We start from the raw sequence: 144,179 nt of genomic DNA, 5'->3' as shown, positions 1-144,179 counted from the left end.
CCTAGGCACCTATGTGTTTTGGGTACCTCTTTGACCTCTGCACCTGACCGGCCCTGAGCTGCTGGCGTGGTAACTTTGGGGTTGCCTTGAACCCCCAACGGTGGGCTGCCTATGCCCCAGGACTGAGACTTGTAAGTGTTTTACTTACCACCTAATCTAACCTTTACTTACCTCCTCCAGGAACTATTGATATTTGCACTGTGTCCACTTTGAAAATAGCTTATTGCCATTTTTACAAAGACTGTATATGATATTGCTTTTATTCAAAGTTCCTAAAGTATCTAAGTGAAGTACCTTGCATTAAAGTGGTTATTGCAAGTCTTGAACCTGTGGTTCGTAAAATAAACTAAGAAAATATATTTTTCTATATAAAAACCTATTGGCCTGGAGTAAGTCTTTGAGGGTGTGTTCCTCATTTATTGCCTGTGTGTGTACAACAAATGCTTAACACTACCCTCTGATAAGCCTACTTCTCGACCACGCTACCAAAAAATAGATTATTAGAAATATCTACTTTTGCCACTATATTACCTCTAAGGGGAACCCTTGGACTCTGTGCACACTATTTCTTACTTTGAAATAGTAAATAAAGAGCCAACTTCCTACATACATCATTATAGAAAAATCTTGAACATCTGCACAAAGAGTGTTGTAAGGTTTAGAAAAGTTAATGATCAAAAATGATGTTGCATAAACTGTTAACGTTACATTCTGCAATTTACTGGTCTCATTGAGTCCATAGAGGACAACAATTGAATAAGTTCAACTTTTTTAAGCAGTATTCTTTTCAGATTGCAGCACTCTGGGCCAGCTGTTCTACAGCCAGAGCACACTATTTTAAGTCTTTGCCTTTGTGGCCCTTAGTAAGAAAATGTGAGATGGTAGGAATGGTCCCAATTCTACATTTGATTCCTTTTTCCTAAGGAATTTGTATTTGATTTTGCAGTTTTACAGAGAAATTAGAACATAGAAATTAGTGATTAAGGGCCTCATTAGGAGTGTTGTGGTCCAGGCAGTTTGACCGCCCAATTACAACTTAGGCTGGCAAACCCACCTGAAGACCTTAGTCTCCGCAAGGATCACAAATCCCAATGGGGTGACAGTGGTCGGGCTTGTAACCAGCCATGGTGGCAATGAACTCAGCACCACCTGGCTGATTACAACACCACTTTCCACCAATGTTTTCATGGCGGGGACCCCGCCATGAAAAGGCTGTCAGAAAGCCAGTGCTGGGGGCCGAAGGAGGCCGCTGCCCAGCCCATGCCCATGACATGGGCAGTGCAGGATCCTCCCTACCTAGCACTGTCGGAATGCGCACTGTCTTCTTTGCAGACAGTGAGCATTTTGAGGGTGCTGATCAGCCCCCTCTGTTCTATGGTATAGGACTCGGCTCCCTATACCGTAGCACTGTTCCCAACAATTTGCCCAGTGGAAACGCTCTGTTATAATGTCCCCACCGGTCAACCCGGCAGGAACATTGTAATATTGCGGGGGCTCCATTGGTATGATGGTGGCGTCCTCCCCACGGCTTTGGCTGTCCTGTGGTGGGACCGCCAAAGTCATAATCAGGCCCTAATCCTTCAGGGCCACAGCATCTCCCACGGTGTCAGCTGTCTGGTGTGAAACCCAGTGTCCCACTTGTAAGTATCGTGGACGTTTGGTTTCCTGTAAAGATATTGCTGCTTGCATTGTAGGAAATCTGTAATATCTCTACTCCTAAAGAGGTCCCAAAGCATTCTCCATCCGTCCACTACCCTACAGACCAATAAGACAAACAACTGTTTCCTTCTATAGAGGCCACTCCCAATAGTGTCAAGCATTCGGGGTAGTTGGTGGTGTACAACAGGAAGTGTCATGATGTTAGGTATATTACTATGATTTACCTTTTTCCCCAGGGCCCACCTAAACTGAGCTATAGTTTATAATTTGTTCCAGGTGTAGAACTCCCCTCCACCAGCAAAAATGAGGAATTGTGGAATTCTGTCACTTTACGCCGAGCAGAGTAAAGTTCCTGAATTCAGCATTCCAGTGTACAGTTTGTTTGAGTGTGCGAGATTTGGTTTTGTCGCTCTCTTGCATGCACCATGATATTCTTGGGCCTCTAGCGAGCATGTTTCCAGTCACATGTGCACAAATTTGCATTTACCCCGGCTGCTTCTGGTCGCAACAACAGCCAAAACAGTATCACACATGAGCACAGATGCATCTGGAATACATTTTCTACTCAAGATATGTCTAAATCTAGTCAAAAAGAGGTTTTTGAGTGGATTTTGTTCTTCAATGCAACCCTTCACATTGCCTTTTAGTTTGAGAAACCTTTTTTCTTTTTTTTCAAACAGAAAGGAAGTGCCCCAGAGACTCCAAATTCCTGTTCCTGTCTAGCAAGATCCTGCAAGTGCTTTGCTCATCTCCTAGTCACTTTTCATTTGGATTTCAAGGTGGAAGGATCACTCTTATTGTCTCCTAGATGTACCTTTAAATTTAAGGACTTTGGGGCTGATTACAAGTTTGACAGTGTGGACTTCTGTATTATGAGTTTGGCGGTCATACAAATAGAAGGCTGCCAGCAGTCTACAACCACCACCGGGCAGCACAGACAGCAGCGGTCTCCTCGAAGCACAAACAGCACAGGAGAGACCTATTAGGAGGTTGCATGACGCCAATGTGACCACGGCGGTCCAACCACCACATATCAGGAGGCGGAGACAGACAGTATAAAGGGAGACACTCACCTGCAGGCAGCATAACATGTCTGGGGCCTAAACATCATGTTGCTGCTCCTGCTTGCTGAAAGACAGCTAAATCAATGCTGATGTGGACGACAGCAACCGTAAGTACATACACCTACCTGTATTATTGATATTATAAAAAACTCTTGTATGACACATCATGGGGTGGCCACCATAGGCAGCAGCTACTCCTAACATTTGACATACGCACACTCACGTACCACAACACAGACACCAACACATTCACAACACACAAACTTCAGCCAGCACACACACACTGAACGGCAACACTACTATTTATGCACAGCTATACAGCACAGGTCAGGGACACAGAAGGCCACGCAACTTTCACACAACAGTAACAACAACGCAGCTACTGCACATATACAATTACAATCCACACACTCGTACCCAAAACTGGCCAGGGAATGGCCACATATACAACACACACACACACACACATGATGGCACACACACAACACCACCATCAAACAACCCTGCAATTAACACACATCACACAGAAACACATAGCACAATGGAAGCACAATGCCATGCACAATGCACACACAGACATACGCACAGGAATTGGCCCCAATTGGATCTCAGGGACAAGCAGTACCACTTGTCATGCACAATCACACAATGGGGAAGGGCAAGTCAACAAAGCACACAAAACTCACACTCCATGAGGCATACTCCTACATCAAGCAGCTGTGAGGGACACACACCTATTTGGACACATCCATACAAAAATGCAATGCCAACTAGAACAACTCAACACACTCCATGTCCGCACTGCCAAAACTCAAGATCACACAAACCACATGTAGACAATAGCCATGTCAGAGGGGCAAGCTATACACCATACATGCCCACATTGCACAACACAAAAAGAAACCATTTGTGGCCTACAGCACTGCACAAAAACTCACAAACTGCAAAAAAACCATGGAGCAGCAATCTGACCAAACACACACAAATACAGGTACACAACCAGTGTCACTCAGGAACAACAGAAAGCTAGGGAAGGAAAATGCAGGACAAAGATTTATCTGACAAATCAACAACTGGTTGGCTTTATTATAAATTAATGTTTTTAAACTTAAGTCCAATGCCATAGGCCGGTCCAAAGTTTTTGGGCCAAAACACTTAGGGGTTCATTATGACCCCAGCGGTCGGCGGTAATATGGAGGAAACTACTGCCAACAGGCTGGCGTACTTTCCTCCATAATATGACATTGTACCACACCGACCGCCACAGCAGTAATGGCCGCCAGGCTGTAGACATCAGTCTCCAACCCTGGCGACCGTCACTTGAACGCCTGTGGGATTATGACCCCGCTACAGCCATGGTTTTCTTGGCTGCCTTACCACCACGAAAACCATGGTGGTAGGCACTATCAGTGACAGAGAATCCCTTCCCTGTCACTGATAGGAGTCTTCCCCACCCTCTCACCCTCCACATGTTCCCCCCTTCCTCTCCAGACCCCCTCTTCATACACGCCCCTCCCTTCACAACCGCAGACACACATACACACACCCATTCCCACATTCATCCACGCATTCATACATCTATTCACACACACATCCTCACACACCTTCATACATACACGCAGACAAGCAGTCACACAAACCAACATACATGCACACCCATCCCGACATACACACACAAACAACACACAACATACACCCACAAACACACATGCACAGACATACACCCCCACCCCAACACACACACCCAACACCCCCACCCCTCTCCCTTGTCAGAACACCCACTTAGCTGTGTCCAAGGGTCCTCTGGCAGGAGAGGGGATGGGGCGCTGCTGACAGCAGCAGAGTCTGCCAGCAGAACACCGCCAGGCCGTATTATTTTTCATAATACTGCCGGTGGCCGTCTATTGATGTGGCACTGCTGCTGGCAGCAGCGCCACCTTACCGCCATCCGCCGGCATGGCCACAGCCAGATTTCCGCCATTCTTCTGGTGGAAATCCAGCTGTGGTCATATTATGGCAGATGGCTGGTAGCCACGGCAATGGTCTTTTGCAGGCCGTCACCATGGCGGTAGGTGTTTTTTACTGCGAAGGTCCAAATGAGGACCATAGTGTTCGGCCCCTACTTAACTTCTGACTGCCATATAATCTCCGCAAGTAGGAGCATTAAGGGAGCAGGCAGGCACCTCCGGGATGATCTGGGTGTGGAGGGGTTGGGTATTTGGGCTTGGGGGTTAGGTTTAGGCTTGGGGTGAGCCTTCTTGGGAGAGGTGGGCTTCTTCTTGATGCGGGGAGGGGTATGGCTGCTTGCAGGGGGGTAAGGGGAGGCCTTGGAGGTAGAAGGGATGGCTTTTGGGAGGGAAACTATCCTTTTGGGGATGGTATGAGAGAAGAACAGGGGTAAGGTCAAGTTCACAGGTGCAGTCATCAGAAGGGGTTTGGGCTTCGTAGGTTTAGACAGTGGTTGTCTGACATGTAGTGTATATGTTAGGTTCATGTTTGTGGGAGGTCTGCTTGCGAGGGGTGGGTGTCTGTTGGGTGGGTGAGTGAGGGTGTTTATGTGTTTTGGGCTGAGTGGGGGGGGCAGTGCATGGGATGCCAATGTCTGCTAGGGTGGTGACTGCACTTACGGTGGATGTGCTGCATGTAGGTGTGTCTGTGCTTGTGATGTCTGTAGGTGTGCCAGATGTTGTGTGTTTGATGATGTGGGTGGGTGAGTGTCAGGGCAAGTTGTGATTGCTACTGGGTCTGATGGTCGATGTTGTTTGTGTGTGTGCCAGTGTGTCTTGTGGTGCTTGTTTTTGTGTGTGCTACCCTTGTTGGTTGAGGTGGATGCATGCTAGTCTGTCTGTGTGTTTTGACCAGGTCAGTTAAGGGGGGATTTGGACTGGGAAAAGGAAGGTGAAGGGGGTATGAAAGACAAGGGGTGACTGACGGCCATCAGTGTAAAAGCCAGAGCCTGAAAAGATTTCTGTAGGCCAGCCATTTCACCATGAATGCCGTCCAGGAACTTATGGCTCTGCTGGACTTGGGTTGTCAGTTCCTGGATGGCATTCACGATGGCGGTTGACCCAAAGTGATTGACCTCAGGAGGTGAACAGCCTCCTCACTGAGGGCAGTAGGGATAACAGGGGCTGGGGCAGGGGTGCTTCTGGCAAAGGAGTGACACACCATGTTGGATGAGCGGGCACGGCCAACTGGATGGGGAGCAACAGGGAAGGCAGTGATAGAATGGGGGGTGGCAGACAAAGATGGTACGGGGGGTCCCCTGATGGGTCCCCCACTACTAGGGATTGGACAATGCAGAAGGAATCCTAGGATGTAGATGCAGATCAGTCTCCCCTTTGGCACTCCCTTTGCTCTTCAGGCCACTGGGTCCCTCTATGTCAGTGCTGTCTTGACCCAAGGTCCCGTGGCCAGATGCTTCCCCACTTGGCTCGGCCCCATTTCCTTCACCTGCCAGTGTTGATGGTGCCAAAAGAAAGTGTAGCAGGGTCATAACATGCACATGAATACACTTTGCTCACATCCCTGGGATACAAAACATACCATCTTGTCAAGTGGTCCCCTGCATGAAGTGCCAGCAAGTTTCACTATCATGTGTCAATACAAAACCATGCATGTTATCTGGAATTACAAAGTTAACACACAAGCAAACTTGGTCCCAGACAGCTACAACAGCATGGAGTTTAGCTACCACACTAACCAGACCACAACTACGTGACCACTACACCCCAAACCTGTGCCACATGCAGCACACCAGAGTAAACCAGCAGGCAACTATTGGATCCCATTGTAAGGTACCCTACCAATTACACATACCCACTCTACGCACACATCTAACTTGCACTCATATAATGTATCAACAATAACAGATGTTGCTAAGGAAATGCTGACAACACTAGTACAAACATGTCATTCCTAGATTAGGTGACATCGAAACACCCATGTCACTATGGACATATCCCAATGTTGTAAATTTCTACAAGTGACACCTGCCCAAAATGAGTCAAGAAGGTAGTAGTAAGGTCTCTCAGACGTGCCCCACGTGTGGTGTTGCAGGAACAACAATGAAGTCAGGTCCAAAAACATCATGGAGAGATGTCTCTAGAATCCATATAACAAGGGTCCTGTAAGGCCCAGGATAACCCCCACAATTGAACAGTGCAGGAAGGAGGTACACAGCCCTTGCAATCACTAATAGAAGGACACCAAACTGTTGTACAATGAGAAGCAACATCACTACCCTCATCCCAGACATGGCAAGCTGGTGTTTGTAGATGGATGAATCCATGACCCTAAACACATGTGATGCAAACATCACTGCAAGTCAGTCCATGATGCAACCCAACAGTCAGGGCACGATTCACAATCAACACACAGGTGCTGGGCACCTACAGCCAACATTCCACCTGAAGGGTACAAATAATCATGAAGTGGATCCACCGCCTGGCCCTACATGTCATGTCCATCATAGCTACTGCAGATACACATGACTAATGACATACTATGAGGCATAAATGTATCTGTCTGACAACATATGATGGTTGCAAAGTCCTGTGTGAAGCATCTGTCACAATGTCCTTTCCTCAGGATCTGCACGTTGCTGAACAAAAGGCCCACCTTCCGGCGTCACCAACCAGAAAGCTATTATAGCACAGAGTTATGATGAAGCCAGTGGGGGGGAAGGGAATTAGGGTAGGGAACAGCAGGGAGAGAGATCTGAAAAGAAAAAGTTAGAACAAATATGCACTTACTCATTCATAGAAATGTCACTCATCAATAGACTTGACTAAATGTGTCTCCGTGATATCAGATGGAGACCCCTTTTGAAATGAGGACAAAGCCCATTCTTTGAATCATGGAAGAAGAATACACTACGACCTCAGAACCAAGAGATGGCAAGACAAGAGCTTTGGACTATGATCATACTCAGAATATCAATCCTGTAACATCTATGCATTCATAACATAAACCTTTGATCATGACCTAGAAAATCTCAAAGTATTAAATATGCTTTTCATATATTATGCTTTCCAAAAAACAATGAAAACTATGATTTGCTTATCTCCAAAAATACTTTCACATTCACATCTATGAATGCCAAAAAGTTTTTAATCATTGAACTTGAAGCGCTTTACTTATAATACCAGGAAGCGCTTTTACTTGCCTTGCCTGAAGCGCTACCCTCATTATGCTAAGGGGGCGCTTTTCTCATGTGGCCTGAATCACTTTGATTGTTGTGCCAAGAGCCTTTTACTCCTGTGGATTGAAGCACTTGAATTGCCATGCCTAGAGTGCTTTACATCTGTGAACTGAAGCGCTTGAATTACTGTGTCAAGAGCGTTTTACATATATGAACTGAAGCGCTTGAATTGCTGTGCCTAGAGCGCTTTACATCTGTGAACTGAAGTGCTTAAATTGCTGTGCCAAGAGCGCCTTACACCTGTGGACTTAAGCACTTGAATTGTCGTGCCAAGAGCGCTTTACACCTGTGAACTGAAGCGATCTAATTGTCATGCCTAGAGCGCTTTACGTCTGTGGACTGAAGCGCTTGAATTGCCGTGCCAAGAGCGCTTTACACCTGTGAACTGAAGCGATCGAATTGTCATGCCTAGAACGCTTTATCTCTGTGGACTGAAGCGCTTGAATTGCCGTGCCAAGAGCGCTTTACATCTGTGAACTGAAGCGCTTGAACTGCTGTGCCAAGAGCGCTTTACATCTGTGAGCTGAAGCGCTTGAATTGCCGTGCCACGATCGCTTGACATCTGTGCTCTGAAATGCCTGTGATCGTCACGCTAAGGCTGCTATATTCTGGAAAGTGAAAATGCTTTGCTCGTTGTTCTAAGGGCGCTTTACTTCTGGAAGAAATTACTTCCTCCAAAATTGGATTCATCAAGGCCTCACCGCTACAAGTACGACCTACTCGTTTTTTAATTCACCATGGAAACAAGGATACTTCGATTGGATGTCACTCTGCCATGCAGGAACTCAACTCTTCTTCAGAGAAACCCCCACGATGTCTGACTACATCGAAGTCTTCAAAATAGTGAGCAACATGCTTGGGTGTGGCTGGGTTTTATAGGCCTGCCACACCCCAAGATGGCTGCTGCCTCTAAAAACATGGGAATTGTAGTCCCTTCATGGAATAACACTGATAAGTGCATCTTGTCCACCAATGTCCTGAACCTGCAGCTCTATGATACTGATGGCCACCTTCGGAACAAGAGGGGATGACAAGTGGTGCGCATAAAGCACAGCAGAGCCGCACAGCGGAGTTTCGGGCGGGACCTGTACCTCGCATGGCCTTATTCCTGACAGCATCACAGTAAATGGACAACCATTACAGATGTACCATAATGACAACAGGACCACACAGACATATATGTGAGAGATTTCAGACATCATGCCATCTACATGGCTAGCACACACCTATATGTAATGCACAGATATGTATCCTAGTGGGAATGGAGCACATGCGGACATTTAGTCACAAGGACTTGTGGCTACACTGATGACACATTACCCATTACAATGCACATTCCCCAATACCAAGGTAAAGTAGTTTTTTACAGTTGCCAATATTTTGCCATGTAAGTTGCGATGTGTATGGTGGACACCCATGCATCACAGATTGCTGTGAGGCAGCAGCACCGAACATACAATGGAAAAACCTTGCCCATGGGTTGCAGATGTCATCCTACACATATCCCCTGACACATGGCAGAGGACAGTGAGCCAAATCCCATCTGCCTTTGTACTGTGACGTTTGGGAGGGGTGATCTGTTGGTGGAAACTGTCACCCACCAGAGTAGGTAAAGCAGAATATTTGTACACTAAACACAGTCATAAGTGCTCCCTGCTGTGCAATTGGACCAAGGGTTCTCAACAGTTTAGTCCTATGCCCCAGCTCCAAAAGGATGAGCACACCATTTGGAAATGCATGGCCCATCTACACCAATTTGATCCCAGATGATCTGTGACATATGACACATCTCATATTGTCAGGGGGAGCTGTCAGTCCCTCACTCAATCACCTGGCAAAGGGTCAAGGATGATTTTGCCCTGTATTCACCCCCTTGTGGCTGCTGTGCTGCCCTCAAATGCCCATCCAAGGTCGGGTAGGCCACCGCCAAATGCGAGCCATTAGGAGGTCATGGTCCGATGGGCACTTCTTTGGGAGAACAGACCCAGCTGGCCTCTGCGATCTTTTGGGCCCAGCGTCTCAGGTCCTCCCACCTTTCCTGACAGTGGGCGCTCCACCAGCTGTGGATCCCCAGGGTCCGCTTCTTCTTTGTGATGGCTCACCGGATCCCATTTTTCTGATGGACATTGACCTGCATGAATGCAAATGACAAGACAGCATATTATATCCACAAGTCCCATACAAAATGGCTGAGTCACAAACATATCAGTGCACCAAGCTAATAACATCCTGACTTGACCATCCTATCCACTTGTGGCACATAACAGTCATTGGACACAGGGACATGACTACAAGCACTTCCCAATATGTTGCCGTACACACTCCCCAGCTCAGGTTCCCACACTGTCCAGGTAGACCAACGGTGACTTTTGTGGGACATGAGCTAGTCACATGACATTGACCAGGAACACACTGGAACACATCACACCAAGTGGCAAATGGCAGGTAAACAACCCAGCAAACAATGCACACAAACATGCGCTACCTATGAATGTCACCCGCTGCATATACTCCCTATAGGGCACAGCCAGCCTACAGACTGATCCATTGTGCTTGGACCACAATGAATGGAGTGACATATTGAGCACATAGAGTCAAGCCTGTCCATGTGTGGACATGTGCAGATATAGATGCAGGCACCTGCTACTTCAGTGGGTGGGGGACTGTGTGTCACATCAACATTATAATAAACACGTCCACATGTGTGTGTTCACTAACCCTAGAGTACCTTAAAAGAAACCTGACTATGCATTGTACATGTCCTGCTTAAAGCCAATACCACAAAGTTCGATATCATGACATATCAGTTAACAACACACTGTCTGCAGATGTGCAATGTCCAAAATGCTGGAGCCTGCATAGGACACATTAGAGCTGGATGAAAGAGACAACTGGGCTGTGGGATCAAGGGGTCTGTTAAGGCTATGTGACTCAAAATGTCAGAGTTGATAAGAGCACATCTGTCATAGATCACCACCCTGTCCCCAATGCAATTCTCATAGTAATAATCAGTGGACAGGGACTCAAGAAGCTGCATATTGACAGTCAGGCATGATTTGGCAACATTGCAAAAGAGAATCAATACCAGTCCAGATTCTAACATTTGCTGCAATGATAGACAGGCCCCAGTCTCTGCAGGCTGAGCAGACAGACCTACACAAAACACAGTATCCGACAAATCACATGCATCACAGTACATCATGTAGCCTACAGGCAATTGCCATTGAGTGTCTATGTGTAGAGCTGTGGGGCATGGTGAGTCATTACCTGGTTTCAGAACAACAGTCCAAGATTGCCATATGTGGCCAGAGATCACTGTGCAAACACAGAAAGAGATCAAATAGCGATCATCCAACACATACAACATGCATTCACCTCTCCTGCTGTCATGCAATCACATGTGACCACACATTAAAAACATCTGCTGGCAAGATTTGGCTGGAGATGGCTGTCATGACACCTCACTTAGTCATGTGCATGCAACACCATTTGGTCAGGGAACACTCAATACACACTCACCACATTGTCCCAGGACTCCAAACCTGTTACTTGACATTGGGGGTCATTACAACATTGGCGGTAAAAGACGCTTACCGCCGTGCAGAAGACCGCCAATACACCGCCGCGGCCGTGGAAATCCGCCACAGCTATTATGACCCACATCTCGGAATCCGCCGAAATTCAGACACCCACACAAGTCTGCCACACCAAAGGTCAGTGATAAACTGGCGAAAACAAAACCTCCACCGTCACGCCAACAGAAACACGACAATGCTATCACGACCCACGAATCCATGCGGCGGTCTTTCAACCGCGGTATTCCATTGGCGGTACACACTGCCGCACTCAAAATACACACACATCTCCAAAACACCGCCACATTGGACAATTCGAAATACACACACCTGATACACATACACACACCACTCCCACACACCCAACACAATATAAAACACACACCCACATCACCCACAAACCCCTATGACCAAAAATTATTGACGAAGGCCAGCGAGAGAGCACAGCATAGACAACCCCACCACAAAGAGGCACACAACACCATCACCCACACAACATCCACGCACAAAACACCACACACCACTACATATCACCACACTCATCACCACATACACCACCCCACACATCACCTACACCACCCCATGGCTCGGCAAAGACATCCCAGGTTTTCTGAGGAGGAGCTCAGGGTCATGGTGGAGGAAATCGTATGGGTAGACCCACAACTATTTGGATCACAGGTGCAGCACACCTCCATAGCTAGGAAGATGGAGTTATGGCAAAGAATAGTGGACAGGGTCAACTCAGTGGGACAGCACCCAAGAAATCGGGACGACATCAGGAAGAGGTGGAACGACCTACGGGAGAAGGTGCGTTCCGTGGTCTCCAGGCACAACATCGCGGTACAGCGGACTGGCGGCGGACCCCCACCTCCTCCCCCACAACTAACAACATGGGAGGAGCAGGTCTTGACCATCATGCATCCTGAGGGCCTCGGAGGAGTCGGTGGAGGAATGGACACTGGTAAGTCAAATCTTAACTATCATATCCCCCGCCCTACCTGCATGCTATCACACACCACCACCCTCACCCCCTCCCCTATCACTCCAACTCCTCACTAATGTACTAATAACACAAACCACACATCCCAACACCAAGCCCTGCATGACACAACAAAGCATGGTCACCCCTCACTAAAGCATGCCCACTGCACATACCCATAACACCCCCCCAACCATCATCACACAAGCCCCCACACAGGAATGCTAGCACTGTGGTACACGGACACCCACCCATTGCACACCATGACACACACAGTTGCAATAATCATGCTTTTACACCCCTGCAGGACCACCACCTAACGTCACCAGACAGGAGGGTCCAGACATCTCTACCCCACCCACAGAAGTGGCCCACAGTGATGACAGCAGCTCTGGCCAACTGGATCCAGATGATCAGCCCGGACCATCGTGGGCCTCGGGACAGTCGGTTCCCCTCGCACAGGCACAGCCAAACACTGACCTTCCACCCTCTGGAAACACCAGCACAGCACCCACCCAGCGGGCCCAGGACACCTCAATCAGCTGTGTGTCCACCACTACAGAGTACCCAGGATAACCCACCACCCCAACCACAACAGGGACCTGGGGGCAGTGGTAGTGGGCACACGGTCCAGGGGACGGAGGCCCAGGAACACAGGGGAACTGGGAGGGCTGCTGTGCAACAGGGGGCGGACAGACCAAGTGAACCCACTCTCCACGAGGCCCTCTCCTCCATCATGGGAGCATACCACCACTCCCAGGAGACAATGGCTACAGTCCTGGCCAAGTTTCAGGAGACCCAGTGCCTGCAGGAAGAACAGTATTTGGGGTTCAGGGAGGAACTCAGAACCATCAGCTCCGCCCTGGGCACCATCGTAGGGGTGCTGAAGGACATACAGAACACCATGAGGAACACCGTGGCACTCCAAGGAGCCCCTGACACTAGCATGGACGATGAACTGCCCATCACCTCTGCTGGCGCTAGTGGACAGGACACCCCACCATAGGACCACCACACCAGCACCCCACCCCCTGCAGGCGGAGAACCACCCTGCAAGCGGTCCCTGAGATCCAGGAACAGGACAGAGCATGATGGCAAGACCCCCGCCAAGAAATGAGACCACCCTGATTGTCATCCCACTGTCCCACTTTGTAACCCTGTCCATATTGGAACTGCCCCTGCTCCACTTCCTATGCCCATATGGGCGGTGCACCTATGAGACTAATAGAATGGAATCTGCCATGGACATTCCTCCACCATCACCCACCACCATTTTACCATCCCCTTCAATAATTAGCACTTCAATAAACACCCTTGAAGCACAAAACAATCTGGAGTCAGTCTGTGATTTAGAAAATGTGTATTAGCAATGACAGTGACAAAATGCGTTTTCAAATGTAATGTCAAGATACCTATGTCACACATCACAAGTCCATGAAGGATGCAAGCAGATGACACACGTTGGTAACCACACCTGTGAAACCGTAATGGATATGTACAGCTCAGTTACCAAATACTGCTTGAAATAGACAGACAGGATAAAGGTAGAAGTGTGAAAGTATCTGTAGTAGGCAAGAATGGGTTCTCAGCTGTGTGTCACTGGAAATATTGCTGGATGACTGAGTCCCTGTTGTCAATGTCTTCTTCCTCTGCTTCCTCCTCATCACTGTCCACAGGCTCCACTGCTGCCACAACACCGTCATCTGGACCATCCTCCTGCACAAAAGGCACCTGGCGTCGCAAAGCAAGATTGTGAAGTATACAGCAGGCGATGATGATCTGGCACACCTTCCTTGGTGAGTAGAATAGGGAACCACCTGTCATTTGGAGGCACCTGAACCTGGCCTTCAGGAGGCAAAAGGTGCGTTCGATCACCCTCCTAGTCCGCCCATGGGCCTCATTGTAGCGTTCCTCTGCCCTGGTCCTGGGATTCCTCACTGGGGTCAGTAGCCATGACAGGTTGGGGTAACCAGAGTCCCCTAATACCCACACCCGGTGCCTCTGGAGTTGACCCATCACATAAGGGATGCTGCTTTTCCGCAGTATGTAGGCGTCATGCACAGAGCCAGGGAACATAGCATTTACCTGGGAGATGTACTGGTCTGCCAAACATACCATCTGTACATTCATGGAATGATAACTCTTCCGGTTCCTGTACACCTGTTCACTCCTGTGGGGGGGACCAGAGCTACATGGGTCCCATCAATGGCACCTATGATGTTGGGGATATGTCCAAGGGCATAGAAGTCACCTTTAACAGCAGCCAAATCCTCCACCTGAGGGAAAACTATGTAGCTCCTCATGTGTTTCAGCAGGGCAGACAACACTCTTGCCAACACATTGGAAAACATAGGCTGGGACATCCCTGATGCCATGGCCACTGTATGTTTGAAAAGACCCACTTGCAAGGAAATGGAGCACTGACATCAGGTCAGGCTCCAACTGGGTACACAGTTCCTGGATTGTGGCACGGTCAAACCTGTAGGTGATGATTAAATGTCGCTCCTCCATTGTCAACAGGTCCACCAGCGGTCGGTACACCGGAGGATTCCGCCATCTCCTCACATGTGCCACCTGACGGTGCCTAGGAAGGACAACAGCAACCACAGAGTCAAGCTACTCAGAGGTATGTACCCACAGCTACACAGAACATAATCCAAAAAGTTGTCTGTAATTGTGTTGAGTCCAGGCCTAGGTATGTGTGGCGCAGTTCATCATCATCAACACATCGCTTTATTCGGTTAATTTAAACCATCAAAGCATAAATCACACAATACAAAAATAAAATTTTAAATCATAGATATCTGGCATCCTAAAAATACATAAGAGAGTAAAACATAAATACTAAAATCAAAGAGATATTCCTCTTCGCACAGTGCATAACTACCTAGCCCTTATTCCTCAGGATAGCCAAAATATCATTCAACGAGCTAATACCCTAATCATAGACCTCATAATGATCAAGAATAATTTTTTAACTGGCAGATTCGTGTATGCCATGCAGCCGCAAGGAACTTGCTAACTGCACAGAACAGGGTGCAGGATGTGTCCCTCATCATTATCCTTAAAGCATCTATACAACATCTGATCCCCATATTCTTACAAACTGGACGTAGCCACCTCTGACGAGCAATCCTATATGCTGGGCATATGAACATGAAATGCACAATGGTTTCCGGAGAAATACTGCAATTCGGGCATAGATCAGTACTCAGAGCAGAATCCCGCCAATTGCCAAAAGATTTAAGGGGTAGGCATCCATATCTGTACTGAATATACAAACTCTTGCTTAATGGATCAGTAATAAGATCCATAAACAGTTCAAAACGCGGATGCCACTTAGTGTCAAGAAATTGAGAAGTCAATCTGCCATGAGACAAATGAAGTAAGTAATTTCCCCTGACATGCGCCCAGTGAGCTGTTTTTAGATGATTCTTCTGCTCTTTCCTTAAATTATGAGGATGGCTTCAGTAATTACTAAGACCCAGAGTGCAAAACCATTTAGATATGTGTTTAAACCAAGGGATAGTAAGCACGTTAGGTCTCTCTAAGATATCTTGGATGGATTCCTTATATGTGAGTAGCTCAGGAGTAGACCAAACACGTACCCAGAAAAGCAGCGGTCTTAGAGCAATAATGTCTGAGATACGTGCAAGTCCAAGGTCCCAAAACATTGGTAACAAAGGAGTATTACGTGGACAAGCCAAGAGTGATCTTACAAAGTTGTTTTCACCTATTGAAAGTTTACCAGCATTTGAGTATCCCCAGATTTCTGCCCCATAGGCCACAGCACTCTGGGCCTTTGCCCGATAAATTTTTTGTGCTGGGGTAACTACTCTCTCAACGGTCGACTTGTGGAAGTGCAAAATTGCCCCAGATCTATGTGCCAGAAGGGCTAAGCTTTTATTAATCTGGGCCTCCCACTGCATGTCCTTACTAATTCTGACCCCCAGGTAATCAATGGAGCAAACCTTGCTCAACGGAGTCCCTTTATAAAGGATGGTATATCCTTTAGAGGGACCACGTCCCATGGTCATGATTTTAGTTTTGGTATGATTAAGCTCCAGCCCAAAGTCGTCACAAAATGAGCTAAACCGATCCATTAAGACCTGTAGGCCCATCGGTGTTCGGGAGATCAAGAGAGAATCGTCGGCGAATAGCAGAATCGAGATCTTTGTATTATTCAGAGAGGGCGCATCATTTTGGCAATTGGTAATAACTTGCACTACCTCGTTGATAAACAAGATGAAAAGAGTTGGAGCAAGAATGCAACCCTGTCATACCCCTCTCCTGATCTCTATTCTGTCAGTAAATTCCCCTTGGTTACCCCATCTTACTTGAGCGTAAGTATTCTTGTGCAGTCTTTGGATTAGGTGCACTAGATTCTCTGGGGTACCAATTTTCCTCAGAACTCCCCACAGTTTCTCTCTAGGCACAAGATCAAAAGCAGATCTCAGGTCTACAAAGGCCACATATAATTTCTGTCTGGCTAAAGTGATGTACTTCCAGAATAATAGTGATAATCTAAAGACTTGGTCCATAGTATTAGTTTTTGAACGAAATCCATCCTGTAAGGGAGATAATATCTGATTATTTAAAACCCATTCCGTGAGTCTGGCCAAGATTTGTTTTGCAAAGATCTTTTGAAGAATATCAATGAGGCTAATAGGTCGATAGTTCGCAGGCAGACCTACATCGCCTTTCTTGAAAACAGGGATTATTTCTGCACCATGCCAAGAATCAGGAATGGGGCCACCTGCTGCTATGGCATTGGACAATAAATTTATATACCATGCCCATATAGTGAGCTCAGATTTAAACAGATCCCCAGGTATCATATCGGGGCCAGGAGCTTTAGCTGGCCTCAGAGAATTAATAGCATCAGTAGTTTCAGCTATAGAAAAAAAAATGCTCTCAACAGTGCTGTTTGTAGAAGCTACATCATCAACATGTCTGATAACCTTAGGGTCGTGCAATGCAGGATAGGCATAAATTTCAGAAAAATGGGTCACCCATCTATCGGGTTGAATATAAGAGCCAATGGAGTCATTTCCCCCTCTCGATCTACAGGCCAGTAATCTCCAAAAATAACCATCATCCTTATTTTTCACTGCAACCAATAACCTCTGCCAGATTCCGTCTTCCCAGCTTTTTTTTGCATGCTTCAGGACCTTAGCATATTTAGATCTAACATCCACAATGTCTTCTTGAATGAGGTTTTTTACTGCTTCTTTTAAGTTAGATCTTGCTAGAGCGCAATCCTTGTTATACCACTCATTAGAAGGGATGAAATCTGATCACCGCTTTAGGCGGGTTTCTTTATAAAAAATACCTCGTATGGTGTCCACCAATTCTGTATGAATTGTCAGTATAGATATAGTAGCAACCTCTTGTTCCCCAAAAAACGAAAGGAGATTTAGAAATGATAAATAGATATACCTAATCTGATATGGATTTGCTGCCACATTTTGCCAGCTAACACGGGTTCGTCTGAGATTCAATCGAGGGATTGGAACATTAGTAGTCTCTTTGTGTCTTGTTTTAAAAAAAGCTTGGTTAGTTAACACAAGGCACAAGGGATTGTGATCACTGTCATGGCGAGAAATGATTTCCATATCTAGTGTACTTGACCAAAGTCTGATATCCACCAGAATGTAATCGATAGTGCTAAAGGAAAGCCCTCGCTTAAATGTAGGAGCACGATTTAGATCAGATCTAGTGCGACCGTTGCATTCTCTCAAACCATATCTTAAACAAAGTGAAGCCAACTGCATAGATACACACGAAGCAGGAGATGTAACCATTTCCTTGGTTTGAGGGATGCCCCATAGTTCATCTTCCTCACTAGTTAGGGTACTAATAGAGTCATCAGATACAAAGGAACAGTTAAAATCACCTGCAATCATCAAAAAACCTGAAGGATCTAAAGACTCTACAAACTCTAACAGATGTGTAAATATCTCAGATTCAGTAGTACGTGGAACAGACCTTACATATGCATTTAATACAGTTAACCTAAAGCCAGGACAAAATGTAAGCTGTGCACCCAACAAATCACGAGAGATAAATTCAATCACAGAATGTTTGCAATCTTGCCTATTATTCAATGAGATCATAAGGCCTATACATCTCCCAAATCCTCTAGTGGCCGGTTGAGCGGGATTAAAATACGACGTGAAAACCTCTAGATGGTATGGTTCCACGTCCCAAGTTTCCTGGAATAGGCAAACATCGTAGTTGCTGACAAAGCCCAACCATTCTGGATCATCTAGCTTTGATTCTATTCCAGCAATGTTCCAAGACATGACATTAAGTTTTGGTAGTGAAATCACCAGTTGAGATCTTGTTTGGGATACAGTCATTAAACCCCCTTTATGTTCTTCCTGACATTCTCCATTGGTTGTAGTTGACGTTTTTACATAAGAAGCAGGTAGTCAATCCAAATCGGAAAGTGTAGGAGAATGATTCTCAGCCTTAGAAGCTCAATGAATAGCTGGTAGAATGGCGACTCCATCTGCCTGATTCCCAGTTGAGTGGCAGCCCCTGTGCAACATGTCTCCAGGAGGATGCCTGCAAAGTCTGAGGACCGACTTCCTACCAGAACTTAAAGAACTGGTACGTAAATCAAAGGATATGAGGTTGTTGGCAATACTACTGTCGTAGAAGAGAATAGATATAAAATCAAAATCCGACCCCTGTTGGTTATGTCTACAAACTTCTTGTATATCAGCCAGGATGACAGAAAGACAGTTCCTTTGTGTACATATCCAAAAAATTACTTTATTAGTGAGAGAATCCTTGGATTCAAAGTTACGCTGCGGCAACCTAGATACCCCAGTTAGATATAAACAATTACCATCCCTCCTTCGTCCAAATGATCCTTCCAAATCAAGCAAATGTATAGGTCTCACGAAATCAGAGGAGGAAGCTCGAGGGGGACTTGCCTGGAGGCCTGCTCTTAGAAATCTCCCATGGACTTTGTTCAAAACTGTAGGACAAGCAATACCTAAATCCCGCCAGCCAACATATTTATGAGCACCAGGTTTAAAGGATCGCTCCTTAGTAATGTTAATGGACTGGCGAGATAGCCGGTCATTTGATCCCCCCTCCCGGTAACAAATAGGAATGGAGGCCATTTTGCCATTACAATTAGATAAACTTGGAGCATTGGTGCTTATTGCCGGATCGTATTTGAGAGCAGCCTCATTGGCCGAAATACCCTTGGGATCTCCCCTCTGGTCTTTATGATCAGAGATTTTATTCAAAAGTATTGTCAATAATGACTTAGTATCATCCAGTTTGTGGGAGATAATTACCAATTGGGAATCTTCTGTACTGCCCACCTCGAAAGCCTGGATCCCCTTTTTGTTCCCATCTGCAATTGGATTTTGAGGACATTCCGTACTTATGTTGCTAGGGGAAAGAACCGAAAACCTGTTGGAGCAAGGAATGTCAATAATAGACGGTGACATAGAACTAAGGGGTAAGACGTCCTCAATATGCGGGCGTTCTGCTATTTCCACAGATGCTGAAAAGGACGGAGACTTGTTTGGAGGAGAGGGGAGTATGTTCTGAGATTTGGGAGGGGGATGCAAATCCACCTCAACCTCCTTCCTAGGCATAGATGTTTTTTTCTTGAAGAGGTCAGGAATCTTCTTTAGGGGAGAGGTATCTAGATTGGAGAGAGCAGCAATGGAGGGACTCCTCAGTATTGCCTCAACCTCTTCAAACAAAGAATCAATTGTTTTAAATTGGATTGAGTTTGTGGCGCAACGCCCAACCAAGGACTTATCAGGCCGTTTCCTAGATTTCTTAGCCCCTAGTGGAGGAGCCGGTACATCAGCAGCCTTCTGTTTCCCCATATCATAGGTCTCGGATAAATACACACTAGGGAGTATTGGCCCCGAATAACTCCCACTAGTAGTGGTGTATAAAAAAGATGGGAAAAACTTGAGTCCAAGAGCTACAGTTTGGCACCCTTCCTTGTAACAAACCACTGCAGACACTATTGTCAGTGAACATGTGGATACCCACTAATCACGTACTGTACCAGCAGACAAACGCCTGCTGTGAAGGGGCTGCTCCCCCTGCAGTCAGTCAGCCAGAGTGGGACCTGGGGCTTGTTCCCATGGAGTTCTGACAAGCGGGAGACTCCAGGCACCGATGTTGATGGCTCTTTCAGTGCGACACCCCTAGTCCTTCCTCTTGAGGTCCAAAAGTAGCAACCTTTGGTCTTAAACACATCCCATCCGTACACCTCTACACGGCCAAGTGCCTGGAGACACCAAATCCAGGAGACTCTGGAGTCTTTGAGAATATATCAGGGGGGGGCCCTGCCCTGCCTCTTCCTGGCAATGACGGGCAAGGACGGGCCCACCTTTGGCCCGGGCTTTGCCCGGGCACGTCCCGCGAGCGGGAGCGCAAAGCAATGTTTAAAGGGCTCCCCGGCTTACAGGGCAGCCCCTCCTCCTCCAGCAGCAACAACGGCCCAGAAACGCGCGTCCCACGATCGGGAAAGCAAAGCAATGTTTAAAGGGCTCCCGGGTTTACAGGGCAGCCCCTCCTCCTCCAGCAGCAACAACCGGCCCAGAAATGCGCAGTTGAAAATTAAGCCATGTGGGCCCCCTGAAATGGCGGCTGCCTGACCTCTAAACTGGGACAATGGGATGTAAGGTAACTGCGCTGGCGTTGTACACCGTCGCGGTAGGCGGTCGAAGACCGCTGCGCAATGCTGCATTGGTTAACATTGGACCCTATGGTCCCAGGAGCCAATGACGAAGTGCGCCGGCGGTGATGATATGCACCGCCGCGGACATCACCGCCGCGGACGTGACCGCCATTTTCTATCTGTTGATTCACTCGATACCTGATCTTCGACAGGAGAGGACCTATACTGCAAGTGCTGCTGTGACCTCGGTCTGGAAGAGACAATGGCTCGAGCGTCTGGGGAAAGGGCCCCTGCCTTCACTGCACAGGAGTTTCAGAAGCTCGTGGACGGGGTCCTCCCCCAGTACACGCTACTCTACGGTCCTCCAGACCAACAGGTGAGTACATGGGGTGCAAGTTGTATGGGCTATGCCTGGGTTGAGAGGGCTGGTTGTAAGAAGTAAGGGGGCAGAGTTCTGCAAGCATGAAGGACTGTGAATGCATGTGCCACATGGCAAGGGCAGGGATGTGGGCCACTCACTTCTAAGGTGCAGTTGGTAATGACTTCTCTTCTTCCCCTGTACATGTCATGTAGGTCAGCGCCACCAGAAGAAGGATATTTGGCGTGCCATCGCCAAGGATGTCCGGACCCTGGGGGTCCACCAGAGACGGAGCACCCACTGCCGGAAAAGATGGGAGGACATTCGCCGCTGGAGCAAGAAGACGGCGGAGGCTCAGCTGGGGATGGCCTCCCAATGTGGGAGGGGTGCCCGTCGCACCATGACCCCCCTGATGTTCCGGATCCTGGCGGTGGCCTACCCTGAGTAGGATGGGCGCTTGAGGGCATCACAGCAGACATAAGGGGGTGAGTACAACATCATTGTGCGGACTTTGCGCGCAGTGAAGGTGTCTGGGTGGGGGAGGAGGGCTGTGGGTTTCTCTAGGCCAGGGTGAGTTCCGTAGGCTAGGCCCCTCCGTAATGCAGGCCATGTGGCACTCCACTCCACCTCTGTAGAGTGCCAAGTACAGGTATACATGCCCCTGTGTCATCTATGTGTGCTGATGTCCACCTTAGCCATGTAGGCCATATCCCAGGAACTGCCTCAGTAGAACCCAACAGCGCGGCGTAGTGCAGGGGGCTGCTGTGTCTGTATTGTCCGCCAATGGTAGCGGTAAGCCATGCACTCAACCTGTCTTTCTTCTGTCGTCCCCCGCCCCTTTTTATACACTCCCTGTTCCTGTGTGCATCAGCATCATCAGGCGGAGGTACAGTGGCACCCGAGCACGAGGGAGCTGCATCCCACATGGCCATGGAGCGCCACACCACGGACTCTGAATACACCAGTGGGACGGAGGGCAAGGGGAGCTTCACAGCGGTCACCGGATCAGCAACCAGCGACACGGACTCGTCCTCCGATGGAAGCTCCTTGTGGTGGCGGCAAAATCTGTGCCCCCCACCTCTACAGGTACAGCTGCCACCCCCCCTACCAGCACCGCCTTTCCAGAAGCCCCTCAACCTTCGCCCCGTGCCCGCTCACCCAGGAGGGTGGGCATCACCTTCGCCCCAGGCACCTCAGCCCCTGCCTCTTTCACCTCTGCTGCCCTCAGTGAGGATACCATTGACCTCCTCAGGTCACTCACTGTTGGGCAGTCCACCATTGTGAATGCCATCCAGGGTGTAGAAAGGGAGTTGCAACACAGAAATGCATTCCTGGAGGGCATTCATTCTGGTCAGGCTGCCCATCATCGAACCCTGCAATCTCTGGCCTCAGCACTGATGGCAGCCATTGTCCCTGTCTCTAGCCTCCCCCCTCCAACTTCCTCCACCCAGACCCAAACCCCTGTACCTCTGCCTATCCCAAGCACACCATCAGACCAGCCTGCACACACGTCAACACACAAGGGAAGATCAGGCAAACATAGGCACCACACATCTCACAGGCACTCACACAAGCATCACCCACATACAGACACAGCAACATCCACTGCCTCCACTGTGTCCCCCTCCTCCTCGTCTCCCTCCTCCCTCCCAGTGTCGTCTACACTCTCACCTGCATGCACTAACACTACAGCCACTAGGACCCGCACCGGCACACCCACCACCACACCCCGCTCACCTGCACTCACCACCACCACTACCATTTACAAGTCCCCAGTGTCCTCTCCCAGTGTGTCTGTGACGCCCCCTCCCAAAGTACACAAACATGGGCACACACACACCCAACATCCATCCACCTCACGACAGCCTCCAGAACATGCACCTGCACCCAAATCATCAAAAGTTACACCTCCTACAACCACCTCCTCTTCCTCCACTCCCAGACCCCCTCCAACTACCCGTACCAGTGTTCCTAAGAAACTTTTCCTGAGCAACATTGACCTCTTTCCCACCCCCCTCCAATTAATAGGTCTAGTACTAGCACCTCAGCCAAAAAATCTCCGGTACCAGTGGTGCCTGTTAGAGGTATGTGGAGTGCACCGGCCACTAGGGCAGCCAGTGTGACACGGAGCCAAAGTACAGCCAGTCCCCCCCCCTGTGAAGCACCAGAAGTTGGACAGTGCCTGACGGGATAGGGGGAAGACTCCAGCCGGCAAAGCCGCTCACAAGGGTCCCGGGGGGAGTCTCGAGTCAGCTGTGACTCCACCCAAGGTGGGGAAGGGGCAGAAGAAAGCACCAAAGTCTGGGAAGAGCAGCACGGCGCAGAAGGCCGCCATCATCCCTGCTGCCCAGGAGGCCACCGCCAGCCCGATCCTCACTGGCCAGGACGCCATTACTAGAGTCAGTGCCCAGGAGGGCAGTCCCATCATCACTGGTCAGGAGACCTCCGCCAGAGTCAGTGCCCAGGAGGGCAGTCCCATCGTCACTGGTCAGGAGACCACCGCCAGAGTCAGTCCCAGGAGGGCCCCGGCAGCCACAGCCCAGCTGGGCAAAGAGAGGCCGCCATGGCAAACACCACTGCACAGGTCAGAGAAAGCAAGGTCAAGCACCGCTGAACAGGGCAAGCACCGCTGAACAGCGCAAAGACCGCCATGGCAAGCACCGCTGAACAGGGCAAGCACCGCTGAACAGGGCAAAGACCGCCATGGCAAGCACCGCTGAACAGGGCAAGCACCGCCAACTCAAGCACTGCTAGCCCATGTGCAGCAGGGGCAGTGATGGAACTTGGACCGTCACGGGGAGAGTGCGCACTCTGGGCACCAGTCCCCCTCCAGAACCAGGGGAGAACAGCATCCACTACCTCAATCCTTAACAGGATGAAGCACCCTGGGCACCAGTCCCCCTCCAGAACCAGTGGAGACTGTCATCCACTTGAGAGACTGTGGCTTTGCACTCCCCAGGATTGAACAGTGGGCAACCCACCCACTGTAGAGACTTGAGAGACTGTGGCTTTGCACTCCCCAGGATGGTACAGTGGGCAACCCACCCACTGTAGAGACTTGAGAGACTGTGGCTTTGCACTCCCCAGGATACATCAATGGGCATGGAGCCCCGTCGTGGATCTGGCATGGTGCTGTCATCCGGCTGAGGTGCCCCCCTTCCCTTCACCCTGAGGTGCCTGTTGTATTTCGATCTGATGCCCCTGCAGTGTTCTCTCCCTTTCATTCAGGTATCGTGTGTGGGCCTCGCCCATGCATTTTGGGCCCAGTGGTCCACGGACATTGAATGGTGCGTACCTGCACTACCAATCGTGATGTATATTTTGTTGAATGTGTATATATATCTGTGTATATTTGCTTACTGTATTTGGATACATTATAATGGTTGAACTAATTTCCCCTTTGTCTTTGCATTCTTCCGGGGGGGTTGGGGGTTGTTATGCATTGGTGTGTGTGTTGTAGTGGGTGAGGGTCGGGGTGGGGGTGGGGGTGTTGCGTGTGTGTATCCCTGACTTTTGCCTCCCCTATGTCGTAGGTGCAGTACTCACCGTTGTCTTCGGCGCCGGCGTTGCTGATGATCGTACAGGAGCAGGAAGTCTATCGCAGGGAGTATTTGGAGTTACGGCTCCATGGTGGCCTCCTTCCTCATGGAGTGTGTCGAGGTGAGCGTTTTCCCATTGAAATGGCTGTTTCCGCCGTGTTTTTATCTACGGTGAATCCGTCCCGGAAAAGGTGGCGGATTGGTAGGTTGTGATACTGTGGGCGGTACTTTGTCTCCCGCCTGTCTGTTGGCGGTGACACCGCACTATTTGTCTGTACCACCGTGGCGGTCGGAGTGTTAAAGTGGCTGTCTATGTTGGCGGTTTCCGCCACGGTCATAATTCCCTTTTCTTTTCCGCTGGCCTGTTTGCGGTCTTACCGCCGCTTTAACACCGTCCGCCAGGGTTGTAATGACCCCCATAGATACATGCCCATTGACTCAACAATTAATGCACACTGACGCACCTACAGGGCTTTGAGGACACATTCTGATAAGCTGTGCCTAAGCCTAAGTTAACTAAAGCTAAGATAATTAGAGGTACAGAGAAAAGTATGCACATGGGGCACTTACCTGCTACTCTGAAACACCAAAGAGCAGTTTATACAGGGGTAGGACCTCATCCACAAGCTTCTCCTGCTGTTCTGGCGAGAAGGCAGAGGCCCCATTACCTGTTGGATGAGGCATGATTGCTCCCAGAGGCGGTACACAGCAGGTCAGGTAGTGAAGATCTTGCTGGCAGTAGTGTCAAGAGTAAAGTGAGGGATTCAGCAGAAGATGACGGTCACATCTGCCACGCGTGCGACCGTCACCGCCAGCGGACACTGCCATTGGCCTAAAACCACCACTAGCAGCAATGTCATCCTATGGCAAAGTCCGCAACTGTAGCATCCACTCACAGGCAGTTGCAGGTCCTAATGTCCAGTGGAGGAGGTCAGGCAACTGCCATTTTAGAGGCATACAATGTAATTTAATGCTATTTTTGATGGGTCACAATTTAGGAAATGTCCTGGGTAATCTTGATCGGTGTCTTCTCATGTAGGTCAGTCGTTTTAGTAATCACATTGGTGGTCCAGCACATATGACAACTAATTTGGGGGTACAGCCAGCACCCTCTCCCCCACGGGCAATCGAGGATTTGGGGCAGTGAATCATAGACAGAGTTGCAAGTTAGAAGCACATATTGTTGCTGTCCAAATAGATGATGTGAACACATGCTGAAAAGCAAGCGGGTAATGTGTTACAAATGTGTACTTGTTAGTCTTGATGTGTGCTGTGTTTCATGTTTTCAGTGACTCACATGACGTGTCACAGTTCGTAAATGACATTTATAATGTAAACTGCAAGGGACACAATGAATGACGGCCATAACTTCCTTTCGACCCACATAGTTACCCTGAGAGGAGAAGGAACAGCCAACCTCCTTTTTACCGTCCACTAGCAGACTGGCAGGCCATGGAGGACAGACATATAATACAGATATACCGCCTGGATAGGCAGACAATCGTGGATGTCTGTGGTCAGTTGGAGCCAGATCTGATGCCAGCCATCCGTCATCTAAATAACACTCCATCCACTGCACGTCATGTCAGTGTTGCACTTCCTGGCCACAGGGTCCTTCCAAAATACAGTGGCCCTAATTGCTGGGATGTTCCACCGTATGTTCCGCCTGGTCTTGAAGGATGTTCTCTCCGCAATGTTGAAACACCTGGACAGCTACATCTGCTTTCCTCATCTTGAGGATTTTGCCCATGTGAAGGCAGAGTTGTATGGTTTAGCATACATCCCAGATGTTGTAGGAGCCGTGCATGGTACCCATGTAGCCTTGGTTCCACCGCATGACAATGAACAGGTTTATCATAACAGGAAGACTTTCCATTCCATCAATGTCCAAGTAGTTTGTTTGGTGGACCTGTACATTTCTGAAGCCTGTGCCTGGTACCCAGGTTCAGTCCATGAAGCCTTTGTCATGCAGAACAGTGCTCTTCCACAGCTGATGACACAACCTTAACCAGAGAGGGCCTGCCTGATTGGTAAGTAACATATGTCATGTGTGTGTTTGTACGCTATGTCTGCTGCTAGTGAGCGGTGCGTTGATCCCAGATGGGCACCTCGGGTCCGGGCAGGCTTTGCGTTGATTTTCTGTGCCCAGCGATGTTGCATTGAAATCCGGTCGCACGGTGTCAAGAAGCCGTGCTGCGTGGGTAGCTTGTGTTTTAACAGCAGCCGCTGCGGGTGTTGCACGTCATTTCTCCAGCCGTGTTGCATCTATCTCCCAGCCAGTGTAGCGTCGATTTTAGCAGCGAGGCCGACGGTGCATCGTTTAGCAGCCGTGAAGCGGGTGGTGCGTTGAAAGTTTCTCTGCACGACGGTCTTTGGATGGATTTCAGTCCTTTTCCACTAGCTTCATCTTTCAAGGACCCAGAGACAGGTCTGGGCACCACCTGGCAGGAAGGACTCCCAGCAGAATACACAGCTGCTGGCAGAGAGAAGTCTTTGTTGTCCATGAGACTTCAACAACAGGAGGCAAGCTCAGTTCAAGCTCTTGGAGAATCTTCACCAGGGGGAAGTCACACAAAAGTCAGTTTTTGTCCTCTATCATGCAGAAGCAACTACTGCAGGCCAACCTAGAAAAGCACAGTCACAGGCAGGAGGCAGTACTCCTCCTCCACATCTCCAGCTCTTCTCCTTGGCCGAGGTTCCTCTTGGTTCCATAAGTAATCTAATTTTCTGGCATTTTGAGTGTTCTTCTTATACCCCTTTTTGCCTTTGAAGTAGGCCTACTTTAAAGGGAAGTCTCTATTCTTTTCAAGATCCTGCCTTGCCCATGCCAGGCCCCAGACACACACCAGGGGTTTTGTAGACTGCATTGTGTGAGGGCAGGCACAGCCCTTTCATATGTAAGTGACTACTCCTCCCTCCCTCTCCAGACCAGATGTCCCATCAAGATACACAGGCTATACCCGAACTCCCTTTGTGTCACTGTCTATAGGAGAGATGCAAACAGCCCAAATGTCAAACTGTCCCACACAGTGAATCCACAAACAGGCAGAGTCACTGAATGATTTAAGACAGGAAATACCTACTTTCTAAAAGTGGCATTTTCAAACACACAATCTTAAAAGCAACTTCACTAAAAGATGTATTCTTAAATTGTGAACTCAGAGACCCTAAACTCCACATTTCTATCTGCTCCCAAAGGGAATCTGCATTTTAATCATACTTAAAGGCAGCCCCCATGTTAACCTGTGAGAGAGAAAGGCCTTGCAACAGTGAAAAACGAATTTGCCAGTATTTCACTCTCAGGACATGTAAAACACATAAGTACATGTCACACCTTTAACATACACTGCACCCTGTCCCTGGGGCTACCTAGAGCCTACCTTAGAGGTGCCTTACATGTATAAGAAGGGAAGGTTTAGATCTGGCAAATGGGTACACTTGCCAAGTTGAACTGGCAGTTTACAACTACACTCACAGACACTGCAGTGGCAGGTCTGAGCCATGTTTCCAGGGCTACTAATATGGGTGGCACAACAAGTGCTACAGGCCCACTAGTAGCATTTGATTTACAGGCCCTGGGCACTTCTAGTGCACCTTACTAGTGACTTACTAGTAAATCAAATATGCCAATCATGGATAAGTCAATGTACACATATACTTTATACAGGGAACACTTACACTGTAGCACTGGTCAGCAGTGGTAAAGTGTCCAGAGCAAACAAAACAGCAAGAACAGAGTCCAGCACTCTGAAGCCACCTAGGAAGTAGAGGGAAAATGTTAGGGGAGACCGTGCCATTGATGCCAAGACTGAAAGTGGGGAGCAACCACCCAATCTCATGGGAGTTATCATCAATAAGACAGAAGAATCTGGACAGACCACCAGCATTGGCGTGGTGGGTGCCACGGTGGTGTTCTACCGTAAAGTCCATTCCCTATTTGGAAATGGACCACCTCAACAATTTGGGATTCTCACCCCTCATCTGCATTGACCATCTGAGAGGCCTGTGGTCTGTCTGAACCCCAGAAGTGAGTCCCAGACATGGAGGGTCTTAGCTTCTTCAGTGCCTAGACCACAGCAAAAGCTTCACGCTCAATTGCACTCTATCGACTATCCGTGGGTAGTAACCTCCTGATTATGAAGGCTCCAGGTTGATCTAGGCCCTCTTCATTAAGCTGTGAGAGTACTGCTCCAATACCATGCTCTGGGGCATCTGTTTGCACAACAAATTCCTTGGAATAGTCAGGTGCCTTCAGAACAGGTGCTGTGCACATGGCAGCCTTCAGGGCATCAAACGCCATCTGACAAGACTCAGTCCACATCACATTTCTGGGCTGCTTTTTGGAAGTTAACTCAGTCAAGAGAGCAACATTTGTGCCATACCCCTTGACAAATCTTCTATAGTATCCAGTGACACTCCCATCTGGAACTAAAGACAGCAATGTCATCCAGGTAGGCGGCACTGAAATCATCCAGTCCAGCCAACACCTGGTTGACCAACCTCTGAAAGGTGGCAGGGGCATTTTTCATCCCAAAGGGCATCCCATAAACTGATAGTGCCCATCTGGTGTGGTGAATGCAGACCTCTCCTTAGCCACCTCAGCCAGGGTGATCTGCCAGTACCCAGAGGTAAGATCAAACGTACTTAGGTATTTGGCAGCACCCAACCGGTCAATGAGCATGGGGTGCGCGTCAATCTTGATGATCTCATTGAGTCCCTGGTAATCCACACAGAACCTGAGTTCTGGAGTGGCACCAGGAGCAGCAGGCTTTGGGACCAAAACCGCTGGGCTGGCCCCAGGGCTGCTGGAAAACTCAATATCCCCTAATGCTAACATTTTAGAAACTTCTACTTTCATGTTAGCCCTAACCCTGTCAGTCACTCTGTAAACTTTATGTTTAACATGAGGACTGTCCCTAGTGTCCACATCGTGTGTACACAAGTATGTGACCCCTGGGATCAGGGACAACAGGGAGACAATCTGACCCAACACCTGGCGCCAGTCCCTCTGCTGCTCTGGGGTCAGGGAGGGGGAGACGTTTGCTCCCTCCACAAACCCATTCTTCTCTCCAGCAGACAGGAGGTCAGGGAAAGACTCACTCTCTTCCTCCACCCCATCATCTGTTGCTAGGAGCATGGACAATTCAGTCTGCTCAATGTGTGGTGTGAGCCGGTTCACATGCAGGACCCTCAAGGGGTTCCTGGGAGTCTGCAAGTCCAGCAGGTAGGTGACTTCACTCTTGCGCTCCATCACCTCAAATGGCCCAGTCCACTTGTCCTGGAGCGCCCTAGGCTCCACTGGTGCCATCACCCACACTTTCTGACCAGGTTGAATCTTGACCAGAGTGGCATTCTGGTCGTACCAGTGTTTCATGTCTTCCTGGCTTGCTTACAGGTTCTCCTGTACAAGACTCCTGAAGCAAGCAGTCTGGTTTCTCAGAGCCAGCATGTAACTGAATACATTCTGGGGGGGTTTACTAGGGGCTTTTTCTAAAGCCTCCTCTACCGGACTCAAAGGTCCCCTCATAGGGTGGCCATATAACAGCTCAAAAGGATGAAAGACAAGCCCTTTTTGAGGCACCTCCCTGTAAGCGAACAGAAGGCATGGCAAGAGGGTGTCCCACTTACTACTCAAGGGCTCTGAGAGGCCTATAATCATGCCCTTTGAGGTATGGTTGAATCTCTCAACATGACCATTGATTTGAGGATGGTAGGGTGTGGTGAACTTGTACGTTACCCCCACACACCTACCACATAGACTTCATATACATTGATATGAAGTTGGTACCCATATCGGACACCATCTCCTTGGGGAACCACAGGCGGGTAAAAACCCCCATCAAGGCATGGCTCACCACAGGGGCAGTGATCGATCTCAAAGGAATGGCTTCCAGGTAACGGATGGCATGGTTCACCAAGACCAGGATGAACCTGCTGCCCATGGCTATCTTGGGATCCAGAGGCCCAACAATGTCAACACTGACCCTACCAAAAGGGACCACAGGGAAAGGTTGGAGGGGAGCTATGCATTCCCCCCACTCTTGCCACTTGTCTGACAAGTTGGGCAAGACTTACAATGAGCATCTGAGTGCGTGCACATTAGGGGCTAGTCAAAGGTGTTTCCCTACTCCAAATGTCAAGCTAAAGGCACATCATTAGCCAGACCCAGTAGGAAGGCTCTAAAGCACTGGAGTACCACCAGCACACGGGCTGACCCAGCCTTAGGAACCTTTGGCTCGCTATATAGGAGGCCATCCTCCCAGTAATTAAAATGTCATCCAGGCTCCTTGCCAGACGCCTGGTCTGCAGCCTGCTGCAGCAAACCTTCCAGAGTAGTGTATGATTTCTGTGCCTCACAAAATGCTTCCCTGGTGGGCCCCCCTTCCTGCTGTCACTGTGACAGCTCAGGGACCTCGCCCAGTTCAGCCACCTGTTCCCCTGTAGGCTCCAGTTCATCCTCCTCAGATTCAGCCTCCTCCTGGACCATTGGAACTTCTTGAGCTGGTTTCCCACGCCTATTGCCCTTCCTCCTGGCAGACACCTGGGCCACTCTTTCAGGCTCCAGGGTTTCCTGATCACCCTGTCGGGCTGCCATAGACCGGGTAGACACACATGCCCACCCAGGCTGACCCAATATTTCCAAGTGTGGCTTGTGATCCACCTCCTGCCAAGGGAAATCCTCCAGGTCATTGCCAAGCAAACAATCTACAGACATGTTTGGTCTCACAGCTACGTTCAAGGAACCTGCGATCCCCCCCCATTCAAAGGGAACGTGTGCCACTCTGCACAGGCACTCTGAGTTGTCCACTGCAACTACTTGGTGAAGTACACACCGATCTAGCTGCTCTTCAGACATCAGGTGACTCCTCACTGTAGTCACACTGGCTGATGTGTCTCTCAGAGCTTCTACCCTCTGTTCATTGATGGCCAATCACTGCCTTTACTTCTTAGTGTTATCAGGCACAAGGCTCCTCTGGACCATGTCACTGTCCCCTAGTAAGACAAGAGTCATCTAAGCTGGCTCCCACCGATCTGGAACCAACTCCTCCCCAAGAACTACACTTTGAAAACGCTGTGACTGAGCACCAGTGGGTACCAGTGTCAACTTGGGACGTTTGGGGTCTCCCCTCAAGTGACCCTTGTGATCACATGCAAAGCACTTGCAGGACCCCTTCTCTGCAGGTTTCCCTGTAGAGATCCATGGTTTCTTTTCTACTGGGGGTTGTGATTCGTCACCCTGGGAACTAGGTTGGGGACCTTTAGAGAACTTCCCCTGTTTACCCTTACCCCCCCCATTTCTTCTGATGGGGACTCTGCCCACCCTTGGCATGGTCTTCCCCATACCTCTTTTGGACCCTGGTGCTCTCCCAGTGGTCTGATTACTGCACAAGCTTCCTGGGGTCAGTTAACTTGCTATAAATTAGGTGGTGGTGCAGCTCTGGAAAACATAAACTGTACAAGTACTCCCAAGCAATTAAATTGTAAAGCCCCTCATACATTGTCACCTTACTGCCCTTCACCTAACCATCCAGTGACCTGCAAAAAGAATCAACCCACCCCAAACATGTTTGGGATTCCTTCTTCTTATAGGACCTTAACTTATCCTTATACTGATCAGGGGTGAGACCTTACCTTGTGATCAGGGAGTCCCTGGTGATCACCTAAGGATGTCAGAGTATCCCTTTCCTCTACCTCAAAGCGCTTCCACAGACCCGCCCCCAAATGAGCTTCAGGGACCATATTCATATGAAGAGCAGACTCATACCCCTTGAACCGCAAGGATATGTCATCCTCCCTTTTGTAATCCTTTACAAGGTCCTTAGGAATCTGCACCCTCCTCTCAGGCTACACTGTGTTACTGCTGCCACCATCCCTTCTAGACTGGCTTCTCTGATCCAGCTCCCTCAAGCTGAGCTCATGAGCCAACACTAACATTTTCTCTTCTGTGGTCATCCTCATTTTGTCCAACTCCAACTGGTGACCCGACTCTGCCTGTCTGCCCTGCAATTCTTCAGGAGTCAGACACTTGGATGACTGCTACCTGGCCTGGAGACCCTCTCACTGGACATAACAGGCCCACCCACTACACCATTTTGTATGGATTGCTCTTAATCCTCCTCATCCTCCTCCTCCCCATCTGTGTGCACCTCAGCTACCCTGGCTGTTACCCAGGCCCTCAGCGGCTTCTACAGCTCCTCCCTCCTGGTAGAGCCCTTAATGGGACAAGCAAGGTTTGTGCAGAACTGCTTCAACTGAGCAACTATATAGCTCTCCAGTTTCCCTAAGTCAAAAACAGCTCCAACTGATGCATCTCCAGATTAAGACATGATGAAGAGTCAAAAAGTGCAACGTTCCAAAGGCAGAAAAACAAGTTCCCAAATGAGGTTCAAAGGTCAATAAAGGATTAACACCAAATGTAAGTAGGGAAAAATCCAAAAAGAGAAAAAAAAAAAATCACAAAGACAAGTAGTATGTGGTCACGTAATGGTCTGCACTGAAAACAGTAGTGTACACTTCATGTCAAGTACAAAGAAAAAGTCCAATCCCAGCCACTGATCACCAATGTTAGAAATGGGATCTTTGGTTGGCAGTCATGTTACCCACTGTCCGAGGGGGGAAGGACCCTCACTAGAATGGGTAAAGGAGAATCACCCTCAGTTAACCCCCCCTTACCCCTCTGGTAGCTTGGCACGAGCAGGCAGGCTTACCTTCAGAAGCAATGTGTAAAGTGTTTGTACAAACACACACAGTAGCCCAGTGAAAAACACTACAAAAATGACACAACACAGGTTTAGAAAATTAGGTAATATTTATCTAAACAAAACAAGATCACAATGAAAAACATCTGACATACACAAGGCAAGTTATGAATTAAAAAAGAATAAGAGTCTTAGGGCCTGATGTAGCAAAGGTTTAGCGAGTCGCAAACGGTGAAAATCGCCGTTTGCGAGTCGCTAAAGCCACTTTGCTATGTAGAAATGCATTTTGCGAGTCAGAACCGACTCGCAAAATGCATTTCCGACTCGCAAATAGGAAGGGGTGTTCCCTTCCTATTTGCGACTCGCAATGGTATGCATTTTCATTTGCGACCGCGATTGCGGTCGCAAATAAAAGCTCAGTTACCATCCACTTGAAGTGGATGGTAACCCAGGCGCAAACGGGAAAGGGTCCCCATGGGACCCCTTCCCCTTTGTGTCTGGCAAAAAAAAATATTTTTCAAGGCAGGCAGTGGTCCAATGGACCACTACCTGCCCTGAAAAATACCGAAACTAAAGGTTTCGGTTCTTTTTTCAAAGTGTAGCTCGTTTTCCTTTAAGGAGGTCTTGTCGCCATCTGCCTCCACGCTTCCTCCTCAAGCCCATTCAGCCATCTTCTCGTCAGGGCCACATCAAGACCGCGACGGGGGTCGGGATTACTCTATCCAACCCCCGTCGCTTTCCCCGGTCTAGCGTTCGTCTTCCCGCTGAGTATCCGCTCCCGGTGTGTGCCGGATTTCGATTTTACGGCGGGCTCGATCGGGAGCTCCTCGTTCATGCGACTGTCATCTTAGGCGGTTAGCCACGCCCCTCTTCTTTCTTTCTCATTTTTCCTGTGTTTCTGCGTCTGCATCTCTCTCTGGCCCTCATTCCGACAAAAAAACGCGGAGGCCATTCTGGAGTCCGCGGGAAAGGCCCTGCAACAATGAAGCCGGCTCCGAATGGAGCCGGCGGAGTTGCAGGGGTGCGACGGGTGCAGTTGCACCCATCACGATTTTCACTGTCTGCAATGCAGACAGTGAAAATCTTTATGGGGCCCTGTTAGGGGGCCCCTGCACTGCCCATGCCAGTGGCATGGGCAGTGCAGGGGCCCCCAGGGGCCCCACAACACCCGTTCTCGCCATCCTGTTCCTGGCGGTAAAAACCGCCAGGAACAGGATGGCGGGAAGGGGGTTGGAATCTCCATGGCAGCGCTGCTTGCAGCGCCGCCATGGAGATTCAGCCCAAGCAGGGGAAATCCGGCGGGAAACCACCAGATTCCCTTTTCTGACTGCAGCTTTAACGCCGCGGTCAGAATGGGCATTGAAGCACCGCCAGCCTGTTGGCGGTGCTTCCGTGGTCGTCGACCCTGGCGGTCGATGACCGCCAGGGTCAGAATGACCCCCTCTGTCTTTATCTGTTTCCCTTTCTCCAACTTCCTTTATATTCCTCTCACTGTCCCTCGATTCCAGCATTTCTGCAGTCTATTATTTATTTCTATAGTTCCCTAACTCTACTACTTTTCAATTCTGACTGTTTCACCTTCTCTTGCCAGTTTTTTAAATATCTTTATATTTGTTGTATCTCTCCCACTTCTAAAACGTTCTCTTTCTTTATATCTCGCTCGTTATGTATTTTCTTCGCCCACCGTTCACCATTTGGTCTTATTATGCTTTTTTCCCCTTTTTCACATTTTATCCCCTTTTATTTATTTTCTGGCTCTTCTTTTTCTCATTTACTATCTTTCTTGTTCCTTTCATCTATATGCGTTTCTCCTTCACCTGCCTCTATTTCATTATATGTTGCACAAACTGCTTTCTCCTCCATTCTAAGGGCTTCCTTTTATGTTTTTTCTCCTGTCCTCTTTTCCTCCTTTCACTATATATTGTCATTCTCAACTTTATCTGTCTGGTCTCCGTTTTGACATCATATTGTTTTCAACATATATTTTTTGCCTTCCTATCTTTGCATTTGTCTTCTCATTTTTTTCTTTCATTCCTTCCTTATATGTTCTATATTATATATATATATGTCTTCTCTTTTTTCTTTCTTGAAGCGTTCTCTCATATTTGTCGCTGATTGTAGTCTCCGCTTATCCCATTTTCCCCCTACATTCTACTTGTTTTTCCCTTCCCTTGCTATGTGCTCGTTCTCTAATTCACTGCTTTGTTTCATTCTCATAATTCCATTACATTTCTCTGAATAGTTTTTGATGAAAGATGTCTTGCACTGTCTGCATTCGAAACAGTACTTAAAAGGGGCTTGGTGCACAAGGAATTAAATTATTAATCAGTCCATTTCCATTGCAACGTTCTCTTTAAAATGTGACCACTTTCAAAATTAAATAATTGAAATTGAATTATCCTCTCAACATGAAAATTGGCTGTGTAAGTGGTGTTTACAGTCTGAATGGGCGCTGTTCCATCTCTGGTTAATGGTCTGAATGTCACAGGTGTGCCTAGATTCAGAGATATTAAATTAGCTTTTGAGAAGTCTTACAAGGGAACCCAGTGCTGGCTTGAGGCAGAGAAGCCAATCAGCCTGCAATAGAAGGCGCCTTCTGCCATTTAGCACAGAATGCCTCCCGCCGTGTCTGAACTCAAATAATAAGGACCCTTCTGTTTGGGACAAGTAAGCCCAAAGTGTGGTGTGGCCGGCACAAATGTGGCATTTATGGTGCTCCGAGATGAAAGTACTCTGGAGCATATTTGCTATAAGTGGCTCTGCGTGGCCACTGAGCCAAAATTGGCACCGTCACTGCATCACTTCTAAAATGCAGGAATGCGCTGTATTTTAAAGAATATGGTGAATCCCTGTGTTTCTCCCTGTGCCGGCGTTAATTAGCTGCAGAGCGCTAACACATGGTGCAAGGATGGCTGCATTGCTAGAAAGATAGTTTTTGTGCAGAAAGGGACACCTTCCTGCACAAAAAACATCCTTTAATGGTGATTTGCTCCTTCTATGTGTAATGAGAATGATATAGTAACTGTAACTTGTGCCCCAAGGTAACAATAATTCCCGTCCCCGCCATGCACAATCGTTTAATCAAAAATGTTACTGCAAATATTACATAGATATCATCAATGATATTATCAAAGATGTCATGAGTGCTGTAATGTGTGGGGTAATTAGCAGTGCATGACAAGGGCATGGCAAGTTATAGTTACCTTAGGACACATGATAGAGTTACTATAACTGGTGAATTTAGGTGTTTTTGTATGATTAAGTTCAGAACTAACTAAAATATCTCTGTAACCTTTGGACTTTTAAAAGAAATTCTATGTTTTTTTCAAAATCCTATTTCTTAAATATAACATCCCCGTAACCTTTGTTGTTTTCAGTGAATTTCTATGTTTTTTTAAATGTAAAGTAATTTTAATGATTATATATTAATCCAACCAAAACCGCGCACTGCCTTTAGATGTGCGTGGCGCTGGTTTGTCAGAGTCTGCAGCCAACCCCTATAACCACCCAATTCTGAGCTGTGCATGGCCTTTGGCCATCTGCAGCTGGGGTTTGCTTTAACAACCCAACCCATCAAGGTCCCTCTCCCCAGGCAGATCTTGGCCCTGGGGCCTCCTTCCCTCAGGGCCAAGCCAGAATATTTAATTTTTTTAGAGGACAGGGCCACAAGGCCCCCCACCACAGGGCTAAGCTCGGTCCCGGAGACCCAATCTCCAGGACCGCAGCCAAATTCCACAGATCCCGACCCCAGCCAAGAGGTCCCAATCCCCCGATGTGCAGCATAGCTTTTTATTTTTATGGCAAGGTCCACAGGGATGATCTTGGCCCTGGGGACCCCATTTCCCGGGGGCTGGCTGGGAAGTGGTGGTCCCTGGGGCTGATTGGGGACTGCACCACTCACGCATCATTTTACAAATTGTCCCAGGGAGGTGATGGTTCCCGGGGCATGGGAGGCAGCAGGGCACCCCTCACATATTTATCTAATTTCCCTGGGGAGGTGGCAGCACCTGGGGGTAAAGGAAGCCCTAGCAGGCGGAAGCTGTGCAAGCCCCTCCTCATTAAAGATCCTAATGCCCCCAGGACCTGGCCCACCCAGGAGGTAGTAAAAAGAAAAGGGGGGAGACTGCTCCTTTTGTGAAAAAAAATTGGAAAAATCCACGGATCGGCAGAGTTTTGGGATATTCATTAAAAAAAATGCTTTTAAGCCCTGGCGGGACCCCTCAGGGCCCCTTGCACCAGAGCTAAGGGATGAGGGTGACTCTACCCTTGCCCCTTTTATTTTTCTCACTTTGTTTAGGGACTCTACTGAAATGAAGTCCTAGGATGGCTGCCAATAACATATCAGCATAGGGACAGTTGGATCCGTGGAGGATCTGCATCCCTTTAAATCTAAATTTTTGGTTATCAGTTTCTCCAAAACTACTGAATGGATTTCCACCAAAACACAGAAAGTGTGATCTATGCAACAGGATCTAGTTTTCTGACAAATTTGGTGTAATTCCGTTCAGTGGTTTGGGCTATAGGTGTGTCCAAAGTTCCTATGAAAAAATGAATGGGGAAAATGAGTTTTGGGACCCCCCCTTTTTCTCAGCCTGTGCTTGACAGATTACCCTAAAACTTCCAATACAGCAGCTTCACTGAACAATGTATACGTTTTGAAAATTTCATGAAGAATCATCAAGCGGCGCCAAAGTTATAGACAAAAAAAATGGTCTGTCTACAGAAACTAGGTCTGAGCTATAACTACCTAATGGGGATCAAGTTGTGGGGATATTTTGATGCCCAGGGATGATGCACTGGAAATTCAAAATGTGCTGCGAGGATGAAACAGGTGCTGTGTCGATCTGGTAGGTGCTGTTGTGATTTTCCAGCTGCAAGACACGCACTGCATCTATTCTGCAAGTGATGCAATGATTTTTGCAGATGTTGTGTTGATTTTCCAATGAGCTGAATGTTCTCTCTTGGGTGAAGTCTTTATTGGCCCTGAGACTTCTTAACAAGATACAAGCCTAGTCCAAGCCCTTGGAAATCAATTGTGGGGGACTACAAAGGCCTTTCAGCAGAGTCAGGTAGCAGCAGGAAGCAGGGCTGCAAGTAGGAGAGCAATCCTTCCAGATAAGCTGTCCAACTTAGTCCTTTGGCGGAGCACAGCAGTCCTTCTGACAGAGTCCAGTTGCAGGTCCAAAAGTGTCTAATGTTATGGGGTCACAGACCCAGTATATATACCAAATGTGCCTTTGAAGTGTAGGAAGCTTCAAAGAGTGCTTTGGGAGTGCACCAGTTCCCTTTTAAACACAATTCTGTCTGCCAGGAGATCTGTGGAGGCTTATCAGTCCTTTGTGTGAGGTCAGGCCACTAGCGTTTGAGGTGTAAGTGAGAGCCCCTCCCCCTTCCTGCCTAGGAAGACTCATCACTATGCAGATTAATGCAGATGCACCTGAGTGTCCTGTGTTTATGGCTGTTTGTGTGGAATGCACAAGGGGCGTTGTCAACCAGCACAAACCAGACGTGGATGTAGACAGTCGGCAAGGCACAGAGAACAGTAAGTGCAGAGACATGCCTACTTTCTACAAGTAAACACACACATTTGTCACCCCAAGTGGGAAGGGTATGCCCAGACGTGGGTCTCTTGTGCCTCATGCCACTAGAGTTAAGCTAGCCTGGCTGATGAAGGCTGAAACCGGTCCTAGGATGCTTGTTTCCAGTCAAGAGAGGACCTTGCTTGGCAATTCATGCTGGACTGTTCCCATTGGGAACAGGGTTACTGATTTGCACATGTTTGGGTCTAAACAGGAATGGCATGGGTAGCAAAAAAATTACGGATTTAGGCCCAGATTTCTGTACTGGGAGTGAATGTTTGACATTGTTCAGCATTCTGTCCATCACTTGTTCTTTTTGCATTTGTCGCCCAAGCGGGAAGGGTATTCCCAGGCATGGGTCCATTGCTCCACATTCCACTGGAGTCAAGATAGCCCGTCTGATGAAGGGTGAAACCCTGAAACCGGTCCTAGGATGCTAGTTCCCAGTCCAGGGAGGACCTGGCTTGGCAGTTCAGGCTGGACTGTTCCCATGGGGAACAGGGTAAAGACTGATTTTCATGTGGCTGCATCCAAACTGGAATAGCATAGGTAGCAATCAATTTCGGTCCAGACTGGGGGTGAATTTTGACATAGTTTAGCATTCAGTCCACCACGTGTTCTTTTTACTTTCTAAAAGTAGCATTTCTAAACTAGTGATGTTAGATCCAAGTTCACAAGGAAGCAGGATTTTTCACTACCATTCCAACCATTCCAAACATGGCAATACCAATGCTCTCAGATCAGAAATTGCCACTTAAGGTATATAAGGTAATTTCCAGTGCTGGCTATGGTTGGAACAGGCTTCACAATAGTGAAAAATGACTTTTAGTGTTTTTCACTACCAGGACATGTAAAATGTACAAGTGCATGTCCTTACTTTTACTTACATAGCACCCTTCCCTACGAGCTACCTAGGATCTAACTTAGGGGTGACATGTATAATAAAAGGGGGGTTTTAGGCTTAGCACATAGTTTTAAATGCCGAGTCAAAGTGGCAGTGAAGCAGCACATACAGGCCTTGTAATGGCAGGCCTGAGACATGGCCAAGGGGCTACTTATGTGGGTACCACAATCAGTGTTGCAGGCCTACTTGTAGCATTTACTTTACAGGCCCTGGACACATATACTGAGCTTCACAGGGAACTTAAAAGTAAATTAAATATGCAAATTGTGTATGAGCCAATGTTCCATGTTTAGGCGAGAGGGCACAAACACTTTAGCACTGGTCAGCAGTAGTAAAGAGTGCAGAGTCCTAAAACCATCAAAAACTAGACCAGGAAAATTGAGGGAGGCAGGTGAAATGTTGGGGAAGGCCACCCTATGGCTGTCAGGTCTAACATGCTTGCCCCCAGCTGAAAGTGGGGATAGCTGCCCAAACCCTCTGGAGCTCTTTTCACAAAGGTGGAAGAATCTGGAGACAACATCAGCAGTGGTGTGGTCAATCCCCGTGCAATGCTCCAACGTAAAGTCTGTAGGGAGATGGACCTCCTCAAGAGTTTAGGATTTTCTCCCATCATTTGCATGAGCCAAAAACTTAATGGCGGCTGCTGCGTGGTGGGATGAGCAAGCCCACTGACCTGGTCAGTGAACCACTCTGCCACCTCGTAGCTCCACCGGCATGTCCCAAATACGCTACAGATCCCTGCCCAATCTGTCACTTGCTGGCCTTGATTGGCAGGCCTGCCTGTTGCAGGGTCTGAAGAGCCTCTAGGAGGTTATGCAGATGTTCCTCCCAGCTGGCACTGTCAACATCCATGACATATACACAGAAAGCCTCCTTGCCAGCCAGGACACTGTTAGTCAACCATTAGAAGGTAGCAGTGGCCTTCTTCAAGCCAAAGGTCATGACCCGGAATTGGTATTTGCCCTCAGGCGCTGAGAATGTTGACCTCTCTTTTGCTCCCTCGGTAAAGATGATCTGACAGTACCCTGTTGTTAAGTCAAGGTACCGAGGAATTTGGCAGCTCTTCGCCTGTCAATAAGCACATCAGCTTTGGGGATGGGGTGTGTGTCATTATTGGTGATGGAATTGAGGCCTCTGTGGTCCATGCAGAACAGAAGTTCTGGATGACGCCCAATGGGGGAGCCTTTTGTACCAACACTACGGGGCTGAATTGGTGACTGCTAGAGGGTTCAATCACCCCTAAATTTAGCATCTTGAAGACTTCCTCATGGATGCTGGCTTTTACCCTATCTGACAACCTGTAAATTGTGTTGTTTACAGGGGGGCTGTCTCCTGTGTCAATGTCATGGATGCACAGATGTATAATTTTAGTTGTGAGTAGGAACAGTGAGGTAAACTGTACCAGCAACTGATAACAGTCCCCTTGCTGTTCTGGGGTCAGGGTGGCAGGGGTAGACACCCTCACCAAACCCATTGTATTCTTGTGCAGAGAGGAGGTCAGGGAGAGGTTCACTCTCCTCCTCCACAGCCTCATCTGTCACACGAAGAATGCTCACTTCAGACCTCTCAAAGTGAGGCCTGAGTATGTTGATGTGGAACACTCTGAGGGGGCTCGTAGTGGTCTGGAAGTCCCCTAATAAGTGGCCTCCCTCCTAAGCTCCTTTATTTTGTATGGGCTGGTTCAGTGGTCCTGAAGAGCTAGGATGTAGTTGCCTGCATAATGGGGGGGGCGGGTGGGTCTTGGGAGCTTTCTCCCACCCGTTTTGACAATGCTCAGAGGTCCTCTGACAGGGTGGCTCCAGCGGAGTTTGAAGGGACTGAACCCTACTCCAGTCTGTGGCACCTCCCTGTGTGGTCATACAAACCGACTCAGATGATCACATCATCTTCAAGTGAGACCTGAGCACTACCACTCTCCAGGTAGTGTGCTCCAGGTCATTGCCTAATAGACAATTTATTGTAGGGATCTCAGTAACATTCAGAATACCAGAGACACCCCCTTCGCTCAAAAGGAACCAAAGCCACTGGTAGATGGCTCTCATGATTGTCGGCGATAATGACTTGGTGGAATGTAGCACCTGCCTTGCTGATGCCAGCTGACACTTGACAGTAGTCATGCTGGCCCTTGTGTAACGCAGAGCCTCCACCCATTGCCCAATGATGGTGATCCATTGTCCATAGTTGGACGCCTTGACAGACATGTGGGCTTTTGGCAACATATCTTTATTCCCCAGGGACACTAGGGTTGCCTCTGTCTGTTCCCCAAAGCTAACTGGGACTACCTCCTCCCCAACTGCTGGTGGGGGGCTGTACCCTCTTGGGACCTTTGGAGTCACCCTTAGTGTGACAATACTTGGCGTACTCTGCACATTGGTGCACAAATCTCCTTGCCTTATGGTCATAAAACCCCTTCTTTTTAGGATCAGACTGGGACTGGTTAACACTACTCCCTTGAGAATTATGTTGGGGGCCATTAGAGAACTCTTTATTTTAAAGTTTTTCTCCCCCTCTTTCTTCTGGTGGGAACCCTGACTGCCTTTGTTGGTGTCCCTCCACAGATACCTTTTTGGACACTCTGGTGCTAGCCCAGAGGTCCGCCTCCTCAGCAGGCTTCCTGGGATCAGTCAGCTTACTGTCAACTAGGTGCTACTGCAACTCCATAAAACACATACTGAGAATGCACTCTCTCACAATTAAATTGTACAACACAAAATAATCAATAACTTTGCTGCCCCACACCCAGCCATTCAGTGCCTTAATGGAGTAAACAATAATATGGCTTTCATGGGCATGTACTTAATCTCATCCTCCCCCCAGTGCTCCTCGGAAACCCCATGTAGCCTAAGTGCAACTTTACAGGCAGAAAAACACTTCTCAATGTCATCTCCCACCACATAACTGGGTATCAGATCCTTGGGTATACAAACTTTCTTGGCTCCATCAGGTATTGTATGTATGTATGCTGTCACCATCACTCCTGGAATCTGCCTGTCTGGCCCTGACGTACAGCTCTTTTAGACTCAATTCATGAGCCAGAAGTAGTTTCTTTTCTGTTAAGGATCTTTCATCTTCCCTTTCAGCTCCTTTAGCTTCCCTTTCAGCTTGCTTGTCTTCCCTCCCAGCCTCTATTTTTAATTTTGCCAACTGCAGCTGGAATTCTTTCTCCTTTACCCATTCCCCTGTGGTCAGGCCATGACTAGAAACAGTGCTTTCCACCCTCACAGGTAGCACAACTACAGGAGTTTCTGCCTCATCTGCTTCAGGTAGCTCCCCAGGAGAGCTATTCACATGCTCCCCCAACTCATCATCTAATTGGAAGCGTGCCTCTGCCCAGGCACTCAGTGCCATTTGAAACTCTACCTTCTTGGTGGCTTCTTGGGCAGGTACCCCATACCTTTGCGGAAGCTTATCAACTGATTAGCTGTGTAATCCTCAAAGCTCAAACTCCATGGCTCCACCTGTAGAACCAGCCAGACACATGATGTACAGGATGTATTAAAAATGCAAAGCAGGGAAAATTACAGAAAAAGAAATGCAAATTAAAATGGTCTTTTAATGTGGGTAGGGAGTGTACACGTAGCTATTGTATGGCACTACACAAGTCCAAGTCCTACACCACATCTGATCACCAGTGTTAGGGATTGTGTCCCTATTTGGACAGGGTGCATATCTCTGACAACTAGAGACCCAATGTCTAACAACAAGCATGAACTAACCCTGATGATAACCTCTCAAAAAGATGCCCCCAACACTGTAGAGTTTAAAACGCATCAGCGATTTAAAGTGTGAGAGAGGTGTAGAGACCACTTCTCTAACTCAAAAAAAGAAAGTGACAAAAAACCCTGAGAAGTTTTAAACAAAATACACATTGTAAATTGGACTCAACTTTAACAGGACCACTCCTCATAGCAAACTTTTGGGATATTATTAAACTTTCACTAACCCTGAATTTCTTGTACATAGGTAGCTTCTTGATTTTACTTCCTGGAAGACCAAAAAATACAAACGTGATATATGCTCATCTAATTTCCTTATGCTTGCACTTCTTGACAATTGTCCAAACTATTTTTGAATGTAATGGTTTAATGTATGTTGTTTTCATCACTGTTATGTACTTTTTCAAGTTTGAGGTTCATTTTGTGTACACTGTAAGCAAGATTTAAAATATATGATCAGAAATTTTTTTTATAATTACACACAGGATTTATTGGCTGTTTTGTGCAGTGACAAAATAAATAATCAATAGCTAATGGCAGACTCTGTTATTCATCATTCATTTTGATCCCTTCCCCATTTATGCTTTACAGGATCGAACCCCCATCCATTGTACAGAACCTTTAATTTAGTGTAGATAGAATAGAAATATCATGTTTAGACTCAAATACATTGTGATTTAAATTCCTCTTTAATGTTAAGGTCAGATTTTAGATTACAATTTTGAAAATGCCACTTTTAGAAAGTTGGCACATTCCTGCGCAAAAGCTTCCAAGGCTTTCTAGGAGTTTTCAACAGCTTGGACCTGCAATGCCTCCTCCGTTAAGAATGAGTATTGAGCCCTGACAGTGAACAATAGGGGACTAGATGTTGACAGGATGGACCATCCTGCCAGCATTGTTCGGGCCAGAGCTGTTCCCTGCCCCACTGAACCACCTAACATTAGTCTTTTGGGACCCTAGACTTCATTGATCCTTGGCAAAGGAAGGGGAGAATGTTCCAAATCTGGTATGGGTGTATCCTAGGACATTCCCCCAATTTAAACTTTAATGGATGGCAGTAGATATTGAATCTCCTTAGCCATTCGTTAGCACTCCTGGACCTACTGACATTACAGAAGAAGGAATGCCTTGTTCCCCAGAGGAGGACTGCCTTGCTATTTGGAGCCTCATTGATTCACAGGGTAATGCCCTACTGCTTGAGATCTGAATTGTTCCACAGAGGACTGCTCTAATGCTACCAGAGGACTGCCCTGCAGCTGGACACTTGCCTTGCTCGCCAGATTACTGAACTGCTGCTTGAGGCCTACCCTGCTCTCTGTGCTCTCTTTCATCCCAGGCCACCTAAGTGACAAAAGGGGTCAGTTGACTGACCTCAAGTTCTGACCTACAGGCACATGACCAGCTCCAGGGGCCTGCCCTGCTCCTACTCAACCTTCACATTGACCTTCCTGAGACTTGCTGACCTCTTCTAGAATGACTTCCTGATCCCCAAGAGGTTCCTCCTCAGGTCTTGGACTCTGGACAGGCACCAGAGTGCTTTCCTCTACAAGAAAAAGGGAAATCCTGAAGCTCTGAAGTCTTGACGCCAGACTTTGAGAAGGTATATTTTTCAGTGAGACTAATCTGGTTTCTCTATCTTGTTTCATCGCAGTGAGTCTGAAATTGTGACTTTGTCCCGTTCAGAATGACCAGATGACTGTGAGTGGCGTTTTATAATTTTAGGCGCTTTACTTACCTAAAACTTTAGAATTGCATATCCCTGGCTCTACTGATTGGACTTTTGTTATTTTTGCCTTGTTTTATTTATTAAAGTATACTTTAGTTTTCTATTTTGGGGGGATTTTGTGTTTTCACTTCATTACTGTACTGATTAACATACAGATACCCATCAGAGACATGATACTGATCTATCATCAATTGCATTTACTAGCGATACTGAGATATCCAGTATTTCGAGCGCCTCTAGTGAGGAAGCAAGTAGCTCAGCCAGGCAACAGTCTATTGCCGTTCCCAATAAATCTCCTTTTTTATTGGAACTAGAACGATATCGCAAGGGTCAGAAACAACCACGCTGATGAAAGGAAACATACATAAGAGAGTCACAAGAGGGAAAAGGAAAAACAAAAGAAACAGAGAAAGGAAGAGAGGGCGTAACCACAAGATCAGTTTCTCGCAATCAAAGGAATTAGACCAATACTCACAATACTGTTTCTCCCCAGAATGAGATTTCGGTTGTGAATCTATCCAACATGCAACTTGATGCATAACAACTAAAGATTTTGAGTAAAAGTTTGGGTTTTGTTCCTACCTTTTTGTCAGATTTTTCTGAGATGCACGTGAACCTGTAAAAATTCATTCATAAATGTTAATTGTACTAATGTTTCTAAGAGGAAAATATAACAGCCACACCTATTTCAACTGTCAGTCACCCAGTGATCTTACCATCAAAGACATAAAAGATTTACAAACACTATTATCCTTAGAACATACCTCAAACCCTACCTCTACTCCTTCACTTTTGGACATTCTGGCTGATTTGGACATGGATTCCAATCATGGATTAGAAAGTGGGCTTACAACCACTTCCAAATTCACTCCTACTTTACCGTCTGACAATGTAATTGACATTTTATACTAACAGGTGACCATGGACCTCTGTAAATTGGAGGATTTGTATGTAACAAAACGTAAGACCATTGTACATAACATCATGAGAGAAGGACATATAGCATTACATTCGCTCTGTGAGGCACAGAACTTTGTCATTAAGGGGGCAGACAAGAGGGGCAACATTTGTGTAAAGAATAATGAAGATTACATCAAAGAGATCGATCGACAACTCTCAGATACCTCATTATATTGTAAACTTACCCACAATCTTTTGAAAGAGGTCAACGGCATAATACAAAAAAAAGTTTGCAATTGGAGGGACATCTGTCTCTTAACAGACACAGAACACCGGTACATTTACAATCCTATAGCTATACACTTTTGCACCAGGCAGGCCTATCATTTCAGGAATACGATCCCCCACAGAGAAATTATCAGAGTTTATCAATATTTTTCTACAACCATTTGTATGCAATACATTTGAGATACAAAGGATCTAGTATGTAAAATCTGTGATTTTGAATGGACGAAAGGGACACTTTTTAGTTACCCTTGATGTTGACTCTTTGTATACTAGCATCCCCACAGCAGAGGGCATGGTTGCGATACAATGCTTTCTAGATAAACGGGACACCATCTTACTCAAACATTCCAACATGTTGATTGATCTAATTGAAACTATTCTAGACAATAATGTATTTATGCAGAATGGCACTTGGTACCACCAAATACAAGGAGTAGATATGGGCCAAACTCTCTCCTTCTTTTTGCAAATCTGTACATAGGTTTCTTTGAGAAAGAGCATCTATGGCGGAACTTTTCCCGGGAAATAATTCAATATTTTCTATACTGGGGGAGATACATAGACAATGAATTTATGTCTGGGCTGTTGTTTCATTGGACTCGACTGTTGTTCATTGGATTCATGGTGCCTTGGATGAATAAAATTTCAACTCTACACAGACATATACTTGAAACTTTTGACTGGTATATTATACTAAGAAATCAACTTTATAGACTACTGTGGTGTGCCTTGGTAAACCATTATCTATTTCTCCATGTTGATTGACTCCTCAGTTGACATAACTACAGTTGAGGTGGTAGGGTGTGGCACCAGTTTGGCACCCTCGGAGTACTATATGTGATCATTTTATACCATTTCCCCAAGTACATTGTATACATATGCAAGAAGTGTGAACCTGTATGCATAGCCACCCTTTCTTTAGTACATTACTATTCACCATACACTAGCCGTACCACTGTCTCTACTACTCAGGCTGCCATTGCCCCATCTGTCATACATACAGCTGTAACAAAAATTCCCACTGGCATTCATGTTAAGAGAGTCCCTACCACTGTCACTGACACTTGACTTGCCACTGTCCCTTTCATCACCATTGTTCCATCACTACCAGTATTGCTTGGCAAGGAGTTGCAGGTCATATTCCATGATGTCAATTGTTCCACGCTGCTTGAGAACAACACATTTCTGGCTTCTAGTTGATGCATCACCTGGAGGGCTTGCAGCTGGAAAGTTTACAGTCAGAACAAAATAGTCTACGATTGTCAAGCAATGAAAAATGAGGAAACTATCAGATAAAGTCCAGAATTCTGGATTCTGCATTGATCTCAGATGAAAACAAGAAGCAGCCCTATTATCAAAGCTCAACTGCAAATTCTTCATTTTATCATTATTTAGAACATCAGTAGACTGAAGATTAAGTATCTCACCTAGTGTGTCAACACTTTGAAGAAATCTGCATGTATCCTCTTGCTGGGAATCCTGGACCACTTCAATGGGCCTCAGGAACCTTTTGAAAGTAGTCACTCTTACATAATCAAGGACAAAGGAGTGGGCAACACATGTGGGCTTTGAAGTTCAGGTGAGGTAATGTACCTAGAATGCTGGTCTTGTTTTAAACAGATGCTGGAGAAGATGGTGCAAAAGGTGTGGGTGGAGGCAACAATGGGATGGGTGCCTATGGAGTAAGAAGAGCAAGGTTGCAGGTCCAGATGGTGGGACCTGTTCCTCTGACATCACTGCAAGCTCTTGCTTAAGGCCAGGAGTATCCCCATTAGGCATCTTGCACTGCCTGCTGATGCCTAACTCCTCCATCCCCACAGTTGCCTTAACAGCCTAGGTCAGAGACTTTTTGGAATGAGCATATTTGTTTCTTGATGGTCATGTGCTCCCCAATGGTCCTGCTGATAGTAGTAAGCTGTTGCGCACACTTTGAAGTTGAGGATCAGGATAGCCACCCCAGGTCTTGCTCTGATTTCACGTGACCAGCTGTCTGCAGAAACGGAATGGGTACAAAATAGAAAAAGATTAATGAATATGTGTAATACTTCATATGTATTTATCAATACATACTTTTCTGGGATATTACATCTCTTATTAAAATATAGTTTTACATTGTGTGGACTTTTACTAATGTTTGCCATTTTAATATACTAGTCAAATTTCAAGATTATCAAAATGATTAATAACGTTTGCAAAAGTAGATTGAAAATGTTAGGTAATTTATATCAGGTCAGCCATGCAAGACATTTGGTTTCGATGAGTCTTGAAATGAAATAAAATGCCATACCAAACTAGGAAAAATATTGTCCAATTAACATTGGCACGTTATCCTGATTTTGAATCAATAAAAAAAAATGATTTCCTACAAAATGCATTGTTAATGTTTAATGCATTAACAAATATTATATGTTGTTTGAAAACAAATTGAAGTTGCACAATGTGAGCCATATGTACACATACTCAGCCAAATAGGAAACATAACATTCACGAACTATAAAACTGTTGATAGATGGGCAATCTGTACATGAAATATGAACATAAAAGTACATTTCTGTTGTGTCGACTTTAGATGATCAGTTTTACATACAGGAAATGCGCATTTAAGTACTTAAAAGTCTTCCAAAACAAAGCATTCATTACATCCATTAAACAAGACAACACATGTTACAGACAATATGGAATGTTGCAATAAACTTTAGAATGAAGACATGGCTGACTATCACTTTCTGATCTCATTCACTCCTATTATAATAAACACATATTGCACTTACCAACTCTCTGCTGCTTGCAAGCTTGCATCTGAGCATGCAGAGTCCACTCCACATATAAAAGGCTGCTGCAATCTTGCACACAACGTCTAGGAAGTATACCAGTACTCTCATGGTGGTTAAGACATCTGAATCATGACTTTACAATACCAAAAGTGAATACAATACATTCTGATGTTGTAGTATAAAAGATGTATGGAGATGGGGAGTTAACATACCTGGCATTACCTGTGACAAAGGAATGTGCCTTGTTACACGTGTTACAATTCAAAATGTAATGCATCACATTTACATACATGCCATAATTACTCGAAATCCAACTATGTCATTTCCAACCATAATTTAGTACAAAATGTATCCTCACGTCATGTTTTCACATGAGGATTAATTAAAACAAAGGAGCATGAAAAACAACCACTCACTTGATGTTATTACTATGGGTTTGCTGGAACAATTTTATAGCAAATGCCATATTTTATTGTAGTAAGTGTAACACAATATTCTCAATATTATGCCAGTCACGCCGGGATAATTTAAATTGCGCCAAGGTTTAGTCAGGACGACCTTCTGGAAAGATCTAGTAGCCATGAAATGGAGAGTAGAAATAATTTGACATAGGCGAGGATAGCCAATGAGAGGTGTAGGTGATTCAAGCTCCTGCTCCCAGTCTGTAAACATGTCAAGAAGTACTTCAAGTGAGAAGTGGTATTTGGCAATGAATGCTTCACTGAACATGTCAAAGACATGAATCTTTTGCCTATGAACTTTCTGGACCTAATTCACAAAGACAAACTTACACAAAATACATCTTATTTTGGAATTCACAATTCTGCATCCAAATAGTAAGTTTAAGAATCTGCGGTCAGGGTGGAGAACTTCACACAAAGAAAGGAATGTTGTATCTTTTTATGTGATATTATATTTTTAGACTGCAAACAACTAACTAATCACCACCCGCTGTTTTTGTCTTCGGTGACCAGCATGATGGGGCCAATACCCCACAAAGATAGAACACTAGAGATTCGCACTTCACTTTATTCCTCAGTCTTAACGCAGATTCTTTTCATCTTTAGTTTCCTTGGATTTTGTGCAGCAGGTGATCATACCTATGTTAAACTAATGAGGCACTTAGCTCTGCAAGTCTAGCATAGCAAAATCTTTCCAAGTGATAATGAGCTTGTCTTTAAATTACATCCTTTTTATATTATAAATTGTTCTCGACGTCAACGTATTTGAATAATGGCCAAATGCAGAAGAGAAAAAAAACGATGCTGACTGCAGATTAATTTAAAATCTTTGGACTTGATGAAATGTTAGTATTCTCATAGCAACTTTATGCAATAAAAAGATTATGCAACGGTCTTTCATACTTTAAATCTCCCCTAAAATGTAAGTTTCACCACTAGCAGACAGTGCTGCCAAGTGCCTTTGTCATAGCTATCAACGCTGAAAGTTGAATTTTCAGAAAAAAACATTATGGGGCATATTTATACATTTTGGTGCAAAACTGCACTAATGCAGTTTTGCATCAAAGAGTTTTGCACCGGCTTGCACCATTCTTCAGCACCAGCCGGACACTGCGGGCCTTATTTATACTTTTTGGTGCAAAACTGAGTTAGAGCAGTTTTGCACCAAAAAGTTTTGCACTGGCTTGCACCATTTTTTAGCACCAGCTGGGCACCATATTTATGGAATGGTGCAAGCCGCTGAAAAGGGTAGTCTAGCTTAAAAAAAAATGATATTAGCCAGGCGGGGTGGCCGTATGGGAGAAGGGGGTTTTGTACCAAAAAATGAAATTGGGCAGGTAAGAGTAAAAGAAAAATGACTCCATACCACATGACTCCTGTCTTAGAAAAAACAGGAGTCATGCCCGATACCCCAATGGCCAGCACAGAGGACCAGGGTCCCCTGGGCATGGCCATTGCACCCAGTTCCATGTAGGAGATCCCATTTCAGGGCCCCTAATGGCACTTTAAAAAAACTAAATAAAATACTTACCTGTACTTACCTATACTTACCTGGGAGTGCATCCCCCATTCTCCACTGTCCCTCTGGTGTGGGTGGGGGTGTCCATGGGGCTTGGAGAGGGCACCTGTAGGCTTATTCCATGGTGTTCCACCATGGATATAGGCCCACAGGTCCCCTAATGCCTTCCCTCACCCAGGAGCAAGCTTTGCACCATTATTTGACCCCTTCTCCCACGTGAGTGATTTTAGCATGGGGATAAATATGGCGCTAAGGCCATAGGGTCATTTTTTGCGCTGGAACACCTACCTTGCATCTCATTGATGCAAGGTAGGTTTCCACGTCCAAAAAATGACTTTAACTCCACAACTTTGGAGCTAGACGGGTCTAGCGCCAAAGTATAAATATGGAGTTAGTTTCGCACCAAATTTGCATAAACAAATGACACAAATTCGACACAAAACAATTATAAATATGCCCCTTTGTGTGATATTTGGACAGGTGCTAATCAACAGTATGAGAAGGAAAGGTATCAAATAAAAATGAAAAGATAATAAGAGAGTAGATTGAACCTCATTTACACCACGTTTGCTCAAGACCTTCCCCTAATGAGATCCATCCATTTTCATAATCTACAAGGAGCACACTGTCAGGCAATCCAAAAGAACAGTTTGATGCTTCCATTACGTTTGTCTCGTGCAAGAACCCCCAAATGAAAATTAAGACCCTCCACTAGGTAGGCTGTTCTATAGGTCTTTATCATAGCAAAGGGGGTTGCAAAAGCCATTTTATGTGCTATACAGAAATAAATCATAGCTATGGAGAAGGACACCAAAGCCATCTGGATAGTCAGATCTCACAGTGCAGGAACGTCTTTCAGGGGAGCATATATTCTCACATTTACAACTTTTATTAATAACCCTCCATTGCCCTGGAAACAGATAATTCATTCTTTGCATATCCATGTTACATTACCTGTGCATGGGGTGTCTCCACCATTCCAAACAGATCCAAGTGGGACTTCTCAACAACATTAGGGATGGAGAGTGAGTCAGTGACTGTGCATACCCTTGCTGTAGTCCATTACAGTACAACATTATTTACAAGAATGCCTTGGATCTGTTGGAGAATAACTTTTAGTAATGCTTTAATAGCACAGAAGTCAGCAGTAGGATACTTTTATATTCACATTCAAAAGTTCAACTTATAGAGCTGCACAAACATGTATTTTAAGAATGTACACATTTTTGTTGTGGTGGACATTGTGCCTACCATGGCAGACGATGGCCCTACTTGGCCTGATAAAATGCTAAACTTATTTAATAATTTTGATATACATTAATCATTAGAATGAATTATTATGAGTAGAAATGAATATGATTTATATTGATTTATGAATTATTAGTTTAGTTACATGTGTGCAGAAAAATAAATGCACATCATATTTCATGTATTGCGCTAAGAAAGTTTTAAATTAATATTGAAATGTCTTTGCTCATTTTATGATATATTATTAATGCTTAATTCATAAGTTTGTATATTATATGTGTTTTCTTAATAACAATATTAATGCATTCAGTTTCTTGTGTTAATATAACTAGTCCTGAAGTTTTCATCTTGCAGTATTATGGAAATGTCGAGTCATCTTTTTCCCCTTTAACATTCTTAATAACAATATTAATGCATTCAGTTTCTTGTGTTAATATAACTAGTCCTGAAGTTTTCATCTTGCAGTATTATGGAAATGTCGAGTCATCTTTTTCCCCTTTAACATGAATTCCTTTCATTAGGTTGTTTCACATTAATAGTATAGAGTCCTATTGTATTATGTGTAAGTTTTTCCCATTGACCTTGAACATCCGGACCATCTGGTCCATTGACCTTATCATCCGGTCTCATGAGAAGTATTGGAACTGTTGTGAGCCGTGGGAGGATGTTGGTATGTATCAAATAATGTACAGAGCTGCTAATTATTGCTGTTGTGGCATGGAAGGACAGATGACTCACTCAGACCTTGGAATCTTCATTGTTGTTGCAATTTAATATTGTGTTTTAATTTCCATTGGATATTGCCCTTTTTGCATTATGTGCAACTTGTTCCTTTGAACTTTTCCTGTTTCCTATGTGTAGCCTGTGTTCTGCACTTTCCTCCTAATAGTGCTTCTAATAGACTTTGCAGAAGATTCACTGTTGTGTCGACAAGCCTAAATTGTATGCTGATCCCACGAAAGGTATATTCAATTGCAATGTTAATTGTCCCCCTTGTTCTATTTTTATTGAGTTAGTTTGTTGACATCTGCCTATTTTTTTTTTTGTTACATTAACTTAGCCCGAAATAGATGACATTTCCAAATTATTTTTGTCTTATTTTTCTTTTTGGATTTGCCTGTATGTGTTAGCCCATCCCCACACATGCTTATCCTAATTTGTGATAGTAGTAGATTGTCCTACATCTTGTCCCTATAATTTGATACATTAATGTATACAATTTGCTTGATTAATGTCCTCAAAAAAAAATTTGAAACTTGTTTCCATTGTGCAAATTGTTTTTTGCTAGTATGTGTGATTCTTCTGGAATGCTAATGGTGTTGATTTTCAGCAGATTTCATTTGTTTTGTAGATTTATTTGTATAACTAGATTTTCCACACAATTTACATTAATTTGGCTCTGTGGTTATAATAAAGCTTTAAGACTTTTCAGAGATGGGAGTTTTGCTCCCAGGGCCACATTGGTCATGGTGTTTAAATTTGTTGCTGTGGTGATTCAGATTGGAATAATTGTTTTCGGTGAACCACACTTCACACTGCGTCCAAAAATCCCATTAACCTCGGAGTAAAGCATTTTCAAATCCTCACCCAGATGAGAAACCGCATTTGTAGGTCCTTGTTTGGACCACTATGGCCTGAAACCTTGTGGTCGAAGGCAGGACCTACTACCTCTCAGCATGTACAGAGTATCAGTTTGTTTCCTTTTCATGCATCACCCACTATTCTAGATCTAGGGTTTACATTGTTCCTCTTCATCCCACACATTTGCTTAATGCTGCAAAAGTGACTTCACACCCAGAACCAGAATCCCCTGAGATATCTGTTGTGGTTAGTTCAACCATTGCTTGCTTCCAGGGGTTCTGTATTTTTTGCTCTACATATCGTTACAAAGAGGCATGGCAGAACTACAGCATTTGAGGTCTGCACACCTGTAAGCCTCTTTGTGCCAAACCATCAGACACCTTGTCACGTTCTCTTGTCGTTTTGCCACTTCCCTGCAGCTATATCACTAATCTGACATAAGCAAATGCATTCTCAATCCAAATTAAGCCCAAGCACACTTTGCAGTATCCACTTACAGACAAGCAGGGACATCATACTCTGGCACTGATTCATAACATGAAAACAGGCTGTCTACTACATTCTTACTGCCACCGGTAGGGAAGACGCCCCTCCACTGTTACATGGTGAACTAGATTGAGTTCCTTAGACCAAAAAATAGGTTCAGCAGATGTACATCCGGATATCTTCTGCTATCCATTATGTATTCCTCAAATGTACACAGTTACCAAACAGACTCTTCAGGCCCTAAACAGTCATCCTTCTGGCTCTCTTCATAAACAAAAGACTGACTTTTGAGGGCCCCAAAGTTGGATAACTGCTTAAGCTATGTAAACATAGGACTATAATCAGACTTTACACATAACTATACATTTCTATAGGATCAATGTATTTAATAATCTAAAAATTGAACCGATGTGCCAGTGATTTAGGCATATACCAGTCATTGCCACTGAGTTCTCAGGAAACTCCAAAGCCCCTCTTCACATATCTTCTTGGGTATCCAAATCAGGAGACCTAGACTCAATCATCAGTGCAGGGAATGAGCCCTACAGTAATTATGGTGATACAAGATGGTTTCTTCTATAATCCTCACACAACAATCACTCAATTGTAATTATAATGCATTGATACAATATTAATCTATAGATGCTTAACACTCCTGCCTTGTAAGAGTAACAAATTGAAACTCACAGATCTCTGAAAATGCATTAAACACAAGAGTCATGTAGGAAAAAGATTGGGAGATAGATGTACAAAACAGTTTTTGAGTAGCAAATGCTTTGATTCAGAGTTTTCAAATAAATGTCCTACTTTTACAGTATAATTTTAATACATTTTAAAGGTCACTAACCTTTTTATCATTTCTTAAAATGGGATTAGAAATAGATAGGGAATCGTCATTTGGAAGAGGCGTATTTTAGGCATTACTTCTAACTAATGATTCCTATTCAAATTTGTCAATGTTTTAGGACAACTGTAGCAGTTGTAAACCATTGAAAAGTTATGAACACCAAGATGGGCTGCAAACTTATTTGCAGAAAGGAAAGGGTCGCCTGGGGACACCTTCCCCCTTGTGAAAGAAAAAATAGATTGCGTAGGAGTACGTAGCTGTCCATTGCCTTACCAAGCAAACAAGATGTGATGTAAGGAATGCTTGAATAAGTCTAACCACTGACAAACACTCAGGGTAGCATTCTAACCTATCATTCCTTTGCATACCATCCCAACTCGGTTTTGAATCAGCCAAATGCAAATAATTATTGTACATGCTCCAACAGGACTAGTCCAGGCCAGGTGCTCATTGACCTGGACCACAAGCAACAGAAGATCAGATTCTTCACGACTGGAGTTTATCAGTCAGATGTAGCTTAGTTCCAGTGGCACAGTAAGCACAGGAAACACATCTGGGAATGCTCTTGTCACTTAGGGCAGCACATCAAACACACAAAAGGTGATGGGATGAGTGCCTGAAATACGTCTAACCACATGCAATTGCTCAGTCTAGCATTGCAATCTATCATTCTTTTGCTCACCATGCCACCTCAGTTTGGACCCAGCTACATGCAAATTATTCTTGACCTTATTTAATAGGAATACTCCAGCCTGAACTACCAGGTCAGGTCCTTGCTGAACTGAAACACAAACAAGCCTAGACCAGTTTAGCCATTGTTGGGGCTCACCAGTTAGGTGTAGCTTGGTTCCAATGGTACATTGAGCACAGAACCTATGTCTAGGCAAATCTTTGCTACTTAAAGCAGTATATCAAATGCACAAAAAGTGATGAAAGAAATTTGCAATAAGTCTAATCACTTGGAAAAGCAAGGGGTAGCATTCCAACACATCATTCTTTTGCTCTCCAAGCCGCCTCAGTTTAGACCCAACCATATGCAAATCAGACTTCACCCTGCTCCAGTAGGAACTGTCCAGTCTGAAATGCCAAACCTGATCATCCCTGAAGCAAAACACAAGCAACCCATGGTGGGTTAGGCCCTGATTGAGGCTGTCAATTGGGAGTAATTTGGTTCCAGTGTAACAGTAAAGACGGGACCCGCATCAGTCAAACCCTTGCCATACACCTTGCAGTACATCAAACACACAAAATGTGATTGGAGGATTGCTTGGAATTAGTCTATTCACTGACAATTGCTCAGGATAACATTTCAACCCATTTTTATTTTGTCTACCCTGTCACCTCAATCCATAGGCCCACGGCAAACTCTCAAACCAACCAAGAAAAGTAAAACTGCTGTTTTAAATGCAAACTATCTTCCTTTAGAAAAATGGACTGCTTTTAAAAAGTGTTTTTTTCTGTTATAATGCAAGAATAGACATGGTAGTCTGCTGGCCCAGCTGTCCATCATCCCTGTATTGGCCTCCAATCATAGGCCCTCATTATGAAGATGGCGGTCCATTCCGCACCGCCGGAGGTAGAAACCACCAACAGAGGAGCGGTCCGGACCGTCAAATAATGAACCAAATGAAATTCATGCATCCTGTGCACCACCCACCACCAGGAAAGGAGTCCCGTTGACGACAGCAGAGACCGTCCAAGGGCCTTCGGAAACGCCGAACCTGCCCATCAAATTATGAACCACCATTCCGCTGCCAGTTGCGGGGCGGGAACCACCGCCACACAAAGCCAGGCGGAAAAGAAACAAATAGAAGGAAACACTCTTCGGAGTACCACAAAACGTGCAGCGGCAGCAATGGACAGAGAGCTGCAGATCATGCCAGCCTTGCTCCTTGCCATATATCTACACAAACAAGACCGCTGACGAAGACGACAACGGTAAGTACCGCAACCTACAAAACAAGGGAGGAAATGGCAAAGTTACATACCGACCCACTCCACCCACCCCGCAAAGCCCCCACAACCCTTCCCAGCAGCAATAGTCAGACACCCCACACCAAGAGAGACGTACCCGACCAAAGGCCACTGCAACTTGGCCATAGGACATACAATAGCACCACAGCCATAAATTATTTAAACAAACACCAGGGTGGAACTGCGTGCAGCCCAAACACAGGCTACACAGAAAATTTATTCAGCAGCTCACTGAGCTAAATGATAATAACAGGGCCAATGGCCAGTCCACAAAAAGTCAACTGTCCTTGGACACAACTGGCCACACCTGACTCCCACAAGTGCTGGGTACTCAACAGGGCACCATAGGGGGATCCAGGCACCTCACGGAATGGGGGCAAGGGGGTGGGGATTTACGACAGGGGTGGGACTTAGACTTGCGTGAGGAGGTTGGAGGGGGGTGGGCTTCTCCTTTGAAGGGGGTGGGGGCTGTTTGGCTCGGGCGAATGCCTTAGGCTTAGAGCGGGCCTTCTTCTTAACTGGAGAAGGGGCATGGGAATGGGAAGGCTGGACTGGGGTGGGCTGCGATGTGGAAGGAGCGCAAAGGGCAAGGAGGTGGGCACATTTTGGGACAAGACGGGGTGGGCCAGTAGGTTCGAACAGGTCTACACGGGAGAGGAAAAGTTTTTGGGGAGCAATTGGGGTGGGTGTGGAAGAGGGCGTGGGAGTGGAGGCAGAGGGAATTGATGTATGGGGTGTAGGTGTGTGTTTAGTCGGTGCCGGTGACTGCTCAGTTTGCTGTGGTGTGGTGGATGTCTGATGGGTGGGTGTCTTGGTGCGTGTGAGTGTTTTGGCAGGTGGGGGGGTGGACACAGTGGGAGAAGACAGTCAGCTAGTGTGGATGCATGTTGGGTGGGTGTCTGCAAGTCGGGTGAGTGTGCTGCATGTGTCAACTACAGTGGAGGTGGTGAGTGCAGGTGTGGTGTATGGGGTGCATGTATGGCTGTCTGCTATTGTGGTGAGTGCAGGAAGAGGAGCAGTAACAGTGAGTGAAGGTGCAGTGCATGAGGGTGTGCATGTAGAGGGGACAGACAGGGATGCGGAAGAGGCGGGCACACTTTGGGAAGTGGACGTTGTTGTTTGTGCAGGTGTCTTTTGCCTCTGTGAATGCTTGTGGTGGGAGGTGTGGTGCTTGTGTTTGGAAGTGTGTTTCTTGTGTGTTGATGTGCTTGACTGCGTGTCTGAATGTGTGCCTTGGAGGGGTGAAGGGAGTGGGGTGCTGGAAGGGGTAGAGGAGGTTGGAGGGGGGACGGAATGGCCAGGGAAACTGGCTGCCGTCCAAGAGGAGGCCAGAGCCTGAAAAGATCTCTGTAGGGCAGACAAGGCACCGTGAATGCCATCCAGATAGGCATTAGTCTGCTGCACCTCTGATGCTAGCCCCTGGATGGCATTGATGATGGTTGTCTGTCCCACAGAGATGGTTCTCAGGAGGTCAATAGACTCCTCTGTGAGGGCAGCAGGGGTGACTGGGGCAGAGAAGGAGGTGCCTGGGGCGAAGGAGACACCCACCTTTCTGGGTGGGCAGGTAACTCGGTGGGGAGCAGAAGGAAGGGCGCTGATGGTATGGGTGGTGGCGGAAGATCTCACGGTCGTGATTTGCCCACTAGTGTCCGCCACCGCCAGAGGACACCCATCGGAGGAGGTATCAGAGTCACTACCCCCTGTGGTAGTAGCCTCCCCTGTGGAAGTCCCCTCACCCTCTCACCCACTGGTCCCCTGGGCGTCCGTTGTCTCTGCCTTGGAGGATCCGTGGGCCGCTGTCTCCCCACTTGCCGGTGTCTCAACTCCCTCGCCTTATGTTGATGCTGTACCAGGCACACAAAAGAGAACAGGGATGGGGAGACAAAACAGGAGAGACACTTGTAAGTAGCTGAATGCTGATACACAATGGCCAGACATACACCTACCCAGCAGACACACCCAACAGGCAGCACCGTGCACTAGGCCCATGACCATGGCACTGACTATTGAGCAGTATAGTGACCTACACCTATATCCTGTCATTGCATCGAAGATGAGGTAGGTGAGACCTGACAGGGACACCCCTACACCCTTTGGGGAGCAGACTGTAGCTGGACAATAGTCAAAAACCCTGCTCTAAGGACCATGAGCCCTTTCGCCCACACACTCATCCGTCCAGGCTTAAGTACGGGCTGTGAGTACTCACCCCCTTGTGACTGCTGTGCAGCCTTCAAGTGCACATCCAGGTCTGGGTACACCACCGCCAGGATCCTTTGCATGAGAGGGGTCAGTGCCCGACGGGCACCCCTACCACATTGGGATGACTTCCCCAGCTGGGCCTCACTGACCTTCCGCGCCCAGCGCCGCAGGTCCTCCCACCTCTTACGACAGTGGGTGCTCTGCCGGTTGTAGACTCCCAGAGTCCGTACCTCCTTGGCGATGGCATGCCAATGTGCCCTCTTCTGATGGGTGCTGGCCTAGTAGGGAGACACAGAGAAGAAACACAGAGGTAAGGCACCTGCATGATGGCAATAGCTGGCTGATTGTTAGACATAGGACAGACAGTACTCCCAGACATGCAGGACAGTGGCACGCAGCATTCCATGCACCAAGCCCCATCCTGGCTCACAGGAGCGCACATTGGAACAATCCATCCATCCATTACACACACAGTGCCCCCCAAACCTGGACTCACCTGTACCTCTGGCCGGCCGTAGAGTTTGCCAAACAGGGGCAGGATCCCTTCCACCAGCTTCTCCAGTTCTTCCTGGGTGAAGGCCAGGGCCCTTTCTGCTGCACCACATGGAACATCCATAGCCAGAGGCAGGCCACAGCAATACACAGAGTCGAGTACTTGTCCACACACGATCAGGGCATCAAGTGATCACCCGATGACGAACGCGCGTATGTTCCACGGCGGAGTGCACTGTCACCTCCGGCGGCGATCATGATACACCAGGATTCCCCATTGGCATCCATGTTAGCCAATGAGGGTGCGAATAGCTGTCAACACCGCCATACGCTGTGACGTCAACCGCTAGCGGTCTTAGGTCACTTCCACAAGGAAGGGGCAGAACTACATTGGGCAGACATTTTGCCATCACCTACGCATCTTGAAATTCAAATTACTCACAATGCTGGGCCTACTAGCCATGTGAAGCACCTATGTCTCCATCCATAGAGTATGTCATCCCACATGATTTACTCAGTTCCCTCTTAGTGATGTCAATGTACATCTGTCAGGTTGCAGTCATTGTACAAACACTACTATGAAGAATGCAGTGAATGTGTTTAGAAAATATGCCAGTGTATGTGTGCACATGACTCCTTGTTCTTAACCCTCGCAGGTACCGACCCTTGTGGCGAGGAAGGGCACCATCTGTGTACGGACAACTTGTGGATATGGGGACAATGGTGAAGCGTCAGATCATTATCACTTACAGACTCACACATGCAACTATTCAGGACCTATGTGCATTACTGGATCCTGCACTGACTCCTGGAAATCGTAATCAGCATGACATTGCAACTGAGGTGCAGGTGCTCTCTGCACTCCATTTCCTGGCCACAGGCTCTTTTCAAGTGACAGTGGGCATGGGTGCTGGTTTCTCACAGCCAGTGTTCAGCCAGGTACTGACAAGAATTCTGAATGCATTTGTACAACATCTGCAATCCTATGTGCGATTCCCCCAAAGTGCTGACTTCCCTGCCATCAAGTCTGACTTCTATGCATTTGTAAACATTCCCCATGTTATTGGTGCCATCAATGGAACCCACATACCCATCATCCCCCCAAAAGTGAGTGAATAGGTGTACAGAAACAGGAAGAACTTTCACTCCATGAACATCCAATTGGTATGTACAGTAGACCAGTACATATCCCATGTAAATGCCATGTTTACGGGTTCAGTCCATGATTCATTTGTCTTGAGGAACAGTAGTGTGCCTCAAAAGATGGAACAACTCCAAGAGGACAGAGGGTAAGTGTGCCTGTCACTAACTGACACATTGAAGAAAAACAGCCTGTCAGACTAAGGACATTCCAATGACGACTCTGTATTGACCATTGCTCTAGGTGATTCTGGCTATCCAAACTTGCGTTGGCTCCTGACACCAGTGAGGAATCCCTGGACGGATGCAGAGAGGAAATACAATGAGGCCCATGGACGTACTAGGAGGGTAATAGAGCGTAGTATAGGTCTCCTGAAGGCTAGATTCCGGTGCCTCCATATCTCTGGGGGTTCCCTGGCCTACAGGCATGATAAGTTGTGTAGGATAGTGGTGGCCTGCTGCATGCTGCACAACGTGGCAGTGAGACATTCAATACCCCTTTTGGAGGTGGAGGGTGCTATACGTCCTGATCTGTTACCTCAGAGAGGTGAGGAGAGTGATGGTGAGCATGAGGAAGGGGAAGATGTCAATTCCAGAAACCAACTGATATAACTCTACTTCCAATAACTGTCTGGGACTTCAGCCTGTATATGTGGTTAGTGACTGATACTGTAAGTGTGCCATGTGAACTAGGGGGAATTGGTCATGATATGCGAGTCATGGACCTCTTCAGCTTGGTACAGACAGACAATATATGTATTCCCTTCTTGACTATTTTGAAACACACTGTACCACCACCATGCACAATTTGACAATAAAGTTTATCCCTGCCTGTTGCATCATTTCTCCACTTTGTTCAACATTGAAAACAGGGGACAGTGTTACAGGTGAGATATGTTGTTTATTGGTGGAATACAGTGAAATGTGCTATGTACAGTGATGGAAGTCGTAATGGTTGGGTGTCCTCAAAACCGACTTGGTGGCAGGCCTGTTTGATATCATAGGTAGGTCCTATTTGTTGTTTAGTACTTTATTTAGCCCTCAGCTAAGTGCAGTTGGTGAATTTGTGGGATGGTTGCTTGGCAGTAGTAGCAGTGTCAATTGTTGGAAGGGGGCTTGTCCTTAGCTGGGTTTCCAGTGCCATATCTTGGCCTGAGACTACATTTGGGTGCCTGCTGTTGAGCTACTTGGAGTGATATGGTTGGCGCTTGTGATTCCTGGGAGGGTATTTCCTGTGCTGTTTCAGCTGCTTGGGACAACTGTTGCTGATTGTACCAGGGCTGGAGGGGGCCTCTTGTCTGGTGTGGGTGTCTGAGGGTTTGTTGACCAACTGCAGCAGTGCTCCAGCAATGGTGGACATTGTGGCATTGTGTTCTTTCCACTGCTCCATGGCCTGATGGTGGTGTTCCAGCTGCATCCTTTGACTTTGCTCCAGAGTGGTTACAATCTGTGCCAACCTGTCTTGGGTATGTTGGTATGCTCCCAATACCTCTGAAATGACTTCCTGGGCTGCTGCATCTATCCGGTGCCCAACCCCCTGACCCACTGGGGCACTTGACCTTGTTGTGGCCCCCTGTGCCTGTGTACCCTGCGCAGGTCTTGACCTGCCACTAGTACTGGGGCCCTCATCTTCCTGCATGTTGGGGGTGGGAGACTGTGGCCTCTGTTGCTGTGTTCCACCTGTTTGTGCCTTGAGTCCACTGGTGTGGGCACACCTCCCCTGGCCTGCTGGTCTTGACTGGATGTTAGGGGTGACAGTGTTTTCTTGGGTGGGGCTGCTGCATGGTGAGCATCCAGGGCTGTGTGAGGGGCCCGCCTGCTCATCAGTGTACAGGGATCCTTCACCAGTGTCATGTGATGCGCCTCTGTCTCCCTGGAATGCTGTGGCACTCCTTGTTCCCTCCATTAGGGTTGCATCAGTGGTAGTGCCTGTTGGGGGACATAGAAATGTTTGTTACATAAGCATGAGGGTTTGAGGTGGACTGTACTGTGCAATTTAGCGCTGGTGTGCCTTTCAGTGGCCTTCAGGGGTTACTTTGTGAGGTGGACATTGCATTTAGTGGCAGTGGTGGGGTTACATTGTGGTGGGGGTTATTATTCCATTGTGCGTACATGCAGGGGTGGGTGGCTGTGCGCAGCGGGAGTGATGTGGGCCTGGTAATGGGTTGTGGGTGATGCAGGGTGGTGGATGTGGTGGGTAAAGGCTGGGAGGGGTGTGGGTCTAGGTGGGTGTGGGTGGGGTGGGGTGGTGCATGTATTACAGGTATGGTGTATATTGGGTAAACGTAGATGACTTACCCAAGTCCATTCTTCCAGTGAGTCCAGTGAGTCCCTCCGGGTGCAGGATGGCGAGTACCTTCTCCTCCTAGTCGGTGTAGTCGGGTGGTGTGGGTGGTGGTCCTCCCCCAGTCTTCTGCACTGTGATGTGGTGCCTGGATGCCATGGCCAAGACCTTCCCCGCAGGTCGTTCCATCTCTTGTGGTTGTCGTCCCTGGTGCATGGATGGTGTCCTGTCTAGCGCCAAAGTTATGGAGTTAGCATCATTTTTTTACCATGAAAACCTACCTTCTGTCAATGAGATGCAAGGTAGGCTTTCCCGGGAAAAAAAATGACTCAAAGACCCTAGCGCCTTATTTGTCCACCCATGCAAAAATCACACACGGGAGGAGGAGGGTCTTAAATAATGGTGCTAAGCCCGCTTAGCACCATTATTTAACATCTGGGTCAGGGCAGGGGTTAGGGGACCTATAGGCCTTTTTCCATGGTCAGAGACCATGGAAACATCCCACAGGTGCCCTTCCCTGCCCCCATGGACACCCCCAGGGACACCCCCAACCACCCGCACCCACACCCGGAGGACACCTAAGGATGGGGGGAACCATCCCAGGTAAGTCCAGATAAGTATTTTTATTTTTTTGGCAAAGTGCCATGGGGGGCCTAACTTGGCACTACATGGCCTGGGCATGGCCATTGGGCTGGAGGAAATTACGTCTGTCTTTAATTAGACAGGAGTCATGTCCATGGGGGTTGTGCGTGGAAATAATGACACTAATCAGGTTAGAGTCATTTGTTTGACTCTAACCTGACTAGCGCCATTCTTTCAAGCACAACCTCCAGCTTCCCCTATGCCTCCCCCACCCGGTTAGTGTCAATCATTTTGACGCTATCTGTGCCTTACCTTAGCTAGCATCATAGCTAATATGACACCCGCCTAGCGTCCAGGAATGACGGTAGCCGGCGGTATACTTTTTGATGTAAACCTGCGCTAACGCAGGTTTGCATTAAAAAGTATAAATCTGGCCCCACATGCTTTATGTAGAGGCTGGCAGGTCCATGCCAGCCAACAAGTTCAGGGTAGCCTTTGATGTTTTTTATTTGGCATAACATGAAACACCAAATGTGACACAAATCACATTTTCCTGCAGTGGTCCTTATCTGTGAAAATATGTGAAACATGATTAGCTTTTTGTGGTTTGTGGTGGTTTATTTGTTTTTGTGGGGTGGGGGAGACTGAAAAGTTATGCATACAGTGAAATTTCAAAAAAACTTAAAATTCCACCAAGCAGAACACATTTGCAAAAATGGGGCAAATTTGTTAGACAAACAAAACATTTTCATTTGTGTTCATGTAATAGGGAAATGTTTGGCACCACAATATTCAGAAAAGGTGTTTGCCAGAGCTTGCCAATTGGAGATTTCTTTCCCAAAGGGACATCCTCTGTTAGGAAGGATGCACTTTTGACACATTTCTTCCACCCAAAGGAAGACCATCCACCCAACTTAGAGATCCCCACTTGCCTAATGAGATCTCTTTGTCTAAGGTATGCCCTCAATTAAGCAGAAAGAATTCACTAGGCATTTTTGTCAGACAAAAAAAAACAGAACATGCATAAAGAGCTAGAGAAACTAGTGATGGAAGTTGCACCATAACTGGGCAGGGATCCAACACTGGAACTCAGGGGTGCTGTGTGGGCTGTGCAGCTGAGTAAAAAGTTCAAAGTGCAGATCCAGCTGATTATCCGCATGCAGAAATGTGGCAGTTCTTCCACCTCTAAATGTGGAAGATGGGAAACACTATTTTGTTGAGAGCTTCACTGACTTGTGGAGGGGCGCCCGTTCCACTAAACCTTAAATTATACCCACAGTCTTTATAAATTGGTTGGTTTTGACGTTAGGTTATCAAATTAATGCCTACCATTCTCCTGAGCTCTTCTGGTTCTTACATAACAACAATGGGCATAATTTATAAAAAAATGGAGCAGCACAGCGCTGTGCCAAAAAAGGCAGTGCCACACTGCATCACTTCAGAAACGCAGGGATGCTCCATATTTAAAACATTATGGTGCACCCCAATGTTTTCCTTAGCGCTGATGCTAAAATTAGCTGCCTAACACCAATGCAGGCACCTTTGCACTATAGTGCAAGGGGGACTGTGTTGCAGGGAATTATTGTTTATGTACAGGAAGGTCTCCATTCCTGCACAGAAACAATCAATAATGGTGATTTGCTAGTCCTGTGTGTGCATGATGCAGCACACAAAGGAGTAGCATATCTTCATTATTTTATTATTGTTTACTTGCAGGAAGAAGCACCTTCATGCACATAGATATTCATTAATGGTGTTTTGCTCTCCCATCTGTGCTGTAGAATGCAGCACACATAGTAAAAGCAAAAAGGAGGAGAAATATAAGTATTTCTCCTTGTAGCGCCTTGCTAACCTCACCTCTGGGGTGGTGTTAGTTTGTGGTGCTGCCTCAGGCTAACAAATCATTGTAAATCTGGAGAGCATTAAAATGCAATGGGTGTTGTAAAAACACCCACAGCAACACCAATTGCACTCCCCTCTACTGCAGAAAACTACATCGGGGGCCACATTTACAAGTCAGTGTTAAGCCATGCAATGTGGCTTAAAGCCACCTTGTAAATGTGGGAAATGGCACAGCGCCACTGGAACATAGCAAAAAGTGATCCTACGGTGATGCTAAGGCCTTGCAAATGAGGCCCTATGTTCCTTTCTGCCAGCACCTACCTACTGTTTGATATGTTAGTGCATTAACTACCTTTGACAAGTTTCCAGTGTAATAACAAGTTATTAAAGGGTTAATGGCATTTGAAATTCCGGGCATCTTGAAGAGGCTTTTTTATTCCTTCTGTACCCTGTTCTGGATAGATAGCTCTAACATTTTAAATATTTTGCAGTGGACAACCACAATCCCAACCTTCAGCTTGCTACTTTCACATATTTTTTCTAACTCCACTTGAAGGAATCGTGCCTGGTCACACTAGAGTACTTTATTTTTCCTTGCACATTCATGATCTACTACTTGAACAGTGCATTGGCATATCAGTAATGTGACAATAGTCTCTGGGATGTGGGTATGGTTATGGCAGAACTTCTAGGTGAGCCTTGGCTTGAATTAAAGCCCCCCCCTTCTGAATTGAGTGTCCTGGGTTTGGTGAATGTGAAGTGTGTTGAGACGATGACTGAGCTGCGAGAGGTTGGTCTCCTTTGAAGCCCTTAATGACTATGAAGGTCACTGGTCCTCTGATACCTTTGGTTCCTCAGTCACCAGCCATTACTGTCAGTTGGAGGGGTCTGCTGACCTCAGATGCAATGGTCATTCCTGCAATGGTTGTGATTCCTGGTGGGTCACTATTTGCCACCTGCATCATTAGTATTAACCCGCTAGGCAGTGCTTGATTTGTAAAAGAATGAGTTCTGGTTCCTAAAGCTCTGCTCAGAACCCAAAGGCAAGTGCTATTAAAAGTTGGACCTATTTAATTTCTGCTAGATTCTCCCTTTATCTCACTCTTGCTGGTTACTGCCTTCTCGATGTGTGATGGTTTTTTATATAATCCCCTCCTCCTTTCTCATTTGTGCATTTTTCCCTCTGTTTTTCCCACCCAGTATCTGATGAGGCAAACATATATGGCGGTCCCCAAAAAAAGAGTGGCAGTGTACACCTGCAACCACCAGCTCAAATTAAGCACTGCAGGTAGGTCTAATTGTGACCCACTGTGAATCAGTATTTTGGGAACCAACCTATTAGTGTGTGCATCAGTCCGCAAAATACCACACTGGTGGCAAAAATACTGGGCACAAATTGCTATCAGTATTTTGAGATGAGTTCTAGGAATATCTAGCCCCAAGTTCACAATCCTTAACCGTTAGTGTCTTGGTGCCCAATGTACAAAGCAATTTTGCAGTTGCAAAAGGCGGATTCACAGTTTGCAATCGCAAAATGGCCTTATACAATGTACCATCCCTATTTTGCGAGTTAGTTTCCTTTTACCAACTCGCAAAATAGGGATTGCAACTCGCAATTAGGAAGGGGGGTTCCAAAGGCAAGGCCATGTACGATTGTTTTATGACCGACAATTCTGTAGCAAAACGCAGTTAACACCAATTTCAAATTCGTGTGAACTCATTTGCACATGGGGAGGAGTCCCCATGGGCCCCCCTCCCCCCCCTTGGGAATGGTAGCAAAAAAAAAAATTCGGAGTATGCAGTGGTCACACGGGCTACTGCCTACTCTGAAAAAATGAAAAGAAAACTTTTCATTTTTATTTTTGAAATGCACCCCTGCAGGCCACCATCCCTATGAGTGCGGCCATTTCAAAATGGGTCACAAATTGCGACCTGCCTCTTGAATAGTAATGAGGCAGGTCCTTTGCAACCCATTTAGAAATTTCCAGCAGTATCTCAGACACTGTTGGGCATTACAGATTGCGACTCTCAATTTGCAACTCGCAAAAAAATGCACATTGCTAGTCGCAATCTGTAATGGTCGTGCGTCAGGTGCTTGGTGCAGAGTAATTACTTTGGCAGGTAAATTGTGTACTTCCCTTTATTATTGTTTGCTGTGTGTTTACACCATTCTTTATGAGCATTAGAGTTTGCAAGAACAATGGACCTGATTCATAAAGGTAAACCTGTGTAAGTTTACAATTGTTTGGTATTCACAAAAGGATTTACAAGAAGTATCTCTATCAGGGGCGGTGCCTCTCTTAGGGTGTTAAGGTGTTGTCCACTTATATTTTGCCCCCCCGGGCCCTCAATTAAATGTGAGTTGAGTAATACTAAAACTGTTTTAATATTTCTGCCACGGCTGGGCCAGCCTGAGGCGGGTCCTGACTCACAGAGGAGCCTGTGTGGGTCTGAGGAGGGGTGTGGGGCTTAACAATATTATTGACTACTCTGGCACCATCAGAGTTAGCCATCAGCAGGGCATCTGGGGGCCATGTGTGCATGTTTGGTTGGACTGCTGCCTCTTTCCCGCCTCTCTCCCGCCAGCCTGACATGCACATTAGAGGCCTCTCAGAGTCTGTCCACAGTCCATATTGGCGCCAGGGGTCACTCAAGCTCGCAACCCTCAGGCTCAGAAATGACCAGTGAGGTTGTCTACCTTATGCTGCTGTGACATCAGGAGCAGCGTCTAGATTGGATTGCTAGGGGCCTCTGGCGGAGTGTGCAGGTCACTTGACGAAGTTCAGGTGTGGGAGATGGCTGTCTCTTGCTTTCCTTTATGTGCAGCTTGAGGAGTGTCAGGCCGCAGCCGCATGCACGCATTGATTTGAAAAGAGCTTCCAAGTTTCATCATGCTTCCAGGTGTTTGGATACCGTAAAAAATAAATCATCACCACACTGGCTAGTACCTTCCCTGAAATATGCTGTGAAACCTAAAGCAAAAAGATGCTGTGTAGTAACAATTCCCTTCAGCCTTAGCTCTGCACATTTCTAGTCATTTGTGTCCATCTGGTTAGCTAACACAATTCAGCAACCATGAGGCAAGAATGCTCTTCACAGGTGTTCAGCGCAGTAATGCGTTGGATTGCACTGTGGTGAGGTCCAGCAGAATGCAGCAGGGACCCTGACCCCTTCCCTTTCTTTTTAATTCACTCAAAAGTCTGGGCGCTCTTTCTGCAGATCTCGTTGCTGCTAAAGTTGTCATGCTACCATTTGGCCAGTTAGCGCTGTGCAAATACCACTGAATAACTGCTGGCATGTTCAGCGAGAGTCATTAAATTACATGAGAATGTTTGGCAGACTGGTGTGCTCACACAGAGGTTGCATAAGGATTACTTCTTAGCATACGTGCTTGACGACGACTGCCCCATCTCCAGTCATCTCACTCTAGGCAATGTGTTTGAACAGGTTCAGACAGTACGTATCTTGTGCGCTGAGGGAGCCAAGTTCTTGATTTTTGTTTGTTTTTTACCACTGATGTGGAGTGCAACCCTGATCACTTGACTAACTTTGTGACAAAGTCTGATATGTAGCCTATGTCAATAGTAATGACGGGTCGCTTGCTGGTTTGGAACTAGTTTTCATCTGTTTAAGGCTTCTGCTCTGCAGGCGTTTGCTTTCCTCCTTATGCACATCTCTGAAACAAAAAAACTGTTTCTAAAGCTTTGTTCAGCTACAGCTTTCACCAACAGTCACTATGTTGGTTTAGGTTAGTCCAGCACAGGCCTTTATTAGGTTTGAAGGGCTCCGCAAGAGACATCATGTCGTAGTTTGGGCTCTTGCTCTGGGCAAGACTGCTGGTTAAAGGATGACAGTACTTTTACTTGTAGGTGACTATGCCTATCCTTCAACAAATCGCAACTGTTGTCCCAACCTTACCGGCTCACAAGCATCGCCTCACCAGAAACACAATAGTTAAAAGGTGATTTGTGGCAGCCTTTACGCATGGACTCGAGAATAAGACTTTTCAGGGAGTGTCGAGGTTAAACGGAGATTACCCCTTTCTCACAGAATATCATGTCTCATACAAACACAGGCAATGACAAAGATGCAGTAAAGTTTCAATAGTTTTTATTTAACACAACTGCAATTTGCGATAAGTTGCATGGGCTGCAATGATTAGGATAATGAATAATGCAAGGAACAGAATTGTGAAGATGAGAGTCAAAGACCCCCACCATCTTGCAATGCATGTAAAAGACATACAAGATGTAATATGCCCTAATACCCTAATGTGATAGGCCTAACTTGCTACCCAAAGGAGAGCTGGGTTTGCTAAACCTAATCTGCCAATGCCATGTCCATGAGAGGAGCCCCCAACCATCATCATCTTGGAATGAGGTCTCTGTCTCAGACTCCGCAGGGACACGAAGTTTGGGTCAGCGTCAAAGCGAAGTGCAGCATCGATATCAGCGATGGTGGTGATCTCCTCTGGTCGGAATTCCTCTGATTATCTGTCTAAAGTGCAATGTATTTATACAGATCTACCAGGACCCCTGACGTAGGTGTGTTCCCAAACAATAGCTAACAGACATGCTTGGGACGGCTATTATTATAAACAATCCCTCAAAAATATAGAGAGGGAAAATCCCTAAGTGTGAACACCTACTGTTTATCTTTATTGCTTGATCTTGATGCCTTAGCGTGGTGGCACTGATAATGCAAAACATAACAAGTGGCCTAACTATAAACAAGGCAGCCATCGTAGATGAATTAAATAATTTAATGGTTAAGACAGAGCAAGCTAAGTAGGTTAAACGTCACTAGGTGACATTAGGTGACATGGGCACGATTCTGCAAGCCAGAGGTTAAGCTAACTCCTATTATCCCATTAAAACAAACTAGGATTCACTACAATCACACCTGGGAGCTTGAAGTATTTGGCTCCATCCACCCCAGAGGAAAGTATAGTGTGGTGTAATATCCACAATAATGAGTTTGTATACACCCCCATCTGATGTATTACAGATTTAGTTTAAGTTTAATAATGGGGTGGTCAACATTTTAGTAACCAGAGAGCATAACAAAATGATTTGAAAGTGGTCACTGAAATTAAGTGGTATTTAATATGAATGTCATTACAGGTCCCTCATTCATAATGAGAGTGATGCATGACAGGCTCTGCTGAATTTATAGAAACCTAGTTACTGACCTGGAGCTTCTTTCCACAGTCTGGAGTTACAATGTTGTTATCCACATGTTTTAACAATAGAGCCTTCTATGAGTGATGTATAACACTGCACCAATGTCTGCTTAGACCAGAACCTTCACTCAAATATGATGCATTTCTGGATTCATTGTTAGGTGTTCATTGTGAAATGAAATCCAGACAGACCGAGCAGACTGTAAGGCGCTCACTTCTTTTCAATCAACCTTAATGGATGGATCCCTTGATTTAATTTCTGCTGTTAAAAAAAGCATTCATCCCTTAATATATCTCAAGCTTTGCTTTACTGTTACAGTCTACCATTGAATGTACCTGCTGATCACGATGTAGGACACAAATTTTGATCCTACCTTTTACATTCTCTTTTGGAGGTGCCATCGCCAGATATCAAGCTAAGATGTGTAGTAATAGGAGCAACATTAATGCAAAAACATAGATTGGCTAAAGCGTTAAGGCAATGTATGTCAGCGATTTAGGGCCTCTTTACGAGTTTGGCGGTCCGTCGCCCGCCATGGTGGTGGTGGCAGTCCAACTGCCATTGAGATGGCAATCAGACCGCCGTATTATGAGTCTTGCGGACTGTGGAGAAAGGGCAGCTGTAGTCTCGTCAGCCCAGCCAGGCAGCACAGACCGCCGCAGTCACGAGGCCTCACAAACAGGCAGGTGGAGTCTCTGTTGACATTGGACACATTTCAAGGTTGCACCCCGCCAATGTGACCATGGTGGTCCAACCACCTCATCTCAGAAGGCGTAAACGGGGTCTATAAACGAAGACACTCACCTGCAGGCAGCCATATACGTCCGCTGCTGTCATGGAACCCATCACGCATATCCTGCCACTGTTGCTGCCCATCAATGGAGCACAAAATCCACGCTGCCATTGAAGCAACCAACTATAAGTACACACATCTACCTGTGTCATTAACGGTAACACCTGCTCGTTGCACTGTAGTTCACATCATATAGGGGTCATGCTATGGGCACCAAGTACATGTCTCATTGTGTCCCGGGTCGGAATCATACATAAAGATGGACCCGTTCACAACCACAATACGCCCCCTTTGGGCAGGTTACTCACACTGCACTGCAACACTACACAAAAACATATGGCCACATTTATCAGGCACAAGCATAGTGAAGTCTACACAACATTGAGTCACACATCAACAGCAACACACCAACATCACATTTACAAATACCACTCACATGCATACATTCCTCACAGGTCATTTACTGTTGTCACATACAACACCCATATGTATGGATGTGGCATGGAACACAAACACCAATCCCATGAACCAGCCCTGCAATGGACACACACATCACCCACACCACAGCACAATGGAAGGGCAATGGCATGCACAATAGACAGAGAGACAAATAGACAATGAACACTATGCTAACAAAATCTGCTCAATAGGGATGGGGGCATGAGGAGCACCCAGGGAAGGAGGTTGCACTAGGACACATATCAATTTGCACACACCCCCTAAACTGTGCAGGAAATGGTTCTACGTGTGTCACAGGGACAGTACTAGACTCATTTGACATGCCCATCTGTACAATGTAGAAACACAAGTCGACAAAGCATATAAAACTTCAACTGCATGGGACATACATCTGCAGGAACTAGCTGTGAGGAACACACAGCTAATTGGACACATGCACATGCAAAGAAAGCTGGCACAACTGAACAGACTCTTTGTCTGCACAAACAACATTCAATCAGACACAAATAAGTCATATTAGGGGGACAAGTCTAAAACCATACATGCTCACATTGGACAACACAAGATGAAATATTTACCACAACAAACAGTACACAATGCCATGATACCACCATTGCATGAACACCCACATATCCATACACACAACACATACCCTTGTCTTGGGGAACAACAGCACTGCCCACAAAGTCACATACTGCAAAGAACAGCAAAAGGAATAACAAGCAGGCTGAAAGGTACACAACAATCGTTACACAACACATGTCACTCAGGAACAATATAACGGTAACAAAAGGAATTGCAAGACAAAGATGCACACAATAAAACAACAACTCTTTGCATTTATTATAACCAATAGAATTAGAATAAAGGTCATTGGCCAGTCAAACTTTGGTCTATAATAACGGAGTGTGGGGCAAAACATGACTCCTAACTGCCATGCAACCTCCATAAGAAGGGGCACTAAGGGGGCAGGCAGGAGCCTCAGAGATCATCCTGGGGGGACAGTTGGGGGAGGGAAGATTTGGGAATGAGGGGTTTGGACTTGGGATTGTGAGGGGAAGTCTCTTTGGGAGGGGGGACTTCTTCTGGGGGGAGTGGTATGGGTCTTTGCAGGGAGGACAGGGGAGGCCTTTGAGGTGGAAGGGAGTTGATGGGTGAGTGTGGTGGTCTCTTGGGTTTGGGACGGGGTGAAGAGAACAGGAGAAAGGTCAAGGTCAAACATAAAACATTCTTAGGGACACAGGGACAGTCATCAGAAGAGGATCGTGATTTGGGTGTCGAGGGAGTAGTTGTCAGCTGTGTTGGTGTGGAAGTAATGGGTCCCTGCTTCTGGGAGGTATGCTTTTGTTTGGTGGATGTCTCTTGGGTTGGTGAGTGAGTACGTTTGTATGTCTTGTGGTCTGGTAGGTGGAGGAACCGGGAAATAGAGTGGTGGATGTGTGTGCCTACTGGTTTGGTGACTGTGGGTATTCTGGATGTAGTGGATGTCTATGTGTCTGTAGTTGTGGTATCTGCAGGCGTGGTGCTTGTGGTGGATATCTGGGGGTTTGTTGGGGTGGTGTCTTCAAGTATGATAGGTGTGGTGGGTGTGCCACTGACTGTTGGTATTGTGCCTGTGGGTACGCTGAACGTGGTGTGTGTGATGCTAAGGGTGGTGGGGTGTCTAGGGAAGTTGTGACTGTTGTGTCTGTGGGTGGCTGTTGTTTGCTAGTGTGCCAGTTTGTTTTGTGGTGCTTCTGTTTGCCTGTGCTCCTTTTGTGTGTTGATGTGGATGCATGCAGATCTGTCTGTGTACATTTGCTAAGTAGGAGAAGGGGGAATTGGGAGTGGGGAGAGGGAGGTGATGGGGTGGAAGGTGGAAGGTGATTGGCTGCTGTTAGTGTGGAGGCCAGAGACTGAAAAAATCTCTGCAGGCCAGACATTGCACAATGAATGCCTTTCAGGAATGGATTGGTTTGTTGTAGCTATCTTGCAAATCCCTGGATGGCATTCACAATGGCTGTCTGACCCACATAGATACTTCTATGAGGGCAGCAGGGATAATAGGAGCTAGGGTGGGGGTGCATGCAGCAAAGGAAATGCTACCTTCTTGGGTGAACAGGCATTACCAACTGGATAGGGAGCAACAGGGAGGGCAGTGTTAGAACTAGGGTGGAGGCAAGGATGATACAGCGGGATGACTAGATGGGTCCGCCACTACTAGGTAGTGGCCACTGTAGAATGAATCCAGTGATGATGTTGATATTCTGGTCTCCCCCATGTCGCTCCCCCTCTCCCTCCAAGCCACTGGGTCCTTCTGTGTCAGTGGTGTTATAACCTGAGGTCCAGTGGCCAGATGCTTCCCCACTCAGCTGTGCCCCATCTCCTTTGTTTGCCAGTGCAGATGCAAAGAGATACAAAGAAAAAAAATAATGTCATCACATGTCCATGATCACACTTGAACAACAGTTCTGATTAGCTTAACGTACCATGATGTCAAGTAGGCCCCAGCCACAAACTCACTGTAAGTGGCCCATACATGTGTCATACCATATGCATGCATGCCATCTGAACTATAAACAGTTGCCCACAGGAATACAAACAGCTACAATTGTATGACAGAAGTTGTGCAATCAAAATGACCATACAGCCATTAAGAGACACCATCCGCCTCCAAGCTTTGCCCCATGGTGCAGACCACATTCACCAGTTAGCACACAATAGTCGGCCAATGCAAAATGCATTTCCACAGATCCCACACAAGGTCATGCACACATTTATTTGTCTCATACATAAAGACCAAACAATGAGAAATGATGTTACAGAATTATGCCTTCTTGATGACAATAGTACAACATCCGGGAAAAGGTGAGATATAAATACCCATGTCACAATGGAAACATATCAACAATGTACACTTCACCAAGTGACATTTGTCCCAATAGAGTCATGGAGGTAGTAATAATATTGCTCAGATAGGCCCCACAGTTGGCACGGAAATGGACACTGTGGTCATCATATGAATATTTCAGTGAGAGATGTCCCCAAAATTCACAACACAATGAATCAGCAAGACCCAGGGTAATCAACACTTATATCTGGCACCTCTTGCAATGATATACTTTGAGTGCATCAGTGGAAACCATTAGTCCCTTGAATGTTGGAGAGGCCCTGAGATGTGCAAGTACTTGTTGAAGGCCCTCAACAAGTTGCCCAATTGGAAACTACATCACTCTCCACATTTTGTTCATGCAAACCCAGATGTCTGTCTGTGGATGAATGCCTGTCCCAAATACATGTGATATCTACATAAATGCAAGTCACTCCATGATGCATGTCAACAGTCATGAAACAGACCTTACCCATTACACATGTGCATTGCATCTTTACACCTGATACCACATCAACGGCATTGATGTACACATTGTGGCTCTAAACTTTAGGCCTACATGTCATGGCCCTCATTGGTACTGCAAGTATACATGCCAAATGACATGCTATGATGGGTGAGAGTACAGTATGTGTAAGCCAATAAATAATGGTTACACACTCCTGTATGTGGAAGTTCAAGAAATGTAGCCCGATTGTAAATGTCCTATTCCACAAACAGTGTGCCCTGCGCAAAATATGTGAGGGAATATTGACATCCTATAAACATATGTAGACCATGCATGAAATTACAGCTCAGAAATGTTTAATGCAGATAATTGTACACATGCTAACATGTAGACACTAGAGGCCTGATTTAGACTTTTTTATTGCCGTATTTGCATCATTTTTTAACTCCAAAAGGTGCTCAAACGTACAAAATTCAATTGTATTTTGTAAGTTTGCACTGCTCTTGCATCAAAAAATGGCGCCAATGCGGTGCTAGAAAAGTATAAATCAGGCCCTAGGAATGTTGGCAACAGTGCTGGCAAATAAATCATGCCAATGGACTTTCCCTACTTACCAAGGGAATTTAGTGATATAAGCACTGTCACATGTATGTTGGGCATCTTCACATTACAGACTGCAGTGAAGCACCAGCACCCATCATACGCTGAAGACTGCTAGCCTCGGCGTGGTAGATGCCTACATACACATTTACCCAGACACATGGCAGAGGACAGTGATCCATCGTCTGCTTACCTTTGGCCTGTAATATTTAGGAGTAGTGGACTGCTGCATAGAAATTACACCAACTACAAGAAACAATACTTGATTGATCAATGTACAAAGCCATATGTTGTCCCTACAGAGCAAGTGGTTTGTGCATTACACCCAGTTGTGTCCTTGGTCCCTTGGACAATGGGAAAGGCACATCAGTATACAACACATGGCACAGCTACACAAACAATCACTCATCTACTGTGTACTGTGACACATGGCTCATCCCTAATCATTAGAGGGAGCAGCATTTGACTCAATCACTTGGAACTGGCACAGGCAGGAATATGCCCTGCACTTACTCCCTTGAGGTTGCTGTGCTACCCTCAAATGCCCATCAATCCCCGGAGAGGCCACCCCCAGAATGTGGGCCATTAGAGGGTCATGGTCAGACAGGCACCCCGCCCAATGTGGGTGGTCTGCACCAGCTGGGCCTCTGGGATCTTTGAGACCAAGCATTCAGGTCCTCCCACCTTTTTCTGAAGTGGAAGCTCTTCCTTCTTTTGGTGGATGTTGACCTACATGGATGTAAAAGGCAAAACAAGACTTCACGTTCACAAGTCTCATCACAAATGGTTGAGTCACATACATGTCAGTAATATCAAGCAAGAAATTTCCTATTTGCCAGTACTCCCCAAGTGTGACACATACAATCCAATAAGTATAGGGCCATGATTACAGTTACAAATGTTCCAATCTGCAGACCACCCCACCACCCCATTTAGGCCCTACAATGACTAAGTAAACTTACAGACAACATGTCAAACCATGCGCTAGCAACCTGACTGAGATGTGAGCCACTATGAGACACATCACACTTCTGTGGCTTCTGAAGGGTAAACTCCTTAGGCATGAATGGACCAACACATTCACTCTTGTATGAGAATGACTCTCTGCATACAGTCCCTACAGGCTTCTGTCAGAGTACGAACTCAAACATCACACATGGGTAACAATGAAGGGACTGGTATTGTGGGTATAAAAAATGTCTACCCTAGCCATGTGTGGACATGTGGCCTAATAAATGCAGACTCATGCCACTTCAGGGGCTGGGGTTCTGTGTTATGTACCCGGACCAAAGAACACACTTTTGGACATATGTGCCCATCCTACAGAGATGCAAAAAGAACAGATGATGGATGGAGTGATGAACAATGCAAACACTCACCCCCAGTCACAAAGATCTGGGTTTAAATCATTGTTTTTTTGCTCACCACACCACCCAGTTTGGACTCAGCCATAAGCAAATCAGTCTTGACCCTTTTCGGCATTGGAACATTCCAGCCCAAACTGCCAAGCCAGGTCCTCCCTGGACCGGAAACAAGCATCCTAGGACCGGTTTCAGGGTATCATCCTTCATCAGCTAGGCTAGCTTGAATCCAGTGGCACAGTAAGCACGAGACCCATGTCTGAGCATTCCCTTCCCGCTTGGTGCAACAAATGCAAAAAGAACAGATAATGGACAGAATGCTGGGCCATGTAAACATTCACCTCTAGTCACAAAGATCTGGGTTTAATCCATCATTTTTTTGCTCACCACGCCACCCCAGTTTGGACCCAGCCATATGCAAATCGGTCTTGACCCTGTTCCTGATGGGAACAGTTCAGCCCGAACTGCCAAGCCAGGACCTTCTTGGACCAGAAACAAGCATATTAGGACCGGTTTCAAGGTATCACCCTTCATCAGCTAGGTTATCTTGAATCCAGTGGCTGGCGCCATGAGCACGGGACCCATGTCTGGGCATACTCTTCCCACTTGAAGCAACAAATGCAAAAAGAATAGATGATGGAAGGAATGCTGAACAATGCAAACATTCAGCCCCAGTCATAAAGATCTGGGTTTAATCCATTGTTTTTTTGCTCACCACGCCACCCCAGATTGGACCCAGCCATATGCAAATCAGTCTTGGCCTTGTTCCTCATAGGAACAGTCCAGCCCGAACTGCCAAGCCAGGTCCTCACCGGACCGGAAACAGTCATCCTAGAACTGTTTTCAGGGCATCACCATTCATCAGCTAGACTAGCTTGAATCCAGTGACGCAGGGAGCACAGAACCCATGTCTGGGCATACCCTTCCACTCATGACAAATGCAAAAAGAACAGATGATGGACAGAATGCTGAACAATGCAAACATTCACCCCAGTCATAAAGATCTCGGTTTAATCGATACTTTTTTTGCTCACCACGCCATCCCAGTTTGGCCTGCGCCATATACAAACTAGCAATGACCCTGTTCCTCATGGGAACAGTCCAGCACCAACTGACAAGCCAGGTCCCCCCTGGACCAGAAACAACCATCACAGGACCAGTTTCAGGATATCACCCTTCATCAGCTAGGCTAGCTTGAATCCAGTGGCGCAGTGAGCACGGGACCCACGTCTGGGCATATCCGTCCCACTTGGGGCGACAAATGAAAAAAGAACAGATCATGGACAAAATGCTGAACAATGCAAACCTTCACCCCCAGTCACAAAGATCAGAGTTTAATCCATTGTTTTTTTGCTCACCACACCAGTTTGGACCCAGCCATATGCAAATCAGTCTTGATCCTTTTCCTCATGGGATGACTCCAGCCCAAACTGCCACTACCCTTCCCACTTGGGGCAACAAATGCAAAAAGAACAGATGATGGATAAAATGCTGAACAATGCAAACATTCACCCCAAGTCACAGATATCTGGGTTTAATCCATCATTTGTTTGCTCATGGGTCATGTGTCATGGGTCATGTGGCTGATTCTGCATGGTGGTGACGTCCGCCATGTACTCAGTTGTCTCCACCAGCAGACACAGCCTTTGGACCGCGACCACCACTAGCAACAACATTAGCCTATGGCTGTGTCCACTGCGGTTGCAGGCACCTACCGCCATGATGACTTCTATCGGCAGTCGTGGGAGATTCCTAATGTTCAGTGGAGTAGGTCACGTATCTGCCAATTCAGGGGCCTGAACTTCACTAACTGCTTCACTCCTCCGAATATGTTGTTTGGAGCTCACAAACATGCTTATCCTGTCTTGTAGTTCCTACTACTTAAACACCATTGTAACATTTTGCTGGGCACAGATGGCACATTCCACCCCGTCAAAGGTAATTTCTGCAGTTGGGATATCCAGGATATTTGTGATGCACAAAATTGAGTTTGGCCCAGATTCACATTGTGGACAGGTGTGGCTAACCGTGGGGTTATATGTGAGTCTTGTGTTATTAGCAGCTGTGATGCATACTGGTTGCCATGTCTATACCATCTAAATTGACTTGTCACATGCTATCATTGGCATGCATAAGCATTTAGTTGGGGACACAATGGCTAACGTTAGAACTCATTTTTTTACATATATAGGTACCCAGGGAGAGGGAGAATGCATCAAACACCTGTCTACCATCCACTATCATACCTTTAGATCATGGAAGAACGACACATCATACTCCTATATCGTCTGAATCGGCAAACAATAGTGAACTTTTATCATCAGTTGGAGGCAGATCTGAAGCCAGCTATTAGTTTTCCACCCAGCATGCCACCTGTTGCACAAATCACATCAGTATTACACTTCCTAGCCAAGGGTCCTTCCAACATACAATGGACCTGTCAACTAGCATAGCCCAACCTATGTTCAGTCCGCTTTTGAAGGATGTCCTCTCAGCAATACTGAAACATCCGGACAGCTACATCCAGTTTCCCTCAACTGATATTTTTGCCCATGTGAAGGCTGACGTTTATGGTTTTGCACACATCCCACATGTGGTAGGGGCTATTGATACACACATGTTGGCTTGGTCCTAACACTTGCCAATGAACAAGTATACTGCAACAGAATTAACTTCTATTCCATCAAGTTGTATGTTTGGCGGATCTGTATATTTCACATGTCTGTGCCTATTAACCGGGTTCAGCCCACGATTCCTTCATTATGCAGAATAGCACTGTTCCCAAGCTGATGTCACAACTGTGCCCAGAGAAGGCCTGGCTGGTTGGTAAGTCACATCTGTCCTGTTTGTGTGTGTGCAATGCCTGATGCCACAATTCTGTTGAGAATGACTAATTTTTGTTTGTATTTCCAATTCCTTTACAGGAGACACTGCATAGCTAAACCTCCTTGGCTGTTGATGCCAAAAAGGATTCCAACTACACAAGGGGAAGTCCACTTCAATGAGGCCCATGTAAGAACACAGTGGGTTGTGGAGAGGGCTTTTGGGCTCCCGAAAGCCAGATTTAGATGTCTAGACTGGACAGGTGGAGGCCTCTTCTACTCATCTGGAAATGTGTGTGAGATCACTGTGGCATGCTGCATGCTCCAGAACATTATCCTGCAGAGGAATATCCCACACATCCCAGAGGAAGGGGCAGCCTTTATTGCCACCGGGTGAGACTTCTGAAATGCCAAGTGAGGATGACAGTGGTGAAGAGGAAGAAGCTGACTTGCAGGAAGATCTCATCAATAGCTACATTTTTAAGTTTAACTAAGCCATGTGACATAATGACTGTGGTGGTCATTCTGACCTCGGCGGTAAAAGGCGCCTACCGCCGGTCAGAAATCCTCCATAATCCCGCCGCGGTCGCGGAAACCCGCCACGGTCATTCTGACCCGCAGAAGGCAAACCTCCGAAAATCCGACCGCCACAACAGACCGCCAGACCAGCGGTCGGCGGAAAGGTGGAGGTGACCAAACCTCCACCGCCACGCCAACAGAAATACGCCCATCCCATTACGACCCACGAATCCACGCGGCGGTCATTCAAACGCGGTATTCCATTGGCGGGACACACCGGCGCGGTCAGAATACACACAAACGAACAAAACTCAGCCACATTGGACGATTTGAATCCCACACACCTGATACACATACACAAACCACTCCCACACACACAATACAATATAAAACACACACCCACATCACCCACAAACCCCTACGCTAAAAAATTTGTCAAGAAGGCAAGAGCGAGACACCAGCATCCAAAAAATAACAGCCACAGCCACTCAACACCATCACCCACACACTATCCACACACAAAACAACACACACCACCACACTCAACTCACTTAAATACACATACTCCACCCCACACATCATACACACCACCCCATGGCATCCCAAAGACAACCCCGCTTCACAGACGAAGAACTCAGGGTCATGGTGGAGGAAATCGTTTGGGTAGAGCCCCAGCTGTTCGGCACACAGATACAATACACCAGCATTGCCCGGAGGACGGAGCTATGGCAGAGGATTGTCGACAGGGTGAACGCAGTGGGACAGCACCCCAGAAATCGGGAAGACATCAGGAAGCGATGGAACGACCTACGGGGGAAGGTGCGTTCCATGGTATCCAGGCACAACATCGCCGTGCAGAAGACTGGCGGAGGACCCCCACCTCAACCCCCACAATTCACATCATGGGAGGAGGAAGTCTTGAACATCCTGCATCCTGACGGCCTCGCAGGAGTCGGCGGAGGAATGGATACTGGTAAGTTGAAGCTTCAATACTGCTTCCCCCCCACCTGCATGCCAAATCAGACCCCAACCCTCACCCCCATCCTCGAACCCCACCCTCACCCCCACCCCCATCCTCACCCCCACCCTCACCCCCACCACCATCCTCACCCCCACCACCATCCTCACCCCCACCCCCAGCACACCTATTCCCCGCCAATGTCTCACCATCACAACCCACACATCCCAAAACCTAGGCCTGCATGCGTCCACTAAGCATGGACACCCATCACCAAAGCATGCCCAATGCATATACACATCCCCCCCACAAGCCACCCTCACCAAAGCCCCCACACACGAATGCCAGCACTTGGGGACACGAGAACCCACAGATACACCCATATGCGACACATTGAAACTATAACCATACCTCTATACCCCTGCAGGACCCGACCGTCAACACACCGCGGCGGAGGGGCCAGAATTCTCCACACCCCCCACCCAAGAGGCCGTCAGCGATGACAGCAGCTCTGTCGACCTGGACACCGATGACCAGCCCGGACCATCGGGGACCTCTGGACAGTCGGTTCCCCTCACACAGGCCCAGGCCACTACAGACCCAAACCCCTCTGGGAACACCAGCACAGCTCCCACCCAGCGGGCCCATGCCTCTGTCTCCAGGGCGCGTCAATCTGCGGTGTGTCTACCACTACAGGGCACCCAGGATAACCCACCACCCCAACAACAACAGGGACCTGGGGGCAGTGGTAGTGGGCACACCGGCCAGGGGGCAGAGGCCCAGGGAAACAGGGGAACTCGGAGGGCAGCTGTGCGACAGGGGGGGGAGGAGAGGCCCAGGGAACCCACTCTCCACGAGGTCCTCACCACCATCATGGGAGCATACAACCGCTCCCAGGAGACGATGGCGACGGTACTGGCCCGGTTCCAGGAGATCCAGGTGCTGCAGGAGGAACACTATCGGGGGTACAGGGAGGACATCAGAGCCATCAACACCACCCTGGTTACCATGGTAGGGCTGCTGCAGGACCTCGTCAACAACAGGGCGGACACTGAACAACACCCAAGGGCCCCTGCCACTAGCCTGGACCAAGAACAGCCAACCACCTCCGCCGGCGCTAGTGGACAGGAGGCCCCCGCACAGCAGCAGCCCACCAGACCCCCACCTCCTGCAGGAGAAGAACCACCCCGCAAGAGGGCCCTGAGATCTCGCAAGAAGACAGAGTAGGATGTCAAGACCCCCGCCAGCAATGGATACCACCTGATGTCATCCCACTGTCCCACATTGTCACCCTGTCCATCCTTGAACTGCCCATGCTCCATCTCTCCACAGGCCTCTGGACAATGCACCTGTGTGACTGTTACTCTGGACTCTGCCATGGACATTCCTTCACCATAGCCCCCACCCACTTGAAACCACCCATCCCATTTTGAGCACTTAAATAAACACCTATTTTGCACCAAAATATCAGGAGTCTGGCTGTGATTTCAATAGATTGTAATTGACATGACAGTGCAAATATGTCCTTGTACATGGTGAAGTCAACAAACAGCTGCCACAAAGCTGTAGTCCATGGGGAAACAAAGCACAGGACTCATAGTGGGGACCCCAGATCTGAAATAGGGAGGGAAAAGCCAAAACTCAGTCATCATACACTGGGGCAAATAGACAGGCAGCAGAGATGCTGGAGAGTAGTTAGCATTTACTAAATTATCTTTGAAATGGTACCTGTGTCCTATTGGAAGTACTGTTCAATGATTCTGTCCCTGTTGTCTGTTTCAGCCCCGTCGTCTTCCTCCTCGTCACTCTCCTCAGGTTCCACCGCTGCCACAACACCACCGTCTCGACCATCCTCCTGCAGGAAAGGCACCTGGCGGCGCAAAGCCAGGTTGTGAAGCATGCAGCAGGCCACGATGATGTGACACACCTTCTTAGGTGAGCACATTAGGGATCCACCTGTCATATGCAGGCAGCGAAACCTGGCCTTTAGGAGGCCAAAGGTGCGTTCGATCACCCTCCTAGTACGCCCATGGGCCTCATTGTACCGTTCCTGCCCTGGTCCGGGGATTCCTTACTGGGGTCAGTAGCCACGACAGGTTGGGGTACCCAGAGTCCCCCACTAGCCATACACGGTGTCTCTGTAGCTGTTCCATCACGTAAGGGATGCTGCTATTCCTGAGGATGTAGGCGTCATGCACTGACCCTGGGAATTTGGCATTTACATGCGAGATGTACTGGTCAGCCAAACACACCACCTGGATGTTCATTGAATGGTAATTTTTTCTGTTCCTATACACCTGCTCCCTGTCTCTTGGGGGAACCAAAGCCACATGGGTCCCATCAATGGCACCAATTACGTTGGGAATATGTCCAAGGGCGTAGAAATCACCCTTCACTGTAGCCAATTCGCCCACCTCAGGGAAAATGATGTAGTTCCTCACGGATTTCATCAGGGCAGACAACACTCTGGATAACACCTTCGAAAACATGGGCTGAGACATCCCGGAAGCAATTCCCACGGTTGTCTGAAATGACCCACTTGCCAAGAAATGGAGTACTGACATGACCTGCACCAGAGGGGGAATCCCTGTGGGTTGGCGGATGGGGGACATCAGGTCGGGCTCCAGCTGGGCACACAGTTCATGGATAGTGGCACGGTTAAGACGGTAGGTCAGGATAATGTGGCGTTCTTCCATTGTCGACAGGTCCACCAGCGGTCGGTACACGGGAGGATTCATCCGTCTCCTCGCCCAACCCAGCGGACGGTGCCTAGGAAGGACAACATGGAGCACACAGTCAAGCAACCCACAGGTACGTACTCACAGCTAGCACAGTATACGATTCTCTATGCAGTGAATGGCGTGTCTGAGTGGCTATGCAAGGCCTAGGCCTGTGTGACGCAGTTGAAATTGAGCCATGTGGGCCCTGGAAATGGCGGCTGCCTGACCTGTGAAGTGTGACAATGGGATGTGAGGTCAATGCGCTGGCGTGGCACACCGCGGCGGGCGGCGGGCGAAGACCGCGGCGCGAAGCCGCATTGGTTAACATTGAAGCCTATGGGTTTCAGGAGCCAATGGCGAAGGGCGCCGGCGGTGGCGGGACGCACCGCCACGGTACGCACCGCCGCGGACGTGACCGCCATTTTCTATCTACTTATCCACTTGCGACTTGAACTTTCACAGGAGAGGACCTATACTGCAAGTGTTGCTGTGACCTCGGTCTGGAAGGGACAATGGCTGCTGCGCCTGGGGAAAGGGCCCCTGCCTTCACTGGAGAGGAGTTGGAGAAACTTGTGGATGGGGTCCTCCCCCAGTATGCGCTACTCTACGGTCCTCCAGACCAACAAGTGAGTTTAATTCAATATGGATTTGGGGCCACTGGCTGGCTTGGGGGCCTGGCGGGGGGCCTGGCGGGGATGGGGGGCATGTTGGGCATGGCGGGGGGCCTGGCGGGGATGGGGGGCATGTTGGGCCTGGCGGGGGGCCTGGCGGGGATGGGGGGCATGTTGGGCCTGGCAGGGGGCATGGCGGGGGGCCTGGCGGGGATGGGGGGCATGTTGGGCCTGGCGGGGGGCATGGCGGGGGGCCTGGCGGGGATGGGGGGCATGTTGGGCATGGCGGGGGGCCTGGCGGGGATGGGGGGCATGTTGGGCCTGGCGGGGGGCATGGCAGGGGGCCTGGCGGGGATGGGGGGCATGTTGGGCATGGCGGGGGGCCTGGCGGGGATGGGGGGCATGTTGGGCCTGGCGGGGGGCCTGGCGGGGATGGGGGGCATGTTGGGCCTGGCGGGGGGCATGGCGGGGGGCCTGGCGGGGATGGGGGGCATGTTGGGCCTGGCGGGGGGCATGGCGGGGATGGGGGGCATGTTGGGCATGGCGGGGGGCCTGGCGGGGATGGGGGGCATGTTGGGCCTGGCGGGGGGCATGGCGGGGGGCCTGGCGGGGATGGGGGGCATGTTGGGCCTGGCGGGGGGCATGGCGGGGATGGGGGGCATGTTGGGCATGGCGGGGGGCCTGGCGGGGATGGGGGGCATGTTGGGCCTGGCGGGGGGCATGGCGGGGGCCTGGCGGGGATGGGGGGCATGTTGGGCCTGGCGGGGGGCCTGGCGGGGATGGGGGGCATGTTGGGCCTGGCGGGGGGCATGGCGGGGATGGGGGGCATGTTGGGCATGGCGGGGGGCCTGGCGGGGATGGGGGGCATGTTGGGCCTGGCGGGGGGCCTGGCGGGGATGGGGGGCATGTTGGGCCTGGCGGGGGGCATGGCGGGGGGCCTGGCGGGGATGGGGGGCATGTTGGGCATGGCGGGGGGCCTGGCGGGGATGGGGGGCGTTGGGCCACTGGCAAGGAAAATGCTGACAAACTTGAACGTGGTATTTCTCCCTCCCTGTACGTTTCACATAGGTCCGCGCCCATGAGAAGATCGGGATTTGGCGTGCCATCGCCAAGGAAGTCCGGACCCTGGGGGTCCACCATCGACGGGGCACCCACTGCCGCAAGAGGTGGGAGGACATCCGCCGCGGGACCAAGAAGACCGCCGAGTCTCAGCTGGGGATGGCCTCCCAACGTAGGCGGGGTGCCTGCCGTCAACTGAGCCCCCTGATGTTCCGGATCCTGGCGGTGGCCTACCCTGATTTGGATGGGCGCGTGAGGGCAGCACAGCAGACACAAGGGGGTGAGTACAAGCATTATCTACTCTGTTGTCGCGCAGTGGAGGTGTCTGGGTGGGGGAGGAGGGCTGGGGGTCCCCCTAGGCCAGGGCGATATCTGTAGGCTGGGCACCCCCGTAAGCCCCTGTGTCCCCAGCCACCACCCTCAGTAGTTTGTCAGTACAGCCATCCCTGGGCCGTGTCATCCATGGGTGCAGTTGTCAACTCTAGGCATGTAGGGCATGTTCCACGGAATGCGTAGCGGACCCCAAGTGCGCAACTTAGTGCAGGGGGCATCTGTGTCTGTCATGTCCGCTAACTGTACCGGAGATCCATGTAATCAATATCCCTTTATTTCTCTCCCCCCCCCCTTTTTGTTTGTCTTTCTGTGCTTGTGTGCATCAGCATCATCAGGCGGAGGAGAAGTGGCATCGGGGCAGGAGGGAGCTGCATCTCACATGGCCCAGGAGGGCCATGCCACAGAGTCAGACTGGACCAGTGAGACGGAGGGCGAGGGGAGCTCCACGACGGGGACGACTGGACCCTGCAGCGACACGGACACGTCCTCGGAAGGGGGCTCCCTTGCGGGGGTGGCACCATCCGTGCCCCCCGCCATTACAGGTACAGCCGCCACCCAGCGCACCATCTCCGCCCTCCCAGCAGCCCCTCCGCGTTCGCCCCGTGCCCGCTCTGCCAGGAAGCCGGGCATCTCCTTCGCCCCAGGCACCTCAGGCCCTGCCCCTGTTACCCCCCGCTGCCCTCAGTGAGGAGGTCATTGACCTCCTCCGAACGCTCATTGTTGGGCAGACTACCCTTTTGAATGCCATCCAGGGGGTGGGGAGGGAGGTTCATCTCAGCAATGCGTACCTGGAGGGCATTCATTCGGGTCAGGCTGCCCATCAGCGATCGTTCCAGGCTCTGGCCTCAGCACTGACGGCAGCCATTGTCCCTGTCTCCTGCCTGCCTCTACTAACTCCCTCCTTCCAGTCTCCTGTTCCTCTGCCTGTCCCACCCACACCATCAGACCAGCCTGCACACACCTCAACACCCAAGAGAAGCTCATCCAAACATAAGCACCACAGATCACGCAGACATTCACACACGCAACATTCCGATGCAGACATGCCAACAGTCACTACCACCTCTGTGACCCCCACCTCCTCGTCTCCCTCCTCCCTCCCTGTGACGTCTACACTCACACCTCCATTCACCTCACCATCAGCCAGTGTTTCCATCACCAGCACACCCTCCACTCCAGTCCGCACACGTGCAGTCACCACCCCCACTGCCATTTACACGTCCCCTGTGTCCTCTCCCACTGTGTCTGTCACCCCCTCTTCCACACCACACAAACGCAGCCACCCACCCACCCAACAGCCATCCACCTCACGACAGCCTATCCCTCCTGCACCTGCACCCAAAGACAGCAAACGTGACTCACCTACAACCACATCCTCTCCCTCCACTCCCATTCCCACTGTACCTACCACTCTCCATTGTCCCAAGAAGCTCTTCCTCGCCACTACTAACTTCTTTCCTGACCCTGAGCCCCCCCCTCCTTCTCGTCGGGGTAAGAAGAGCACCTCAGCCACCACCAGCCCTGCAGCCCCCTTGACAAGGGTGCAGGGGTATTGGAGCCCGCCAGCCCGCATGTCTGGATCTTCGCCCAGCAGCAAGGGGACAGCCAGCCCACCCCCTGGGAAGAGGAGCAGAAGGCGGAAGGGTCGCCGCAGGAGCCCGCCTTCTACATCCCCCCGGACACCACGCAGAGACAGTCACCAGCCACAGCTCCAAAGGGAGGAAAGGGCCACAGGCCCACGACTAAGGAGGGCAAGGGCAGCAAGTCGGAGAGGTCAGGCAGCAGGCCTGCTGCCCAGGAGGAGCCCACAACCCCCATAGCCGCTGCCCCGGGAGGAACCGGCACAGCTGCCCCGGGAGAGCCCACCACCCCCATAGCCGCTGCCCAGGGAGGACCCAGCCCAGCTGGCCAGGAGGGCCCCACCACCCACAGCCCAGGTGGGCAGTGAAGGAGCACCATCCCCGCTGCCCAGGAGGGCACCACCAGGCAATTAGCAGTTGGCCATAGACCGGCCGCCGTCTCAAGAACCGCTGAACTGGGCCCCGCCGTCTCAAGCACCGCTCCGCTGGGCCCCGCCGTCTCACGCACCGCTCCGCTGGGCCCCGCCGTCTCAAGAACCGCTGAACTGGGCCCTTCAAGGCAAGGAGCGCTGAACTGGGCCCCGCCGTCTCAAGAACCGCTGAACTGGGCCCTTCAGGGCAAGGACCGCTGAACTGGGCCCTACAAGGCAAGGAGAGCTGAACTGGGCCCTTCAAGGCAAGGAGAGCTGAACTGGGCCCCGCTGTCTCAAGAACCGCTGAACTGGGCCCTTCAGGGCAAGAACCGCTGAACTGGGCCCCGCCGTCTCAAGCACCGCTCCGCTGGGCCCCGCCGTCTCACGCACCGCTCCGCTGGGCCCCGCCGTCTCAAGAACCGCTGAACTGGGCCCTTCAAGGCAAGGAGCGCTGAACTGGGCCCCGCCGTCTCAAGAACCGCTGAACTGGGCCCCGCCGTCTCAAGAACCGCTGAACTGGGCCCTTCAGGGCAAGAACCGCTGAACTGGGCCCCGCCGTCTCAAGCACCGCTCCGCTGGGCCCCGCCGTCTCACGCACCGCTCCGCTGGGCCCCGCCGTCTCAAGAACCGCTGAACTGGGCCCTTCAAGGCAAGGAGCGCTGAACTGGGCCCCGCCGTCTCAAGAACCGCTGAACTGGGCCCTTCAGGGCAAGAACCGCTGAACTGGGCCCCGCCGTCTCAAGCACCGCTCCGCTGGGCCCCGCCGTCTCACGCACCGCTCCGCTGGGCCCCGCCGTCTCAAGAACCGCTGAACTGGGCCCTTCAAGGCAAGGAGCGCTGAACTGGGCCCCGCCGTCTCAAGAACCGCTGAACTGGGCCCCGCCGTCTCAAGAACCGCTGAACTGGGCCCTTCAGGGCAAGAACCGCTGAACTGGGCCCGCCGTCTCAAGCACCGCTCCGCTGGGCCCCGCCGTCTCACGCACCGCTCCGCTGGGCCCCGCCGTCTCAAGAACCGCTGAACTGGGCCCTTCAAGGCAAGGAGCGCTGAACTGGGCCCCGCCGTCTCAAGAACCGCTGAACTGGGCCCTTCAGGGCAAGAACCGCTGGCCCTTTGGCAGACGTGGCAGGGCAGGATCTATCTCGGGCAGGGCTGCAGGATGTCCTCTGGCCAACTTGCCTCCTCCAGTGGCAGTGGGGTCTGTTATGGACTGTATGGACTGTGGCTTTGCTCTCCCCAGGATGGCCCAGTGGGCAGGCCACCCACTGTATGGACTGTATGGACTGTGGCTTTGCTCTCCCCAGGATGGCCCAGTGGGCAGGCCACCCACTGTATGGACTGTATGGACTGTGGCTTTGCTCTCCCCAGGATGGCCCAGTGGGCAGGCCACCCACTGTATGGACTGTATGGACTGTGGCTTTGCTCTCCCCAGGATGGCCCAGTGGGCAGGCCACCCACTGTATGGACTGTTTGGACTGTGGCTTTGCTCTCCCCAGGATGGCCCAGTGGGCAGGCCACCCACTGTATGGACTGTTTGGACTGTGGCTTTGCTCTCCCCAGGATGGGCCAGTGGTCATGGAGTCCCCTCGTGGATCTGGCGTCGTGTACTCAAGTGGCTGAGGTGCCCCCCCTTCCCTTCCCCCTGAGGTGCCTGTCCTGTTTTCTTTCTGATGCCCCTGCAGTGTTCTCTCCGTGGAGTTCTTGTCGTGGGACTGGGCCTTGCCCCTTTGCACAGGACCCCTGTGATCCACGGACAGTGGTTGGACTACATTTAGTAGCTGTATATATTTTGTACATAGTTTATTTATTTATTGGGATTACTGGTGTACATATTTCAATATATCTGCCCGTTTATGATCTCTTCTTTTGGTCTTTGCATTATTTCGGAGGGGGGTGGTTTGTGGGTTGTGACAGTGATCTGTGGGAATGCATTGATGTGTGTGTTGTAGTGGGTGTGGGTGGGTGGGTGTGTGCCGGTAATCTTTTCCCTCCCCTGTGTCGTAGGTGCCGTACTCACCGATGTCTTCCGCGCCGCCGGGCGTGCTCCTGGTATATGAGCAGGAATAGGAGTGCGGGGATGACCTGCAACTCTGGCTCCATACTGCCGGAATCTCGCGTGGAGTGCGTAGAGGTGAGCGTTTTCCCGTTCGTAGTCTGTTTCCGCCGTGTTCTTATCGGCGGTGCTCCCGCCCCGGAAAAGGTGGCAGATTGGTGGGTCGTAATAGGGTGGGCGGTACTTTGTCTGCCGCCGGGCTGTTGGCGGGAACCGCCGCGCTGTTTGTTTGTACCGCTGTGGCGGTCGGAGTGTTAAGTTGGCGGGCTGTGTTGGCGGTTCCCGCCAGGGTCAGAATTGCATATTTTAGACCGCCGGCCTGTTGGCGGCTTGGCCGCCGCTTTATCACCGACCGCCAGGGTCAGAATGAGGGCCTGTGTCTGTACGAAGAACTGTAGGTGTTAAAATGTATGGAGTAGATGGTTATGGCAAAAACTGGGAGGTAACACTCTGCAATATTCAGCCAAAGGGCACTTGAGGGGTTAGCCTTTGACATAGCCCCACCTTGATATAGCTACATACTTTCTGTCAGTCCCATTGCAATGTAATTTCCTTTCAAGGTGCTTGCCTCATAAACTTTGTAATATGAATTTTTTAGAGCCTATACTCCTTATTTTTTCTTTGTACAGGTATCTTCACCATGATATCTTCGTGCAAGCATTTTACAGCTGTGACACTGGCAGGCATCTGATGCTGTCCCAACATAGGAAGTGGACAAGGATTGTTCTAGGTAATGTTGGTCACAGATTTGGGGTGTATGAGACCTGTGCCAAGACAGCTTGAACAGTGCTTGGGTGGAAGGTCTGAAGTGCACATTGTACTTATTTCTTGTGCTGTGTTGGGTCGATTGCATCATGTGTGTGATCATTGGGCATGGAATATGTTGCATTAAGAGCAAGCATCGCATTCACCCCTCACATAGTCTAAACACTATTCATGTATGACCTGTATGTAGCTGCAGATGTGTTTAATCACTCCAGGCCAGAGTGCCTGTCCCACAATACTGACATACGTTTGTGCCATACCACCAGATGCAAAGTCATTGGATCATGATGGACCTGTGATCAGGGACTATTGTACTGCCCTCTGTCTGTACCCTGGTTTATGTGATGTTAGATTACTTTGGTTTGGTATGTGATAAGACTCAAGTTGGTGGCACCGTTCACTTTCCTTTTAGCCTAGTCTACTGGACAATGTCTAACAAGGCCCTGCCTTCCAAGATCTGGGGGAACTGTACCTTGGTATAGGCACTTTTTGTCATATGAGTCAGCCATCCTTGGCTCTGACACTCCATACATATAATCAGCCTATTTCTGGTCACACCAAATATAAAATATTTGGTGTGACCAGAAACTCGTAGCAATGTGTTTGTGTGTATTGTTAGTAATCCTTAGCAGAACACTGTGCCTGTAACATATCCCTCCTTGTATTAGTATCTTGTGTCTCCCTCATTTGCTTCATATGGTCTTACATCTCTACATAGCAAAATGTGATTCAGAAACAAGCAGACAATTACTTTGTGATAAGTAGATTTACTATAAACGTGTGCTTTAAAAATTGAATTGTGGCATGATGAAAAAGAACATTGAAGGGTTCAGTCATGTTGGATGAAATCATTGGAGTAGATTCCACACAATTGTAAGTTTGAATTCCACTGTACTTCTCCCATAGGAAATGGAAGGTGGTTGAAGAACAGTCAACAGAGTGAATATGTGGCACACAAATGAGGTTCTTAAAGAAGGGGTCATTTGCTGGCAGTGGTGGGTGCCTTGCCATCTGCACCTTCTGGAGTCTTTGGTGGACGTCCTTGCTTGCATGGGGGGTCCTGCGTTCACAGAAGCAGGAGTGTCTGGGGCAGGTTCTTCCTTTGACAGAGCCTTCCTTCCAGATGAAGGTCCTGGTGCTGTGGCACCAAAGGAAGGGGTAGATTGTTGTTGATGATTTCGGGTCCAGGTACTGTTAATGGCCCTCAGCACCCATGTTAGGGAGGCCATGTTGATATTGTGGGCCTCTCACTGTTCACACGTATTGCTATGGATGTCCCTCTGCAGCTGCTTGATCTCCCGGAGTTTGGCAAGTACCAGGACCATCACGCCTTGAGACTCCTGGGAGACCTCCAAGACGTGGCTAATGGGGTCTCACCAGGAGCATCCACAGTGGCCTCACCCTTCTGGCTGACAGCATCCCTTCCTACCCCTACGGGCGTGCCTGTGCCACAGGGTGCTCCCTTCCTCTGGTTTTAGGACCATCATTGTCAAAGGTGTGGTACTAGGTCTCAGGTCCTGAACTGGGGGGACAAGATGGTAGACACTGTCCTAGGGATACAGGTTGGGGGGTGAATGGCTGCCTGGGATGTTGAAGCAACTGGGCTGGGAGGTGATGATCTGGCCACAGTGAGACTCACAGTTGGTGTCTAACCAGGTAGTCCAGATGGGCCACAACTGTCCTCTATGTCCAGACATTCAGGAGTGTCTTTTTCACTGAGGGCTTCATCCATGGCGTTAGTGGCAGTCTCTTCAGTGGCCTCTGTGTGCCCAGTGGCACCTCGGCCTGTTGATTTGAAACATACAATGTTACTGGTTGTATTGTGAGATCTACCTCCCAAAGTTTGCAGTGACAATTTGCAAAGCTCTTGTATATAGTTGATTTGCAGGTTATCCTATTGTGACAGGTACCCATGCTATTGGTTGTATTGAACTGAAATTTGTGAAGCATGCCAATTCCAATAACATCAGGTAGCTGCTGAATTGTGCATGTCTTTAGCACTTGGGAGTATGGGCTGAGATGTACATCTTGCCACCAGTGCAGGCAGAACAGTGGCTGGGCAGGATGTGGCTTTTACCATTTTGGGGCCTAGTTGATTGTTCTGCAAGAAGACCCAGGACTTTGTTGCCTATGTAGTAGGAGTCATCATGTGGTCAGTGTAGTGTCAATGTGTCTGCTGCCAATACCATTCTGGTGATCCATCTTGAGGTCGTTGGGATCATTTGTGCACACTGGGTAAGCTGCCCTTCCTGTCCTCAATAGTTTTATTTTGGGTTAGCTGTTCCAGAAGGTGTTAAGTGGCCAGACACATCTCTGAGTTGACCATGATCTGTATGTTGGTCCCTCCCATGTGAGTAAACTTCAACTTATAGTTAGCAGGCAAGGGTTTCTGAAGTTAGCGAAACAGGGCCCATTGGCCTTTGCAGTCTTGTCAGTCTCTCCACTTCCCAACACTTGATAATTGGTTACCTCCCAAGTGAGTAAACTTAATTTGAGAGTTTATTGACAGATGCATTGTGACACGTGGACACTGGGCCGTTGATTGTGGTTAAACAGGGCCCATTGGGTTTTGCAGTCATGTCACTCCCTCTACTTCCCAACACTTGACAACTGGTAACCTCCCAGTTGAGTAAACTTCATTTGAGAGTTCACTGACAGATTCATTGCGACAAGTGGACCCTGGGCTGGTGATTGCAGTAAGCGAATCAAGGCCCATTGGACTTTGCAATTATGTCACTACCTCTACTTCCCAACACTTGACAACATCATTTGAGATTTCACTAACAGATGGATTGGGGCAAGGGCACACTGGGCTGGTGATTGGAGTTACAGAAACAGGCCCTCCTGGGAGTTGCAGTCATGATACTACACACAGTATACAAACGTTATCCTTCTAGGTGAGTACAATTCCATTGAGAGTTGACAAACAAGGGCATTTGCACAAGTAAACACTGGGCTTCTGTTTGGAGCAGGTAAGTCTTAGCCTCCTAGTCTTGGCAGTCATGTCACTCCCTCTACTTCATTCACCTGAGAAATGTCACCCCGCAGGTGAGTACACTTCATGTGTGAGTTCCAAAGCATGTATTTCAGAAAAGAGATCTCTGAACTGGTGGTTGGAGTAACGGTAAGAGAGCTTCCTGTGATTTGAAGTCATGTAATTTCGTGTACTACATACACTATACAAATGGTATCCTCCCAGTTGAGTACACGTCAATAGAGAGTTAAGACACAGGGGTCTTCGGACAAGACAACACTGTGCTGGTGGTTGAAATTACAGAAACTGGGTCTGCTGGGAGTTGTAGTCATGTCACTCTATATAGTACACAGAATACAAATGTTATCCTCCAAGGTGAGTACACTACAATTGTGAGTTAACACGCAATGGTATTTGGTGAAGAGGACACATAGCTGACTGAGTGGAGTAACAGTATCAGTGCCTCCTGGCCTTGGCAGTCATGTCAGTCCCTGTACTACACACACTTGACAAATGTTATAGTCCTAGGTGGGTACACTACAATTGGAAGTTCACAAACAAGGCTATGTGGTGAAGAGGACACAGGGCTGCGTGAGTGGAGTAACAGTAACAGTAACAGTGCCTCCTGGCCTTGGCAGTCATGTTAGTCCCTGTAATACACACACTATTCATATGTTATCCTCCCAGGTGAGTACACTACAATTGAGAGTTCACAAATAAAGGTATTTGTTGAAGGATACACTGGTCTGGTATTTGGCGTTATAGAACAGTGCCTGCTGCGAGTTGTAGTCATGCAACTACTTGTAATACACACATTATACACAGACGTTATCCCCCCAGGTGAAGACACTTCAATTGTGAGATGCCAGACATGGTTCTTTGGGAAGGTGGGCATTGGGTCAGTGAGTGGAGCAACAGTGAAGATGGCCAAAAGTGAGCCGTGAGCATGCATGACATAGCATTTTGGTGCCATTTTTAGTGTTGTGACTTACCAGACTCCACTCCCCCAGTTATTCCTGTAAAGCCCTCAGAATGCTGGATGGCCAAGACCTTCTCTTCCTAGGGATAGAACTGCAATGGGGTACTCAGAGGGCCACTGACAGTCTTTGTGGCCTGCAGCTGGTGCCTGGAGACCAGGGAATTGACCTTGCCCCTGAGGTCGGTCCACCTCTTACTAATGTCCTCACTTGTGCTCAGAATGATGCCTACAGCATTCACTCTGTTGATTAGCCTGTCCCAAAGTGGGTCAGCTGTGTTATTTGCAAATCCATCCAATGTGCAGTTGTGGATTACTTTGGTGACGGCAAATTGCCATGGTTCAGACCGCTATTGGTTGACCGCCATGCGTATCTGCCAATTCGACGGTCAGTAGTTCGTTGCTGGGTTGTCGGACTGCAGTTTGGACCACCCGTTTCCAGGCCTCCGCGCCACTGCTGGTCTAGCATTATTGTTTGGCAGTTTCCGGTCCTACCTGTGTAACTGGTAATTCGGCAGTCTGGAAGACTGCCAACATGGAGGTCTTTTCAGGACCGCCAACATGGCAGTCTGGCAGTCCGACCGCCAAACTCGTAATGAGTCCTTAGTTCCTCTCTTATTTCACATTTTACTTAATCTTGCATTCCCCAAGAGAGTTAGCTCTTCATGCTGTGTTTCTGTAATTTCTTGTATAGTTGTGCATCTTAGAACTCGCATAGTGCATACTTTCAAGCCTTGCCAGGTTTTTATGAGTGGTTTTGACTGAGAGCTCTAGCTGAGGCTGAGGCCAAAGCAAAGTGCCTGTTGGTGAGTTGGTCTCTCTACAGAGCACACAGAACAATGGTCATTTATTTCAGTTGCAATCACAATTGTGTGTGTATGTGTGTCAAGATGTCAAAATATTTTAACTGCAAAAGCAAAAGGAAATACGTTGCTTAAATGTGAGTGAATGCAGTGTTTTGGGGGGTGGTGAGCTGAGGGAGATGCAAGGAAATGCATTCAAGGGAGGGTGAAAAGAGGGTGCTAAAGAGGAAATAGTGGTGGTTGAAGATGTGCAGATGAATGAGAAGTGCAGTGAAAATGGGTCTATCTAACATAAAGGGCACATAACTGATGTCCAATACTCCTTCCACAGGCCTCAACACTATTTATTTCCCAGACGCTCATTTTAAAAATTAAAATATTTCCAATGTGAATTATTGAAAAAAATCATTGTTGTTACTCATTTATCTTAAAAGCTAACAACTATTGACAAAGCAAATCATGTGATGCGGGTCTGAGAGGCTTCAAAGGGAAGGAAAGGAATTTCCTTCCCTTTGAAGACTCTCAGAGCATTTTAGAAGCCAGATCCTGAAGCGATCTGGCTGGTGAAATGCCCACTAGACACTAGGGATTTTATTGTAAACGGAAATTGGCAGAAGGGGAGCGACCCATTAGGCAAGGGTCGCTCCCCAGGAGGGCAATTTTTTTCAAGGCCTATTCTCCCCCCCCGGAGGCAGATCGGCCTATTGTTATAAGGCCAATCTGCCCCCGGGGGCAGAAACCTCTAGGTGTCAGGGATCCTTTTATTTTGTGTGTTTTATGTTTTTTAGAGGTGGGGAGCAACCCATTTTTTATGAGGCCAGAAACCACTAGACACCAGGGAGTTCACACAAGGGGAGCCACCCCTTAGGCAAGGGTCGCACATGGGAGGGCAAATTTATTTTAGGCCATTTCTGCCCCCCCGGGGGCAGATCAGCCTATCGTTATTAGGCTAATATGCCCCCGGGGGGGCAAAAACCTCTTGGCTCCAGGGATCATTTTTCTGTTTTTTTCCATTTTTTAGAGGTGGGGAGCGACCCCTTAGACATCTTTGATCTTAGACATGTTACATGGCCCTGTTTGGAGTTACCATTGTGAAGCTACATATAGGTATTACATGTGTAATTTTGTCCCCACACTCACAAAGTCCGGGGAAATTGCCCTGAATTAGTGCCAGGGTGCCCTCACACTTAGTAACTTTGCACCTAACCTTCACCAAGTGAGGGTTAGACATATAGGTGACTTATATGTTACTTAAGTGCAGTGTAAAATAGCTGTGAAATAACGTGGATGTTATTTCACTCATGCTGCAGTGGCAGTCCTATGTAAGAATTGTGTGAGCTCCCTATGGGTGGCAAAAGAAATGCTGCAGCCCATAGGGATCTCCTGGAACCCCAATACCTGGGTATCTAGGTACCATATACTAGGGAATTATAAGGATGTTCCAGTGTGCCAATCAGAATTGGTGAAAATGGTCACTAGCCTGCAGTGACAATATTAAAGGCAGAGAGAGCATAAGCACTGAGGTTCTGATTAGCAGAGCCTCAATGACACAGTTAGGCACCTCACAGGGAACACATTCAGGCCTCAAACTATGAGCACTGGGGTCGTGACTAGCAGGGTCCTAGTGAGACATATAAAACACACTGACAACTAGGGTTTCCACTATGAGCACTGGGGTCCTGGCTAGCAGGATCCCAGTGGGACAGTTAAAACACCCTGATATATATTCACAAGCAGGCCAAAAATGGGGGTAACAATGCTAGAAAGAGGCTACCTTCCTACAGGGGGAAAATTTATTTTAGGCCAGTTCTGCCTGGCCTATTTTTATTAGGCCGATCTGCCCCCAAGGAGGGCAGATACCACTAGGCACCGGGGATTTTAGTTGCGCCAATTTCACGCAAGGCGAGCGACCTCTTAAGCAAGGGTCACCCCCCTGGTGGAGCACATTTATTTTAGGCCATTTCTGCCCCCTTGGGTGCAGATCAGCCTATTTCTATTAAACCGATCTGCCCCCTTGGGGGGGGGCAGAAACCACTTTGGCACCAGGGATTGGTATGTGTGTTTGTGTGTGTTTTGTTGGCGGGGGCAGCCCCTTGGGCAAGGGTTGGCCTATTTTTGGAAGGCCCATCTGCCCCCAAGGGGGGGGGGCAGAAAGCCAACCAGAGTTCAGGGAAGATTTTTTTTTCAAAATAAGTATGCCATACCCCCACCTCAAATAAATAGGGCCAAGGGAATAAAAAAAAAAAAAAAAGTGGGATGGTGGATACCAACCAGTATGGGCCTGGTTATGCCCCCACCCCAACTGAAGGGGAAAACTGTCTTTCAGCTCTCCCCCCACACACTAAAACATCTTATCTCATGGAAACCAAGAGGACATTTGATTATTGTGGATTTTGGTTTTACATTTGGGCCATGAGAGCTTGGCCAGCTCTCAAAATCGTCCCACTTGGAATGGTGAGGGCTGCACTTTATGGACTTTGGGACGCTGTCATGTAGAAAAATCCACAATACCTAGACACATCTGAAAACTAAACATCTGGGTGATTCCAGGATGGTGTGCTTCACATGCACCCTGCACCATTTTCTTACCCACAATGCCCTGCAGACCTCCAACTTTGCAGGAAATTACACATTTTCCCCACATTTGTGTGATGGAAACTTCCGGAATGTGCAGGATACACAAACTTCCTACCACCCAGCATTGAATCATCTATATCGATTAAAATTCTGCTGCACTTGTCAACCTAAAAATGTTTTTTTTCAAACTGCCCTTTTGGACCCACTTTGGTTCCCCTCAATTTCAACATGTTTTTGGCTCTTCCCTGTCACAAGCACTTGGCCCACCTCCACAAGTCAGTTATCATTTTTACCAGGAGACTGAGGGGAATGTTGGGTGGTAGGAAATTTGTTCCGGTGAGGTGATCCCACACATACATGTGAGAAAATGTGTTTCTGTAGCTAAATTTGAGGTTTGCTGAGGATTTTGGGTAAGAATACATTGGGGGATCCACGCAAGTCACACCTCCCTGGACGTCTAGTTTTCAGAAATGTCTGGGTTTGGTAGGTTTCCCTATATGGCTGCTGAGCCCGGGACCAGCAACGCAGGTCCCTTGGGCATGGCCATTGGGCAAGGGGGAATGACTCCTGTCTTTGCTAAGACAGGAGTCATTTCAATGGGGGTTGTGCGTCAAAAAATGGCGCAAGTCTGGTTTGAGGAATGATTTTTGCCTCAAACCTGACTTGCACCATTTTCTGACGCACAACTCCCATTTTCCCCTACGCCGGCACTGCCTGGTTTGAGTCAATTTCATTTCACTCTGCCCAGTCCGCAGCGCAGGCTAATGTAATTCCTTAAATAAGGCGCCCGCATGGCACGTAGGAATGGCGTTAGCTGGCTGTAAAATGTTTTACGCAAACCAGCGCCGGCGCTGGTTTGCAGCAAAAAGTCTAAATATGGGCCTTAACTTTGCAAATGATAAGTAGAGTATATAGCCAGGGCAGTTGGGTTTAAACGCTATATTGCTCCATTACTAAATTCATTGAGTATTGTACTATGCATTGCGGATGCTGTGATGCCTCCTTTGGAAACCAGACATTTATACCATAAATATATTCAATGTAATACCTTTATTTGCAACATGAATCAATGAAAATCATTTTGAAGCGATAAAACACACCTTAAGAACAAAATATGAAATCATTAATCACAGACGTCCTTTCCTTGCCGTTTTGATAGATTTATCTAAAATGCAGACACCCTCATTACAAAAGTCAATGGTAGATTCAGGACCCAGCATTATCAACTTGTCACATATATTTAAAACCGCATATTTTAAAGCGACAAAATGAGACACACCTAGGGTCGCAGTTGGCCCTGCTACACACTGTTGCCATGAGCTACAATCCTTAAAAAAAACAGACACTATTGCAAATACCTGCAGCGGATCCAGAGAACAGACATATCGGAACATCGTGCATATTTAAAGCCTCATTTTTCTGAATAAGGGGGTTTGAACAATTCTGCTACGAAGTCCCTCTAGAGTACAACAATATGTGGGACAAGTCAATTTTTATTTTAATCCACAATCACACATTCATTTTCTTGTCAACAATCTGAGTCTATGGTGTCTGAACAAGTGCTATTGGCAGAGACATATAGATGGCATTTTTGGCTTGATCATAGGCTCCAAGTCCAAGTTAAGGTAAAGATAACGTTGACGCTCCACTTTATCCACCAGTGTATCATATAGCAAAGGTCATTTTTATCTCTATTGGCCAAGAGTAAGGCAAAATTCTTAGGGGCAGATTTAAGAGCCCCTTCCCCTATAATAAGGCCACATTAGCATAATTTTTTTGGGTGCTAATGTGGCAATCAGTCAGTCAACATAAACTTTATTCGGTCAACAGACCATCAAAGCGCTACAACAATAAATATCATCATAAATAAGATAATACAATTCCATCCTAAAACCAGTATCTAACAATAATAGTACCCCAATTACCCGATCTGTAAATCCCATTAAAAATCATTGTTTACATAAGAATTACGTATGCGCCATGCTGCCACTAAAAACTTGCTAACAGCATAAATTAAAACATTGGAGCAATGGCTTTTTAAAAGCCTCAAGGCTAAAGCACATTTCCTTCTCTTCATTTCCCGGCAGATTTTGCAGATCCATTTAGACCTGGGGGATGAATATACAGGGCAAAAAAACATAAAATGTTCAACTGTTTCTGTGGTAATGCCACACGCGGTGCAAATATCAGATGTGGCATTTGGTCCCCATCTGCTCGTCAAGGTCTTCAATGGCAATGTCCCAAAACGAAATCTGTCATATAGTCCTTTGCCTAGTAAGTCAGGTATTATATCTAAGTATGATTCAAAATGTGGGTACCATTTGAAGTCAATAAAAAGATTGGTTAAACGGCCATGGGATTTACGGCTAGTATAGTTGTTTCGTACATGGGACCAATAGACACACTTCAATACTTTTGTGGGGGATTTCTCAAGTTTGTGGGGATTCTCCCAGAAGTCTCCTAAGCCTAAGCTATAGAGCCAGCTAGATACATGCTTAACCCATGGAATAGAAATAGAATTTGGACATTTTAACAGTTCTAGAAGTGAGATCTTATATACGACCAGTTCAGGAACAGTCGTTAGCCTTGCCTAGTATAACAAAGGTCGTAAAATAATTAAGTCAGCTATCTGTTTTAATCCCAGATCTAGAAACAATGGGATCAGTGGGGTGCTGGGAGGGCACGCGCATAGAGCCATCGCAAAACTGTTCTCACCGGCGGTTATCCTGTTACTGTCGGAAAAGCCCCATATATCCACAGCATAGACAGCAGCTCCCTGTACCTTGGCCACATAGATCTTGATTGCTGGAGATACATCTTTGGCTGTCGTACTCCTATAGAAGCGCAGTATGGATGCTGCACTATGTTGCAGGAGTCCAGCACTTTTGCTAACCTGTTCTTCCCAATGTAATGTATCTGTGAGCCTCACACCCAAATAATCGATGGAGCTAACCTTGTCCAAATGATCACCATCTAAGCTAATAGTGCATTTCTTCCGTGGGCCAGAGCGAAATACCATCAGTTTTGTTTTCTTAAAGTTCATCTCCAGACCATAATTCCGACAAAATAGCTTAAATCTATCAACAAGAATTTGTAGGCCCATAGGAGTCTTTGAGATGAGTAGTGAGTCATCTGCAAAGAGAAGGATAGGGATTTTCTGGGCATCTAAAGTGGGAGCATCATTCTGGCATGCCATTAATACCTGCACCACCTCATTAATAAAAAGGGAGAACAGAAGCGGAGCTAGCACGCAACCCTGTCGGACACCCCTATTTATGGGGAATTTGTTGGTCAACTCGCCTTTGTTGCCCCATCTCACTTGCGCATATGTGTCTTCATGCATTCGTTTCAATAATTGGATTATGCTAGCTGGAGTCCCTATTCTATATAACACTTCCCACAACTTGTCTCTTGGGACCAAATCGAAAGCAGATCGCAAGTCACCAAAGACAACATATAAGGGTTGCTTTGCCAAAACTACATATTTCCAGTGTAACACGGCCAACCTAAAAACCTGGTCCACCATGCTAATTCTAGGTCAGAACCCCACGTGAAGGGGAGAGAGAATCTGATGTTCCATGACCCAACTCGATAATCTGCCTAACAGTTGTTTAGCAAAGATTTTTTGCAGATTATCTATGAGAATAATCGGTCTGTAATTTGTTGGGAGATTTGCATTACCCTTTTTGTAGATGGGAATAATTTCAGCACCCTTCCAAGTAGTGGGAATCTGTCCTCCTTCAATAATTTTGTTTGAGAGTAAATTAATGTACCAGGTCCATATAGCTGGCTCTGATCAATAAAGATCCCCTGGAATCTTGTCTGGTCTTGGAGCTTTGCCAGGTTTTAAGGAGTGAATTGCATCAGCAGTTTCTTTTAGAGAAAAACAAATGTGGTCCTCGGAGTCATATAGGCTCCCATCTATGGGGCAATATTATGGCAAAAACGTTGCACCACATTTACAATGTGGCTCAATGCATGCATTGAGCCACTTTGTAACCCGTTGAGCCACATTATGCATGCGCCAGGCATAATGTATGGAAGGGGGACATTAGGGGGGGCCAAAAAAATTGCACAAAGAAATCGAAAAGATTTCTTTACATCTTTTTTTTCTGCATTTTAATGCCTGCTCAGAGCAGGTGTTAAAAGGGACACACCATTGGTTACAATAGGCCCCTATGTAGTGTTCAGGGTTGGCACCACAATTTTCGCACTGACCCGGAACAGTACATCAGTGGCGTAAAAAATTCTGATGCTATTGCCCCCTACCCTACGCCATGGAGAAGTGTAGCTCAATGGTTAGAGCGGCAGACCCTGAAGCAGAGATCTGGCTCAAGACCAGGGTTCAAGTCCTGCTTCGGCAGGTCTTGGGCACAATTCCCCTTGACCAGATAATTCTCGCCTCAGTGCCTAATCTAATTCATGGGTCCCACTCTGCAACTCTGGGCAATAGCTTGCTTAATCTCCACAATGGCCCCAACAGCGCTTGGATGCCTGGCTTCACCCTGGGGGTGCTCAGGAGTGGGTGCCTCACAGGGAAAAGCCAGGAGGGGTTCCATAGCGGTATGAGTACAGCGCCTTGAGACCCTAACGGGTGAGTAGTGCGCTATACAAGTGCTAATTTACATTTATATTACATTTACATGGTGCGCCGTATTTTAAATACAGCGCGCACATTATTGGTGGTAGTGGTGCGATAAGGGGCACAAGAAAAGTGGCGCTGCACTGGGTGCAGCACCACTTTTCTTAAATATGCCCTGTAATTTTGTATGCCCTTTTTAGTGACAATTTTTGCTTGTTTTCCCTTAAACCCTCTAAGGAGAGGGTTAGGATATATTTGGTAATTAATTTATCTAGACATTGCATTCCTTACTCCTTTATTTTCCAAGCACTATTGCAGTACACTTTTGAAGACAATATTATGCCTTCTTAACTTTCAATTTTTGAAATGGCCTGTAACACATCTCATCTTTACGCCTATGTAGGTGCAGGCTATGTTGATAGGATATTGCAGATGCAGGAGTAACCGGCAATATCCACAGATTATTAGTTCCAATGCTGAAGTCATAGTCATTGCCAAAGCTGAAACTTGTCCATCTCCACATTTACTGTTAATGAAGACAATTAGGGTTAAAAGGATTTTCTGAAAGTTTTAGCTAAATACCATATAGAAACTGATAAACCATTATGGTCTACATGCATGAAGCCCCGCATTTACGAATCCCTGAAGCAGTAGTTGGTGTCACTAACATAGACACGTCAGGCATACCAGGCACCATTAAACGTAAGGGCGGTAATGAATCAAATCACCATATGTGCATCTACAATTGTGCCTTAGATTATTGCAATGTTACCATACACTGTGAAAACAAGTTCATGCCACATTTACCATGCTACCCTACAATGCCTTATGGGAGTAGAAGTCCATACTTCAACAGTCCACCTTGAATAAACATTGCAGTATTGTGTATAACCAAATAGAGAGACAATACAAAATACAATTAAAGACACTATTCCAGGGAAACTGTTTCCTAAATATTGTAACTGAGAAATTATAAAAGTACTTTATGACTGACATGCTGCACATTCATGTTGCAGATGTTCTAGCAGAAACAGAAACAGGGGGGGAATGAGGAAAGCCAGCCACAACATCAAATCTGTTACACCAGCACCACCCAGGCTCATGGCAACAGTGCAACCACTCCCTGAGTTTATTCAAGACTCTGATGACTTGCAGGAAGATGTACAGACACCACCTTCTGATGGTAGATGCACCTACATACATCATTCCCTTTTCCAGCACCAGTATACTCCCCTCAGGTATAATAGATAGATTGGATGTATTAAGCAGATCGGTAAATCACCTCACTAATGCAACTGCTTTGCTATCACGGCTTGCTGTGAGCATACAAGTGGAAATGGCATATTGTGGTGGGTATGTTGCCCAGGGATTGGTGCAGGTTACCAATACATTGGAGACCATGCAGACAGCCCAGAGTGCTGCAAACAGCAAACTGGGTGGTGGGGATAGTGAGGAGCTCTCTAGCCTCAGTAGGGTCACAGCCCCTTTGATGGATCCTAGGTCTCACGGGTCCAGACACAGTACTGTCTCAGACCCACAGCAAGAAATGCTGCTGAGCCCACTGAGCATTTTAGTGGAGTGTGTGGACGCAAAAAGTAATGTTGACAGGTGCTGTGCCTTGCATATTTTGTGACATTTCATTACTAATATGATGTTAATAGTATTACAATTAATTTGAATACAAATAGTGCTTTTGGACTACCTATGTTCTATGACCACATATTTGACCTGAAGTTAAGGCAATAAATGCAATACCTTTAGCAAAAAAGAAAGAAGATGTGGTGTTGTCATTCCTTATATCAGAAATAGTTGCAAGTAATCTCTCCGCGTCTTTGAATGCCATCTGCTGCTTTGGATTGGTCTGCTGGGTGAGAGGTTGGCAATGGGTTATCATCCTCATCTGAGTCTGTATCTGTGGGTTCCAGTGGTATGCCTCTTGTTGTTGCGATGTTGTGCAATGTAGCCCATGTGTCCACAATCTTCAAACAGGTTTCCGGACTGTATTGTACTGTTCCCCCCCCACACCTTTGTGCAGGCACCGGAGGCCAAAGGTCCTCTCAATGACTATTCAGGTTCTCCTATGTGCTGCATTATAATGCCATTTAGTCGGTGCAGCTGGATTGAGGTATGGTGTTAAGATGAAGGACCGCACTGTCTCCTACAATGACAGGAGTGAACATTGAGTCATTGTGATCTCTGACCTCACCTGTACAATATGCTACATTGTTCTCTGTTACATTACCAAGTAGGTATCCTTCTCCAAACTCTCCAGCAAGAATTTGTGTGTACATTCCACTGTGTCTGACAATGTACGAATCAGGTGTGCTACCAGGGTATCTGGCCAGTAAATCAGTAATGATGTGTGAGGCTTTGCAGATGACCTGTACGTTAATGGAATGGCTTTTTGTTCTGCTCCTGTATATGTACTCAGTTTTCAGATGTAGACAGATTGCCACATGTGTCTCATCAATGCAGCCAATCACATGTGGGGATTGGCCTCCTGGTAAAAATTTAATTTTGTGAGCTGCAAGTCCTGTTGGGTGTTGGAGAATTTGATTTGCTGATTGATTTTAGATACATTGCATTGAGTAATGCATTGAAGAAGCTTGAGGGTGCACTTCAAGACACCTCCAGATGCTGCTTTGACCGCCTGATAGCTTTCTGAGGCTAAGAGGTGCAGGGAGCATAATATCCACACATGAGTGGGTATGGCATTGGTTCTGTGTGTGTCACTGCAGTTGTGGTTGTAAATTTACTATTAAGTCTAGTATCATGGCAGAATTCAACCTATACTATCAAATATCGTGCATGAAGTGCTCCTGTCTCCTCCTCCCTCTCTTTAAACCTGCCAGGATCCTCATCCTCCTCGCCATGAAGTAAAGTGTAGCCATTGCTGAAAAGGGCTGATGCATTCTGGGCCTATTTTTATAGGTTGCACCTGATTACCACCTGATTTGAGTTGGTGGTGAATTTCCTATGCTAAATCCCCGTTTTGCAACCATTCGTAATTTGAGAATGGTTCATTAATTTAAATACTGATTCCTTATTTGCAAATCGCAATTTGTGATTCGCTAAATTGAGTCGCAATTCTAATGAATCGCTATTTTAGCGATTCTTTAAAATTGCACTGTGAATGCCCTTCATACATTCGGTATGACTATTTTGCATTAGAAAACTCTGTATTTTTGCGATTCACATCATTTGTGAATTCAAAATAGTTCGATATGTCTGGCCCTTAATTCCCTTGGTGTCATTAAACATTTGATTAAGTTAGTTGTTTAGTCAAATTCATGATCTCCCACCAATGGATTTAACGTGCCATGCTGTGTGCAACAATGCCACAATATTTTATCATAAGTGTCTGGAATTCGGATGGGAGAGTCTCAGAGTAGGCAGGAGGGACTGGGCACCATTTGTAACAATGCTGTTATTTTGCCATTATCGACCCGTGCTCCATGTAATGCAGAGCCCCTAACTGGGAACCAAGTATCCCTTCTTAGCATTTGAGTCTCATTGTAGTGAGGCAGAGCAGCCCAATGTTTGCTCAGGGGAGCAGCTGTGACCTAGAGACTGTGAGCTCAGCACTCAGCAATGTTTAACACTTAATAAATTGCTATCGAGATCTTTGTACGGGAGGGTGCGGACACTCTCCTGGCAAAGCCCAAAACACACAAAAAGCTCTTCCGGTGTCTCCCTTACCCTTTTGGATAACATCGAGTAAAATATGGAAATCTTTAGTGTGCAGTAGGTGTTCAGGCACCAAACTTTGCCTCAGCTCTTTCTTCTGCTTGCAACACATTATTTGATTCAGCAGCAGTCTTACTTCTTATTTTTTTTCTTTTTCACTGCACTTTTATGTGATATTTTTCACGTGGTTCACCAGTCTCAAGCGTGACACAATGCACCCATGTGACACGGCAAAAGGCAGATTTCTTCCTGCTCTCCCACTTATACCCTTTAAAACACGGGGGTAGCAATTCATGGTTTCTTGCTCTCATGCTCTGGTGCCGGAGAGTGTAATGCATCTTGGCAGCCTGCAAAGCCCCCAGCCTTACTACCTATTTAAGGAAAGCACAGGAGCTCCCGGGCATAAGGAAGTCTTTTCTCCTGGACACTGGCCTTTCCCTGGAGTGTTCTTAGCTTTGTGGAGGGGGACACTGTGCACGTCCCAAACCTAGTAGACCCCCCCCCAGGGGGGCTCTCACCACCACAACCTTATCCAAGGGGACTATGATGAAACTAATTATTGTGATTGCAGTTTTTCTAACTCAAATGCCCTGAAGCCCCACTGAGGCTTTCACAAGGCAGTTGAATAACTAGAGGGATTAATAGCCCTGTTGGAAAATTTGGATGTGATGTGATAAATTCTATTTTGCTCCTGGTAATGTACTTTAGCCACCAGGAATATTTTTTTCCAGTCCTGCTGGCTCTAACAATTTTGGGTTCCTCTGGAGCTGATTTTTAACTGCTCTCTCTCTCTCTGATAAGGGAATGTTATGAGCTTGCCCTCCTGCCATATTAGCTCCTCACAGACTGCTGGTCAAAGATCCTTAGCAGCACCCCAGACCTTCTCCACTGTCTGAGCTTCTGGTAACCTCCTTAGCCAAGGTCTTCTTCATCATCACCCCATGGTCTGCAAGGCAGATCTCTCTCTTTTTCTCCATTTCCCAGGCTTCCCGACATCAGGACTACCTTCAGGACGTCTATATGCCCAGCAGACGTCAGAGGGTTACATTTCAGGGTTATCCCCCACCAAAGCAGTGCACAGACATTCCAGGAAAATGCTCTCCTTCAGGGTTTCCACAGAGTCCAGCCTTTACTGTCCTCCCATGGGAGTTAGGAGGCCAGTGCCAATGGCACTGTAGAGAGAGAGAGATACATAGGTGGCATGTCCAGAGTGTCCCACCACTCCAGAAAGGGGTTCATTCATGAGAGGTCATCCCAGCCTTGGTTTCTGCAGCTTCTAATGCTTCTCAAACTCTTTCTCTTGTGATGGGGTTTTGGGTGTTGGGTGGTACATTCCAGAAAGTGAGCACGTATGTCCAATACAAAGAAGAACTACCATAATTCTCTGAAGTTTTAACCTCACCCCAAACTGAAACTACCAAATTGGTTTCTTTTCACCAAACCTATATTGGGGCTTCCTGAATAGAATGGACCTCGATGTCTGGCTGTTTCCCTATAATTTATTAAGGAAAGGCATGCCCAGGGTCTTCAGTGAGTACATATGTTTCATATGCAAGTGTAGCCCACATCATCTTCCTCTCCCAAGGACAGGTAATCCGCCCCAATGGGCATATTGAGTGGGGGAGGCTTTGATCTACCTGTTCGCGAGCATAGTAATTAACTTGGCATGGTCGTGTACATTAACTCCTGTATCTAATTGAGGCTGACTCAGAGAAATGTGGCCAAAACCCTAGACAAATTCACAGTTTATTCACACTTTTGTAATGATACTGTTTTGGTTCATCTTTCATTCACAGTGTGAATACAGTTAAGCATTTAAGACTAATGCTACAGTAAAAAATAAATGGGGATATTTCTCTTTCAACACCCAATTAAATTATAAGGCCTGCCCAGGTCATAATCAATGTATTAAATGTCCACCTGTGACAGGCTACTTGTGCGTTCTCTCAGTCTGTGTTAGTAGTTCCAATCAGCTGCACATAGGTGTACACCTGTGTGTACTTGCAATCACATGTTCACAGCCCAAAGTCTCTCATTCACAGATGATGTCCAAAAACTGGATGGTGATTCAATAGCAAATAAAAAATGAAGAGGGGCTAACTCAGATAGGAACCTCACTCATAACAATAAATCCATCTTGTGTCCTAGTTTCTCAAGAATGCACGTAGATGAGAATCTAGCAAAAAATATACTACATACCAAAAATCCCACCACCTACAAGTGGACTGGGATTATTGTTATACACAAACAATGATAATTTTCAGATGCTAAAATTCTCTCTAGCATCCAATGTTTGGTGACACAGCATGCTATGTACAGTTTTTCCATCTGTAGCCCTCTTATGATCTCCAAGGCCAAGTTATATTTTCAAATAAGGACTGCTAGTATAGAACCGTTGGTTACAAAACACAAAAAAGAGTATTTCTGAGGTTAAACTGTAATAACTGTAACAATATTACAAAAAAATCTTTACTTTGTTCATATCATGTCTAAGTTATTAAATTAAAATTGTTTGCAACTGTGATAGTTATCTGTATTCCATCAAATATCATTGCAGACTTTCAAATATTAGTGAAACCATCAGAAAAGTAAAAATGTATTAGAACAAATACTAAATTATGTGTAAACCACGAAAATAATGTCACCACTTGAAGATGCTTCATTGATTATGAACACAGTGCATATCAAATGAAGTCTTGAAAGTTTTACATGGCCATTCAATAAACACATATCAAATATAGTGATGGTGTTATTATAAGCTGATACATAATGAGTTGACACATTGCTGACCATACAGCCCCTCTGAATTAGAGGAAATAGGCCTATCGACCATTTTCCATTGATGGTAATATAATAGATATGTAAAAATATTGGGCCTGGACGGAGTTCGTGAAGTAAAAAAGTAACTCTGTTGTGCCACCTGGAGTTCCGCTAGCGGGTGGAGTTTCTTGCCGTGCCCGTTCTCGTGACATGTAACGTCACTGGCAACACGAAGTGTGTCCTCGGGTTGGAATTCTCAAGTGGACGGCACCACATGGTTCACATGGGCATGGCAATCTTGTTTTTTCTGCTTGTTCTGTTGCTGGGGCCTACTTTTCTATCCAACTATATCTTTCCCATCTATCGGTTTTAACACCTATTACCCCCTAATATCTTTTTATTATATTACATTTTCTCTTTGTCTTTTTAAATGTTAGCTTTTCTTTTAATTTTATTGGGGTTTTTTTTTTGTGCCTTTTGTTTTGCTTTACTTGTTTCCCCTTCCTTTTTTCTAATCCTTCCTTATCTCTTCCCCCTCCCCAAGCCCCCAGTGCCATGGCACTACAGGTGAGCAGCAGTGGCAGGCCCCTAACCACAAGTATCAGCCGCCTTCTTTGCTGATGGTGGTGACATCAAGGGGTTCAGCCCACACCATATTTTCTGAGGTGGAGGTGGCTGCCTTGGTGTTCTATGTGCAGTGCCATCTCCCCTCCACCTTGGCAGGAGACAGAAGACCGGGGTCTGGCAATGGCCTCTGAGAGCACCAACAACGCTGGGAGAGGGTGCGTCAGGCTGTGTGCTGTAGCTCTGGGGCCCAGTGCACCCAGCAACAGCTCACACACTGGTGGGCTGACATCCTAGATCGGGAGACAGACCCGCAAGGCGTCGGGGTTGAGGGGCTCAGTGAGTAATAATGAATTATTCGTTGTGTTCTGTACTAACAGTTTCTGCACAAATAGCAAACATGCTGCTCACACACAGGTAAGTTAACTTTATGTAACAAATATAATTTTATGTGATTGTCATCTAGACAGGTGCTTGGCACTTCCTAATTATACTTGTTTTTAGTGATTGCTTGGGCTGATTAAGAAGTAATGCAAAGAATCCTCCTGTGCCCTGTCTAAGATAGCATTTGTTAATATTAGTATTAGTGAGTTTGCATGTTCTCTCACTTCTAAGTGCCTTTATTTTTTGTAGTTCGTACAACTGCCTGCCAATTTCCCAGTGATGTGTACTGGTTTTGCATTGATCCAATCTATGCTTTCAGAGATTGAGAATGAGATGATAACAGTAGAAATCATGAATTGCAATTTATTAGCAGTACCAAAATGTAGTTTAGAAAGTTTGGAATAGGGTTAAAAAATTTGGAATAGGATGGTTCATGATACTAGTATTATTATTACACAGGAGCTCTGTACCTTTAATGTAGAAATGTTACTATGTTTGATCTTTCCTTTAAGAAATATATTATTGGACACTATAGATAGTTTTTTCTAAAAAAAATTCTTACATCATCCAGCATCCAGGGGCAGGAGGGGGGCTGGTGGTGACAAGCCAGGCATGGCAGCTTAAGGTGACCCCTCGATGAGTACCAGGGCACATGGCTCTGCTGGTCAGTAAGTCCTCCTGTTCATATTAATATTTATTTCCCTAACTTTTACCACTCCACACTTAGAGTTATTTTCTACCTATTAACTGTGCCTGTATCCTAATTGTTTTCCAACTCCACTTTGATGTATGTGTTTCATAAATTCTACTTAACCCTTCATTATCATATATACTTAATTTCTATAATTCAAGTTTGTTTACTTCAAACTGTCTGGATGTACTAGTCTGTTTGTAGCTTCCTTTCTTCTGCTTTGTCAATGAGCTTTCCCTCTCCCCTTATGTATCTTTTCTTGTGGAGTGATGGTAAGGCTCAGAGAACACACGTACTGAAGATTGCAACTAAATGTAAGGTATTCTACACAGGATTCATGAAAAGGCTTAAAGATTCCTGAGAAGGCATTCTTTTTCTTGCTTCAGGCTCCAGCTCAATCATTAGAAAAAGGGAAAAAAACGGTTTTTGTACACGGTCATGTAATTGTTTGTACCCTCCAATTCTGTATATGTATTATTAGTATACTAGCAGTTGATGACCCTGCACCATGGTTGAAAGTACGAGGAGGATGTGCCATTGCATTAGCCATCCACGATCATATGTGCTTCATTGACCAATGCTTGCACCCTTTTATTTCTCTTGAAAAACTCAGATTCATCAATAGCTAGTTTTTCCCATCCACTATTATATTTTTTTACTTAACTAACCAAAATATAGTGATGTATTACAGTTGTATTTTGCTATTACAAAAATCAATAGGGGAAGGCGTACGTGGCATCTAAATTGTGTAAAAAATAATTATTGCCGCAGTGACCACTAGTGCCTGAGCCAGCAGCTCTACCACAGACATGGCTTCAGGAGTGGATGAGGGGGGAGTCTCAGCGGTGGCAGTGGGTGGTGGTAGTAAGGCCTATTACTTGCTTATTGACAACTAGTAATATAGTCACGACAAGGGTGAACTAATATTATTGACTCACTCGTCAACACCCTGCTTTAGTGAAAGGATGTGTGTGTGGATGAAAGAGTGTATAATAATCATATAGGTGGGTGATGAAGAGGGTGATAGGATGAATGTGTGAGTGAAGGATGGATGAAGGGTATACAGGTGAAGGATGCCAGCCCAAGTGGTTGAAAGGGTATCGGTGAAAAGATTCCATAACTGAATGGGTGAGCGAACTCCTCGGGTGGGTTAGATCTAATGGATGGGTGAAATGATGCATGGGTGGTTATTGGGTAAATGGATGTTGGTGAAAGGTTAGTAGAGATACAGAGAGTCATGTTTGGAATGTGGATGGTTTTAAATGGTGAATGGGAGAATGTAAAGCTTGGCTTAAATGGTGTGTATCAAAGCCAAGGGTGAAGAAAAAGAGTACTAGAAGAACACATTTGCAATGATAAAAAGAAACAAGGGAGCTCTGCTGGATAGGGGTGTTCTTCGTTTTTATCAAAGGTTTGATGCAAAGGTTTGGATGGCATTTCAGAATATTCCCTTGACTCACAGTATTTTTCAAGCGAGGCAGATAGTATGTATCCTAGCACCATTTACCATCACCTTCCACCCTTGCTATGGCCTTTCACCAGTGCCACACATGAGGCCCTAACAGAGCCTGGTTCAATTCTGCAGAATCGCCACCGCAGTGTTGGCTGTGTAATGTGCGTCTGTCAACCCAAGTTCGGTTAATGTGTCAAACACTTCTCAATGCATTGCAATGCAACCATAAGGTGTTTCCCGTTCCTCCCAGTGCCCACGGTGTGAGTCACTTCCTAGTACGTCACTCCTTTAATCTTTCTTAAGTTCTGTCCCAGACTTCTGAATAATTTGAAAAATCAAATTTTTGCTTGTGTCATATTTTTCAAGCCAAGTGATAAATATAATTAATTATGGCTCCCATAATGGATTTACTTCTGTTCTAATGTTTCCCTTTTAGCATTTACCAACCACAGTGAGCCACACTAGTAGCCAAATATTAGGCACATGATGATAATGATGAGGAATCGATGATCTGTAAAGTGTGTACTCTACTACGTACCCATCCCAATACCCTCTACCTCACCCTGCAGTTGAGTTTGTTAAGAAGATTCATTTCCTTATTGCAAAGCAAATGTATTATTTTGGAAAAAGTAGTTATTACAAAGTCTGGTGGAGGAGGGGCATGAGGACAGTGAGTAAAGTGGTCCATAACTAGGTGCCTTGATTGTCCTGAATGGGATAGTCTGTGAAGATGCAAATGCACCAAAAACGATCCATATCCCAGTCCCTAATCCTTTCCCCGTGCTGCAGTGCATCGCTTTTCCACCCACCTACTTATGGCAGACAGGATGTCTGCATGATTGGTTATATTTTACTACATGATGTGTTTCATTCTTTGTATTCATCGGCTTTGTACTCCAGTTAAAAAGAAAATGTATTTTCCAGTATAGCTGACCCAGCTGCAGACAGTTCTGAGTACAACTATGGCACCAGCTGAGCCAGCAATGCCACCAGTAGTTTAGCACAACAGGAGAGAGAAGAATACTTGTACTCCATTATGCATATTATGGCTGTGACAGTTATCACCTTAAAATGGAATGTCCTGAGGTGACCACCAAATGTACTGCTACTGGTTCACTACACTGCATGATATTAAACAAGTGTTTTGCTCAGAGCATTGTTTACAATATCTCTTTTGCCTTTCTTGATATAGCTATTCCTGCAAGTCCACCATCATGACAGGAAAGAGCAGCCTGGCTGCGGCAGACGAAGCTGGAGGCCATACAGGATGAGTAGAAGCGGCTGGTGATCTTTGAGGAAAAGGAGAATCAGGGTCCCAGCCAGGCCCCAGCACATCCAGTTTAGCAACACCTCCGCCGCAGGGTCAGGGCAGTCACCCACCGTCGTATCATCCCTGCTGCCCTCCCCTCGGAGACTGTGTTCCAGTGCCACATCCTTCTGAGTCTGGTGCAGCTAGAAGCCAGTCAGGCATGTGTGGAGTGGCTCCTCAGAAGAATCCTGGCACACCTTTAGTGCCCACCTCTGCCCCTTTTTTAATCTTTTATTTTAGTGGGGGGGGGCTTCTTGTGGGTGGAGATGGTGGGAATGAGTATTTGCATGACTTTTCTTTTTTTTTCATTCTTCAACATGGACAAATGGAAGGTTTTTGTTAAACATTAGTTGGGGAAAGTGACATTTGTTTGGGGATAGGGGTGGGCCAGATGTGGGTGGAAGGGTTGGGTATTTATTCTTTTTGTTGGGGACGGAGTAAAATAAATAGTTATTTACAGTTCTTTATGCAAATATGTTTTGGGGGTGTTTTACTTCGCACTGCTGTCTTTACGCAGCATGTTTTCAAAATCTGCCAATAGTGTATATCTTTTAGCGCAGTGTGTTTTACAAATCTGCTGATAGTGTATAACAATGTTTTATGCAGTTAGGTATCCTTGTCCTAATACTCTTCTAGACTCTGCAGTGCATTCTGCAAAATTTGAGGAGTGGGGCGGAGAGATTTTCCATTGCCAATTGTATTGCTTAAACTAAAAGTGCAACACTGCTTAATAATTCTCTCACCAGAATGGATGAAGCGAGGGCAGCATGGATTCTCAAGGTACCATGGTGGTGGAGGAGTAGAATGCTAACGCACTAACAGTGAGGGCATCGGAAGCGAGGTCCATCTCCACATAGATGAACTCAACTGAAGATCCTGCACAATGAGATTACGATTGCTTCTACCACATCAGCCCCATCAAGTGTGTGATTAATCAATGGTGTAAATTAGTAAGTAACATCTCAATAAATCACTCAGCCGCGAGGAAGAGGGTTAGGGATTTGATGAGTGGATGGGAAAGGGATTTAGGGAAAAGTGTGTCAGAAAGACAAACACCACACAAACAGAATATTCATCTGGAAGTGATCAGCAGCCTATTGTGGGTGGAACAGAAAAACATGAATATGTATGACACAGATAATTTTACATTCTGTCATCCCCAGTGAGACCCAAGTTGTATATATCTAAAAATGTTCAGTCACCTACATTTGCCAACATTGTTCAGTCACCTAAGTTTGCAAAATAGTTTATATAATTAATCTTGGGGTGAAGCTAACATACACAGTTCTAAAAAAAATGAATATGGAAAGAAAAAAGATACATGTCAATCTTCTTGGGTGAATGTTAGGGTGCAGGAGAAGAGAAGGCCTGCAGATTGTAAAACAGAAATGATTATCATGATATTTTAGAATCAAGAAGGATGGAATGGAAGGTAAGCTTCATTAGGAGTAGTGTACCAATAAGACTTTGTGGCGGCAGAGCAAGAGCAAAGATCTTTGCGATCATTCACCAACAATCACAGACAAGTGTCAGCAGGTATCAGGATGATCAAACTCACAACTGTCATGCTCATCATAACATTTGGCCTACAACACTGCTTAATGTGACATTAGCATCGATCACATGTCTGTCTCCAACAGTTTCCTACAAGAGGCCCCCATCCAACCACATAGTTTAAAGTTTGAGACAGCTAGCAGACCCACACAGCAGCATTGTATTTCCAAAATCAAGTAATTGACACACTTCTCACCACCAGTCCACTAGGCCTCTTAGACTCATCTTCACATCATCCATGTTGATTTCCATAAAGTTGATAACTACCTTCTTCTGGCAGTTGTTTAAGTTGTCAAATCACACTCTGATTCCTCCCATCATCCTCTAGACTCTGATTAAAGATTATTATGTCCAACTTCATCCCAACTGCTCCTGAGAGTTACAGTTTCCTTACCCAATTAATATAGAGCGACTTGTAATTGTTTAACAACCAGAGAAACATTGAGTAGTTTTTTTTTCTGGAATATAATTTTGTTTGTTAGCTAAATGGACTGGTCGGCTCTTCTTTGACAAATGTAAACCAGAAAGCAAAGCAGCCGGCAAACAAATTTAGCTAAATGGCAAAGGAGAAGGGGAAGGGGAACAAAATCACAAAATTATTACCCATTATTATTTTTATGCCACCAACATTGTAAATCGATCACAACACAAACATAAGCCAGCATAACATATTTAAACAATATAAACACCCACACTCACTATCTGCCACCACTAGACATGAGTCACACGAACCATCTCAATTCTCTACATTGGAATAAGTAACCCTTATATCAATCATTGAGGCATATAGCATTACTTACCTGTTCCAATGAAGCATAGTGGCACATTGCTGATCCTCTTAGATATAGGCAATTAAACACACATCGGCCAGTAAGTTGTAAATCAAATATCTGGGGCAGTTCTGCTAGTTGACAAAAAGGAAGGATAGGCACAGAATGGAGGCAGGCATTGTCTCTCAAATCTCATTGAAGTGATTTTGGAGGGCTTGGGGGCTTCTTCAGTGTACACTGGTCCAACTCCAATTCGGCCATACATGTGCCTGAACCAGTTGTACTTCATTAGTCATTTAGACAGAAACAAACAATATAAAATAATAAGCTTCCCTCAGCCAGCTATTTTTTTTCTCAAAGCAGTTCCTAAATAATAGAAAGTAGAAAGTTCTATGGTGCTCCAGGTCTAGTCAGGCAAGTATAGTTCATCCTCAAACTCAGGTGGTTCACCCAGAAGTTGGTCAGCTAACACACTAACATGATCTGAGTCAACCAATCATCACCATCATTCACCTCCTGATGTACTTCCGGTATGTTGTAATTTGGTGGTATAAAGTGATGATTTATTTTGATCATGGTCTATCTCTCGTTCTTTTGGAATAAGAGAATTGTCCTTCTCACTGTGACAACTGCACCAGCTGCACTGAACACACACTCAGTGGACACCCTGGCTACAGGGCAAGCCAGATACTTTATTGCCAGCCTGCTGAGCACTGGCCATTGGTGCCTTTTCCCATACCACTACACCAATGGGTTTTGATCCAGATAGACCTCTGTTGGGTCATCCAGGTAGGTATGGACCATCCTCTTAATAGTCATTGGTGCTCCACCTTGCTCATGCTCTTTTGCCTTTTAAGAGGGAGGATGACATATACTTGTGGTTTAAGGGGTATGAGTCAGCTCCCCACATGGACAGGGTCCCTGAGGTACACTGGGGGGCAAATCACGTGGAAACACTTTGAGGTAGAGGGTAGGGGCACCTTGACAGCCTTAGGGGACCCCCAGGGTCTCACCTACTCTACCACAAAGGACTCCCTATTCACCAGGTATGGTCTCACCCCAGAGCAGTACAAGGAAAGGTTTAGGTCCTACAAAAAGTCAAATTCTCAAACTTGGCTAGAATGTGTTGATTCTTTTCGCAGAGCAGTGGATGAATGGGTGAAGCCCAGCAAGGTCACCGATTATTAGGTGCTGCCCAATTTGATTAAATGGGAGCACATGTATAGTTTTTGTATTCCAGCTGCACCAGTATCTGATTGACAGCAAGCTGACTGACCCCAGGAAGCTTGTCCAGGAAGCAGACCGCTGAGAGAGTACCAGGGTCCACAAGAGTTATGGGGAGACTCCACCAAGAGTGGGCAGGGTCCCCATCAGAAGAAGCGTTGGGGGGAAAATATGGAGAGTTCTCGAAAAGACCCCAACCAAATTCCCAGTGTAAGGTTTCCCATCCTCCAGGTGAGAAGAAGCCTTGGATATCAACAGGGAAGCCTGCAGAGAAGGGTTCCCGCAAGTGTTATGTATGTGATCAAGAGGGTCACATGAGGGGGGATCCCAAGTGTCTCAAGTGGACACCGGCCCCCACTGGCACAAAGTCCCTAGGGTTGGCCAGTGTAGTGTTTGGGGAGGTCTTGGTTCCAGGAGAAGGGTGGGAGCCAGCTGAGATGACCCTTGTCTCACTCGGAGACAGTGAGATGGTCCAGAGCACCCTCGTGCCTCAGAACACTGAGAAGTACAGGTAGTCGGTGATCATCATTGGACAGAGGGAGGAGGCTCTGTAAGGCAACTGAGCCAACATGACTACTGTCAGGTGTCACCAGTTATCTAAACAGCAGGTGGTCCCCTTTGTGTTTCACCAAGTAGTTGTTGTGGACAGCTCTGAGCACCAGTAAGAGGTTTTGCAGGTTTCCTTTGAAGGGTGGAGGTCTGAGATTCCTTGAGTGTAGCTGTGACTTCAACCATGCCTGTTGATTGCCTGCTAGGTAACGACCTAGAGTATTCCCTTTGGTGTAAGGTGAGGTCACACTTGGAGATGGTGAGTCTGCCTGAGTGGGCATGTGTGACCACTTGGTCTATGGCAGCCAGTAAGGGTGATCAGGAAGACCTGGAGCCTGAAAGAGTGGCTCAGGTGCCTGCCCACCCCAGAAGTTCCCACGGTCCGGGAGGAGGTTGAACCTGAGGAGGACACACCATAACATACAGGAGAGTAGGTGACCGAACTGAGGGATGTGCCTGAGCTCACCCATGGGCAGGAATAAGCGGGTCCCACAAAGGAGGATTTCTGCGAGGTGCAGAAGACATGCCCTTCTCTTAAGGGTCAGCAGCAGGAGGCTGCAGACCAGGCAGCTGGCAAGGAGTCTGGATCACATTGGATTTACTGGGAGAATAGGCTACTGTATAGTGAGCCTAGGATTGCTGAGCCTGGGGCAGCCCGAGTGCTGGTGGTACTCAAGTGCTTCAGAACCTTCCTACTGGGTCTGACTTATGATGTCCCTTTGGCAGGACATTTGGGGCAGGACAAATCAATTGTGAGGATTGTCACCCACTTGTACTGGCCCCATAAGTGAAGATACTGTAATGAACTTTGTAGGTCTTTCCCAGACTTGCCAGGCAAGTGGCAGGAGTGGGTGTATATGCAAGGCTCCATTTCACCCATTCCCTACCATGAGCATTCCTTATGAGCTGGTGGGGATCAACCTTGTGCGGCCTCTGGACCCCAAGACAGCCAGGGGCAACAGGTACATCGTGGTCTTGGACCATGCAACCGGGACCCAGAAGCTATCCCACTGAGGTGACTGATGGCACCTGTGGTGGGCAGGGCATTGATGGTGATCTTTTCCCACATGGGGTTCCCCAGGGAAGTGGTATCCGACCGGGGCACCAACTTCATATCCACATATATGAAGTCTCTGTGAAAGGTGTGTGGTGTGACCTACAAGTTTACCACCTCTTACCACCCACAAGGAAATGGGTTAGTTGAAATGTTCAACCGTACCTTATAAGTCGTGATTATGGGTCTGTCAGACCCCATGAGGCGTAAGTGGGACGTCCTCTTGCCATGCCTTCTCTTTGCATTCAGGGAGGCTCTGCAGAAGGGACTTGGCATTAGGCCTTTTGTGCGGCTTCATGGGCACCCTGTAAGAGGACCTCTTAGTCTGGTGAAAGAAGGCTGGGAATAGCTCTCAGTACACCCCCAGGACATATTTGGCTGCATGCTGGCCTTCAGAAACCAGACTGCATGCTCCAGGAAACTCACTCAGGTGAACCTGGAAGCAAGCCAGGCGGATATGAGGCAATGCATGACTAGAATGCCACTCTGAGTTTTAGCCTGGCCAGAAAGTGTGGGTCATGGCCCCAGTTGAGCCTCGAGTACTACAGGACAGGTGGACTGGGCCTTTGAGGTGGTAGAGCGCAAGAGTAATGTGACCTACCTGGTGAAATTGCAGACTCCAAGGAGCCCTTGAGGGTCCTACATGTGAACCACCTCAAACCACATTCTGAGAGGCCTGATCTGACCAAGCTGTGGGCAACAGACAATGAAATGGAGGAGGGGAGTGAACCTCTTCCTGATCTCCTGTCTCTCAAAGAGCAAGATGGGTCTGTGGAGGGTGTTAGCATCTCCCCAACACTGAACTTGGAACAGCATAGGGACTGTTGTCAGTTGCAGGGACAATTTGCCTCTCTATTTTCCTTGACCCAATGAGTCACCCATTTGTGCACCCACGATGTGGACACTGGGGACAGTCCACCTGTGAAACATAAAATCTACTGGATCACTGGCAAGGTCAAAGGCAGCATAAAGGAATAGGTATCAAAGTTGCTAGAGTTAGGGGTGATAAAGTTCTCCATTAGTCCTTGGGCCAGCCTGGTGGTCTTGGTCCAAAAGGCTACTTCCCTGGGTGCCACCCATGAACTTAGGTTCTGTGTGGGCTACCATGGGCTCAACACCATCACTAAGACTGGCACACACCCCATCCCAAGAGCTGATGAGCTCACAGATCGGCTAGGAGCTGCTAAGTTCTTCAGTATGTTTGACTTAATGTCTAGGTACTGGCAGATTGCCTTGACCAGTGAGGCCAAAGAAAGGTCGGCATTTTCAATGCCAGATGGGTACTACCAGTTTTGGGTCATGCCTTTTTGGTTGAAAAACACCCCTGCCACCTTTCAGAGGTTGGTCAACCAGGTCTTGACTGGCTGGAGGAGTTCAACATGCCTATTTGGATGACATTGCAGTATTCAACTCCAGCTGGGATGATCACTTGCATCACTTCTGGGAAGTGTTGAAGGCCCTGCAGAAGGCAGGTCTCACTATTAAGGCTAGTAACTGCCATATAGGGCAGGGGTCGGTGACATTCTTTGGCCACCAGGTGGGGAGCACCCAGGTGGTGGCCCTACAACACAGGATTAACACCATTCTGGCTTTGGAAGCCACCAAGACCCAGGCAGAAGTGAGAGCCTTTTTAGATCTCACCGGTTATTATAGATTTGTCAAGGGCTATGGCACCATTGATACCCCATTGAAAGAGCTTACTTCCAAGAAGCAGCCCAAAAAAGTGATTTGGACTGAGGCTTGGCTGACAGCTTTTGATGCCCTGAAGGCAGCCATGTGCATGGCACCAGTGCTGAAGGCACCCGAGTTCTGCAAGGAATTAATTGTGCAGACTGACGCTTCTGAGCATGCTGTGGGGGAAGTTCTAGCATAACTAAATGAAGAGGGCCTACACCAGCCTGTAGCCTTCATTAGCACGAGGTTACTCCCCAGGGAACAGAATTGGAGCGCAATCGAAAGAGAAGATTTTGCTGTGGTCTAGTCACTGAGGAAGCTAAGACCCTACTTGTTTAGGACTCATTTCCAGGTTCAAACAGACCCCAGGCCCCTCAGATTGTTGATGCTGATGAGGGGTGAGAACCCAAAACTGTTGATGTGGTCAATCTCCATACAGGGAATGTACTTTATGCCACCCTGGTACAGAACACACCAATGTTGATGGTCTGTCCAGATTCCTCTGCCTTAGTGATAAGAACTCAAATGAGGTTGGGTAATTCTTCTTGTTCTCAGCTGAAGGGGACACGTGTTAGACCTGATACCCTTGGCCAGGTTTACCCTGTCTTTTTGCCTCTGCCTCCTGAATTTTTGACTGTGTGCTGGATTTCGTTTTTCTGGTTTTGGTACACTGGCACTTTAACACTGCTAATCAATACAAAAGTGAGAGTGTTCCTTGTGTAAATTGTGATTATGATTGGGTATCCATGATTGACATATTTTATTTTCTATTAAATCCCTAGTATAAAGTACCATGTGTGCCCGGAGCCTCTAAATCAAATGCTACTTGTGGGCCTGCAGCACTCATTGTGCCAACCACATGAGTAGCCTGTAAACATGTCTCAGACCTGCCATTGCAGTGTCTGTGTGTGCAGTTGTAAACTGCCATGTTGACCTGGCAAGTGCACCCAATTGCGAGGCCTAAACCTTCCCTTTTATTACATGTACGGCACCTCTAGGGTGGGCCCAAGGTATCCCCATGGGCACGGTGCAGTGTATTTAAAAGGTAGGACATGTCCTAGTATGTTTTACATGTCCTGATAGTGGAATATTGAAAAATTCAGGTTTCACTATTTCAAGGCCTATCTCTCCCGGAGGTTAACATGGGAATTGCCTTGAAATATAGCCTAAGTGTAATTTCCCATTGTGACAGATGGTGATATGGCATTTGGGGTCTCTGAACTCACAATTTTAAAATACATCTTTTAGTTAAGGTGGTTTTTATATTGCATGTTTGAATATGCCACTTTTAGAAAGTGGGCATTTTCTTGGTTAACCATTCTGTGCTTCTACCTGGCTGTCAGGATGACAGATGTGCTGGTTGTAAATTCACTCTTGACAGTTGCACAAAGGAAGCTCAGGTGTGCCCTGCATATACAGAAGGGTTTTCCTGGGTTAGTGTGGTGGGAGGAGCTGACACTTGCACCTGAATAGGGCTGTGCCTGTCCTTGCACAATAGAGTCTACAACCCCCTAGAGTGTGTCTGGGACCAGTGCAGGGAAGGCAGGGTCTTGTGTACTACAAAGACTTTCCTTTGAAATTTGCCTACTTCAAAAGCAGAAATGAGTATCAGTAGTGGACCCAAAACCCCAGACTTTTAGAACACTTCTGGATCAAGATGAGACTGTGCCACTTAAAAGAGTTGAAGATCTGAGAGGAGTACTGCCCCTTTGCCGTGTGTGCTTTGCTGGGTTGGCCTGAAGTTGCTGTTTCTGCTTTGGAGAGGACAAATACTGGACTTCGCTGTGTATCCTGCTTGTGAAGTTTCTCCAAAGGCTTTGACTGATCTTGCCTTCTGTTTAGGAATCTCAGGGGCATCAAAGACTTCACCTGCCAGCCCCTTGGTTCTCTCGCTGAGGACCCTGATTTGCCAAGACATACCAACTCCAGTTTCTGGGCACTTTGGGAATGAAGTCTGGCATAAAACAAGAAGAACCAGGCACATCGACACCAGATGACTTCAGAACTGGAGCTGCTGCCTGACTCCAGGCCACTGCCTGCACCCTAAGACATGGTCCCTGCTGAAGTACGATTACGGTGATCGACACTCTAGGCCAGACGCCACCGCAGTACCTCTGAAATCCCTCAACACTGTGAGTCTCGAGTGCTGTGTCACTGATGTCTGTGATACCTGACTCTGCAATGGCACTTGTGGCCCCATAGTGTGACCGTGTCCGTGAGAGGTCGCCTCATTGCGTCTTGATGCACTGGAATGTAAATAACCGTTGCCTCGCTGCCAATGCCACCTCACCTCCGCTACATTTGTAAAGAACCAATGCCTCACCTTCCCTTAGTAGTAGTAAGAAACCATCGCCTCACCTCATGCATAGCAGTATGGAACTGACGCTGCACTGGCTCCAGCAACGCCTCACCTCCCTGTCTCCATGCCACGCCTTTGGCTCTCTCTTTTTTCTATGGCACTGTACCTGTGTCTGTGCGACTCCGTGACAAGTGCCACACTCCCTTGTGAGTGGCGTTGGACTGTTGGGAAGGCCTCCATAACGACACTGTTATAGCAGCAGTTGGAGCTATTGTGCTTCTATGCGCTTTATTAGGATTATATCTTTTAAAAATCATATCTTTGCTTGTGTATGTTTAACCTTTCTCATTTTGGTCTTGTTTTATTTTTAGATAAATATTGGCTATTTTTCTAAACTGGTATGTGTCCATTTGTAGTGTTTTCACTGTGTTACTATGTGTGGGTCCAAGTACTTAACGCATTGCCTCTGAGATAAGCCTGACTGCTTGTACCAATCTACCAGGGGGGTGAGCAGGGGTTATCGTAGGAATGTGCCTCCCTTACCTTGACTAGAGTGAGGGCCCCTAGTTGGATAGGATGTAAACTGACTGCCAACTAGAGACACCATTTCTAACAAACCCTATAAATTAACAAAGGAAGAGACCATGATAATAGTACAAAATGGCAATATTCAGTCACCCATGCCACCAGCAACAGACTCCCCCAAACCATAAACAACAACTCATAATGCTACCCCTACCTCAACCCATCTTTATCACATCAATCACAACAAACTCATTCCCTTCCTAAACATTACACAACACGTACTGTTCTAAACTTTCCCACACTCAACCTGCCCACTCCACTCACAACAGACCTACCTCCTCTCTAGTGTAAATATCTCAATACAGTCCAAACTTTTTTAATTCGACTTGTGTCCCTCTTGCATATGCCGGTGCCCTCCTTAGAGTCTCAAAGCCATTGAGAACCTTGTTGAGGAGATTCTCAATGGGTTTGACTGCTGATGCTTGGCAGGTGGGTGACTGGCAATGCAGCTATGATGCTCCTGAGCTGACTGTGAGGGTGATGGCCCTGCTGCCTCCTCTTCCTCCAGGAGCCACAGCAGGCAGGATGCAGCAGCAATGGTATCCATAATGGCCTGGCAGAGCCGAGACTGAAACTTTTTCTGGCCCTTTCACTTTTGGTCTTCCTCCTGGAACCAAGAGGTTGACTTAAAGAAATAAGACATTAACTGTTGCCACTGCAAGCTATGATTGCATAGTCTCAGTCACATGTTACAGGTTCTCTCTGGCCACAATAAATTCAAATGATGTGTTTCAGCATCCCTGGCAGGGCCGGCCTTAGTGCTGGTGGTGCCCTGTGCAACAATGTTTGTTGACGCCCCCTCAATGACCACCTCCGCTACAGATTCCCTCACAACTGCCCTTTAACAGTGCCCTTCAAGTCTCCATAACCGCTCTCTCTCAAATTAATTTCATTAGTTTTGTAGCACCACTCGTATCAGTACAGCGTGTCCAAGCACTTTACATTGCACACATATTACACATGAACAATCATAGGTGTGTAAAACAGTGTATAAGAAATGTTACATAAGACAGAGGGCTACATGGTGTAGGAGTCACATGTCATCCATACTGGTAGGTTGCAAAGTTTAAAAGTGATTGTTCTGGAGAAGCACAAACACAGAATTTTAAATGTAACACCATGGTTGGAGGTTCTCTTTAGTAATAAGAATTTATTTCTACCCAAATGAATCACTGCAAAATTAGATTAATGAAAGACTGGAGAAACATCATAATGCTTTCATTAATACCTTGCAGTAAGCATGCAGTTCTTTGATGACATTTAATTGGGATTTTAACCTATAAACTGCATGTAACAAAAAGGAATTCTCTGGCAATGGCAATAGTACTAACTCCGACCTATTTGCATTATGCACACTTTGGGGGTTATTCTAACTTTGGAGGAGGTGGTAATCCGTCCCAAATGTGACGTATTTACCACCAGCCGTATTACGAGTTCCATAGGATATAATGGACTCGTAATACGGCTGGTGGTATATCCGTCACTTTACCGTCACTTTTGGGACGGATTACCACTTCCTCCAAAGTTAGAATAACCCCCTTTGTGATCTGCATGGTATACGTTCCTTGCAGCAAGCATATTAACCCTCTTCACTACTTTAAATATAAACTAAGGAAAACTCTGATCTCTCTACAGACAGAACTTTAATCACCAGAGTTATCTTGACATTTGTATTGTTGCCTGAAAATTGTTACAGACAAGGAACGGTGCAGCAGGGGCTTTTTAAACCATAATATACCTGCAAACATGGGCTATGATTTATACTTTTTGGTGCAAAACTGCACTAACGTAGTTTTGCACCAAAATGTTTTGCACCATTTCTGTGCACTAGCCAGGCACCATGTTTATGGAATGGTGCAAGCCGGTGCAAAGGGTGGGCTACCGTAAAAAAAAATGAAATTAGTAGGGTGGGGCTGGCGCTATGGAAGAAGGGGGTTTTGCACCCAAAAATTACGTTAGGCAGGTTAGAGTAAAAAAAAATTACTCTAATCTGCCTAGAGTCATTTTCTGATGCAAAACCATCCATACCACATGACTCCTGTCTTAGAAAAGACAGGAGTCATGAGCACCACCCCAATGGCCAGCACAGGGGTCCAGGGTTCCCTGGGCATGGCCATTGCACCCAGTGCCATATAGGGGAGGACATTTTAGGTCCCCTTATGGCACTTTAAAAAATAAAATGCAATATTACCTGTACTTACTTGTACTTACCTGGGATGGGGTCCCCCATCCTCCGCAGTCCGTCTGGTGTGGGGGGGTGTCCCTGGGTCCTGGGGAGGGCACCTGTGGGCATATTCCATGGTGTTCCACCATGGAAATAGGCCCACAGGTCCCCTAAGGCCTGCCCCAACCCAGGCGTTAAAAAATGGGGCACAGTAAGCTTTGCACCATTTTTGACCCTTCCTCCTTCCTGTCCACCACTTTTGCACGGGAGTATAAATATGCAGCTAAGGCCATAGCGTCATTTTTTGCACAGGAACGCCCACCTTGAATCTCATTAAGGCAAAGTAGGTTTCCACTTCCACAAAATGACTTTAATTCCATAAATTTGGCGCTAGATGGGTCTAGCGCCAAAGCATAAATATGGAGTTAATTTTGCACCGAATGAGAGTAAAAACAAATGACGCTAATTCAGTGTAAACAGAGTCAAAATATGCCCGATGGTGCCCCCATAGGAATGCAGCATCCAGTGCCGTGGCAGCGGTCACAACGCCCTACAGTCGGCCCTGATACCTGGTGTGTTTTACGCCAACATACTATTTGCAATACTTGCCACAAGTTCCTTCAGCACCACCTGCCTAATTGTTCGTAAAAAAAAATTTCAATCAAACAAATGGAAAGAGCTTACCCCTATAGATGTGACGCCCGCAAACCCTCCTTGATGCAGCTCACGACCAGTTGGGGGGTTTGAAATATCCTCCAGTGCATCACAACAGAGGATTTGTTTTTAATTTAAAACTCTCTGTGGAGACATGAAATAGCTTCTCTGTCTCCACCCACCCCACATCACACTTCGTTTTCCCCAACGGAGCAGGAAGCAGCAGGTAAGGACGCTTTCTGCTCCTGTGGGGAAAACAGGCCCAAAAGGGCCTCCCCACCATTTGGAAAGGCCTCGTTTCAAAGGGGAGATTCTCCCCTTTCAAACGAGGCCTTCCTGAAATGGTTTACTGGCCGTGGATCACAGCCGCTCTGTGATCCACGGCCAGGAAACCCCACTAGACACCAGGGATTACAATTGGGGGGAGAGGTTTGGCCCCCTCTGAAAATGGGCCTCCCCCTCCACCGTGCATATTTAAAAAAAATAAAAGTTAGTTTACCCCTAGGTTAAATTATATTTTTAAAAAAATTAAACTGACAGGGGTCGCTCATGAGCAGGGCTGACTCCATGTGGGGGCAATTTTTTTTACTAGTGTTATGGTTTCCATGGGGGGTCCACGATTGCCACCCCCTGGGAAACCATACTGCTTTTAAAAAATATATATAGATCTATATATGCAGATCTATATATATATATATATATATATATATATATATATATATATATATATATATATATATTTGGATCTATCTATCTATATATATAGATATGTCTATCTATGTATATCTATCTATCTATATATATCTATATATATCTATATATATATATATATATATAGATATATATAGACATATCTATCTATATACATATACCTATATATATATATATATTAAGTCCAAGAGACTATAAAACACCCACCCCACCCAAATCCAGGAAATATTTTATTTTCCTTCGTCAAAATCTTGCTTGGATTACTGTATCTATGCTTGAGTGGGTGTTTTATACTCACTTGGACTCACTATCTTAGACCAGAGTGCTCGTCCGGTCTGGCACCCCACCCCTCTTTGGGAGCAGAGGTCCATAACGAGCTGGACTGGTATTATATATACATATATATGGAGATCACTTTTGTCAATGCATGTGTGGTTTCCCTGTGGGCTGTGATTGGCACCCTGAGTGTTTTATACTCTGTTGGACTCACTATTTTAGACCGGAGTGCTTGTCTGTTCTGGCACCCCACTCCTCTTTGGGAGCAGTGGTCCATAACAAGCATATATATATATATATATATATATATATATATATATATATATATATATGTATATATATATATATATATATATATATATATATGTATATATATATATATATATCACTTTTGTCAGTGCAGGTGTGGTTTCCCTGTGGGCTGCGATCGGCACCCAGGGAAACCACACCCACATATAAAAGTGATCTCTTTACATATACATAAATATATAAAATTTATATATATATAGGTTTTATATATATATATGCACATATATATATATATAAATATATATATTCGCCACTAGTTCTCTTGCAGCTTGCATGTTCAAAGCAATGCACATACTCCAACTGACGCGTTTCAGTTATAGCCTTTAAGCAGCAATAAAAAAAGGTCAGCTAACTCTTGTGATTATTTTTCTGCTAGAAAAGGATCTGGCTCTTGTCTAGTGGCAGTGTTGATGCCATAAAGTAGCGCAGAAAGTTTACATGCCTACTGTAAAGATCAAATCTGTATTTTATGTGAATAGCTGAGTGGATTGGTAAAGCTAGCCATTACATGTGCTATAATACAAATTAAATGTATGTGGAGGGGGACTATGGAGAGATGAGGGGCACTTTTGCTGGGTGGTAGTGAGGGAATCCAAGGAGGAGGTCATGGGAGCACCAATAATGATTGTCGGGCTGGGCACCAGAGGTGCTAAAGACTGTGACAATTGGTATGTGACAAGGTGAAATAGTAGTATGTCTTTTTTGTTTTCTTGAGTGTCTTGAGAGAACGTGCTGATTTGGTGAAGAAGCGAAGGTAAGGTGACCTTTACTGTTGCACGCATCACACACACCCCACAAATTTTGTGACTGTCTAAGTAAGCTAGTGTTTTAGAGCAACAACTTAGCCAGTAGCAGAGATGGCGTATCATTGGATGACTGCTGCTCAAGCCCTAACTCGGGTTATAGGGGACAACTCTGACATAGGATCAGAGACTGAGACAGCAGATACCGAGACAGCATCTGAGGGATAGGACAATGGTGCAAACACTGGGTGTGATTTTTCAGTTGGAGGAGTCCAATCTGACAACTCCTCTTCCGGTGATTCTGAGGGAGGTGATAGGGACAGTCCTGCTGTCCCTTCACAAGCACAGTCTGTGCAATGGGACAATAGCGGGTTAGCTCAACCCAGAGAGCAGGTGCATGCGGCAGCAAGCACAGAGGGAGTTGCCTCTTGGGAACTCCGCAATTTAGTTCAGCCCCAAATTCCACCACCCAAATCGTATTGTGGAGGCATCAAAATGATCGATCAGAAAACATCCTGGTTTTGTAAGGCAGGCATCTAAGTTTTTGGTCCTGTGCTCGGTGGCCATATAGGAATGCCTACCAAACCCAAACATTTCTGGAAACGAGACACCCAGTGGAGTCCACAGAGATGTGGCTTGTATGGATTCCCCAAAGGTGAAACGTTGAATAAAAACTCTATTTTTTCTTGCTTTTCTGTCACACAAAGTACAGAAATATGCTGGAATCCACAAAATTCCTACCACCCAGTGTTTCTCCACCTGTTGTGATAAAAACACTACCCCACTTGAGTCGCTGTATCTAGTGCCTGCATCAGGAATGGATCACACTAGGGTCAACAGTTGCCCTAATGTAAGGAATAACATTGCCCGTTGTGTGATCCATTCTCGACACGGGCACTAGGCCTACCCACACAAGTGAAGTACCATTTTTATCAGGAGACTTGGGGGAGTTTTGGGTAGAAGGAAATTTGTGGCTTCTCTCAGATTCCAGAACTTTCTATCACCGAAATGCGAGGAAAAAGTATTTTTTTAACTACATTTGGAAGTTTGCAAATGATTCTGTGTAACAGAACCTGGTTAGAGCACCACAAGGTACCCCATCCTGGGTTCCTCTAGGTGACTAGTTTTTAAAAAATTCACAGGTTTGGTAGGTTTTCCTAGGTGCCGGCTGAGCTAGAGACCGAAATCCACAGCTAGCCACTTTCCAATAAAATGTCAGTTTTCAATGTAAAAATTTTATGTGTCCATGTTGCGTTTTGGGGAGTTTCCTGCCGTGAGCACTAGGCCTATCAACACAAGTGATGTACTATTTTTATTGGGAGACTTGGAGGAATACTGGGTAGAAGAAAATTTGTCGCTCCTCTCAGATTCCAGAACTTTCCATCACTGAAATGTGAGGAAAAGTATTTCTTTTGCCAAATTTTGAGGGTTGCAAAGGATTCTGGGTAACAGATCATGGAAGGAGCCCCACAAGTCACCGCATCCTGGATTCCCATAGGTGTCTAGTTTAAAAAAATGCACAGATTTGGTACGTTTCCCAAGGTGCTGGCTGAACTAGAGGTCAAAATCCACAGGTAGGCACTTTCCAAAAAAACACCTCAGATTTCAATGTAAAAATGTGATGTGTCCATGTTGTGTTTCCTGTCGTGGGCACTAGGCCTACCCACACAATTGAGGTACCAATTGTATTGGGAGACTTGGGGGAACACAGAATCGAAGAATAAGTGTTATTGCCCCTTGTCTTTCTCTACATTTTTTCTTCCAAATGTAAGACAGTGTGCAAAAAAGGAGTATATTTGAAAACTGCCCTGTAATTCACATGTACACATAACCACTGCTTCTCAACACCTTATCTTGTGCCCATTTTGGAAATACAAAGGTTTCCCTGATACCTATTGTTCACTCTTTATATTTCAGCAAATGAATTGCTGTATTCACAGTATACAATGAAAACCCCCTGGAAGGCGAAGTTCATTTATTGGCTCTGGGTACCTAGGCTTCATGATGTACCTACAAGCCCTATATATCTCCAGAACCAGAACAGTTCAGCAGCCGTAACTGTATATTGCTTTTAAAAATCTGCTAAAGCTGGAAAAAGTTATAGAAGATAACGTAGCCAGAAATGTCTCTTTTTTTACCTCAATTTCAATATTTGTTTATTTCAGCTGTTACTTTCTGTAGGAAAACCTTGCAGGATCTACACAAGTGACCCCTTGCTGAATTCAGAATGTTGTCTACTTTTCCGAACTGTTTAGCTGTACAGGATCCAGCATTGGTTTCATACCCATTTCTGTCACTAACTGGAAGGAGGCTAAAAGCACAAAAAATAGTAAAAATGGGGCATGTCCCAGTAAAATGCCAAAATTGTGTTGAAAAATGTGGTTTTCTGATTCAAGTCTGCCTGTTCCTGAAAGCTGGGAAGATGGTGATCTTAGCACCACAAACCCTTTGTTGATGCCATTTTCAGGGGAAAAAAAAACATGATTTGGTCTGCAGCCCTTTTTTCAATATTTTCTGAAAAAAAGGAAATTTTTGCTGTATTTTGGCTAATTTCTTAGTCTTCTCCAGGGGAACCCACAAACTCTAGGGGCCATATTTATACTTTTTGACGCAAAACTGCACCGGCGCAGTTTTGCGTCAAAAATATTACTGCCGGCTAACGCCATTTTGGTGCACCGTGTGGGCGTCAGATTTATACTTTGACGCACGGCGGCGTAAACAACAGGTGGGAGTCATTATTTTTGACGCACACCGCGGTGTCAAGTCGTAAAGGAAAACGACGTTAACGCAGCGGAAATGACTGTGGGTCGATTTACAACACCGCAATCCGGATATGCGCCGTTTTTTTAGACGCAATAGCGTAAAAAAACACAGCGAACACAGCCATTTCACCAGAGGAGAGCCAAAATGGATCCCAGATGCCACTACAGACCCCAGGAAGATGACAGCAGACCAGGAACTAGCCAGGAGGACCCACACAAGAACCAGGACACGTTTAAGAAGAAAAGAAAGTGTTGCTTCAATGCAAAGGAGCAGGAAATCCTGGTTAAAGAGGAGACGGAACACCAGCACCAACTGTTTGCCACATCAAAGTTGCCAATCAGTAGGAGAGAGGCTATATGGCAACAAATTGTCGACACGATTAACAGTGTGGCTGAAGTACGCAGAACAGTCATCGAGTGCAAGAAACGCTGGCATGACTGCAAACGCAGGACCAAGGAAAAGATGGCCCAGAACAGGAAGGCAGCACTGCTGACTGGAGGGGGGAGTCCAGCACACCAGGAGGCCCTGGACCACATAGAGGAGATGGTCACAGCCGTCATCCCTGAGGAGATCGTCACAGGGATTCAAGGACAGGACAGCGCAGACTACCAGGATACAGGGCACATGCAGGGTAAGTCGCATGGGGAATTATAATGCAATAATGTCAACTGTGAGCATGGGGGGGATACTGACCACTAAATGCATGGAAGTCATATAATACATGGAGTGGCATGGGTAAAGGGGCATGGCATGGGAGTATGGCCCGCTCTGAGAAGACCTAGGGCACACCATTACACAACACCAACAACAGTCCCATGGGGGCATGCTGTCATGCCAACGATGGAGCAAAGGGAAAGCCACAACAGGAGGGAAGGCCACTACGTCAAACTTACATCCTGGCACTCGTCAGCCAACATATTTCTTACACTAACAAGGGCCCTATTAGCAATCCTCTAGCCAAACCAACAACTGCAATGTAACAACGACAACAGTTGCCACTACCACCTCTGATCTGTGTGCAGCTCAAGTAGCCAATAGCAGTAACCTCCCCATGGAACATACACACCTAAATTAGGGGGTGAGGATGACATCTGCAACAATCCCCTGTAACAAGACAAAGGCCCCAGTACACTCAAATGTCAATGCCCATAGTTGTCACAAACATCAGCCAAAGTAAACAACAATAGGAGCGACACAGCACTAAGGACACACTCATGCTCCATATGTCAGGGTCCATCCTGTGTCTGGGTAACAAGGCAACATCCCAAATGTCATACTGCTCAGACAACAGCATTGAGGAGGGGACACATGTAACAGGTCACTGAAATACACCTGCACAGTCAGAGGACGAAATAGGACACTGATATGACTATTAGGGCCATCCAATGTAACACACATTACCCAACATCAGCAGGACACATTAACAATGTCAACATCCATATCAGATCATAACATTGTCATGCATAGGATATGCAACAAGTCAATTACATTTAAGTCGATGTGAACGATCAGGGATTGGGGCAGGTCCAGATTGTTAAGTGTGCTGCCAGGGCCATCAGAACACCCACAGCCAGTGAAAGGTCTCACCATGAGAATGGATATACCCGGAGGGTCGAGTAGGACAAGAAGGTGGCAATTCTCTATTTGGCATAAACCAACACCTAGAGGCGATGAGGCTGACAAGTCTGATAACTCAATAACATACATGTCACACACAGGTGGGCCATAGGCCTGAAACAATGCCCATCTGAAGGACTGCAGATATTAATACAAAACAAGATCACAAAGTGAATTCATCAAAAGGCAGGCACGCCACGTCAAAATTGTCACAACACAGACACACTAATTGTACCCTGTTTCATTGCAGAGGAAGATGGATCTCCTGCTGATATGCCTGTCCCAGATTTCCCTGATGACATGGATGATGAGCCGATAAACATTCCCCAGGAGACTATCCAAAAGGTCCTTGAAACCCTCCAGACCCCACCTTCAGTCACAAGGAGGAGCACAGAACCAGCAGCCATCGCAGAGGAACCACCCCAATTGTAAGACCTGCCATCTCCGATACAGCTGAGGACTCAGACAACACTGGCACCAGCTTTGAGAGAACTGTAGTTGGAGTACAGCGGGAGCTGGCCAAGGAGGTGTGGGTGGGGATGCAAAATATGGTAGCCAGCCTTGAGAGGGGGCGTTTGTGAATGATGTAATTTGCAGATCAGGCAGCAGTTATGCAAGCCCTAACATCTATCTTGCAGGAACTGCAGAAAACCCAGAAGGAAATCAGCACAGCTGTAATACAGTTGACCCAACACCTACAGCAGAAATCCTGTCAACGCGTGCACGAATGAAACATTGAACCCCTCAGGCCCGACCTGGCTGCCTACCATAGTGATGTGGCTGCAATTCTCAAGAACCAGCAGGCCCTCCTTGCTGCAGTACTGCCCTTAAGCCCTTTACAGGGAGCAGCGACCAGGATGTCTGACTCCACGTCTTCTAACACTGAGGTGTGTGTTGCCCCTTCACAACCAACAACAACAAGGACAAAGCGGGCACCACACACATCAGAAGAAGAAGACATGGAACAGATCACATTCACAAGGAAAATGACCAGGAAACACTAGTCCCTGCCACATGGCCAACTATTACCAAAGTCCTGCGTTTTGAAACATGACAGTCTTACAATAACTGTACTCAAGCACTGTTCTGCTAACCACTGTATATCTTGTCACCCAGCCCAGTGATTGTACACGGAATCCAAACCCACGATCAAGTACCATTCAACACATACTATTAAGGGGTAACCAAATATTTATTAAAAGCTAACCATAGATGAGGAAACTGACGGAAAAATCTTACCTACCCTAATCTACCCTGACTACTCATTACCCACAACTGTCCCTAACTAACCCAAGCTACACTTACTTATCACATGTAACAAAATGTTCTAAACATCTACCCCCCACCCCCCTTATGAGACGGGACACATTGAGGACAACACATACTAACCTAAACACATACTATACTATCCTAAACAAATATATACTTTTTTGGTAATATTTTTGTTTAAAGTTTTTTCTATTTTTTTTTTTTTTTTTTACACACAAGAACCCCAACATAGCCCACCACCCACCCACCCACACATGTAATAAGTCAAAAAAGAAACAAGCAGGACCCCTACCCCCTACCACCCACCCACTAACACTGACTAAACTAACAACCTATACTAACCTAACACTAAGCCCCCTAAGCCCACTAACTATAAGAACAAGGAAAGAGGAGGGAGGTGAGGGTATCATGTCCATCTATTCAACTGTCTAGAGGTTGGCCCTCCGGAGGGTCCTCTTTAACTCCTTGACCCGCCGTTTAATGTGACGCACGTCCCGGCTCAGGTGGCTCACCTTGCACAGCACTTTGTCCATCTTGTGTTCAAGTCTATTGAAGGCTGCAGGGTCAACAGCTGGAGCAGTGGCAGTCTAGGTACCGGTGGAGGAGGTCTGTGTGGGCTGTCCTGCACCGGTGGCAATGCTGGGGCCAGGAAGTCCAGCAGATGTAGAATCAACAGAGGCAGCTGTGGGCGGGGCCACCTGGCTCTGATTGGTGGTTGTTTCTGTGGTGGCTGTGGTGGGCACAGTAGGCCCACCCTGTGGGAAGGCTCGCCATGCCCCGAAGGCACGTTCATGGCGATATCGCCGGGCCATCCTCCGGAACCCCAACTCCACCAGCAGGATGTGCTGGTATCACATGGCCCGACGCTGAAATTCACGGACCTGGTCTGGAGTCATGTTAGCTGCTGTGAAGACAAATGCAGATATGCCACATTAGTAACTGCATTGTGTGAAACGGCACAGCAAGTTAATTACAGACATTACATCTACTGTACTTCTAACATCTCATATCACGATACAGAGCATCGAATGTCCCTGAGGAAGTACATGGCAGGCCAGACAACAAAGGTCACATCACACAAAGCACATCCATAACCCACAAGATGGGTAACAACTGGCCTTGACTTGCAATCTGAGTTCTGACAGTTAACATCTAAGAATCATGCTGCATATCCTCCACCAAGAGCTGGGCTACAAATGTCAGTGTACGGAAAGCAAAACTAAAGCCTCATGGTCTGCAAGTTGTAACTGGACTGTCCAGTATGGTACCAAGTGCCAAACCTGAATGTGTATACTACTATGCAACCAAACCATCACTTATTCACAGGTATGTGTAACATAATGGTAGCATCAATACTAGGTACCCCATTCACAAACCCATGGCCGTGTTTGAGAGGGGGCGGTGGATACACAACTATAATTTGCCAACAACATGTACACCAAGGAGTGTATAGGCTAATCCACACATTTGTCTCTACAGACACACCACAGGTAAGGTCTATCTACAATTTGGAGTTAGCAAACCCTAGAGCACTCATAGGGTCAGACATGTCAGGAAAATCAGAACTTAGTACACAACATATACTTCCAGTGAGGCCTGACTTACATCAGACACAGAGTTGCTAGAACACCCATGATCATGAATTGCATGCACACCTAGGCCATTACACTCAGGTTCCACAGACTTGATACACTACATGTGGAAGTACATGCTGCTAGGAGGTTCTACCTACTTTTTCAAACTTACGTAGGTAAATAGTAAAGCAGATGTCTGTTGGGAAGCTATTAGCTCCACCAATCTTAGAGAATGTGGGTCTGACAGGCTGACTAAATAGGGGCTGACTTCCATTGCGACTCTTGGTGATACAAGTGTCAGAGACATGACTATCCCCTGTATTCACAGTGGGGCCTACAGGGATGTCCTACAATCCCTACATGATACCATTGGATACGCATTGACTATCTCAAAACATGTGAGAACTGCATTCCCACTCATGGAACAAGTAAAAAACTTGCCCAATGCATCACACCTTGCTATGCGTCCAACTCACATGAGTCCATAACCAGCAAACACAACACATAACAGACATATCAACACTTACTGTAGTGGTCGGGGTCCTCAAATGTCACCACCTCTCCCACAGTGTAGGGAGACGGTCCACCTGTAAGGTATGGAAGGAAGAAATGTGCTCAAAATCTGTGCACAGTGCAACATTTTCAGTATCATTTACAATGTGTAGGCTTAATAAGGACATGGCAGCCATTCAGACATGATGGTACTGCATTTGATATTTCACGGCCAAGTTGTACATAGCATGGGTCTCCTGTGAGAGTTACACACATATCTGCACACATACATTGGCCCTAACTATCACGTGGTTGCAAACTTGCCCCATAATTGGTGAGCACTAAAAAATATGGAGTGTAATCGTCTCATCATGTGCATCCAAGAGAAACATCCAACGCCTGGTTACTTGAGGACTGCATTACCAGTCAAACATGCCTTGTGGCCATGACACATTTAGTGCGCATAGACCCAATGTACAGAGGGAGGGGCAGGGACTCCTGTAAGCCATCCTGTTGTTACAGTATAGTCAATTGATGTGGCCCAGCTATGGTGATTTGCACCAACCATGGAGATGTGAAGCCATGTGCATACACTTGGACTGCCATCCATATTTGGATTGTGGCTCACCCAATTCCAACAAAGATCTTCAGATGTTAGCTGAGGGCACCTTACACCTTTTCACAATGTTTTCAAATCATTAGCTGACATGTATCCAAAAAGATCAAGAAACACAATAATCCCACACATTCATAGTACTTCTGTGAACTCTTTCCTTTCACACTCACCAGACTAACATGAGATCAATGTTTGAGCCACTTTGCTATTATCAATTGACGTGAAGGCAGCACACATTTTCAGCATCATGTAGTGATTCTAAAGTCAGTCTAGCAATTGCGTCAACATTGTTGGCCTAAATGTTGGTACATCTGTACTTCTCTGTCAATAATACCCTACATAGACATGATTGGCTCCTATTTGGTTAGCTGTGCTGACAAAAAGGCCGCACCAATTTCCTTCATGGTAAAGTTACCTGTAAGTTTGCTGAGCACGTGCTACCTGACAGCTAGCAATTGTGATCCTTGCCATAGTGCATCAATGATCCTCTTATATTTCCCCAAAATTACACACAGTTATCAGGTTAGCTGGCAGACATTGCACTAATCCACTGATGTCACTACAGAGTATTTAATCGTGCACAATAACAATAGTCGTACTCACCAACAGTGCCACCAATCATGAGTCCCAGGTGGTCCAAGAGATCCTGCTCCCTGGTGATGAGGTCAGCCCACTGGTGCTTCAGCTGGTGGTCACTCCTCTGGCTGGCATACAGATGCTGCAGGTGATGCAGCACCTTTCCCCACCGGATTCTGCGCGCCTCTGTCGGGTACCCCTTTATGACCCTGCCTGGATCATGGGTGGCAAGAAATGTGTCACCAGCCAGATGAAGCCCCCCAACTCCTCTTCCCCCATCCTGCCAAGACGTGGCCTACCAGACATACTTATAATTGAAGAGAAAGAATAGGGGTAAAAGAAATAGAAGGTGGAAATGGGTGAAAGTAGGGGTAAAAAGACAGAAAAAAAGTAAACCTAAACACTAAAAGAGCCCAACTATCCCCAAACTAACACTACCCACAACAGACTCCCACAAACAAGAAATACACAAGATAAATGGACAAATGTAGACAAAACACAGTACTACAGTATACACAAACAATATTTATTTCACAAAAGGACTTTACAGATAGCACACAGGACAATACAGCACAAAATCTCTGGACAACACTCTCTACACAGCCACACAGTCTAGAAGGATCATAGACTGCAAAGTGAAAGTGAAAGTACACCCACTGTACATGATCTGTAAACAGGATATCCTATTACATCACTTCCTGTATGAAAAGTCCCGCCTTTTTCGCGTTATGCGTCATTTTTTGTTGCACAAAACTGTATTTGCGTCATTTGTTTTGATGCACAGAAGTGAATATTAACCCGCATCCACATATTGGTACATGGACAGTACAAATATCTGGATGCGGGCTAAATTTCACTCCTGTGCGTAAAAAAAAAATGAAGCAAATACAGTTTTGGTAAACAAAAAATGACGCACACCGCTAGGGATGTCAAAATTACAGTGCATCAACTGGTTTGGGGCATTTTTACTTCTTTTTTGTTTATTTTACATTTGGAACACATCAGAGATTGGCTAATTGAAGACAGTATGGTGTTGATGGTGTATGTTCACATGTGCATACTGCAGCGGAACATCATCCACTACACCCTTCACAGTATGTTCACAGTTGGCTGACGTCATAGATGGTCATAAGTGTGCTCTACATATATGTGTGGCACAAATTGTGCATGTTTGCCATAAGGAGAGGATAGCAATGTGACGCACATATGTACAATACCTAATTGCCTTTGGCTCAATGTGTGTGCTTTGACAACTAATTTGTTGGTTGACCAAGTGTGTGTGTACATCACATGAAGCATTATTGTACATTTGGTTGTATGAATGTGACGTCCATGTGTCCAACCCTAAGATGCAAGTAAAAATTGGAATGAGCAAGGGCATGTGTTAGTCATACATGTAACAACACCCGCAAAGTATACTTCCAAGTTTTACGGTCACGTAGACACCACATGTGACATAGCATGCACCAGATGGATGGCAGACGCATGTTCATGTCAAAGGTCCACAATTTCTTCATCCTATGTCCTAGAGTATTGGTAAGAGCTTTCTAGGCACTAGTTGATGAATCCCACAGTGAGTTATACACATGCATTGAGGAAGTGGGTACCATGTTGTTTGCACAGACAGACAAGGGTCAATCTCATATGTATGATGACACCACAGTTGAGGCCATAGAAGTAAGGCCCAACTATCAAGTGGCTGTGGTGGACCAGCATACAAGACAACACGTGTCCACATATTTCCAGTGATCAATTGCACATAGGTGTCTTGTTCATGTGTGCGGTCCAATGGTGATCCTGTAGATTGTTTGGGGTGTAATTTGTCACAGTTCGGACCAGGACTCATCATGAGTCAGTGGCAGCTATTCCTGTAACTACTGAGTATCCTTTGTTGATCAATGTGAGTAAAGTAGATGTGGACATGTGAACCAACATGTGGATGGTCCCACCCTGTCACTAAAGACGTGTAATGAGGGCAACAGGGCAACCTTGGTGTGCTGAGTGAGATAATGTCTCAATTGTCATGTTCCGGCAGGTGTCATTACAACATTTGTACACAGGTTGGCCTCTGCACTTCCCACTGCACCTGGGAACATCATAGCCTCTGTGCTATTTATTCTCGCAGCTATTCACCACACACGGCCCATCACTATGTTGTGCGCATTGTGATGCTGTGTGTGAACTGTCATGGTTCTGACATTTGTGTATTAGTGATGTACATTATCAGAGGTTGCTGGTTGTGCAGAAAGCCCCGTACCTAATCCCTGCCTATGACCCTGGGACACTGTCACACTTTGTCATTCATGCATATATGCAACCCAGACAAGGGATGGGCCATGAATTTTGCATTTCCAAGAGGATGTAACTCAAATAGTACAGTTAAAAGGCAGATGATGCTACACAATGTATTTGTGTATGCATGGAAGAAGCCCATGCCCAGTGCCCCCTGATGAATGGCAGGTTTGCTAACGCAAGTGTGGTACATATGTAGACACAGGGATACTTTAGTGTGACGCACAGACAGTTGCCAGTCAGGCTGACAGAATGCAAGATGATTCAGGAGCCAGCTACTGGACAAGTTACATAATCAGTGGTCTGACTGAGACTGTTTGGAGGACAAACTAGACAGTTGACATGCCAATCTGTGTATGTCCTGTGTTTTTGAAGGTGACAAATGAACCCAGTGGCTGTGTTACACGGCTTAATTAGTATCAATGGTTGACGGTGTATTTGACATAATGGCGACTCCTATGCTGTTCCAGGCATCATCAGGGGCAGTGCTTTTTGAAATGGGGTGGTGTGCATGGAGGTGATCACTGGTGTGGGCTGCATCTGTTTCTCACCAGTCCTGTAGGTGAGACTTGCATTCTAAGGGCCTACAGACATTTTCACAAGAGGAAGCAATCTACATGTGCTAACAGGGCTTTGAAACTAGAAGTCAGTGTATAAATTGACCTGGCATCCATGCAGTCAGATGTTCTATGACAATGGCATGCCTTAGGAAAGGGTGTAGCACACTGGTTTGCTATTGTTGGTCTGTGTGTGTAGAGGAGGTATTATCAAGGTACACATCTTAGTATTCCAGGGACCTCTTCCGACAGGTGGGTTGTGACCAGGTGCATGGGTGTGTCAGGAGTTAGGAAATGGGCTGACATGTGCATGGAATGTCATGTGCGCAATGCATGTCATATGTGTGGCACTTGTGCTATCTATGTTCTGCTTCTATGGAACTCTAGTCACAGACATTCCTTGCAAATATTGGATGCAGTTGGACTAACTGCTGTCAAGGGTCTTGTCAGACATTCCTGTTAGTGATGCCAAAGCACATTGACTGCCTTATGTATGAGGCTTGTTTTCCCCTTATTGAGTGATGGTGTCATAGTTGTGTGCCATATGCTGCGTTGGAACTTGCTTTCAACATGTATGTGTGAAATAGTTGTGGTCCTCTGCTCTTGGCCTTCAAAGGAGATATGTACATGATATGTGTCATTAAGAGTGTGTGTGTATGTGACCATTGTATGTTAGGCATCACATAAGCTCTGGGATGTTCCGTGTCCTACTCAGTATCTCAGCAATGCTCCATGAGGCAACACTCTTATTCTGATAAGTAGAGATGAAGGTGTGTAAAAAGGAATAGACAGACCATGATATGGTGATTATAATAGGTGTTTATTTAAATGAGTTAACTAAAGTGGTGAAGGTAAACATATTCAGAAGAAATTATTTACAATCTGTTGCCGCCTGCGTATACCAGCAGCTGTGTTCTGTAGTTCCCCCTCCTGTTGCAGGCCAGCATCCTCCTCTTCCTCCTCTTCAGGCATGTGTGGCTCTGGTTCCAGGAGGGGAATGTTTCTTCTGATGCAAATGTTGTGCAATATTGCACATGTGAGGATGATCCTACAGACAATCTCGGGGGAATATAGGAGGCTACCACCAGTGATGTTGAGGCAGCGGAACCTTGACTTGAGGATGCCGAAGGTCCGCTCGACAATGCTGCGTGTCCTCCTATGGGCCTCGTTGTATGCACGCTCTGCAGCTGTACTCGGGTTGCCAAATGGTGTCATAATCCATGGCTGGATGCCATACCCCTGATCAAGTGCAAGAGAAAATGAATGGGATCATGTTGATGTAGATGGCACTATTGAAAAGACCTTTAATGGCAGTAGTTGTCTTGTGTTGTCTGTGACTCTTTTGTGTACTAATGTGACATCCTATGCTTGTAGGCTATACCATCTGCATTGTGTTGTTTCCTTGGCTGAACGAGTGTTTGTCTGCTAACCGTTTGTCAGCAGTATGTTTGGGGATTTGCAGTACAGTGTGCCATCCCTAGCATTGTGACTTGTGATACAGGTGTCCGTGTGTCTTCACTGGGGGTGAGATGATAGTTCCATGCACAGTTAAAATTGAAAGTGTTGTTAACACGTTCATATCAAAGTACCCTGGACATCCCATACCTTTAGACTTATGCAATGTATTAATGTAAAGGTCATTGGGACACTTACAATTTGCAAGGTGACATTTCGGCAACCACACTCATTGACATCTTCACATTAGGCTGTACAGTAAATTCCGATGTGTGACAGGTTCAATGGTGACTTAACAAACATGGCTAGCGATGTCACAACCTCAGTGTGTTCCTGTCGACATGTTGCTGTTGTGGTGTATGTGTTGTGTGTCCTAGAGGGTTGCTGTGCAGTGTATATATATATATATGTAGGTTTTTGTACTTACCAACAAGTAGTCCATTGCCATACCTTCCATCCTGGAAGTGTTCATTGATGGTGCAGTGACGGAAGATGTATGAGTCAGGTACACTCCCAGGATATTTAGCCACGATGTTGGTGATCAATCCCTGGTGATCAACAATGGCCTGCACGTTGATGGAATGTGTGTGCTTCCTGTTGCGGTAGAGGTGTTCAGTTGCAGCAGGTGGCACAAGGCGTACATGTGTGCAGTCGATTGCACCAAGGACGTGTGGGAAGCCACTGATTGCGTAGAACCCGTGTTTAGTTTCCTGCTGCTTCTGCAGTGTGTTAGGGAAGCAGATGTGGCGGGGTGTCAGTCGAATGATGGCGTCCAGTACTTTGGGCAAAAAGGCAGAGAATGATGGTTGTGATATTCCGCCAACCAGGGCACCAGTTGTTTGAAAAGAGCCACTTGCCAGCATATGAAGTACGGCAAGCAGCTTAGTTTCTGTTGGGATGGTGCGGGGTGTCACCAAAGTGGGGGCTTACTGCTGTTCAATGTTGTGCAGCAGCTGCTGAATGGCCAGCCAGTTCAACCAGTACCTCTGTATGATGTTGTGTTCCCTGAGGCCCTGAAGGGTTGTTCTTGGGTGGAATATCCTCTCCTGCCTTCTGCGCTGCCTTTGGGGTCCATGCTGGTGTTGTTGTGGCTGCTGTTGCTGCTGCTGGGCTCTGCGTCTGCGTGCACGCTGGATTAGTATCACCTCCATGGCTCCCTGTTGCTGCTCTGCTGCTCTGCTGTTTGTTCTGTGTGTTCTGATTAAATACAGGTGTGTTTGCCCCATTTTAACACCTACCCTGACCCAGGCGTTAATTTTTGACGCAAATCGGGCTGTGCGTCATTTTCTGGCTCCGCCTCCCGGCGGTGCGTCATTTTTGCCCGAAAGCATAAATACGACGCACGGGCGTTTAAGCCATTTTTTGGACGGGAACGCCTACCTTGCATATAATTAACGCAAGGCGGGTTGCTGCATCAAAAAAATGATGCACACGGCGGAATTTTTGGTCCGCGGCTCGGGCGTCAAAGTTTAAATACGGGGCAACGTTTGCGCTGATTGTGCGTCAAACTTTTTGACGCACAATCGGCCCAGACGGAGTATAAATATGCCCCTAGGTACCTTTAGAATCCGTCGGATGTTGGAAAAAAGGAATGAAAATTTGGCGTGAATAGCTTATATGGAGAAAAAGTGATGAAGGCCTACGCACAAACCACCCCAAATATGCAAAAAAGGGCTCAGCTCTGGGGGAGGGGGAGGTTATGGCCCAGCAGCTAAGGTGTTAAAAAACAAACAAAGAGATAGGGTGAAATGTATACCAGACACCATCAACACATGTTTTTTTTGGGTTTTTTTAAGTGACCAACCTGCAAAG

This window comes from Pleurodeles waltl, chromosome 7 (assembly GCF_031143425.1).
Source record: "Pleurodeles waltl isolate 20211129_DDA chromosome 7, aPleWal1.hap1.20221129, whole genome shotgun sequence".
Taxonomy (NCBI): domain Eukaryota; kingdom Metazoa; phylum Chordata; class Amphibia; order Caudata; family Salamandridae; genus Pleurodeles; species Pleurodeles waltl.
The sequence above is the reverse complement of the archived record's forward strand: the minus strand, read 5'-3'. Positions refer to the sequence as shown.